The sequence below is a fragment of the Molothrus aeneus genome, chromosome 4 (assembly GCF_037042795.1).
Source record: "Molothrus aeneus isolate 106 chromosome 4, BPBGC_Maene_1.0, whole genome shotgun sequence".
NCBI lineage: Eukaryota > Metazoa > Chordata > Aves > Passeriformes > Icteridae > Molothrus > Molothrus aeneus.
The window spans coordinates 12,569,492-12,713,670 of record NC_089649.1 but is presented as its reverse complement, the minus strand read 5'-3'; the positions used below and the strand labels follow the sequence as shown (position 1 = coordinate 12,713,670).

Below are 144,179 nucleotides of genomic sequence, written 5' to 3'. Positions count from 1 at the left end.
TTCCATAATAACAGATGAAGTGCCTTGAGACAAATCTGGAATGTGTCATGTGCACATAATGTAAAGGAGCATAGATTAAATTTGCATGCATGAAGTAATGTAGTGTCGCTGGATAAAATTAAGGTAAAGATTTAGTTTAGGCATCTTCACTTACAACATTTTCAATGAGCTGGTTTTCCATTTAAGTAAGACTGTTTTTTTTCTTTTATCTAGGTCATATGAATTTGAGGAATACAATAAATGTTTTCTTGTAATCCATATAAACCACTTAACATACCTTGAAATGGCTGTTTTCTGGCAATACAATAAAGACACATTCACTTATTTCCCACAAAATCTATAGATATGAGTTGCATTTGTGGGCAAAAAATTTCAACAGACAATGTGAAAAGAGAAATAAGAGATTTTCTCTGTTACATCAAGATATGTTATCAAAGAACTATTTCTCTGTGAAGTTAATATCCTGGTGAGAGCTCAGGAGTATCTGCCGTAGGCACTGTATTTTGTGAAAATTACCTGAAAAGTTCATTTTCAGATACAAATCCTTATTTCTGTCACCCATGACACTCATGATAGGAAACTGAACATGTCTAGGGAGGGTTACTAGCAGTTCTCTTTTTTTTTTTTTCCTTTTGTTTTTCTGACAATGCCCTTTTTCTGGAGCTCTTTTCAAGAAGAGTTGTGGGAGATTTGGTGCAATTGGTTTCCTGGAAACTGTAATTCTGACCAGTGCTCCCAGTCTGTGCCAAGTACACTTCCATGGCCTCGTAAGTGATCAGTTTTGATGGCATGTGGTTACACCTGGTCACACACGTGGCAGTGGGATGCTAGGGGACAAAGAGGGACTAGACTCTTTCCACCAAACTTTCAAAATCCTGCTCTCTATAGAAGGAGAAAAAGTTACAGCAAGAAAATAATGGATAATGTGAGCATAAAGGAGAAAAGCAGAAGGTGAGGAGTCACCAGTGTGTTTAGAAGAGCAGAAACAGAAAAATTCCAGGGAGAAAGTACAGGAAAGACTGATTTATCTGGATCCCAACTAAGTGTTTAAATTTTCTTGATAATCTAAAACAACTTTGTTGTATTATGTCTAATTGAATTACATCCATATTTTCAGATACAAGCAAGAGGTCTTTCATCCTACTTGGATTCAGTTGGTTGTAAGGATGTCTCTTGAAAGCTAGTCCTTTTTTCCTACTTCTATTTTCCGTCTTCTCTTTTATGAAGGCTCACCTGAGCTGGCTGAATTTGTGTGTACAGTTTCCTCAGCCAAAGCTAGATCCCTGGCATCCTTCAAATCTCTTATTTCCTGAGCTATCTCTGGTGAAGTTATTGAAATACTGACAGCTGTAAGCCTGACCTGAAGCCTCTTGCAAATGAGGTGGGTCAATATGCTTACAATCAATATCCTAGAAATACCAGTTCAAAACCTCTTAGTTTGGCTTATGTCCTAAATCTAATTCTAAGATTTAAAACAAAGTTGTATGTCTAGGTTTATGTATTCTAAACAAATTCCATTATAAATTATGCAGATGTGAGTTTAAATGATGCGACTTCAGGTATAACTGAAATGAACTCTGAGCTTAAAAGGTACTACAAATGCCTTTAAAGGTATACTTTAAAGGTACTTAATCTGAGGTTAAAAGGTACTAAAAAAGGTACTACAAATGCCTTTAAAGGTATACTTTAAAGGTACTTAATCTGAGGTTAAAAGCTACTACAAAAGTTACTACCCATAACCTTCATTCTGCTCTTTGGTGGCAAATGGAGAATCCACAATATGCTTGTCATACAGCAAGTGCTGTGATCCTTTAAAGAACTTGCAATCAAAGGAGCACAGTAAAACAATTGCCCAGTAATGCCTGTGTCTCTGTGGAAAGGGAAGCTTCTGGATCAGTTCACCCACCCAACAGCATCATCTGACAGCATTCAGGACAATAAATATGAACTGGTATATAGAGCACTGATCATGTTTTTAAAATGCCCACTCTGAATGGTAAGTAGTTTTGTATACCATATTACCTATGCCCATTTCTTCATCCATCCATGGAGATTGGATGGGGCTCTGAGCAACCTGGTCTAGAGGAAGGGGGATTGGAACTAAATCATTTTTAAGGTTCCTTCCAACCCAAACTATTCTATCACTCTATTTCCAGCCTGCATTTAATTTTCATCATCATCACAAGATATATTTTGCAGATATTTGCTTGTGGGTATACAGTTTAGGAAACCTTTCCCCCACACGAAATTAATCTACTGAATACTCTTAAAACGTATAGTCAAGCGTCTGAAAAGCAGAGTGATTTGTTCTGAGTTCTTTATTAGAGGAACTGATAGAGTGCAAGTGAAGCATTTTAGATTAAGTGATTATCACTGAAATGTGAATGAAGTACAGCTTCATGTTGCACTTGAGTTCTGTATCCAGTTGTTAGCTAGAATTAGAATTAGTGTTTGTTGTGCTTTTTGGATATGATTGAAGAGCAGAAGGAATGGTTTTTAAAAAAAATCTGTTTTTCCTGCAGATATCCACACCAAGCTTCAGTACTGCAACATTCTCAGACATGGGTGTAGTATCTGAAAATATGTCTTGGTCTAGGGAAAAAGTGAGGATTAACTCATTGACATCAAGCTGGTTGGGAACTAAGCTACAAGATCCATGAAAGGTTTAGAAAGCATCCTTGGCATTTGCATTTCTAGTAGCTAAAGTGACATCAAGGAGCAGAGAAACCACAAGATAAATCAGAGGAAGGAATGGAGTGGTGTAGTATAGTGTACAAGTGTAGTGCTTGTACTTTCTTTTGAAAATTATTTACATCAGCTGTAAACCAGTTTGGTTAGATTAAAAACTAAACAGATCACTGAGAGTTTTATACAGCAGTGAAATTTGATTTCCTAGAAAGATTAGAAATGCAGGACAAAGGGGGAATTCAAGGACTATGAAGTAAAGTTCCCTGTCAGGGAAGGCTCTGTCACTTAGGTATTTCCAATACTATAATTAGCATTCTTTTGTATTTAGAAATTTCCTTTTCCCACTAATTTGCTTGATTCACTGTCTATCCCTGTCCCTAATACATTTATTAATGTCATTTTAATATCATAGGTACATTTTTGCTGGCATCAGGCTGATGGGGTTTATCCTCAGAGATCTACAATTAATTTTTATTCATAATTTTTATTTCTGTAGCATGGCAGTTATTGCTAGGAGATGTAAAGAGAAGAATTCTGATGTCAAATGGAAAAAAAAATTATTAATATATGAGTTCTTTATGCTCTGAAAGTTCTACATATTATGAAGCAATTCTGTTTGATTAATTGCTTTGGAAAAAAATTAAATTTATAATATTTTCTCTTGATACTTAGAACTCCTACATTATGCTTTTTAGTTGCTGCTTCATCACCATCACAAAGTTGTGTGTACTTGCCAAACTCTTTTATTCTGTTAGTCGTCATTTTAAGGACACTTAACCACAGAACTATAAGGGACAAGATAGTATCTAGAAAATCTTACTTCTGTTTTTCTGAGCAACATTTGTGATGCTGTTTCCACTCAACACTGTTCTCCTTTTTTAGTATTTGGTGAGCAAAGATAATTTCCATTTTTCCTACTTGGAACTTATAATTACTTTCTGGCTGCTTTTCTATGCATCCTGCACTGATTTTGGTATTATTGAGAATTTAAAGTATGAGGAGAAAAATATACCTGTTGAAAGCACTTTCATCATTTTTTTCTTTTTGTGTTCATCAGTAAGTGAGCAGAGAGGCACTAACAATTTGATGTTGATGGTTGCTAGAAATAATTTCAGATGGAGCAGAATGTCACAGGAAAGGGTCCAACAGAAAGAAAAGGAATGAAAGAAGCAAGCAGTGGGAGTTCAGAAGGGTAAACAATAATCTGAACTGGCTACAGCAAGGTCAGATGTCTCTGCTCAGTGAAGTCCTAATTAGTAAAGCTGCTGATGATCTATGAGAGCAGTACTGCCAGGCTGGTGTTAATCACATGAACCTAACTTTCTTAATTGGATTGCATTTTGCCACTTTGCAAGTCCTAATTGTACGAAGAGTTTATTTAGCAGCAGGCATGCTTTAACTCTACAAAATATTTTTTTCCCCTGTCACACCCTTCTTCATTAAAGTAACTCTTTCTCAAGTCAGTTTCTCCTCCCCAGGCTGATGGCTTTAACAACCATGGTTATTTTGTTGTTTTGTTGTTTTTCTTTTTTTTTTTTTCCATCTTAAATCAATATTTACAGGTAAAACCTGGTCAATGGAGAGTTTCTAAAGAGGTGAGATGTAAATGAAAGATTGCTGCCACAAAGTCATTTTCCAGGCTGTTCAGAAAAAATAAAGCAAAACATAGTGACTCGTTGCAAGGCAAGGAGAGATGGTAAGATATTCTTCATTTTCAGCAGTCCAAACAAATGCTATAGATTTATCCATTTTGTTATGGTGGTGTTTGTGCAGAAGTGATTACTAGATCATTAGTGTTCTCTTTGAGTTTTGAATGTTTAGTGGATATGTTTTTAGGGCCTGCTGATTAGAAGTTTCAGGTATTGGCATAAACTGGCTCCCACCAAGCCCCTGATTGAGCTCCCACAGTGGCACTGACAGAAACAGTTAAACTGCCTGTTAAAATGTGTAAATCCTCCCAGTGCAGTTTCTCCCCTGAACATTTTTCTGGGAAGCGACTGCTTCATGCAATGCACCATGTGTGTAGATGCCTATTGCTTAACCAGAGCTAATTAGTTCAGCTCATCATCACCATTTCACTGTGCCTATATGATTTAAAGGAAACCTCTACACCCACCTTGCTCTGTCAGTGTGGACTTGCCCCAAAAAGCCAAGTTTCATTACTTTGATACCTCTTTGTTTCTGAATGGCAATTTATTTCCACAAAAGGCAGATGTCTTTTTTCTTTTCTAGATTGAAATGAAGATGACAGCTGCCATAGACAGCACTCTGATAGGTCTTTTCAGTTTTCTGTAGAGTCCAAATCTGTTTTTCACATACAAATCCCAGAATTCCTCTCTTAGATTTACAAAGACATCTTAAAGGTTTATGAATATTTATGAAAAAAAAACAAACAAAAAAACCCAAGAAACTGTCAGCAGGGTAAGAAATCACAAAATAACTTCTGTTTCATTCCTAGCTCACCAACATACTTTTTTTTTTTTCCACAAAGATAAAAATATTCTATGAGTTCAAAAAATGCATCTAAAAATACTTTAAAACATCCCTGGTGCACTCTGCAATCTCTTTCCTCAAGATGTGCACAGTCAAACTGGCCAGGGGGTGCCACTGCTTATTCCTAATCCAAGAGTCCTGATTTTCTGCCCCTGAAACCTGAACAAAGTGAGGATGTAGGAGAGAAGAAAAGTGGTTTTGGTACAGTAAGTCATACACATCTCATCCTATTGGAGGTGTTTGGATGTTGCCTTGCTGTCTACTGTCCCAATAATATATGCCCTCAGTCCTCAGGCAGGTGCTGGGCACCTGTGTCTAATTTCTTTTTTTTTTTTTCTCTTTAGGCATCTACCTTTCATCATCACCTATTGCAAATATAATTCAGTCCATGATATTTCAAAAGAATTTCTCACTGAAGTATTTGAAATACGTTACACAACTAGGAGTGAGGAAGGGCCATGAGTACTAACAGTACAATGAGGTCAACATCTTTCACTTCCTTTTAATAAAATACTATATTTTGCTTGTTATATGGAGTTTGGTCTCTGAGAATGAAGTGTCATAGAGCCCAGTGAGATCTTGGCAGATTGTTCCATAGCTAAGGTTCTGTTTTTACAAATGATCTGTCATCAGATGATGAACATCTGATCTTCTCCAACTGTGGGATCTCTAAGATGTGTGATTGTGTGTCTGGATTAGCTGATTCAAAAATACCAGCATAACCTCCCCTTCCAAATCCCCTCTTGAGGAGAGGAATTAAAAAAAAGGGGGTTCAAAATTAAAAAAAAAAATAAATTTGTATTTAATAGTTTTATTGTAATATTGCTTAGAAAGTCTTCTGGCACTTTGAAAATTAGCCAGTGCCAAGGAATTTCAGATCCACACCGACCTGCCATGAGCAGCCATGACACCAGTGGTCAGGCCAAGGAGCAGCTGCAACTGCTGACATTATTTCCACCCTGAAGTTCAGTGCTGGGCTCACTGCTACACCCACCTTACTGATCTTCTAGGCTATGCCTTGAACTCTGGAGCAGGTTTAGGGGCAGTGGTGTACTAAATGTAAATCCGATACCATATTGTCTTTAACAGAAAACAGCAAATACTGCTAAAGTATTTGGATTTTTTAAAATTAAAAACTGTGTTGAAAGCTACTGACATAAGCTGCTCCTTCATTAGGTAAACAACACTTTTTTAATAACCCCAAGGCTCTTGAGATTGATAAATAACTTCTGGCAGAGAAGCTGTAATCATTGGCTACATTTTTGCCTTATTGGTGTAAAAAAGATAACCTATCTATAAGAGAAATGGGCACCCATAAAAGAGACATGACCAATGCCTTAGGAAGTGATTCAAAAAGACCAAAGCATAGGAACAGATAGTTCAAAATTGTGGAAAATAAGTAAATATGACCCTCACAGACGGAAATTATGGCAGACTGAGGGGCCATCAAACAGAGAGACATTTCTAAGGCTTGCCTGACCTAAAGGAAGATGGATGAAGTAAAAGATGTTGATGCTGTATGAAAGATGAACTGGTGTGGAGTAGCTCAGTCAGATGCTTCTCTTTTTGCTCTTTCTCATTATAAAAGTACAAAGGGATAATGAAATTAAAGGCAACAAATTTAAAATAGATAAAGAGAAACACATTTTCATGCAACATTTATTTAATCTATAGAAGTTGCCAGGGCAGGGCAATGCTGTTGCCAATAGCCTGATTAGGTAATAAAAAGGATAAGACACACGTGAAAAGGAGTTGTTACACAAGTCAGGAAAGAAGTTACATTCTATGAGCAATTAATGAGCCTTCAAGGGAGAAACAATGATCATCTGCTGGGTGTTGGAACCAACTGCAGTTTGAGTTTTAAAGAGGCAAAACTTCTCTTAAATTCAGTAGAATTTCTTCTAATTAAAGCCTGTATGATTGGCTTCATTGTCCCTCCCTCTCCACAGGATGGCATAATTGCAAAAAAAGGGTATATTTAAATAAATGCTGCTCGTTGCCTAAACACAGGATTTGGTTTTAATCTGCCTCTTCTGCTTTCTTTACTTAGGAAAATATTTTTGTGAAAAAGTCAGCTAATGTTCGGCTTGACATGCAGGAGTTATCCTGCCCTGTGATGTTAAAGCCAATTTACACTCATAGTTTCAGAACAGTTTTGGGCAAGGATCTGGTTATAAAATCTAGAGTTGATTCCTGCTACTAGATGAAGCTTCCTGCAGGAATGCAAAGCCACAGGATTTATATGGTAGACCGAGTATTTATTAGCATATTTTTGCTCCTGGGCCGCACAAGCTCTGTCATGTTGATATGGTACCAGCATTTTAATTAAAAAATTCTGGAGTGGAGAGTTTTAGCAATTATATGCTCTGGTATTATCCTTTTATTCATATAAAAAAATGCATTTACAATTATCTGATGCAAAATACAGTGAAATTACACTGGATGAATATAGACCTGCCAGCCTGCAATGTGTTATTAATAGCTAGTGTTAAAAAATTATTCTGAAAGGAAAGCTGCAAAATTCCAGTTTTTCTCTATATAAGTGGAACAGACCATTAAATCAAAAAGGTTGTCTCTTATTATCTCAGATCTCATGTTTAAAACATAAATCCTTCATATGGTAGAGTATTTTTGAAATTAAGCTTAGAACTTGAAAGTTTTTAAGCATTTTCTCATAAAGATCATTCTGGTTGTTTTGTATGCTGCAATGGTCAGTAGCAATTCAGCTTTCTTCCTTTAAAAAGACTTTTCAGGACCTCATTACTGACAAAATGAACAGATATGAATGTTGTTTGGATTGCTTGTGTGTGAATATATCTCAAAGATAAAATAGGAAAATCCAGTCATCACTGAACTTTCTGTGTCTGTAAAAGAAGTCTCATATTTGATAGGCTGCTTACTTGGATTTTTCTCCCAGCTCAGTCATGTCCTGAATCTTTATTATCCTGCTGCTGTCTTGCAGGTCAGAGGCTATGGAACAAATTATTGTGATAAATGTCAATAGTTAATTTAACTTCCATTAAAATTTTCTCTGTCATAAGCCTTAAATTAAAGAGAAACGGCCTCTCTTTTATTATTTGCCATGGCAGTAAAAACAGAATTACGTCTGGCTTTGGCTCCAAGGGAGGGGATGATGAGACTTGAAAACTTTTTACAGAAATATAAGGGCAGAGCATGATGACCTCCTGCTTTTAGTGGTTACCTGATGCTCTGCCCAAACTCGAATTCATACTGGAATCACTTAACTCTTAGTAAAATTTTATCTCATTCATTGAGGCTGGAGTGGAATAAATTTTTAAAATAATTATTATCCGTTGTCTTTGTGCAGTACCTGCCTCTGTTTGGAAGAACTATATCTTCAAGCTCTTTCCTTCTTTGAAGGAAATGTGCTCTAAAGTGGCAGTCCATAAAAACTGTAGAACAGGGACTAGAATTCTTGTGTGGAGGAAAAGAATCCATTAAAAACCCCTCAAAAACCTAAATCAAGGGAGCATGAGGATATGGACAAGGAACATATTTTTCATTAATACCTCTGATTTTGTGACCCCTCCCCCACCTTCCCCCTGGTAACTACAGCAAATTTGGAGTTTCTAAGAGAATGGGATGTGCTTTTCTGAGTTTAGTATGTAATGTGTGAAATATTAATGTTATTTGATTTTATTGTTAGCTACTTGGAAAATGTGAGTCTAAGTATGTGAGCAAGGCATTGCTAAAAAAGTGCTTAGTGCTTATTTTTCACTAGGAGTTTCCCTCACAGTAAGTACTGTGGAAGAGTCTTAAGTCCGTGATTCAGACTGATCATGAAACATGATTACAGGGCACCTCCCTTGATTGGGAAAGTGCTGTATGCTGCTGGGAATGCAGGCACATGAAGATGGTTATTCAGTGATCATTTGTCATGCTGATGGATTTAAGGACAAAGGGGCTGGTGGAAGCAATGCAAGTGTTTCTCTGTCACCGTTTCATTAGGTCATTAGGTTAGAGATGAAGCATCTTGTAATTAAGTTTGTGGGAAGTTACATTCACTTACTGTTAATTGCTGACAGATGAAGATATTTTTGTTAGAAATTTACTGTCATATGGAAGGAAATTCAAAGTTACATGTCTGAAGTTCTCTATTTTTAAAACATGAAAGTTATTTTAGGATTTTTAAAATTTGTTATTAAAGATTTCAGATTGTCTTAAGGTCTTACCAGTTATTTTGTGCTTTATTTTTCTGCCTGTGTTGATAAATAAATGTTAGGCATAAATGAATATGCTATGCATAATACATTTACATGTTTAATGTCTAACTTGACAAAAAACTCTCCAGGGAGAATCTCATCAGTAGAGTCACTTTAACTTTTGGAAAGCTTATGTTCTGAAGTTTATAATCTGCGTAGCCCCTGTGTCACACAGTTGAACTCATCTCAAACTGGTAACCTAGTCAGCTGTCTGTGGTTGTGGTTTCCTTTTTTGTATTGGCATACAAGAAGAATTCTTACAAGGTGGAAAAATATCAGTGGATTCAATATTTTTCAATATTTAATTCAAATATTTTTCTCTTTTTTTTATTTTTAAATGCAGCATTATGGCAGTATTAAATTTTCAGGATGCTTTGAATGTTTGATCTGAAAATGAGAAAAACTCATAGGCTTTGGAATGAAAGTAACTGATACTGGAAAGGAAAGGAAAAATACTGCAGAAATTTTGTTAAATATTTTAATATTGTGGATGAAATACATTCATGTGAGTTATAAGTAGGACTAGAGCTATGTTGGGATTTGAGCCTTTCATTTCTAATGTATCAATTCTTTCTTCTTTTGAAATGTACAGAGAAAGTGCTAAGGTAGCCACCTTCCTCCTCTATCTATTATTTGAATATAGACAATTAGGAGAGCAAAGAATTTAATATTAGTTGACAGATCATTAGCCTGTAAGACAAAAAGTAGGAAAAGACAGGAGTCTAAGGAAGCAGTAATTATATTTGGAGTTGAGGGGGGAGAAAAAATGGTCTTAAATATGAAGCATGATAATATCTACAGGTTAGGCACAAGAAAGCAGAAAATTTCTGGTACACAGAAATTAGGATTATGCCTCTTTGCTGACACTGAATCAGCCTGAATCTGAACCCTAATTGGCGCCTGTAGGCTGATCTCTGTACAGTCCCTTCATGACCTGGACCTGTCCTGGGGGATGGTAGTGCCAGGTACCTGGGTGAATGACAGCTCTCATGGGCATGTTTGGGCCTCATTTCCCAGAGAGCTGAGTCTTCATTAGGATTGGGCTTTGAATGGTGGAAAATAGACTCAGCTACTGGTAAAGATAAAACGGCTGCACTATTTAATATGCTAAAATTGGGTTTATATGCCCTCCCCTTTTAGGAGAGAGGAATTGGGGGGATGTGTTGCAATGAGCAGCTACAGACTGGAGCCCGATATTGAAATGGGAATTTCATGAGACTGAAACAGTAAGCTAGACAGCCCCATGAGCAGCTTTTTAAAATAAAGATTTTCCTTTAAAGAGTGATTTAGGCTGGGTTGTTACTTCATCCCAAACCTACATTCAAACTTCTTGGCTTTCTAGATCACATAATTTACAGTATGGGGCAAATCTTATTACAGATCTTTCATAAAGAAGGAGAGGTATAAGAACACCTACCCTACATTGAAAACTGCTGCCAGATCTGTGTGTGGTGATATAGTCACCACCTGTGAGCAAAACATTCCAGTAGGAAACAGCAGTACCAGCAATGGGAGATGGATGTCCTAGGATAGGGCAGAACACCTTTACAGAAATAAAGGGGTTATATATTTTTCTTTCAGGAATTATGATTACAGCAAAGACTGGTCTGGAACTAACGTTTCACTTTAGGCAAATCAGTAAAATGTGTTCTACTGTTAATTTTAGGTGAGTTAATGGATGGTATGATAAATCCCCAGATAAACAGTCACTACCTGAAATGCAATTTACTAAGTATTACATTGGGGTTTTGGATGGCTGTTTAATTATAATTAGGTATATTATAATTTTTCAAAGCATTTTTTCCACTTTTAGTTGTTTTTTTTTTTTTTTAAGGAAAAAGAAAAGAACTTTTTAATTAAATTAAAATTGAAAAAAAAAGTTTGTTCTTCTCTTTTCAGTGTTCTTTCAGAATGCTTACCTTTTGTTAAATTTTCTTCTCTCCCAGTACTAAAGGTTTTCTTTAATTAATTTCCATTTCTTCATGGTATATTATTAGGAAGTAGAATCTGTAGTGGAGATTAAAACAAATGTGAAGTTTTTTGTATTCCCTGAGAAACCTGGGGTCTGAATAGCTTAGAATAACATGCAGTTCTTGAATATTATCTAATTATGAGCTGGGTTTTTTTTTAAAACAAATTCCTAGGAGAATAAAATCAATGCTCTCTTTCTTTATAGTTTAAAGTCCCCATTCTGCAAAGACATTTGCATAACAGTTTAGTAGCTGCTCAAAATGTATGAGCTATATACCCTTCTCTGTTTGAAGTGCATTTTTAGAGAGGCAATTTAAGATATCTTTTAGGTTGCTGGTGAGATATCTAGTCATATAAAATTATTCCATAGGACACAGTTTAGTACAAACCTTAAAAATTATAGCACACACCTTTCATTTAAAAATAAGGGTATGGAATTGCAATGACATGCTTAGACGGCTTTGAATTGAAAAATGGAGGAAAACAATAAACAGAGTTATGGAGGAAAGACATCTTTCTTGCAGGACAACAAATGACACAAACTTGATTAGATTTTGGAGGGAGTCTGTCCCTCTAAAATCAGAATATATTGTAAATATAATACAGCACTTGTAAAAAAAAATAAATTATTCTAAGTCAAATGACAAGCTCCTAGCTGACAAAGCTGGGAGCCCTCAGCAATAGTATTCCATCTGGTTATTCTGGTTTTTTCCCTTTGTTTTATCTTCTCTGTGTATATCTTTATGATTGCTGGAATCTGGGACTTCTCTGATACAATTATGTCATTATCCTGATCTGTTTTACAGCCCCTTCAATTCTCTGTTCTTTTTCTATCCAATGATTCTAACTTTAAAGTCCAGGAGCATATGGGATACCAGATATAGGTATATCCATCTTGTCAGAGGAATGATGCATTGCTGTATAGTAATTGACATTTTTAGAGAGTGTTGTCCTTGCATATTTCACAAACTGATTTCTTTCACTAATACAGGAAAGCAGAGTAGAGGAGTGAATTTATAACACTGATTTTAGAGGAAATGAGATAATCTAAATACATACGTAAAGCAAAAATTTCCCTTAGAATTTAATTTGAAATCAAAGTTTTCAAACACAACTACCTTGGCTTATGCTGTTTCTTGATGAAGTGCTGCTTCTGGGCACATGTACAACGCATTAATGCATGCAAAAATAGCATAAAAAGGAAAATCCTACAAGTTCAATTTTTATGTGTTTCTGTTGGCCAGATTTTCTTCATTATTTTGTGTTTTCTCAGCTACAAAGTACAGGTTCTGAGAATTTCAGAAGTTCAGGGTACCCTACAGGTATGAACTGTAGCCACAAAATGGAACTGGGTTGGGATGGCTGAAATTTTCTAGTGAACACAGATGAATAGGGCTGCTCTGTACTTTTTACTTTCAATTAAGGACAATCAAAGCTTCCTTTCCTGTTAATTTGTGAGATATAGAATTGCCCTTTTTTTTTAAGAAATCTTTAAAAATTTTTAAGTTTACCAGTGTTGTCTGGTAAATCAGACAACACTGAAAAAAAACTGTCTCAGCTCTGAAACTTCTTGAGCTAATCTAAATGATGAATACTAATCAATATTTTTGTATTTATATAAAAACAAGTATTTCAGCCCACGGAGATTTACTCTTTGTGCCAGCCATGAGCCCAATAGTTCATGCTTGACTTGAGAGGTTTTGAATGGTACTAAAATTTGTTGTGGCTGGTTCTGACTGGCTTATGCCAAATGCCTGAAAGGCTGCAATTCTCTTCAGTTCACCAAATTTTTTCTGTCATACAGAATAAGCAATTTCTTGTGTTTTAAACATAGATTCATGTAAGAACTTTAAAAAAATAGAAGTTAATTAATGGTTATTGTGAATGTCATTCATAATGACATATTGTGTCAAAAGTAGCTTCCACTACTGGTTTCTCTCCATTATGTCAGAGAATAGTATGAGTTGTTAACTAGTGCCGACATTTCATCAGAAACTTTTGCAGTTTTCTGGAAGCCCTGACTTCTGGAGGGAAGACCCTGATTTTTCATTAGAAAAAGAGAAGAATGTGTTTTAGATCTTTCAGTTCATCTCTTTTATATGGAAAAGCCTGAAAGTATAAGCTTTATTCCTCCCTAGTACCTTGACAATACAATAAAAAGGGATCTATCAGAAGAAAAAAAATTTTTTTAAAAGGCATTTGAGGAAAGGGATTGTTTCAGGAGGGGTAAATGAATATATAAGGCCAGGAACTGACAAGACTGTGTGCTGGAACTGAACTTGTGCAACTGGAGGCATAGAAAATGACTTCTCCCTTTTATCTTGCCTGTGCCAGCTAACAGTTTAATCTTCTCTGTTTGCTGCATAGGTCAGATGCTTTTCTTGGTCAGTGGATTACAGGAACAGAAAGCTCCTGTGCTTGTGAGACAATTACTCTCATCTTCCCACTGCTTGTGTGTTATAAATTGAGATAATCTTTCAGATATTAAATAGATTCTGAATAATTTGGTGCTCAGCAGTGTGCTCTTCTGATCACTCAGTTATGAGTCCACCTTTCATTTGGAGATCACCTTAACAAAAGAAGGTGTCATACAAACAATAGTCTAGTGTTGCTCTTTAATCATTCACTTATGCAAAGTTCCTTTTCAAAGAAAATTCAGGATGTGAGGTTGGAGGGAGTCCCAGCTGATTCAGGGTTACTATTGTGTAAAACAGTCTTGAGCAAAACCATGGCCTCTTCTGATTCTTTTATCTTTTGTATCAGTGTGTAAATCTTGGGCAGGTGTGCATGAGACTGGGAGAGATGGGATCTGGATGTTTACGGCCAGGTTGGATGGGGCTCTGAGCAACCTGGTCTGTCACATCCACATTTTCTGGAAAAATCCCTTCACCCAGGATTTTCCTCCTGGGAAGCTGAGAAGCCTCAGAGAAAAGTGAAAACAATAATTATCTCATTTGCTTCCCCTCTGTTTTGCTCTTGTGAAATGTGTTTGGAGATTGTTTATTCAATAGGTGATTCATTGGTTTCTGGTGTGAGTTATTTTACTCTTTGGCCAATCAGGGCCAAGCTGTGTCGGGGCTCTAGAGAGAGTCAAGGGTTTTCATGATGGTATTTTTAGCATTCTGGAAGTATCATTTCTGTATTCTTTAGTATAGTTTAGTTTAGTATTCTTTAATATAATTTAGTATAATAAAATGATAAATTAGCCTTCTGATAACATGGAGGAGTCAGATTCATTGTTCCTGCCTTCATCAGGGCACCCTGCAAATACAATACTGGTCTAGTTGAAGGTCCTGGAAAGAGATGGTCTTCAAGGTCCTTTTCCAACTTGAACCATTCTAGGATTCTATGGTGTGTTTCACTGTAGTCCAGATGTTGGCTTAACACTAACAGATGTGTGGTGGTGTGGTAGCTGAGGCTGTTCTTGGTCTCTGTCTCCTTCGCAAAGAGCCTGAAGGGCTGCTGTCATACCCTTCCCCAGCTGCCCTCACTACTCCCTGGTCCCCAGTGCAGAACAGCTGCTGATACTGACTTGCACAGGTATGGGCTTGTGAAGGAGTGCAGGCCTCCTTTGTACCCTGTCACCCTCTTTGCTGGGTTAGGTGTTTTGAAGGTAGGTCCATCAGTATTCATTCACTGGCCTGCCCTTTCTGCATCCCTTTAGTTTGCTTTTTTAAGGGTATCAGCTTGTGTGAGCAGAGAAATGGACAACTGGCCCGATTAGAATCACTGCATAAATTGGCACTGTATTGTTTTCTTGTTTGTGCTCAGCTAAACTTTGATTTCTGTCATTTTTATTACTCAAGTCGTGTGAATAAAATCTGACAGTGTAACAGAACATTCAAGACACAAAAAGTGTCCTTTAACACCTGCCTGAATTCACTCATTCATTAAATAAGCAATCAAAAATGCATGCCAGTCCATAATTAAATTGACATGCGTCAGAGACTGAAATATTATCGTTTATGATTTAAACATTTTCATGAGGGACTTTTGCCTAGCAAAGACTGTATTACAAAAGCTGCAGAGAAGACCATCACACTGAATAGGCTTTCTAACTGAGGCCCTGGACTGCTTGCTGATGGAGATAAGGTAAAGTAAACTCGGATCTGGGGAGAAAGGAATGCATTTACACAGGGATCAAGCTTAGCATCTTCAGGGTAGAGACGACAGCCCCAAGGTTATCAGCTGCCAAGTTTGCACAGACCCTCATATCAAAAGGGGGGTGGGGGGAGAGAGAGGCTTTGGGAAAAGCCTCTGTGTCAGAGGTGCAGGGTGTTGGAAAAGCCTCTGGTCAGAGGTACAGTGAACGCCCGTCCTCTGCTGTGCACACCAGCTCAGCTGTGGATCTCTTCAATGGGGAAAAGCTTATCCACAGCAGAGGGGGTGTCATGGCCCATCAAAGACCCCCGTAGGGGATCCCCAGACCCTGCAGCAGAGCATTGCTCATGCTGCAATGCATCCACAGCGTTGCAAGGGACAGTGTCAAACTGGTCCCCTGCAAGGGAAGCACCTGCCCAAAAAATATATTAATCCACTGGATTCTACCCTTCTTCATGGCACAGCATGGCATTGCAATGGGGGACCCTCATCACCAAGAAGACTAGATGGAGGGAGCAATGAGTGTTGTTAGGACACCTGGAAGGGTGATATACTTCCACCTTACCCGTGTCACTCTCTCCCTGTCCCCCCAGACCCTATGCACTTTCCCTTTCCCTTTCCCTTTCCCTTTCCCTTTCCCTTTCCCTTTCCCTTTCCCTTTCCCTTTCCCTTTCCCTTTCCTTTTCCCTTTCCCTTTCCCTTTCCCTTTCCCTTTTCCTACTAAGGAAGGCAGGAGACTCCTTTAGAATGGAGAATATGACCCCCTTCCCTCTGAATTATTATAACTTTAAAATTAAGGGGCTTTCAGGCAAAGGTATGAGAAAAGGAATAACAGTTGTTTACAAGTGTATGTATGTATAAGAAGGCAGCAAACAACCACAAAGGTAACAAGAACAGAAACTCCGGGAACAGTCTTGTCCCGCTCCTTAGGCGCTTTCCCCTCCAGTGCAGTTCCGGGCACGGCCAGCAGGGGCGCTGGTGGCTCCCGGCCGGGCAGGGCAGGTGCGATGATTCCCCCATGCCTGCAGGGGGCGCTGTGGCGCCAGCTCGGCCGCCTCTCCACGCGGCCATGGTGGCTTGGGCGGCAGAAAGGGAAAGAGAGGAGAGAAGGGGCTTTCCTTTGCAAAGCGACGGGAAGGAGCTGCTCTCAGTGCACCTCTGGGTCTGTCATGGACTACAGCAGAAACCTCGGAGCAGCAGGCAGGGACAGCAGAGGCGAGCACGCCTGGGGCAGCAAATAAAGAGTAGCAAAGACTCTGGAGCTGCCAGAAGCCACGAGGTCTCCAGTCGGGCATGGGATGTTGGGTTAAAGTGTAGCAAAAAGCCCAAACCAGCATCAGAAAACAGCAGGGCTGGGCAGTTCAGATGGGCCGCCATAGGCTGCTGCTGCACACAGCATGGAGATTCTCCCTCTAGGAATGGGGAGAGGGTTGGGGTCCCGGGTTTTCCCCTGAGGCACCTGAGCAATTGCTGAGGGTCCTTCTCATTGAGTGGGGGATGAGCCCAGCCCTCAGTCCCCACCCAAAATCTCATGGTGTTTCTGCCTTTCCCAAGAGAAGTCCCCTCAACTAAGAGACTGCAGCCAGCTGCACCTGTCCTTGCACCTTGGCAGGGGCGCTGTGGCACGAGCTTGGCTGCCCCTCCATATGGATGATGGCAGACACAGCCAGGGGAAAGAGATGGAGGAGGGGGTTCCTTTAAAAACCCCCAAGGACAGCCGATCCTGGCATCCCCTCTAGATTGCAAAAGTGAGATAAATAGGGCCAGGAGACCAGCTCCTTTAAAAAGGCCTTTATTAAAGACAGCTCTGGGTGGGGAACCCGAGGGGTCGCGCACACCGCGCTGCTCCCACAAGAGGACACTGAGGAGGAGGAGGAAGAGTGCAGCTTTGTCGCTCGGCAGAGCTGGGGCTTCTGTCCCCGCAAGAGTCCTTAGGAAGACAATGTTGACTCGTAGCTTAGGGGTATTCTCTGAGGCAAAGTGGAAATTTTCCAGGGTAGAAATCCATTTTGATTTAGGTGAAATGTACATTTTTGAGTTGAGTCTGTGGTTAGAATACATAGCTATTTTGCCTGACTGCAAAACCTAGGCTCAGAGAATCAGTGAAGGACAGAGATAAGGGGGGGGAGACAGAGGATGATAGAGAGAGACAGAGAGACTGCTGTGAGAGCAGGTCAAACTGACCTAGGAATTCTTTCTAATAAAGAAGAACTAGCAGCAAACATCACATGAAATTTGTAAAAATGAATATGTATGAACCTATTGTGAAATTGTATGCATATGTATCTGAGAGGGGAATAAAAAAGGACCTGAAGTTCCCAGAGGCACGCATGTCATTTTGAGGAGACCGATTCCCACATGCATCCAGCACTGTAATAAACATACTGGCTTTACAACTTTCACAAAAGTTGTGGAGTTTTGATTATCTCTGCAAAACGCCTCCAAGCTGGGTACTATTAAAATTATGGCGGCAGGACGGAATCTGGCTGTGGTCAAGGGTGGGTGATTTAGTGTGGTACTGGTGGGTTAAAGTCATAGTTTATGTGCTGGTTTGTTGTTTTCAGAGGGTTCATATAGTTCCCACAGCCTGTCATTTAAATTCAGTCTGGGCGCAAGTCCTTCTTGGGAGCAGGGGAGCAGGGGAAGTGGTTCCCAATGGGAAGGGATACAAGGAAGGGATACAAATCTGGGGTGAGATGAAAAGGGGTACAAATACAGAGTATGACGGAGAGAGATACAAATACAGGGTAAAATAGTAACACTTAACAGCAGCAACTAAAGGCAAGTCCTAGAACTCTAACATTCAGTGTTTAACAACAGACCAACACTTCAAATTAAGACCCTATCAACTTCGTTAACACCAATTAGCAATTACTACTCTGAAAAAAGAGCTCTCATCTCCAGGGTTTCCTTTCTCACAAAAGGAGCAATAGCAGGAACCTTAGGAGAAGCAAATGGAAGGGCAGGACCTCCAGTGAAAAGCTACAAACCCGGAGCAAGGGGCAGAGGTATGGCGGGGGATTTCTCACTTTCTCAGAGAAAGACAAAACACAATTCTTATCACTTGCTGTGCCTGTGTTGTACCAAAGTAGAATGCAATATAGAAATTGTTTATCCAAAGTAAAGATATTTTGTTTCCTTAGCATATCAAGGCCAAGAGTGTGTGTGTGTGTGGACTGTCAAGTGACAGTCACAAGATTCAGGGCAAAGTGTGTAAAGTTGTGCGCAAAGTTAAGTGCTTAGCAGATTCAGTTTTAGATGTATAAAATAATATAGTATAATAAAGTAATTAATTAGCTTTCTAATATTTATAGAATCAAATACATCATTCTCTCCCCTTCGTCAGAGTCGCCTTTAATTTACAATAGATGGGATAATAAAATATCCCCAAGACATTTCTCTCTACCTCTTTTGCTATTACATAAAATATATCAATATATTTTTTTGGCACCAGCATCTAACCTTGTTTGGTTTTAACCACATTTTTTAGGTATATTTTGAACCTTCAAAGTTCTTTCCATTTTATTCACAGACACCCAATTTTCTTTGCTCTTCCTTGCTCTGGTTTAAACCAGGTTATGGCAACATTTTTGTAGAATCTTTGGTGCTCTATTGTCTGTTTCTCTGTATGCTTTTCAAGGAGTCTTTAGGTCACAGGAAAACCACTTTTACCTGCCCTCAGCTTGGCTTCCTCATTGCTGTGGATTTGTAAACCCAAGGTAGTTGGAGCTCATACACACCAAGTCTAGCAAAATTCATTGTCTTTGTCCCCTTGTTTGTTCTCAATGACATGGCTCTGATATAGAGATTAAATATCTGTAAGGTTAAAAAGAAGCTCAGCTTTATATAAAACTCTTCATTGCTCTTAAAGGGTGATGGATTAATGTCCATTGGCTCCTTGGCTGGAACCACCTCTTCCTTCAGCTTTTCTCCTCAGATATTGCACTGTCAGAAGAGGGGGTGCAGTAGGAACATCACTGATAAAGAATGCTTAGTCCAGAAAATTTTGGGTTTGTGCCTTACCATACAGTGGATTTGTCTATGTATAAAACCAATGAGGTTCCAAAGGTCTTGGGATATTGCTAGAAATATTGCTAGAAATTAATTGATCTGAGTATGAGCATCTCACCTGCCTCTGTTCTATAGTCCTTGTGCTTTTGAGGAAAATGTTTGACATTTCAAAGAAAGAAGTAATACAAAATGCAGGAAAGCTTCTTCAGCATGTTGACATGGCAGACAAAGCAACACAATTGATTTGTGCATATTGTCATATTTGTGTTAATATTTTATCAGTTTTGAAGTGGTTATATCCTTAAAGTAAGTATAATTACTTCTAATATGTTTAATTTTTAAAAAAATGTTGTATTTCTCCCTTCACCTTTCATGCTTGCACCTCAGACACATTGCAAGGAAGAAACTTGGTTTGTTCTTCAATTATCAACAATTCATCATCAATTACAGCAGAATGGGCTTCTGACCTAATGCATCTTTTATGATAGCTCTTAAAGAAGTAGATAACAGCTATTTTTGGTAAGCTGCACCTAAAGTCCCATTAAGTCTTTATTTCAGTAGCCTACAATGTAGATCAGCTGAAATCACAAGATTTGGGTCAGAATTAGACAGAATATTAGGACATGGAAACTTTTCTTATCTCCCTCAGTACTACAGAGCTCACAGGGAAGGATACACTGCTGAGGTTGCTTTTCCTACCTACCTACCTAATTCACCAAAGGCAGTTCTGAAATAACTTTAATTGTTTTTGTACTTGAAGACAGTGATTTAAAGCCTTTTTGTGAGTATATTTTTGTTAAGCAGGCAAAAGACACCAGAAACTGCTTTTTATTTTGCAAGAGTAGGAGATGGGGTTGTTTAGTAATAAAGATTACCTGCACACTGTCTCTGTCTTAGATGGCTGTAACTCATGGGAATTCACTGAAGTTATTCCTGATTTACAGTACTGTAAGGGAAGGGTCAGAGAATAGTTAGCTTTAAGAAAATGGAACAGGTTTGCAATTTCCTAATACCTGGCATTCCTAGAACTTTAAATTTATGTGTGTTTTGTAGGAAGGCATTTTCTTGGTCAGAATGCTGCTGATGGAATTAGTATTAGAAATCAGGAATCCACACCATTCAAATGGTAAAATTCCAAGTCTCTGCTGAAGTGCAGTTCTGCCTGGAGATTACATTTTTTCTTTTAGCCTGCACTGCTTGCTTTAGGAGCTTTTGGATTTCCACTACCAAGGCTTCCACATCAGTGTTCAAAGAAAGGAAACCAGGAGGTACAGCTAACAGCAAAACTAGACACAAAGTTGTTATGTGCCAATATTGCTTATGAGAATGAAACGTACTTGTTTTGTCCAGCACTCAGTTCTTTGTAGGCCTGGAAATGGTGGGATGTAGTCTTTTCTCAGCTACCACTGAAGTTGATCTTGTCAGTGCACATTCCTTCAGGAATATTTTCCTGCATGAATATTTTTGGTAGTAAACATACATGTATCTCATGCAGTATCTATCTGTTAGACCAAAGACTGAATCAGGCTGGAAAAAGGGCTTCAGAATACTGCATGGGATGAGTGGCATCATATGCTGACCTGGCACTGGTTGTGCTGTTGCCACAGACAGGGAATCCTCTACTCCAGATCTGCCTGAGCAACATGGATCAGGTGCTCCCCTTTCTTTTCTATTTTCCTTTTTCTCTAGTTGTCTGTTTTGTTGGGGGCCCTTAAGGAAAATCACCTGGAAAGATTATCAAAGCACTTACTTATGTTAATAACAAAGTAAGAACATCAGTAGATTTGTATTTTCTACCTCTGAAAGAAATAAATAGGGAGCAGAAGTTACTGCTTGGAAGGATGCTTAGTTAACAAAATTACATTTTTTTTTTTAGAAAATAATTTCTCTGACTATCATCTGGTCATTTCTTGTGTGATCCCTGTAACCTACTGGTCATCTTGGTGTGTTTTTCCTACATTACTTGTGCACACACTGCTCTTCTCTTGCATTATTCATGGAAACCTTTTCCCTCTATGTTATCTTGTTAGCCAGCCATTGTTTTTACCTCCTGGTCTGGGTTATACAGGAAGAAAATGTCAGTGGGCAAACTTGTATCTTGTTTGGTGCCCCTTAAAGAATGCTACTGTTGTTTTGGGACTTGGTTTTTTTTTTTGTCTCTGGTAATTTATAGCAGCTGCTGCCCTTGAAAGTGGAGAGCATAAAGGTGAGCATATAATAATGGCTAAAGACAGATCCCTGGAATCTTGAGCTTTGGCATAGTGCTGTGGTTTGCATCAGAATTACAAACAAGGCTAGTCTATGATATAAGAGAAACAGTGGGAGCAGGATTCCACAACCAATCAACTAACCAGCACAAACCCCTGCTTGATCCAAGAAGGGATCAGGGAAATATAAACACAAAAACTTTCTCTGGAGAAATGTTTGGGGATGACAGCCAGAAGTTTTCTTGTGCTGTTGCATCTAAGCGTAGCTTGTTGAGGTTTGCTTTTATTTTCCATAGGAAGCAGATGGCTACCCAATTCAACAGTGTTTTCTGAAAGGTAGCTGTTAACCTGCTGGGAATTCCAGATCAGAATAATAATTGCAGGATTATCCTAGCTCGGCTGGATGATGTTCCTTCCCTAATGCTTCCCCTGAGCTTTGTTTGAAGCCTTTTGTGAGTCTTTTTCTTAGATGGAAAAAGGGAAAGAAGTACTTGTTTTCCTCTTCTAGAAATCCCTAGATAGGAGAAGGGTTATGGATATTGACTGTTCTCTTTGGACATATTTTCACTCATTTACTGTTGCCACTTTCCAGTAAACACTTCATTATAATGACTTATTGAAAGCTCTGGCATGTGATCACTAGAAGTGGCAATAAATATTTGGAACTTAATATTGAGCTGGTCTAAAGGAAGACAGTGTTTCTTGTTGACTCTAGTAAGTGGTCTCAGACTTTTGATGTCTGCTCATCTTTCCAATGAAATCTGATGATAGTGTAACTGAAATGCGAAGAGTGTTTGGAAAGTGAGAATTAAAAGAGGAACTGAGTTAATTGATAGTAGATCTGGTAGAGAAGGTAAAGAATAACATTGCAGAAAAACAACAGATACTGTCTTGTATAGGGAACCTAAGATCAATATCACTAACTTTTTAGAAGGATCAGAGTTGCTTTTATTATATGTTACAAATAATTTTGTCCTTAGTATTGGGCTCATGTAGAATCAGAACAGGAACTCTTTAAGGAGCAGAATTTGAGTTCAATGTGCTCAGGTTTTTGTTATCTGTGTATCAGTTCCACATACTTCAATATCCTAATGGTGTTTGGTTTTTCCCCTCTAAAACAATTTTCCTCCTTTTTTGGAGGGGGGATAGCTGTCTTTTCTAGGGTTACTTTTTTGGCTGTTGTTCAGATAGATACCAGTAAAGAACAGCATCTTGCCTTCAGAATATTCCTTTTAGAGCCCAGCAGGGATACAGTGTCTGGGATAGCTACAAAACTATTTTTTTCAGTTTGATTCATACTGAGACAGAGGTGGGTCTTGAGTTTTTTTACAGCCACCAAGAACTCTTGCCACCTCTTTGTGCCTGGGAGTAGAAATTCTGGCCAAATGTCTCCAGGTCACCTATTTAAGAGCACAGGGAGTTTTCAGGCAGGATGGAAGTGAAGAAGTTGTTGTTTGTTCCATAGCAACCTGTTTCAGGTGTTGAAAAGTTTTACAAGACAGCCTAATTCAGTGTGGTTTCCCAAGATCTACCAGTGTCAAAGGGCTGTAGTGGGTTGACTTTGGCTAGACACCAGGTCCCCTCCACGACTCGAGAGAGGAGAGAAAATATAATAAAGGATTAATGAGCTAAGGACAAGGAGAAATCAATCCCTGATTACTGTGACAGGCAACACAGACTTGACTTGGGGAAATTAGTTGCATTTATTACCAAGCAAATCAGAGCAGGATAATAAGAAATAAAATCTTCTAACATCCTCCACCCAACCCTCCTTTCTGCTCACACTCTACCTCCTCCCCTACAAGCTGGGCAGGGAGACAAAGAGTGGGGGTTGTGGTCTGCTCATCACACATTCTTCCTGCTGCTGCTCAGGGAGTGGAGTCCTTGCCCTGGGTCCCTCCCATCAATAAATGTTCTTCATGAACTTCTCCAAAGTGAGTTCTTCCCATGGGCTATAGCTCTTCACTAAGTGCTCCAATGTGGGTCACTCTTCCATGGGGTGACGTCCTTCAGGAACTCAGCGTGGGTCCCCCACAGAGTCACAAGTCCCACCAGGAAATCTGCTCTAAGGTGGGCTTCTGTCTCCATAGGCCCCTGCCAGAAACCTGCTCCAACACAGGGGTCGGTCACCAGCATCCTTTGGTCATCCACCTGCTTCAGCCTGGTCTCCTCCACAGGCTGCATGTGGATCTCTGCATCCCCATGGACCTCCATGGGCTGCAGGGGCACAGCTGCTTCACCATGGCTGCACCACAGGGGAGAATCAGCTCTGGTGCCTGGAGAACCTCCTGCCCCTCATTCTTTACTGACCTTGGTGTCTGCAGAGCTGTTCATCTCATATCTTCTTACTCCTCTCTCCTCTGAGCAATAATTTTTTTACCCTCCTTCTTACAAATGTTATTCCAGAGGCACTACCAACATCTCAGATGGGCTTTGCTTTGTCCAGTGGTGGGTTCATCCCGGAGTCAGCTGGCACTGGTTCTGTCAGACATGGGGAAAGCCTTTGCAGCTTCTCACAGAAAGCCACCCCTGTAGCTCCCCTGCTACCAAAACCTGGCCAAAGCCCAACAAAGGGTCTCAGAGAAGAAGTTGCAAAACTCACTCTGGAAGACTTTTTTTAGAGTTGAAGCACAGCTTCTTTAGCTGTTTTCTGTACATTATTGTTAATTTGCTAGATTTTCACATTGATCTATTTAGGATTTATAAGGACACTGTTAGATCCACATCCCCTAACCTTTGTGTTTTTAGATAGTCATTAGATTTAAATATAAAGCATCCTGAGTGCCAATTTAATTACATTGTATTACTGGCTAGTTTTCTGGCAGTATCTTGTCTCTGACTGTCCAGACTGGCTTCTGAAGGGAGCTGCTTATAAAAATATAGTCCCTAGGGCAATGATTAGAAAGGAAAGACTAAATGAAGAGTCTGTGCTGAAGGAAGAGTGAGTAGTCAATACAGGTAGAGGAGACTTTGCATATTATCATGCAAATTTTGCCCAAGCTCTTGCATGCATAAAGAAGACCTAATGTACATACTCACAAATGCAAATTGAAAAACAAACCCCTTACTGGAGCAGTTATTTTAAATAGCCTCATAAAAATTTAAATAATATGTGAATTTATAGTTGAAATATTATGCAAAAATAGCTTATCTAGAAGATGCTTATTGGACCTCTAGGTGATATGTGGATATCAATTAGTGAGCATTACATTATTTCTGTTTAGCTTTAGAAACCCACCAAAACACTGAATTACAGCATAAAAGGACACATGTTTAGGGCTGAGTTTGTGCTTAAAGGAAGGACTCAGCATCTTTCTAGAGCTTAAATCTCCCTGTACTTGTGAATTCTCCCCCAAGCTGCTGACCTATTTGAAGCCTGGAGGAAATCTGCACGTAGATGGAGAGAGCCCTTCTGGGCCTTGCTTCCAGGATGAACCACTGCCATTCTGCTCTTCAGCTGTCAGCCCAGGCTTTGTAAGGAATGCAGAGGTGAATTAGCATCACACGGCCAGAGCTGTTACTGCCTATATGGGCTCCATACCAACTTCATCAACTAACTTTGGTGTCAGGTTACCTTAATATGCTAAAATATGAGTTAGGGGTTGATTCATGAGTGGATCAGACATCCCTGCCTTGGGGGTGGCAACATCTGTTAGGCAGGTGGGGGAGGAAGGCAGGGAGTGGCAGCAACTTCAGCTGCCTGATTTTCCTCTGCTCCTGCATGTCTGCCAGAGCCGTGCGGTCACACGTTACCCCTCATTAAAATGTCCTTCCTGGACTGAGAGTTGCTGCTCGTTGTTCTCAGTGAGACTGAGGTTTACAGGATCAAAGGTTCTACCTTTGCCTGACATATGGCCACGGGCTATATTTGCTTACTGCAAAAGCAAACTCTTTCCTACCAGATGAGCCTGAGCTGTGCAATGCTTTCTCCAGCTCTCAGCATATGGAGAGGGAGGGCTGCAGTTTGAAACTCCTTTCCTTCCTGCTTTTTCAGTTTTTTTGGCATCTTCCCCACCTTACTGGGTTGGCACTGCAGTTTTCTAACGTGGTTCAGGAAATCTTTTCCCTGTTCGTATCTTAAAGACAATGCTCATTCAGCTGCAGGCACCAGTCAGCCTTCCAAATGCTACAAGCTTGTCCTTGTCACCCGGTTTTAGGGTATCCCAGTTGTTCTCCATCTAAGGTTCAGCTGTCATGGACAAAAATTTGCAGTCAGTCCTGGGCACTGTCTGCAAAATAGTTACCTTAAAAATTTAGTTGTAATTTGAGTTTGTTTGGTGGCTTGCTTTTATCTGTAGGAGTCTCTACATTGCTTTATTAATGATGATAAATGAATGATATCCTGATATCTTGCAGATTACAGGCTGAGGAATCCTGATCATCTGAAAATTCTTGCCAGCATCTGAGAAATTTCAGTCACAGCCAGGGTCTTCATTGGTAAAGAAGAAGTTGCTAACATTTGTTAATTATGCTTGTATTTTTCTTGATCAACTTCTCAAGTTCAAGTAAGATAGAAATTGATTTGCTTAATGAAATTTTTCTGTTTGCCTAATTCAGGATTTTATCTAAGATACATCTAGACTACATACTAGGTTCAACTATGGTGTGTTCAGGTGTTTTATGCACAGAAATGGGATTTCAGGAGTAAAGGATCACTTGGGATGCAGAATGCAGAACTGGAAGTAAAGGATCACTTGGGTATGCACTCCTGCCAAGCCTGGTAATACAGATGCAGCTCAGACTTCTTCTGTTTCTGCTTATGATGACAAAATAAATAGTAAATAGTATTGCCTTTCCTCCTGTTATGAAATTCATTAAAAAGACAGACACTTCTTCTCTTCTTTTATGCTGAAGAAGTTAATTGTATTGGAAGTGGAACTGAAAGAATCTAGCTGTAGGATGTTATGGAAGAACATGCTCAGCAAACATACATAATGAGGAAGAACATCAGAAAATAGAGGAGATATGGTAAATGGGACAAACCATATTGTGAAATTTTTTATCAGAAACTGAAATTTTTCTTCCTGGTTTTCTTAATATTTTTAAAATAGTTTTCCACCCATTGCTTCTCATATGTACATAATAATAATAATAATAATAATAATAATAATAATAATAATAATAATAATAATAATAATAATAATAATAATAATAATAATAATAATAATAGTTAGTGAGAAACACCAAAGAAATACTGCTGGTGCTCAACCCCTGCCAGAATGTAAAACCTGGAGAGGATCTCCTCTCAATTCCCAGTCATTCTGAGCAGAGTCTGAGCATGAAGATGCAGATGGCTAGAATGTGGAGGCAAGAGGGGAGTGTGGGAAATAGCAATAGTCCCAGTGAAGAACATCCTTATACTGTAAAACCTTATTCTGTCAAAAGCCCCATGCTTTCCTTACAGGTAATTCATATACTGATATTTTAAAGTTACAAGATTATTATTCTTTTAAGATGCCAAATCAGAGATATACTTCAGCAGAGGTATACCTGATGTATACCTTCACTCATTTTTAGTCTGCTCAGGATGAGAGAAGTAGAAGTTCAGGACTAGATTCAAATTAGTTGTATATTAAGTACACTTGCATGATAGGAATAATCTGTGCTAATTCTCTGAAATAAATGTTCCACTTCTCATTTCATTTGCTCACTTTCTTTTGCAGAACCCCTAAATGAATAAGGGATTGTTTGTTGTCAGTTAATCGAAACCATCAACTAGATTATTTCTTTATCCCAAATTTATTGAATCACTTGGCTTCTAGTGTAAGAAAGATTTGATGAGGTTAATGTAGCACAGGAAAATATCAATTTAATTTTTTGGTTTGTGCCAAATTTTATTTTAGTTATTATTTGTTATTAATATTTATTATTTAGTTCTAGTTTTTTATTTAGTAGAAAAGTTGTGAATACAGCTCATCAGATATTCAGTCTGTTTCTGTCTCTCTGAAGTGAATGCTAGACAGTGAATTAGTCAGATGTGGTGCTGGGCGTGTTCTTACTTCTTCCACTGCTATCCTCACCCACATCCTTCCAATTAAATTGTTCAGTTTCAGATTATTTGATGATGATAGAAAACATCTGGTGTCTCCTGTGGGCTTGCATGGAGTCTAGGATGGAAAAGGAACACAGCCACAGACAGACTTGGAGTGGACTCCCAGCAGATTGCTACAAGACTCTTTCCCACATAACCTTTTGCCACACAGCATGCTCCAATGTGTCTAATTACACCATACCAAGGGATTAAAATCCACAACAATGACCTACCTTGGAAGGAGAGTGGGGAAAAGGGAAGGCATTGCTATTCCAAAGTCCTGAAGTTCCTGGCTATTCTGACCTCTTTTCTTCTAGCCAGTCTTCCCCAACTACTGTTTTCATACATTCAGCTTTATAGCTTTTCAGCTTCCTCCACAGAATTGTTACTGAGGGGCTGTAAGTAAATTTGCCAACCAAATGCTTTCATTAGCACCTTTGAAGCTTTGTTATTTCTTGTGCTCCATCCTTTTTCTCATTCTGATCTCTTATTCTGAGTGAGTTCCTCAGGGAAGCATTACAATAACACTGAATTCTGCAGCTCCTGCCTCTCTTGCTCCAACAAGAACATACATGAGTATGAGACAGAGGCAGTGCACATGGAGCCATCCAGCTTTGGGCTTTAAACTGAAAGAGTACAGGTTTAGATTAGATATTTGGAAAATATTTTTATGATGAGGGTTGTAAAACACTGGCACAGGCTGCCCAGGGAAGTTGTGGATGACCCATCCCTGGAAGCGTTCAAGGCCAGGTTGGATGGGGCATTGAGCAACCTGGTCTAGGGAAAGGTGTTCCCAGCTCATTGCTGAGAAACTGGGCTAGGTGACCTTTGAAACCCCCTTATAACCCAGACTATTCTCTGATACCAAGATAATTAAGCAGGAGGAATTTGGATTGTGTTTGTTTTCTTCAGGAAAGTTGTAAAAGTAGTGCTTTCAAAAATCATGAAGGAACAAGATGATATCCTGTGCAGGCAGAACAGCAAACTTGTTCAGTCTGCTGTGGCAGCGTGAAAATAAAATGGGTATGCATTTCTTTCTGCTAAGCACTTTGCATCAATAAATACTATAAGCTCTTGGCATTATTAATTGCCCTTGCATTCTGTGAAGCAGGAAAACAGCCAAAGGTGAATAATCTTAATTCCCAGTCCCTTTATCTAATTTAAACAGTATTCAGTGACCTTTAGCCAGAGAATGATTTTTCAAAAGCCTTTTCAAACTCTATTTTAACATGACATCCAGCCTTTCAGCTGTGCCTGGGATTTCACCAAGCTTAGGGGAAAGGCAGGACATTATATAAAACATACCAGCTTCATCTAGCCATGTTCCAAAAAAGAAATAAAATAGGTCAATAAAGCATGTTGAATCATTATAATACAGCTTTTGGAAACTCCTGTTAGCTGAGCACTTGCGGGTATTAACTGAAAATATTTTCAGTTTTTTCTTTAAGGATGAGTGGCTGCAATATCTGCTGTCACTCAGTGACTGGGAGCTTTCTCTGCATGCAGATATCATGCCCACTCAAAAATGTGTTGGCCAGGTGGCAGTCTTGATATGTGCCTTATCAAGGACACATTGGTAAAAGGAGAAGTATGTCAAAACTCTGATTATCCTTCAACTAAATTAATCCTGTTTTGGAAGTTTGGAAATTTTTCACTCAGATGTTTCTATCTAGGTAGTCCTGATTAGGCAATGACTTTGTTCCTCTCTATTAAAAGAAAATGTTACATTTTTTGAACTCTGTTTGCTTGAAGGTATTGAGGGGCAATAAAAGATACATAAATAATAACCAAATCATCAAATTTGAGAATATGTAATCAGTGACCCAAACAGCAAAATTAATTGCTCTTCTTAATAAAACCAAAATCCTCAGTGTACTCCAGAGCAAGGGAATTTACCTAAGGAAAAGAAAAATCCATAAAATGCTTAATGCTTGACTTGCTATGGCATATTTCCTATTCTAATTATAAAAAATTTCCAGTTGTCACCTGCTGTATTTTCTAGCTGCTCACCTTTTATAGATGGGAAAAGTTCAGGAAATTAAGATAGAAGGAATTGAAAGAGATAAATATAAGTTTCCTGGGTTTGAATTTTCCTACTCTATCATGTATTGTTAATGTAAGAAAGAAAATCCCAAATGTGAAACAACTGCAATAAAATGAAATTTCTTGTCTAAAAGAATTTTCAGGTTTTTAATGACCTTAATTTTTTATAGAAGATATTCTTTAAATTCCTCCCCCTCTGATGCTTGCAGAAACAAACCAAATGAGTAATATCTGATTAATTCAAAATTAGATGAGATAAAGCTGTTATAGGACTATGCATTTATTTGTTTACAATGTTCCTAACCCAGAGTTTTGCTGAGCACTGACATGTTGGGTGCCTTGTTTTGTGGGGCAGGAGTTAGTTTGCTATAACTCTGATAATCATAAGGTCATGAGATCTATGAAGAAGTAAAATTATTGCTCGTGCCAGGTGAGGATTTTTTCCAGAACAAATGTTATACTTAGCTATGGTATTTAATAGCTGAAGGAGGGAAGCTTCCAGAAGGAACTGTGCAAGTCTGTAAGTGTGGTCACCCTCAGCTCTTCTGTGAAAGCAAAACAAACTAAGCAAAGTGAAGAAGTCAGCCAGTCCCACCTGAGCATGTGGGCTATAGGCAGGAAGTTTAATGCATTTTCCTGTTCTCCAGTTAATCCCATTATTATCCCCCATTTCTCATTACTTCTTGAAATTTAATCCTTACACATAGGAGTAGTCAATCCTAGGGACATCTGATGATGTCCGACCCTGATGAGGATGACTGTGTCCTTCCTCAGGACACAACAAGCATGTTCAATCCTTGTCTTTTTTGTGATGTTCTGGTAACAAAATACATGACTTGTGTGTTTGAGTTGTGATGCCCAAGGATAAGCTTACAGCACTGACAGTTGCTATAGATGCAATGCTTTTTGCAAAGTGATCAAGACTTGCTTTGGAAACTACTGACATGAAGTTAATTTTCTGAGGAAAGTCTTGACATAACTACAAGAACCATGAACTTCTAAAGGGATTTTAATTGCCAATGAATTTTTTACAGTTTGGAGACACCCCAAAGTAGTTTGATTTCACATGAAGTTACATCCAAAATATGTTCTTGGAAAATGGATACACCCTTAAGCAGTGGAAACAAATGCAGAGTACTGCTAATTGCTCACCAAATAAATTTTAACCTCAAATGTCAGGTACTTTTTGAAAAAGAAAAAAATAAAGATCTTCAATAACAATCCTCAAGTAAGTATTTCTTAATAACTATTGATCCTACACACACTAGTGCCTAAAGGAGATAGAAATGAATCTCATAAATGTCAGAGAGAGAACATCAGCAAAACATTTTCTGTAGAAGTCACAGATTGTAAATATTTTCCTTTGAAATCACAACCAAACATAACAGCAGTTCCTCTCTCAAATGGTTAAATTACCTTTTTTCATTCGAAAGATTTTAATTACATACTGTCAGAGAGTGATTTGTTACTTTTCAATATTTGTTTATAGGGACCTTTATAGCAGGAAAGTTTGGAGCTGTATTGTTTTTTGGTAGATTTTTTTTTATTCTTTACTGAAGTCTTTAAATGTGAGGTCTTTTAACCTGTATTTTCATAAAAACGACAGATCTTACAGCTGATAAAAATGCAAAAGTTATGGTACAGAAAAAAGGACATAAATCACATTATACCTGTACAATAGTTATACCTATACAATAGCTAAGTACTGGCCAAGAACAACTGTCTGCCACTGAGTTTAGGTGCATGGCCAACATGATCATTTGCACCTTTTTGCTGTCAAAGCAAACAACTTCATTTAATTTTCAGTGAAATTATGTGTAACTTTATGCTGGTTTTCAAATTAATTGTCTCATAGTCAAATAAAACCTGCAACTCTATTGCTTCCCTGGTTACAATATAACTTTCTGTCTTTGCACATTAACATTTAGTCTCATAACACTCTGTAAACTGGGTGAAATTTTGCAGTGAAAATGGGGGAAGGAGGGGAGTCTGTGGCATAAATAATTTCTGGTTTTAGGAAAATTAGTAATGTGAGGATTCCTGTGAAGCACAATGTGACCTAAAGTTATTACACAGGAAATTTAGATCCGCAAGTGCCTCCTGAAAATACAATTAGAAACTCTCTTCCAGACTGAGTAAAGAAAGGCAGAACTACTGGGATAAGAGAATCCTCTTTGGAGTAATGCGTCAATAACTCTGCTTGCTGAGTTGAGATATAAAGTTTGTGTTTAATGGTGATTATTGTTGTTGTGCTACTTCCAACCCTTCTAACCCTCCCATCCTGAACCTTCTTTGTACTCACAAAGTTTTTCTTTTTAAGTAATTCTCTTCTTTGGTCCTAACATGTAGAAGAATTAAACAAGGCTCTCCAGGCTGCTAATAAGATCAAAATCTGTAAAATGGACCGGAGGATAGAAAAACCCCTCAGTTTGAACAATAAACAAAGACAAATAATTACGATGAAGGTCATAAGAAGATGATGAATCCTGAATTACCACAGCAGCCTGGCCATGAAACTATAATAAGGGGAAAAAAAAATCCACCCTAGCATATCTCATTTTAATTAAGCTCTATTATTTTTAAGTGCTGCCATAAATTTTGCCACCAGCTTTATAGATCCTGACTTCTTGCCTAAGTCTGATTGCAGTCTGGGAGGTGCTATGTCCACACAGATTTCTATGGATTTATTCAGAAGTAGGAAAGGACTTTTGTTTCTTGTGTGGACCAAAATAGATATAACATAAAGAAACCAGCAGTGAAAGAAAGCAGCTGCAGAACAACAGAGTATCAATGAGCCTGGATGTCATGTGCTACAGTTAAACATTTTCACTTTAATGTGTGTTTCTTTAGCACGTATATGATGATATTTAGTTGGTTGAGTGGTGAAGGTGTGTAGATGTGAATTATTAGTGAAGTCTACTGGATCTGGGATGTGTTAGAAGCTCATGAGCTCCTCTGCCTGGAGCCCAAGAAAGGCTACTTGTAGTATAAGTCAGGCAATAATAGGAAAAAATATACAGGAAAAATTGATGCAAGTTGTCTTATTGGGAATTCTGCTCCTTATAATGAAAACTTTGAATGTAGAAAGAGGACAGTTGTGCACAGGACAGTCTGAAGATAATAAAGTCATTCCTTTAAGAGCTTATGGTGCCTTCAGAGAGAAACATGTCCTAGTGGTGTAACTTTTGTAGCTTACGGAGTCTCCACAGCACATGGAAAGACTGAGCTGTCAACATTGGCCATTCCTGAAATTCAGTAGCCTCTTAGGAGTGTGTGGCTGCATTGACAAGTTTCACAGAGGAAATGGAGACAGGAGGGAAGAAGGGAGGGAGGAAGGGAGAGAAGGAGGGAGGCAGAGGCATAGGGGAACAGAGGGCCTGCAGGAACTGCTGATCATAATCTGAATAGAAATCTAATTATAGCACTGTCAATTACACAGTTAATTTTATAAAGTTGCTACCTGATCTTTATTGATCGCAACTAGACTATGAATTTATTGTTTCTTCGGGAGAATCATTGAATCATTTAGGTTGGAAAGGACTTTAGGATCATAGAGGTCAACCATTAACCTAACACTGCTGTCTTCACTATTAAACCGCACAGTTTTACCAGCAAGCTTATTAACCCACCCTGAGACTTTCTTTCCTCATGGCAGGACACAAACAGTCAAGGAGTTTTCTAGAGGGCATCAGGAATAACTTCTTGCTTCAAGCAGCTAGTGTGATGCACAGACAGGTCTGCTCATTGTTGACATTGAAGATATGGCTTTGGGATGTGGTAAGCAGTCAGGTTGGGAATCAAAGGGACCTTGAACATCACATTGTTCTAATACGCCTACTGTGGGCAGGGACACTTTTCATTAGACCAGGTTGCTTGAAACCCCATACAACCTGATCTTGAACACTTCCAGCAATGAGGCACACGCAGTTTCTCTGGACAATAGCTGTGGGATGTGGAGGCCCATAAGCCTAATGGGGAAAAGGCAATGGCAATGGAAGGGTAGGTCTTAGGCTCTGGGCATTCCCCACAAGTTATGATGAGGAAGGGGCTTCTCCCATGGTGTTCTGCAGCACAATGTTAATTATCCCCAGTTCTGTTCTCCCTAATGGTCCGTTGGCCTCACCTACCCCTTTTACCATGTTTTTACCCCAGTTCTAGAATGTTCTTTGTGCCCTGTTGGCCCTTGTGTCCTTGCCTGTCCACCCTCTTGGCTGTTACTGTTTGCTGCCCCTGTGTACCATCCCTGTGCCCTCAGATCATTGATCCCTGATGCTCTGCTCCACCCCCTCTTACCCTGGTCCCTCCTTTGTTCCCTGGCTTCCATCCCTGGCCCCTTAGGTGTGTGGATTCAATAAACCTCCAACAGAGCTCCATATAGAGGGCCATTCCCCTTTTCATTCATTGACAGCTCTCTGTGGTGAGAGCGTTTGTGACTGTGTGATTGTCAGAGCACCTGCCCAAACACCCTCACCTGGAGACACTTTTGGGAGGGTGGTGGTAATTTACCATCCACCCAGGCTGCTACAGTGGGGTCCAAAACAGTGGGGTTCAATATCCTGAGAAGAAGGAGGAAGGAGAGCAGTAGAGAACAGATCCTGGGCTCTGTATTAACCATCTGTAGTGGTTTTCGTCATCAAATGGCTTGGATGAAGGGGCAGATGCCTCCTCAGTGAGCTCACTGATGGCACAAATCTGTGAGGAGTGAGCAATACTCCAGAGGGCTGTTAGCCCTTCAGAAGGACCTTGATAGACTGGAGAGGTGGACAGAGAAGAACTATCTGAAATTCAACAGAGGCAAGTGCAGGGTCCTCCACCTGGGGAAGAATAACCCCCTGCACCAGCACAGGCTGGGAGTGACCTGCTGGAAAGCAGGTCTGCAGAGAAGGACCTCAGGGATGTGGTGGACAACAAGCTGTCCATGACCCAGCAGTGCCCTTGTGGCCAAGAAGGCCAATGGTGCATTAGAGTGCATTAGAATGAGCAATGCCAGCAGGTTGAGGGAGGAGATCCTGCCCCTCTCCTCAGCCCCGGTGAGGCACATCTGAAATGCTGTGCCCAGTTCTGGGCTCCTCCAGTACAAGAGGGACATGGAGCTTCTGGAGCATGTCCAGCATAAGGCTATGAAGATGATGAGGGACTGGAACATCTCCCTTATGATGAAAGGTTTAGAGTTGCTTCTGTTCAGCCTTGAGAAGAGATGGCTGAGCAAGGCCCTCATCAATGTCTGTATGTGTCTGCAGGGAGATGTCAGAGGATGGACTGGGCTCTGCTCATTGGTGCTGAGCAACTGGACAAGAAGCAATGGGCAGAAACTGATGTGCAGGAAGTTCCACCTGACATGAAGGAGAACTTCTTTACTATGTGGTGACCAAACACTGTAACAGATTGTTCAGAGAGTGTGGAGTCTCCCTCACTGGAGATATTAAAAAACTGTCTGGGCACAATCCTGTGCCATGTGCTCTGGGATGACCCTGCTTGAGCAGGGAGGTGGGACCAGATGACCCACTGTGGTCCCTTCTTGACCCATTCTGTGACTCTGTGACTTCAGGAGAGCTTCAGCTCAGATTCAGCAGCAAAATGACAGCTGGGATGGCATTGGATGTAGCTACAGGGGAAGGTAAGTCAGGAAGAGAAGCAAACTTATCAGGAGATGTCTGTGTGCGGAGGGATGCCACCCACCACAACTTCTCTCACTTTTTTGCTTATGGATGAATGATACAGAGCAAACAAAGCAGGATATCTAGTCTGTTCCTCTGAATATTGGAAAAGGGCAATATGTCCCAGTAGCTGTTCAAGGATTGGAATCTAGATGTCTCTATAGCTGACAGGGCTGTATGTGTCTCTTCCAAAGAAGTGCCTCGCCTGGGTGAGGGAGGTATAACAGCAGAGAGGTTGAGGGCTGGCAGCTATTGCCAGAGCCCTGAGCCCAAGAGTATACTTAAAGCTGGCTATCTGGTGAGTCACATCTTCCCAAAGCAGCTAGCTGTACAGGGTGGAAATTTTCCATCTTTCTTTCTTGGGTTTGAAAAGTGATGCCATCTTTTCCTTGAATCAGTGATGAAAAAATAATTTGTACCTGAGGTGTAACTGCAAGCTTGAGTAATGATTTCCTATCCACTCTCATGTCCTGTTAAATTACCAGAAAAATAATGTAATTGAACTAGAGCATAATTTTGAAAACTTATCAGTGAGGTTAAAGGGAGACCAAACCTATTTTACCTAGTGTGTGACTTCCAAAGAAACTCCACACATTGCAGAAGCTTAATAGCAGGTAACAGAAGCTATGAAATGTGTTTTGAAGGAAAGCTAACTGTATAATTATTTTGCTTTGATAAAACTGCTGCTGGTGTCAACTGTCTAGCACTAATCTTAACACTGCATTGAAGCAGAATGTAGATAGCTTTACTGTTTTTCCTTTTTCTACAGCTTGAAATAGTGATGCTGTTATTGCCTGATATTACTCTTAGCACAAAAAATTACTGCCTGACATAGCAAAAATAAAAATAATTAAAAAAGAAAAATAGGCCAAATGTCTTAGGACTTCAGTATCAAAAGCTATCCACAGGACACAAGATTACAAGTCCCTATTGCCATGGCCTCATTGCCATGTGAGACAACAAAAAACTGCTTTAACAATTTTTTGTTCCAAAAAAAACTAGCCCTGGAATCACCTGGCAGAGCAGCAAAGTTACTAGTCAGCTTAGCCTTTGGCTCTGGTCGTTCACATGGAGCTAAATATTCCCTTGTACAATAGATTTTTCTGTATATTTTCTTACTGCAATTTTTACACTTCTAGAAGTTGCTGAAAGTTCTGACCTCAGTTGCAGCCTAAGCTGATCCTCTTTCTTTACATTTTATTCTGGTAATACTTACTCTTCTTTTGGTATACTACTGGGCTTGGGGAGAAAATTTTAAGTACCACAAGATCCAGAAATGGGAATGTGACAGTGCTTGAGATTCTTCTTCAGCTATTCTTTTAACTAGCAAAGAGATTTTTGCAAAAATGAAAATACTAATCTTTAAATGATGTGGAAGTGAAACTTAAAAATGGCATGTACAATATTATTTAGTTATTAATAAATATGAGGAGGAATCCTGTAGCACCTTTCATTTAAGTATGTTTAAATGTGTGATGGAGAAAGAACTGCTAACAGCAAAGCTGGAAGAGGTCGAAGTGCCTCATCTTGGACCACAAATCTTCTGGACCTGTCATGCAGTGATAGGCAATTTCCAGAAAAAGGACCCAACCATGAGTCATTTGTCATGGTAAAGTGAGGAATGTATCATGTTATTCTACAGCCTTCTAAAATGTCCATCTCCCATGCTTACTCATTTAGAGAGTTTTCAACAGAGGAGCAGTACAGAAGGTATGCATTGGATTATAGAGTTCCACCCCTGATCTGTTTTATGTGTTGGTTTTAAAGTAGACCTTAAATACAGGACAAACCAAGCTTTAAGGAGAAGATCTGTTCTGCAAAGTCATTTGGTAAAAATCTCAGCTTCTGTTAGTGGGTGATTGCCTCATACTTTAGTACTACTTTGACTTTGGAATTTTTCTTATAATTTGTACTACTTCTGTTCAATTTTCCTGTTTTATACCATTTCTCACTTAACCACTAATTGTTCAGAAATTTCTAGTGAGAATTTTTATGTAGAAATTTTCATGCTGTCTACAGGTTCAGTGGTTGTCATCCTACTAATCTTAAGTAGTGTGGAGTTGAGTTTTTATATATACTTATATATCCTATGTAAAATACCAGAGATTGAAAGTTTGGATTTTGTGGACATATTTGGTTCATACTCTAAGACAAAAACAGAGAGGATTCATGGCAACAAATTAATTGAAGCATCTACCCCTAGGTGAAAACCCTGCAGTTTTCTGATACATCACAATGTTTTTCACTGCCACCTCTTGTTTTTCTGAATACCTCTGTGTGCTGTTGTGAAAGTCATTAGAAAGCTGGACTGTTTTTCAAAGCTGCTCCCTTGGCTGGGGCAAAGGCATGCAGCAATCAATTGTTTCTTCTGTGATTCCTTTTATGTTCCCATGGTCCACTAGTACCAAGTATGATCAAATTATGCCTTGCCATGCTATTGTGAGTAATTTTGTTTTGGGCTTTCCTTTGCCACCAAGGGTAGCTTCTTGCATTTTTTTTCCTTAAAGAAGTCTTTCTGCCAAATTTTGTCCATCTTTCTGTCATAATAATACATAGTGATACTTTTGTGTAGCTAGAGAGAAGCTTGCCATAGATTTATCTAACATAACAATGTCTTCACATATACTAGAGCACACCCAATTGCTTCCTCTGATAGTTAGCAACCATGGGAAAAGTTTTTCCTGGAGAGATGGAGCTTAAAGATAGCCAGTGACTTCTGACTCTGGTTTAAAGCTGGGCTGTGTAATGCTAGATAAGCAGAGTAACTGTATCACCTTTTGTTGTGAGAGCCTTTTATGGTCCAAGATTATAGGGATATGCCTTAAAACCTGAGGAGCTAAGGGACAGGTCAGAAAGGCAAGTAGAGGAAAGGAAAATGATGACATGTTTTCAAGTTCCTTGTTGCATATAGATAAAACCTTATAAGTACCCGTGAGAAAAAGATTCTCTACCCATGAGAATTATTTTGTACCCATGAAAAAGAATGTAAACATCTTTGGGAAGAAAGTGTTTGGTGAGCACGTACACTAGCAACTGCTAACCAATGAACTGGGTAGCAGCAAGTTACTAACTGATTAAAATTAAACATGATGCTTTTAGAAAACCATATAAATATGAGCTGTGAGCAATAAAGATTGGCTATTGCTGCATGCAGGAAAGGTGTTTTGTCTGTCTCTACTGTGACAGTTCCTCTTTTTCCTGAATTATTCATGCCCTCCAAAAATCTCCTTTCCACTTTTCCCTGTGTTTGTTTCTTTGGTTATTAATGTTTTCTCTGCCCAAAGATATGCCTATGCCAGTCTGTTTGTCAGTCTATGAGATTCAGTTTAAGGCTAGGAGTTCTTATATCTGTTGGTGGTTCTTTTTCTTGGGTTTTTTTTTTTTGGTGTCACTAGTACCTGATGCTGAAGCTTTGAAGTGGACACACTCTATTTTTACCCTCCTTGCAGCATTGAGGGGTAGTTCATCTGGCAAACACCTAATTCTGCTGCCTCTTCTCCGATAGCTTGCAACTTACACATGCATCTTAAATGGGTCATTAGCTAATCATTATCTTGAATTGGCAGATGGTAATTGCTGTATTAAAATTCTACATAACTTATTTGCCATGTAGGACTCAGCAGAATTATATGTGCCTCACCAGTGAGTTGATTAGAGATGCCTTAGGCATCATCTTTTCTAAGTTTTAAAAAATTACTCACTCACCGCTTTCATATTAACTCAGAACAGGGATAAAGTTGAAAACAAGACAGTTCTTAGAGCATACTCTACATATTCTGCATCTTTTTTGTAAACCCAGCCTGACCTCTGTCTGCCTCCAATGACCCATACATGAAAGAAGAAAAGGAGAAATATTGTAATGAATCAACTTTCTCCAGGCAGGATTTTTATTCCTTGTAAAAAAAAAAAAAAGATGCAAATGAGAAAATAAAAGGTCAGAGTTGCTGAGCTGCTGATCTTGCCAGCACTGGAATGGCTGAGGTACCCTACATTGGAACGTGTCATGATGGAGGTGGAGATGTGTTCTAGCAGAGGTGCAGAATGTTTCCATAGTACAAAAAATGACAAATGACATAACCTAAGCCTGCAAAAGTACTCGGCTCTTAGTGAGTCTCTTTCTACACTGGGGATTTTGCCATCCATGCTTAGGCTGATTTGTTCTCTCCACTGCCAATGGATGTGGTTGTAATTGAAAACTTAGTTGTTATGCTTTGTTAGTATCCTCTCAAAAGAACAGTAATTCCTCTCAAAAGTACAGGAATTACAGTGGCCTAAAGAGCCCCTTTTGCAAAATATTTGAGGGAAGAGACAGAAGGTGGTGCAGGCTTTTAGTGGTCACCACTGCACCAATTTTAGTGAAGTGATCTTGCTCAACTCCCCATGTTGTGAGGAAGCCTTTGGTTAGGGTCCATCAGTAGAGCTGGACAAGAAACTTTGTGGCTTTGTTTTCTGTAGCTTTGAATCTGGGCTTTGAGAACTGACCAAGTCTTGTTGGTGTGTTTATGTGATAGCTGGGAGAGATGTCTGTCAAATCAGTGAACAGCTGGGATGAAGACTTGCACTGGAGAAGCCACAGGAACGTGTATACCAGGATGAGAAAATGCTTGCGTGTGCCTGAGTACAGAGCAGTCTGAGGAATTTCTGTTGTGTTGATTGGTTTATATTTGTAAATTGAAGAGCCAGTTCCTGCCTTAAAGGCTTTGCAACCTCAAATTGTGTGTTGAGTTTTGGGCCCTTTGCCTCAAGGAAGACATTGAGGTGCTAGAGCATGCCCAGGGAAGGGCAATGGAACTGGGGAGGGGTCTGGAGCATGTGATGGATGAGGAGTGCCTGAGGGACGTGGGGGGTTCAGTCTGGAGAAAAGGAGGCTTGGGGGAGAGGAATAAAAATTTGTAGCAATGTGGAATTTGGTCTTTTCTCCTGGGTAGCAAGTGATGGGACAACAAGAAATGACCTCACATTGCACCAGGGAGGTTTAGATTGGATATTAAGAGAGATTTCTTCACAGGAAGTGTTGTCAAGAATTGTCAAGTATTGCCCAGGGAAACTGTGACATCACCCTCCCTGGAAATGTTAAAAAAAATCCAGGTGTGGCACTTAGTGACATAGCTTAAAGAGGAAGATGGCAGTGCTGGATTGTTGGACTGGTGACCTTAGAGGCCTTTTCCAACCTAAATAATTTGATTATTCTTAATACAACTGAAAAATACCTAGTGGAATGCCTAAAAAAATACCTAGTGGAATAAAATAAAGTGTAGGAGTCACTGGGCAGGCAGTGGGACTGGAGATATTGGCTGCAAATACAAGAAAGCTGATGTGGCAGGTGGTGGAAAGAGAAGTTGTTGAAGGATTCTCTACCTATGGTCCACTGTCTTTTGGAGGCTAATAAGTGTTTTCCTCATTTCAAAAGCAGAGTGAAACATTCCCTTTTGCTTGTTACTCAGGGAGGTTTTGAGAAAATTATAACAATTTTGCATTAGAAAACCTGACATGTACTCTAAAAGAAGCTTCTTTTTCCATTTGTAATTCACCAAGACGTAATGATGTTCACAACAAAAATGATGTCAAAAGTGCAAGATCATGATGAAATTTATGAGAAAAGCAATATAAGCAACTTATTTACTGTTAATGGGCATAACTAAAGCCAACAGACAAAGGGGGGTGGACTGCTTTCTATCCAAACGAAAATCAATTATTTGATAGTCATGTAAAATCAATGTCCATTGTCTCTGCAGCTGCATGCTGGGATTAGTCAATGATTATTTCACTGGATGAGCTTTTGGACTAAGTATAGTTAAATCACCAGTATTTCTTTCTGCACTGCTGTGCTGAATGTAAACATAGTGATTACTTCCCTTTCCTTCCATGCAGCTTGGTGGTATGATAAATAAATGTGTGGTGTTCTGGTTACTGCTGCCAGCTGGTGGAGTCACTTTTGCAGAAGAGGTGGTTTATATCACCAGGTTTATCATTTTATTGATGGTTCATGACAGAGATTGTCACGTAGTCAGTGCACATTCCTATGAACAATTAGATGAAAGAAGCTGCTTATGGAACTTCCAAGAGAACATAAAGCTGAATTTTTCATACCCACATATTAGGAGTAATAGTAGATGTAGCTATTTCCATGTACACAATCATTAGCTTCAAAATGAGGAACTGCTAAATTTATTTTAATCCATAAAAATCTGTCTGATTTTTGTTGTTTTTGTTTAATTTGCTATTGGATAGATGCTGAAAAAGTTCATGGCTGATACTCTGATGAAATGGTGCTTCTTATGTGTAGAAAACTACCTGAATAAAGAGCTGAAGCTGTGAGAACTGAATTAAAATAGTTCAAGCTTTAAGCACACCCAACAAGTATCTCTTGAAGGATATTGTGTGCTCATTGAGGTCCAAATTGATGGATTCTCTGGTGTAAGCAATTAATGAAGAATTCCTTAATTACAAGAAATGAAACAACTACAGTAGAGAAAAATACTGTTTATTTTATTATGACATCCAAATTTTTGGAGCCTGATCTGCGAGCAGAATTGGTCCATATATAGTTCACTTGCAGAGAGAAGGACAAGAGAGGAAGGTATTGCACTAAAGCATTAATCTGTTGATTTGCAACTATAATGAGATCAGTCCCTCACTGTACTAATGTACCACTTCCTGTCTACAGCTCAGATTGGCTCATCCAAACTTGGAGAGAGTGCTACCAAAAAAGAGAGAAATATTACTTGTTCGAGGTTTTTCTGGAAGAATTGGTTTGAAATATTTAAGCACTACAAAGTTTTCTGACCTAAAAGAACAGTGTGGGAGACTCAGAGGTCTCCTTTACTTTGGCTTTTTTTTTTTTTTTTTATTGCCAGGAGAAAGCTTAATGTAATAGTGAAATCTATTATAATCTGTCTCTCAGAGGTCCCATTCAGAAATTTATCTTCCTCTTCTTTAGCATTTAAGCCTTACCATTAGTTCCTGAGGAATTTAAAAGGAAATTGAGATGTTCATAGTTTAAGTGCATACAGATGTCAAATTGCTTTGTGAATGATATTCAAGAGTGTTAATGAGGGGGAAAAGTCCTATGATAGATATTGGTGAAGATCAAGATTTGGTTTTCTTTTTTCTTCTTTCTTTCTTCATATCTTATTCCTTAAAGTGGTTGAAAAATACATCTAAGAAAACTTCCTCTAGACTAAAAGGAAACGAACTAAAGAGCAGGATAGTGTGGAGTTTTAATGTGAGTGGATGGTCTAAAATAAAACATATTTTAAGCAGAAATATGGAAAACATTTTTTTGTTTTGTTTTCACCAGCATGAAATATGTCTCAAAGGGACTTATGCAAATTCATGGTGGAGTGGTGTTCTGGCAATTAAAATACAGGTAATTCAGATGCAATTTTTGTGTCACGAGCTCTTGGGACTGCAGCTGGAGTCAAGCCTATGTCCTATAGGTGGATAGTGTTTGCTGGGGAATCCAGTTTGGCAGGCTTTGAAGAACTGCTATGATAAAATGCTATGGTGACATTAAGCTAGTGTACAGCAGCTAATAAGGGAAGAAGAAATTACTTTGTTGTGGAAAGAGATGATCCTAGAAGAGAAAGGTGAACACTACCAGTTCAGTATTAGCCTCTTGTCTCACTTATCTCCACCAAAAAAAATAAAGCTTGGTATTTTTTCTTTCTCTTAGCTTTCAGTTGAGAAAGCTCAAGAGTGAGCTTTTTCAGTTGAGAGTGCATCAAGAGACCATCAGATTACTGTGGAAAGACTTCAACATGAATAAGTAGGACACTATTGATTAAACTACTCAGATCTGCAAAAATGGTGACATCTGTTAGTTACAATGTTTGTTTCTCTGATTTTTTTGCTGTACTCAGCCAACATACTGTGTGTGAACAATAATTGTAGAACTGGGTCAAACCATGATGCCTTTAATGTTTTGGAGATGTAGCTGAAAGCTGGCCAGCTGATGGGATGAGGCTGTGCAAGGGTGCTGCGTTCTGCCTTGATGGAGATGTCACTTTGAAGGCTGCCTTTTAGTGTGATTCATCCAAAGCATTTCTATTTTATTTCTGCAAAGACTTTTGATAGCTAAGCCAAAGGCGTTTTTAAGCCTGAACAGGTTTTATTGATATACAGATCGGGGATAGTAGAGAATGGAGAGATAAGCATGCCACAACTGAAATGTGTAAAAGAGCAGGTGAGATCCTGAACTGTTTCACTGGTTATGTGATTTAATACCCCCTGCTTTGAGTGAGATTCACTCAAAGACTTTGCACTCTGTATCCTCAGAGTCTGCAGCACAGAGCTTTGTTGTGCTAAGTGCATCTATTAAATGACTTGCAGTTTCCTCATGTGCTATGCCAAAAGGGGGGAGATATATAGAAAAGAGGCAGAAAAAAAGTTGAAAAAAAAGTTTTATTACAGGATAGAAAAGAAAGAAGGATTTAAAAAATGGAAAGAAAAAAACCCTGGCATTTGCTAGTTGGCTGTTCATGTTAATCCTCTTTAAGACACATGTGACCTCAGCTGGAAAACCTCTCACATTTTTCAATCTGTTGTGAAGCAGCGAGCTTAGTGACAGTCATAAGAACCTTTAAAAATCTCTGAGCAGTTTCTAGCCCCTCTCAGTGTCACTCTCTGACTCTCTAGGCTGGCATACTAGCACTGCTCAGTGACTTGGACCAAATGATAAATACTAAGGCTGCTTTTATATATATCAGTTAGTCTGTTCCAGGACTACTGGTTCAAAATGACATGTCAGAAATGGATGTGTGGATTTTAATGCCATTTTTGAAAAGAGACTTGAACAGAATTTTTATTTTTGAAATTGAATTTAATAATTTGTAGTGTGTGCCAAAAAAAACATGCCCTGGATTTCAGCTGTTAAGGTAGTTCACTAAAACTCCTGTTAAGGAGTTACTAAAAGTCCTGAAAGAACAAAGCAGAACATAGTGCTGAAAGCTTTCCCTCTTAAATGACTGTAGAGGTAACAAATTTTAAAAAATGAAAGAAGGTGTAATACAATAGATCATTTTGTCTCTTAGGCTGTCAAAGCTGAAGCAGGATCATACATTGTTATTTTCAGTACTTTTCCAGATTAATTTTGGTTGTTTCGAGGAGCTGGATTTTACTACCATATACACCCAGAACTACAGGCATGGGGTTATTTCAGTTTTTCTTTACTGTGTGGGATCTTAAATATATTACCAGGAAATGTGGGCTGACTGAGAACACTAATAATATAGCTCATATAGTCTAACTGTATGGATTAACTGTATGACAATGGTTTTAGATCTTAAAATGAAACTTACACCTTCCGTAATTCAGAGGTAAAAACAACCTAGAAAAGAAAGGAAATGGTCAGGTTTGGAGTTTTTTATTTAACCATTAATTTTTCTGCATTATCTGTGCTTAAGAACTGAAGAGAACAGCTGTCTGCTTGAAATGGTATTTTATGCTGAGCTCAGGTGAAGTATATTTTTATCCCTTTGGTGCTATCCTGTTGTATTTATTTTGCCTAAATTTTTAATGCATTTATAGTGATGAAATTTGATGTTGTATGATTCCTTTCATATTGTGAGAAATGAAATGTGTAGCTGTCTGGAAACACCAAACAAATAATTTATCTTTTCTCAGATCTCATAAATTATGAGAGCTTGGGTTTTTCTGTGTATAAATGCTTCAGTCAGATTGGTTGCCAATAAAACTGGTAAACCTATAGAAACTGAATGTGTGGTAAAACACAGAAAATATATATGAAAAGATTTATTTTATCTGATGGTTGTGAGATGATATGTCAGGAATTAAGTATGAGGACGTATTTTGTCATACCAAGATATCACTCTGAAATGAAACCTTTTTGTTCATGCTGACAGATTCTTTCTTCTTCCTAACTGATTTCCAGGTTGTAACTAGTATTCATGAATGCAGTGACAATTTTAAGACTGTGTTTTTTAAATGTAAGTGTGTCATCTCTAGTTTCATGAACTGCTTCTCTATGAGGTCAATCTCTAAAGTTCACATGTGCATATAAATTTAAAAGAAATTTAGTTTTTCCTTGTAAAATGCTGCAGTGAGAATGATTAAAAAGCATCCTGGAAAGTGAGTCATCATAAATGAGGAAAAGCATTTTGGGAATATGACCTTGAGAAGTCTGGGGAGCTGGTCCACAAATCCTACTGCCACTAAATTTTTGATGGCAAGTAGTAAAACTCAGCGCAAAGGTTGAATTGTACTTGAAATTATATTTTAAAATGAAATAACAGTAAAGCAGTGTCTGACTGCACTTAGATAAACCTTAAAGTGTGTGATATATGAAAGATAAAATTTACAAAGGGACAATGTGTGAATGGGAGCAGCCAGGCAGGCTGGAGGCCTGGCCACCAATTTATGCACACAACTGCATTTTCAGCATAATTAGCTGTCTAATTGAGCATTATAGTTTAACTGACACATTTAAACATGTAATTTATTTGAATGCATGCTGCTTGTAATCTATTTCTGTTTGCTCTTCAGGATGGCGTCGGACTCTAGAAGAGGAAATTATCCTTCTGATGAGCAGAAAAAAGAACCAAGAGTATGTTGAGAAGCCCTGAATGCAAATAAATTTCTGTAATTTGAGATCAGAAGGGGAGCATGGAAGCAGAAAAGCCATGCAAAAAAAGTTAAGTACTGAGCATGATTGTAAAGACACTACTTAATTTCAAATACCAGAGTTGTGCTCCACTTCATGTTATCAGGCTACAGTGAAAATGTGACTGGTTCATCTGGCACCTAGGTAAGAGGGATGTTGTAGCAACTGAGAGGTTTAAACTGCACATCTGTCTTCACCCAAGGGAAAAAAAACCCATCCTTTTCTCAATGTTTTCTCAATGTGATGGATTTTGCCATATAGATATGGCTGGATTTTTCCATTCCTGAACAGGGACAAGGGCAAATCATCCATACTCTGTTGAAATATACAGAGTAGTCTGTCAGCAAGTTGCACGAGGAAGGAAGAAGAATTTCCTTCATTTACAGTGCACAATGCCTGGTGTGCCAAAATGTCACTCTCTGGGTGATAGCTGAGCACCTGGACATTTATTTTTGGGGGAGAAACAAACCAATGCATGTTTGATTTTGTTCCCAGATTTTTTTTTCCTTTACTTTTGGGACTTATTTTCTGAGCAAAATAGTGGCAGATTTTCTTTTAACCCAGCAGACTTCAGTAGTTGCAGCTCATTCTGTATTTTGTGGTACTGAGCTGTGAATCTGCTGCTTCGATTACAGAAACTGCCAACAGACATGAAAATCCAGACCATAGAGGCTTAACAATTCCTGCTTTTTATCTTTGGAATTACTTTTGCATACCCTGACAATTTCTCCTTCTAAACAAAATGTAGTAACAGCTACAGTTAAGGAAATCAAAACAACTAATGCAAAACTTTGCTGCCAAAATAGAGAAGAAAAGTACTTTTTCAAACCGAGGTTGGCACAATTCCTGGCTTTCTCCTCACCTTTCCCTCTGCTCTCCACACTCCCAGGTAATTAATTATCAGAAGGGAAGAAGAGAAATTAAATGCAAGATCATGCAAGTAGAAATAAAAATGCATGAGTCTTTTACACCAAGATGAATTCTCTTCTTAGGAGATTCTGAAGTTTATAGCTGTGGATTTTGCATATCTGGATAGATAAGGTAGAATAAGCTCAGACAATAAAAATAAAACAGTGTATGTAACAGGATCTCTGAAATTTGCATAAGTTCCCAAATACATGGCTGCCATGCAGAAGCCAAGAGGAAAGGGAGCACTTACAGAAAAACTGATCTTTGTACCCTTCATGGGGAGATGAAGGGAGAGTTAGGAAGATGGACTGTGGCTCAGAGCATTGTTCCTCATTTCCAGTTTTTTGACAGAACAATCGTCAGGAGGTAGAATTTCTATTTTGTTGCCCGGTGTTTTCAGAATAGCTCTTGTCAGGAGAAGCAGTATTGGAAATATAATGAGAAATACATTAATAATGAGAAATACATTATAGAAAATAAAATTCTTTAACTGCTTTGACCTTTCAGTCCTTTACATCGTGCTCCATGGTGATATCCTCCATTTTGTGGAGAATATCAAGGCTGTCCATACAGAGAGGAGAGCACTTCAAAAAGCTCCCTACTCTGGTTAAGGGATTTGTTGGAACTTCTGGATTAGTGCCTCTTCCATTCTCCCTTCAGGATAAAGAAGCAACAAAGCCTTTCCCATTTGGGAGGGGAGGACCAGTGGAAGAGGAGAATCAGAGAAATTACTCCCTAATTACCTCTAATAGAGTAGTTCATATTTTAACAATATTGCTCATTCTTGCTCTGCTTCGAGAAAAACAGGAATTCCTATCTCTAGACTCTTGACTCTGCTCTGGTGGGAAACAGGAAGGGCACCAATGCCAAAAGGCAATCTGGGAACTGCTGTCTCCTCACCAAGATTTCTGCTTGGCTGTGCCCTGGTGTGGACACACAATGCTGGCTCAGCTGGCTGGTGGTGTCCTCCTCCTCCAATGTGCAGAACTGGCATAGCCTGGGGGGCAGGAAGGACAGTGAAAAGCTCTGGATTATGCTGCTTTTCTTGGCTGAGCTATCTGGGATAATGATGCTATCTGGATCAAAGAGTGAATTCTATATTATTCATGGATGTTCACTAAGACTTGGGCATTCACTGCCTCCTGGAAAGGGGCATGAAAAAATATGGAAAGTAAGAAGAAATTCAAATGGGAATGGCTCCTACTTTAGTTCAGACTTTACTGAGTATGTGCCTTCAGGTGGAAAAAAAAGGGGAGAAATAAAGATCAAAAACTAAAATAAAGCAACAATTAATGGCAGGATATTCCTTATGTAGCAGATTCATTGCTGTCATGCCTGAGGAGAGGCCTTTAAATATATGCTGTTTTCAGGAAGCTGAATTGGGTTATTTTCCTTGGTTTCTCTGAAGGGTTTTATAAATTGAAGATAATTATTAACAAAAGCTGTATGCAGATGATTAACGAAATTTCTCTGCTTAACCTATAGTCCTGTTCCTTTATTTCTTGTTTAAATTAAGAATAAATAAAAGCCTACATTGTGTAACCTGAAGAGAAGTTGATACAGAAGCCGCTCAAATTTTCCCCAACCTAAATTTCTGTGGCATTTTGACCTATTCTGCAGGAAGTGTTCATGTGATTTACAGTGCACCATCTTTCTGTACTCCCTCTCTGCATCCCTTCTGTCTACCACAGAATATCTTTTACAGGGACATGTTGTGCTACTCAAAAATGACCACAGTTACTTGGTGTGCTGTTTTAACTCAAGTACAATTTGTATTTTGATTCAGCAGATGGATACTCAGTAAAGGAGATATCTGTATATTCAGGGTTGCATACTCAAGGGGAGGGCCACTTCAGGGTGGGGGAGGTTATGCAGTGGGAAGGATTTGCTTTAGCTATAGAGATAAGTTTTCTTTAGCTATAGAGTTAAGTTTTCTACTGTGTATATTAGCTCCAAATTTCAGCACTCTCTGTGTGTATGTGTGTGTGTGTGTGTGTGTGTGTGTTTGTGTGTGTTAAAGAGGAGTGAGAGTCTTTTATCCTGTTGAATGCCTCTCTGCCACCATCTCCTGTGAGGGGATTGTTAGGGCCCTGAAGCCTCTGGAAAAGTGTGAACAATACTGATTATATTAATTTATTTTAAGGCAAGAGCCCTCGAATTGTGCTCTCTTACAGAGTCCTCTCAACTCTCCTCTTTGAACTGCAACAAAGAAGAATAAAATCTGAGGTTAGTGTCCATTTTGTTATAAAAGAGCCTATAATAAGAGTAGAAACATTCGATAGGAAAGCCTCCTCTCTTAATCTTTGAACTAGATTAAAGGTGGAAGGAATTGAGAAATGCTGGAAGTGGTACATTATACACAGAGAAGGTTGAGCTGTTGGCTGTTTCTATGTGAAGCATGAGCTTGAAATGTGCTTAGAAATCCATGTCAGTACTTTTTGTTGTCCTGGAGACTGAATTTCTCAGGATCTGGGTAAACTGTACCTCCTCACAAATGTGGGGAGGGGGAAGAGGGCATATTTCTGTCATGGTAGCTCTTTTGCACAAAATTTTAGTCTAGAAGTGGCAAGTCAGAAGTACCTTCATCAAGCCCAGACACTGTGTCCATCTGTCACACATCAGCTTCTTAATCTTTTTGCTAAATGTCACAAAACTTGGTAAAATTACTATGCTTGAGTAGGCTGTGTCTCTGAAGAATAGATTGTGAATGTGGAAAATAGGAACTTCACTTTCAAAGTAAAAACAGAGGCTGACCTCAGCACTAAAATGCTGCTCTCTTTTGAAGTGTAGGAATAATATATGGAGCTGCACTAGTACAAACTGCTGAAGCACCTTGGCAGTGCTCCAAGCAAGTGCTTTTTCTGATGGAGTTTTTAATACTTCAAGAAGACAAAGTATGTGTTTTTAGATGCCAATAAAATGATTCCCTGTATAATCCACAGGCTGCATTTCAACACTAAACTGCTATGACTGTGTGAATGATTGACTGCCAGTCATTTCCAGGCATGTATGTGCTTTTGCTTATCTGCAGGTTAAATCTCTTCTTGTGGCAAACTCTGTCACTGCTTCACTGCTTCAATCCTTAACTGAGATGCTTCTGTCCATCTCTATTGATGGAGATGTTGTGCCATTGCTGCTAAAGAAGCCATGACTACCCCAGAGCTCACTGACTGAACCTGACCTTGCATGACCTGCACAATGCCCCAATCAAGATTTGTTTGGTCTCCAGACAAAAAAAAAAAAATCTACATTAAATGAGAAAGGGGAAAAATCTATATTAAAAGGGAAAAAGTGTGAGTATTGCTGCATATGGCAATTGAGACCGGAATGAGAATAAGATGGGACCTACAATTCCCATCACAATTGTTCTTGGGTAAGAGTGCAGTTTTCTGCTTAAGAAAAATCAAATAACTTTGTAGATATTCTCTATTTAGTCTAAATTGTATGCAGCAGAAGGGGAAGGAGCTCACCTAATCTGGTGGGACAGACAGGTGACCTGTTGAGGGTGGAGGTAGGGAACTGGGCTTCAGATCACGACAAGGGATGTGAAAGATTTCTCCACTTAGTGGTCAGTAAATTAAAACTTTGTTTAAGGTCTTGAATTCTTCTCTCCAAGATTTTGCATAGATTCTTCTCATAACAGAATTCAGCAGCTGAATCTACCTGTCACACCTGTGAAACTGGGGTAAGTATCATTAACCCTTTTTAAAAAAAGAAAAATGTGCTTTATAGTGGAAAACCATAATTCCCAGAAAGTTCAGCACCTGATCAAATAGAAGAGTAATGCAAATGGAAAATGATACTGTATGAATTGTGTGAAAAATACCATAAAAGTGAATATGGAGTTGCTAAAGAGCCAAGGTAAAATTTGACAATCTATGCAGTTGTTGTATGTTTTCTTCACATTACAAGCTTTTATCTGCTGTGAAGGATTCTCCCACGATAAAGGGGGAAATGGGTTAGAAAACATTCTCACTGCTAATTCTGTCTCTATTTGAGTTTGTCAAAGATTTTTTTCTGAAGTGCCAATTAATTCTCTTCACATGCCCAGCCTAGCCTGAGTCATCTGAAATAAAATCCTGACTCCCTGAAGCTGCCAGCAATCTTGCCATCGTGCCAGGTATCTGGCACATGCAGTTTTAATGGAAATTTACCCTGAGGTCTTGATTTCTTGAGTGCCATGAGGTATCTCAGTATTTGCATCCAAAAGCTGAGGAAAAATAACATGGGGACTCTGAAAATTGTTGTTTCATTCTGCTAATGAGAAATGCAAACACAGAAAACTCAAGAATAATATTTATGTACAGCATTGCTTAGATTATGATTACATATATCCCAAATATGAAAAATGGGATAGTATAAAACACACTCATATTTTCACATCCACAGGGCTTCAGTGAGAATTGGCTTTCTCTCATGTGGAGCTTTCATGCTTGATACAAGGTGCTAATGATTCCTGTCTGCTTAAAAAAGACCCATTAAACTGTCAAACCATTCAGCTAAGTTCATCATGTCTTTTGAAATAGAGCTTTAATAGTGAGAAAAATAGGAGGGATTTCAGAAATCCTGCAGAGATTTCCAAATTTCTTTCCTTCTTTTTGAGCTGAAAATTGACTGGCAGCTATCAGCAAATTGAACACAGGGAAACTTTCAGAAGCATTTGCCTTCTAAACTGCTGTTGCCGGCAGTCTTCTGGATATCAGATTTTTATTTGCTTCCTGCATTTGGTAGGAAGCTTTTGACTGAGAATACAGGAAAAAATATTTGAATTGCTTTTGGATTTCTTATAGAGGTTTTATCTTATTTTTAAAATCTGTGAGCTCGATGTGTGTTTCATTCCTTCTCACTTTTCCTTTTGCTGCTAAATAAACTTGTATCCAGCACAGAGGGGAATGCAAAATAATTGAGTAATTTGTAAGACTCTGACTAGAAAATAGCAAACCCCCCCAACATTCTCAGCAGTTCCATTTTAACTGAAGATTGGACTTGTAGTAGAGATAACAAAGTATTTTGATATTCTCAGTTCTGTGTTTGCATTAAAGTTTTAAAAATCTTTCCCAGTCTGCTGAGATATTTGTTACTTCATAATGATTTATTCTCAGTGATACCTTAGTTTTTAAATGCTTATAGATTTTCTCCCCCCAGTGCTAGTTAAACTCCTTCTCAACACTACAATAGGAGCTGAAATCCCCAGTCAAAACTTCTCAATGCTAGATTATCTACATGAAACAAATTCTTTTAGGTATTTTCCCATCCTTTGACATTTGAAACCAGACTGCTGCCTTTCTGCAGGGCTGCTTTCTGAAGCTCACAAACAATTTGGCATTGTACACAGAAGACTCAGATCAGTTTTCTAAACAACATTTTTCATGCCATGCCACCCACATGTAATAGTTTGGGGCTTTCCTCGCCTTTTCAGTCTGGCTGAACTTCCTCTTTCATTCCTGTGTTTCCAGTCAGCATGGCAATGTGTGGCTGGAGGCTCGACTTGTTACTCTTTGGATTTGTTTGATGCAATAAGCTGATAGACAAATGCCTGGAAACGTTGTCAAGGTATGCTTTCTACATCTAGAAATTATAGAGTTTTTGTGGGCTTGAGAATTGGGAACTCAAGTTCAGGATTGAACTTTAAGTTCTTCACTTTGCTGCATTTGTTGTAGCATTACCATAAAGGTGAATGCTTTGTGTGTGTTCTGTAGCATTCCCCAGAGGAAATACCAAAATTGTAGCTTTTTTGGAATGATACAGCTGTGTCCAGATGTTGGCAAAAACTCTGTTAGTGTGATAAGCAGGGCTAACACCGTGTCAGGTATGTTCAGCCTGTGGTACTGAGCTGTTGTTATTCCCTGTGATGTTCAAGCACTGAGAAGAGAGGTGCAGCTGACCAGCAAGGTTATTCACACTGTGTGAGGCCACTGATGGCATTCAGGCAACCTCGGTTGCTGAATCTTCTGGCTGATGTTTTAGCTCTTTGCGGGGTATAGGTGTAGGACTTTTCTGATAGGTGTAGGCTTTTCTGATAAGGATTTTTGTTTGGAATAGACAGTGGATAGATTGATCAGGCCTGGCAGTAAGAGTCAAAAGGAAACTGTTTCACAGTGATGATCTCAGTTATGCCTTAAAATGTTTGTTCAGGAGAAAATGTCTATGAATTAGAAGAAAAACAACCAGAGAGAAAAAATAAAAAGGCTATGCACAATGCCAGATGCTATTAGAGGCTGAAGGTTTCTTTTCAGAACATGTTTTTTTAGAAACACTGCTTCAAAAAATTTCATCACTCTAAAGAAAATTGCACCTTATACCTTTTTGTTCTGCTTTTAGAGTGAGTTTTTATGGAAGAATGGAGCTGTTCTGAGCTCTAACCTGTTGGACAGGTTAACCCCTGTGCTTTCAGAAAAGCTCTTTGAGAAGACTGAGCATTGTTTGTTGTGTTTGCATAGCGGTACTTGCTCTGTGATGAATAATTGAAGTAAAAGTGGACGGTGAGATACAAATAATCAGAAGAGATTTTGTGAGTATACTGTAAGTGGGGTCAGCAGACAGTTATGACCCTCTTCCAGCTTTGTGACCTCCATAGGACTGGGCTCAGTTGATGGATAATTCTCATGAAATTCCCAGAATATAACAAATAATCCCCCAACACCAAATAAGTATTCCTTAGCCTGAGTGGAACTAATAATTGGAAGTAAGGCTGGAACTCAAAGGAGAAAAGCTCCTATTTTTCTTATTTTTAGTGAATAGAATTGAGAAGCTATGAAGAAGTACACAAACATACTCCCTGGGAAGGCTACAAATAATGAGATCACTAGCAAGCTGCCAGGAGTTAGGAAAAGGAGTTTTCTGCATCTAGCTTTTCTCTGGTCCTACCTTATAAATTTCCCTGGGAATTTCAGAAAGTCCTAAGATTTGCATGCATGCTATCCCTATACCACTGAAGGAGCAAGCACCCTTTTCCCTGCGTGGGACAGTGTTAATTGCCATGCCCAAAGGGGAAACATGTATTCTCCTGGCTAGTAATCAAATGTTATTTGAAAGCCATTATACTGCCCAGGATTTGTACTGGATGGTTGTTGCAGACAACTGGCTTGCTGGGAGCTGCCTCGGGGTCGTCTGGTTATTGAGCTTTTGTTTGATCTTGGAACCAACTTCCTGTGTAAATAAAGGCTAAACATTAGTTAAGAATGTCTCCATTAAAGTATCAGATGTTTGAAGATGTCATGTGCTTCTTCATTAAAAAGCCTTTGAAAATGAAAATAAAGGTCACCAGCCCAACTCAGTTCTCTGGTTAATGCTTTTTGCTGGTTTGATTTGATCCAGTTGCCTGACCTTATTGGGGGGCAGCCCATGGAACGTGCACCAAGAGAAAACATCTTGGCACAGCATGCCACCTAATCCTGGCCTTACTGGTCACTGGTGCCATGGAAATTGGCTTGGTTTGGACTGCAGGGTAACAGGGAAGGTCCTATCTGCAATCAGTCTGTGCAGTCACATGTGGGCTGCTGTACAGGGATCAGCTGACAGCTGAGGGATCAGCTACTGAGCACATCAAAAGGGGGAGGCAGAAGTAGGATATGTTCAGAAAACCGGACAAGCACTTGACTGCTCTGCAGTCAAAAGCTACAATCACTTTGCTTTTCACCTGCGTGCATTTAAACCAGATAAGCATTTTTTTATGCTTTCTTTCATCTCAGTGCCAACTATTACAAGTGAGTTATAACTGAAAATATGAGGCTTTAAAAACACTCAAGTTTTACAGCTGCAGCATGTTGGTATCTCTTCTTTCTCACATAAATTTGAAAGCATAGTTGTGCTCTGAGCTGAGTGCCTTCTTTTTGAAGGATAAAATGGTTTAACTGATCTTCTTTTTACTCCCAAACCAAGGTACTAATTAAGCAATACCTGTAAGAGCAGTAACTGTAGCAATAACCTCTCACTACACTGATCTAATCTGAAGCTATTAGCAGCTGCAATAGTTATACCACGAAGAATTTTTCCCCTTTGGCATATATTATAAAGGCTGTCCCTTGATTAGGTCAAAAATGCTTGAAGGCTATTGATTTTTGCTCTGTTTTAGGAGAAGGCACCTCTTTTGAACACTTTAAATGCTCCGTTTGAATTTTGAATGATCAGGTGAAGCAAATGTATTTATGCACCTGATTACCTGTTTATCTGGCATGGGGAGGGCTGCGGATTTTTATGTTATCAGGGATAACACAGAAATGCCATTCTGATTCCTGAGCTCCTGGAGATCCTGTGCTCTGGGGTGTTGCTCTGTTCCTGCCTGCTCACACATTCCAGGTGGCTGTGAACCTTTGCAGTGCATTTTAACAAGGTGGTGTCATGGTGCCATTTCCTGACATCCCGGAAAACAGCTGCACCTAGGAATATTGCTGTTCTGTGGAAATCACGCCTGTGTGCTCCTTAGGCTGACTGGGGGATGTTGCTAAGTAACTGGGGGTAACACCGGGGCTCTATGGATCCTTTACAGTGGGTCCTGGTCCCTGCGGAGATTTCCAAATTTGTAACATGGACGTGAGAGAAGCGGATCAACTGCGACGCTAGAAGTTCAGCCCCCACAAACTGAACTTTTGTTGAGAGTTTTTCGAGAATGAAATTGGATTAGACCCAGGGATGACGTATCCTGTTTGATTTCTTTTCCCCTTTTGCTCTGACGAGCTTTATGTTTAGGCAGGCTTTTGTTTCTGGCTCTGAGCTGCTTTAAAAAATTGGGAGTGTGTCTCAGGGTGTCGAGGCTGATATGCTTGCATTGATTGGTGAGGTTTGGCTTGAGTTGCTTGCAAGTGCTTTGTTCTTCTCACCACCCCCAGGTCAGTTGCACAACATGCCCCTACAGTTTAAAAAGAAAAAAAAAGGGGGGGGGGGGGGGAAGGAAAAACAACAACCAAAAAAAGAAGGAAAAAAAAAAAGAAATGCTGAGTAATGCCAGCGGTTTCTCAAATGGCTGATGCAAACCTGGAGAATTTGCATCATCATTCAGCTAGAGTAACTTGGTATGACAAGAGCTTAAATACAAGTCCATGCGGAAGCTGAGCTGGTTTCCAATGATAGGGCAGTACCACAGTGTGAAAACGCAGGTGTTCCTGAGCTGGGCTTGGATCACAGGAAGGGCTCACAGACTCTTTAAGAGCTTGTTACCTGTGTGTAGGAGCAGCTGGAAAGATAAAACAGGAAGAGACAAAGTAGTTGGCTACATAGAGAGGGAAAAAACCTCTTCAGTTTCTGCTGAAAACTTTTCTGCCTGTGCTTGCCAGCAGAGTGCTGGTGGCACTGTAGCATGTTTAGGAAAGCTGCTGTGCCCACGGTCTCTAATGGAAGCTACTTGCAGGGACAAGCTAATGGCAAGTTGTCCTCTCTGGACAGCGGACAGCCAGCCCAGGAGGGAAAAGTTGTGCTGAAGAAGAAAGTGACGCTTTTGAGGGGGATATCCATCATAATTGGCACTATCATTGGAGCTGGCATCTTCATCTCTCCCAAAGGCATCCTGAAGAACACAGGCAGCGTGGGCATGTCCTTGACTGTCTGGACAGTGTGTGGCATCCTCTCGCTTTTTGGTAAGTCCCTGAAAAGTTTCTAATTGGTCTAGAGGGGCAGCTGGAGAATTGTTGTGATTATTTCTCTGATTTTACTATTGGATAGGAAGTCAGAGTGCAGAGCTTGAGCACCAATGGGACTACAGAAGGTCTGTGCTTCATGATGGGTTTGTGGAGGGTGCAAAGATTTGCAACCCCTGTCCCCCAACTCCCGGCACCAGATGGTGAAAGCTGGAAGCACAAATTTTATATTTTTTTTTTAATGGGTCCCTAAAGGAACAGGAAAACTAAATGAGCATTTTTCCCTACAGAATGTGCTGTATGTTTTCCTCCTGTCTGTAAGACGTATTTATGGTTTGCTTGTAAAGACCTGGCAGCTAGATGAACACACTTCTTGAACAACACTGAAATGTTTAGACAGCTCAACCTAGTTCCCCAGAGGCTAGAGCAAGGTCTGAGAGGAATAATTCCTACTGTAGGTAAGCTGTATTGGCATGAAGGGGAGCAAAACAATAATACTAATAACCCCTCTTCCCAGCTCTTCCTTCCTCGCTTGTGATGTTGCTTTGAAAGATTTGGCTACAAAAACCAGTGTGATGGAAGCAAATCTGCCCTGGGAGTTTGATTGCTGGCCTGCACATTGTGGGAGTGTTTTTGTTTGATTCTTTGTATTCTTGGAGAGTGTTGAATTGTGAAGAAGTCCAGTTAAGTTGTTCTGTACAAAACAAAACCCTCATTCAGAGTGGAAAACCCCACCCTGGCTTCTGTGGGACAGAGGGTTCATTGACCTATTTAATGAGTTAGTCTCAAAGAAACTGAAGAAGTGACATGAATATTGGCTTTATTTAAAAGGGAAACTGCTTGTTTACTGGCAGGAGGTGAAGAGGACAAAGAGGGACTAAGTGTCTACTTAATAGGCAGAACATGCAAATGCCACCTTGTAAATTGGCTCTGAACTTAAAAGAAATATTCTTCACAGGCTAAACCCACCCAGGCCAAACAGTTGAGTAAGTTAGGATCCATTGGGTCAAGTGATAAATGTGCAGCATAATCTCTTGTACAAATATGGAAGATCTGCCTGCAACAAAATTCCGCTATCAAGAAAAACCTCAGATCCTATTTGTAACCCTATCAAAAGACCTTGGTCTTTTGAGTTACTTAACCCAGAATTTGCTGAAGCACTACATTTATGGCTATAACTTTAGCAGTAGTAAAGTTATTCTGGCTGTGAGATAAAGTCTGTACCAAAAAAAAAACCAACAAAAAAAACCCCACCAAAACCCAAACAGAAAACCACAAAAACCCCACAAAAACCCCAAATCAAAACAAAACCAAAAAACCCTCTCTCTTTTATCAAACAGATTTTTTAGGTCATTTTCCAGACCTCTAGATATGAAGAACTGTGTAAATTGGCACAGCAAAACATAGTATCTTGTTCTCAGAATGGACCTGTTACAGATTGATTGTTTGTTTTTTGGTTGTTGCTTTTTTTTTTTAATATTTTGGTTTTTCATTCCTTGTGTGACTTAGCTATAGTTAAATCACATGTAGAGGTCACGTAAGGTCTTGCTGAGGCTGTGTTTATAACTTATATTAAAACACAATTTCATTTCATCCTGAATCTCAGCAGAAGAGGCTAGCAAAAGAAAATTCAGAATTACCTTTTTTTAATGTAGCTGTAAGGATTCCTTTAAACACATCTTCAGGTAAGCTAGAGAATAGCAGATAAAAAGTTGCCACATTTTTGCAAAGTCCCAAGCAAAACAAATGAACAGGGCTGGAAAATTTGTCATCATGTGGTACAGCTTTGATGGGCTGGTACATGTGATGTGGTTTTGACAACTATACTTCTTATCTAAAAGTGTTGTGACGCAAAGGCGTGCAGGGAAGAGAGCTGAAATGAGTTCCTGTATGTTGCTGATCTTAAGCCTCTTAAGCCACTGTGATGCAGTGCTAACAATCTTTATTACTGTTTATTACTGTTTTCTCAGAGTCTTCCAAGAGGGCTGGCTGTGTTTGTTGGTTGTGGAACGCTATTGATGTGGTCCATGTGTGGAGCCATGAATCCCCGGCTTTGTAACTGCTTCATGGTTCCTGACCTTTCACTGCATTTGCAGTACACAAAAAACAATCCATTAGCGTTGAAAAGCTGTGACTAAGCCATCTCCCGAGTTTTGTATGGAAGATGTTAGGAGTAGTGTTGAGGAAAATCCTTATTCTGCAGATCCTGCTTCCAAATTTTGGCCATTTGGTTGCTTTTGCCCATGGCTGAGGAGAGGCAATATAGTTTTCAGACCTTCAGAATTGGAGCCAGGCATCTCTAAGGCTGAAAGGATTAGATCAGCCTTTGATAACAAGCAATTGTGTCAGAAATCTTGCATTTAGTATTGCAATCTAGCTGCCTGAGAAGTAGGGTGGCTGGTGTGTCACCCCAATTTTTTGTCCTTCTTCACAAGATATTGAGTAGCACAGTAGTAATTGCAAATAGCTTGTCCAGAGGCTTTATATGTAACTGGATAAATGGTTTGGTTTACTGCGTGTCTAACTGAGTGAATTAAAACTTACAAAATTAGTTGGAAAAAAATTAAAAAATATATAAAGTAGTTGTGATGCCATGGAAGCTCTGTTGTTTAGGCTATAAATGTTTTGGTAGGTATTTCTGGATATCTCTCATGTTGGCACTGTTGAATTCTCACAGGTGCCCTCTGCTATGCTGAACTAGGAACATGCATTAAGAAATCTGGTGGTCACTACACCTATATCCTGGAGGCCTTTGGCCCATTACCTGCATTTGTGAGGGTCTGGGTTGAACTCCTCATCATTCGGTAAGTGTATCATGACTCTTTCTTTTCTGATGGCATGCACATGTCAATCATAAAGAAAAATCTCTGATATATGCTGGGAATAAAAGAAAGAAAAATCAAATATATTTTGGTCAGTTAACTGTGTTCTTTCACTATGATTGTTTCAGAGAGTTTAAAAATGCTATTCTTCTCATCAGCTTTGAAATGTTCAAGGAGACACGTGTGTATATATGGGGGAAATAAGAAAACTCCCTGCCACAAAAATTCAATAAATTGCCTTCATTTTGGTAAGCTTACTATGTCCATTGATGTCACTAATAATGTTGTTAGCCATACTAGATATGGTACAGTGAAAGAGAGAAGTCACCTTTACCTTTTCTCAGTCTTGGCACTACCTTCTGGAGCAATTACTGTTGTCTATGGATACAGGAATAACTCCTGGTGAGACTATTGTCCAGTAGTTTTCAGAGTTAGGGGCACCATGTATGATTTATATGTCAGATTGGGGCCCCGATATTTTGTTTTTGTGGGGTGTTGGAGAACTTGACTCTTACTTTGAAAAACACTAGCAGACCAAATAAAGAAACATTGTCTTCACATCCCTAAAATGTCCAATATATTGCCTTGGTGTGTAAACCTGTGACTCATGCAGCCTTTGTGCAGAAGAATTACAATATGAAAGTGTTGAATTGTATAAAATAAACTTTCATAATGTAAATGGATCAATGTCTCAAACTCACGTGTAGCCTACCTTTTTATTTTTACAGTTGTGCTGAGTTTGGAGATCTTGATACATATAGAGCAGGGCAACTCACTTATACAAAATGACTTTGGGAATGCTCCATCCCCGGCCTCAGGCTGGTTAGCACTTCTTCCCCCTCTTCTGCAATCAGCAGATTAGTCACAAATGAGGCACAAGCATGATTTCAAATCACAGCCACGTTTACATAACACTGACAAGTCCTAGCATAGATTGTTGAGTTTAAAAGTGCTGATGGTGCTGAGTCATTATGAATCTATAAATCCTTGTGTTGTTACCAGAGGAAATAGCTTTGTATGTCAGATGGTCCAACACAACCTCCCCACCAAAATGCAGCCTTTGAATTAACTGCATCATTTCCATCAAATGTGATGAAAGGGCAGATGTCTCAACTGTATGAACTCTTTGCCAAGAGGGAAAAATCAGGCAGTGGAACGAGAACTATATTTTCACAGGTTGAACAGCTATATCATTTCACATTAGAGAATCAACAAAAGGGAACAGTAATAGAAATCTCCCTCTTAATCTGCACCTGGTTCGGCAGAGGGAACTTATTAACCTAGCACAACACCCACAAGAAACCAGGCCTCATAAATTCCTTTCCTCACAAAATAATTACTTTTTTACATACAACAATGTCCCAGGAGTGTTGTATAAATGCTCTTAGTCATCGTGATCTGCCCCACACCCAGAAAATAATTGCGTTGCATGGGAGAGAATATCAGTGGATTCTTTAATCACACAGTCTGAGAGGCTGTGAGGAAGCCATACATGTTATAACTTGCAATGACCAGAGCAGCACTGCTGAAACTCTGTGTGGAGTTTTATATCTGACTCCTGCATCAGGAAACTAATTGCTACCATCAAAGAACTTGTGACCGCTTATGTGTTTATTTTTTGTTTTCAGCAGATGAAGTTGCACACACACGTCTCAGCTAGACTGATTTTTCTTCTGAAAAATTGCAGGATTATCACACTCATAGGCTGGCAGAGGAGTCACAACCAAAATAGACATTTCCTGCTCTCATCTATCTCTTTAAAGCTGCTACGTGACAGTGGAGGACACACTTAACTACTCTGCCCACATACCAATTAGTTCTGCCTTGCACTGCACTGCTTCTCAGTGCACTCAGTGTGAACCTTTTTCTTTCCCAAAGCCAGGTTGTGTGTATTTTATACATATTTATATACCTTAATATTTTATACATATTTATATACCTTTAAAAAACCCCCAACAACTACTTTTCAAATAAGGAAAGACAGCAGTGCAACTGCATTGTCTGTGAGCTTCACTGTGGTGGTTGCCGAACAAAGGCTGGATCAGAGTGTGCTGCCAGGTGCCTGACTCACCTGTGGTATGTGCTGGGACCCTGTCTTGGTCCTCATCTGGTGTCTTCCTATATCCTTGCCCTTCAGTGAAAGCTGGTCATGCACTTTCTACCTGCTCCCGAGCACACAGCTATTGAGCACTGTAGCAAAAGGAAAAGCATAGAATCAGAAAGGTTGAAAAAGGCCTCCAAGATCATTGAGTCCAACCATTAACTCAGCACTGCTGAGTCCACCACTCAGCTATGTCCCTAAACGCCCATCTGTCTGTTTTTTTTAATACTGTTTCACTCTCTGAACTTCCCCCTCCACTGATTGTCTGCGCTGCCAGCAACATCTCCCCCAAGACATGGGAATGTCAGAGCTATTTATTAGAGGTGCAATTTAGGAGCTATGCTTTTAGAAACATAGTGGTGGTATAGATAGCAGTGACTGCTTCTTTAAAAAGGCTTTTCCTTGAAATAGGAGGGCAAAATCCAAGTTCTGGGGAAAGGAGCTGGGACCAAGGAAAAAAGTCTGGGACAGCTCCAAAGATCTAATCTTTCATCTGATCTAGGGTACTCCAAAACCACTTATGGCAGGCTGCCTGCAGTACTTGAATGCCAGAAGCCTGATGATCTTCTGATATGAATTAGAAATAGGTGAAGTCAATAAATGTCTGTGAAAACCCAGACAAAATTTGTAAAGCCGTTTTTTGTCCAGTGAGAAGAACATCCCCATGTGTGGGAGATGCTCGTGCAGCAGCCCTTGCTCATCCATGCAGAAACTTACTGAGGCAGATTGTTCTGTTCTGTCCTGCTCTGCAGCTTGGTCCAACACAGTGTATGACTTCTGGCTTGAGTCATAGCACAAAGAGTGTTTTGTTTCCAGGGTGCAACTCCCTTGTGGGAAATTCTTTTATTGTTTGATGGAGAACAACAACGTCTCTGCAGAATTTTTACCCTGTTCCATGGAATTTTTATCAAAATTCTGTGAAGTGAGGTGTTGCAGATTTTTTCACAAGAAATTTGCATGGACTCTTGTTCAACTCAGAAATCCTTTGAGAATCATGTGTTCTTTTGTCCTACAGTGTGTATGTGATAAAACACAGATGCCACCAAATGTCCTAAAATGAGTGAAAATGTCCTCCCAAGTGGAACATGAACAGTAATATGCAGGCACAGGCTAATTTGCTACTAATGTGTGTCAGTGCTAAGGCTTCTGTCAAACAATTAGCTTCCCTCAAAGGGAAAGGCTGTATAAATATTATGAGCATTTCAAATTTGTAAATGCAACAACTTTGTGGGGTGTTGGAGAGCTTAATTCTTACTATGAAAGGCACTAACTGACCAAATAAAGAAATATTATGTATTTTTTCATATTCCTTTGTTTTATGATATTCTATGGTTTACTACAGGGATTTTTGCTTTTAGCTGCAGTATTAGGAAATTGTTAGTCAATAAAAGGAAAATATTCTGTTTGTATTTTAGAAAATCCCATTTAAGATCTGGGTAAAATCCCATAAAAGATCTGGGTAGATTTTGGATGCTTATTTTAGTAAACCAAAATTCTCACTGTGAATGAATTTCATTTGCTTTTGTCTCTGAGGGGTGAGGTATAGCTGGCCACTAAAATTCACTGACTTTTTAGCAGGGTGTTGCCCATGTAATCTGATCCTGGTGTTAGGAAAATTAATCCACAAACATCAGAGGTTTATGTCCAAGAAGAAGACAGAGGAATCCTTTTACTTTGTTCAAAAAAACAGAGAAGCCATGAGGCATTGCCCTGGGATCTCAGATTTTTGGAGGACACAGCCTTCTTTTTATCCCAATTTCCCAGCCACATTTTCCTTTTCTCTTTCCCCATTGGCTAAGGTACTTGAGAGGTACAGACTTCCCCATATACCTGATACCGAAGATGATACCGAAGATTCCCCTCTAACGTACAACCTTCCCTTTTAATTTTTAATTCTTGTGGAATTTAGGGGTTTTTATTCCCCATTGTTTCTTTCATCTTTCAATGTCTAATTTCATTTATCAGCAAACCTAAAGTTCATTTGTAAAAGCAAATATCTTTTTCCATTCATCAATCAGTGGAATCCTTCCCATCGTTTCTTTTATCTCCCAGTGCTAGTTTTATCTACCAGCAGACCCACAGATGGTTTGTAAAGACAAATCTGCTATTCCTCTCACTGGCTATGTTCACTTCAAGTGAGTGAATGAAGATTTCTGTTGATACATTTCCTTTTCGATTATAACTGCTTTGCAACATGGAAGTTGTAAGAGCCACCCTGGTAAGAAGTGTTGCTGTCAAGATCAGAATCACTCAGTAGTGCTACATTCAGAAACTGTGGTGCATGTCAGCAAAGCTACAAGGAAGCACCAAAATTAAGGTTCACAGTTCTCTGATAAGGAAGTTACAGTATGATCCAGTAAGAATAATAACTATGTACTATCACAGATTAATTTTGTGACTTTGTTTTTCTTTCCCTCCAGCCCTGCTGCCACAGCAGTGATATCATTGGCATTTGGACGCTACATCTTGGAGCCTTTCTTTATGCAGTGTGAAATCCCAGAACTTGCGATTAAACTTATCACAGCTGTCGGCATCAGTAAGTGTTCCATTTTAGGTTTCAGGGGAGGGTAAAGATTATATAAATTAAAAAAATATATATAGCACACTGAGCAGGTTGCTGCTTGATGTAAATCATTAATTACTGTGCATCCAATGCCAGGGGCACCTGTGTGACATTTTGCCTGGGTGTGTGTGTTTGTGAACTAAGGCAGGAGCAAAAAGAACAACAGACTTTATCAATGGCTGGGAAAATTTATTATCAAGGCTGATTCTGTTGCCACTTGAATTTATGGCCAAATTGTCATTACTTTTGTAGAAGCAATTTCAGTCCCTAAGAGACGGCGAGGCAGTGTCAGAGATATGGAAGAATGATTACCTTCTTTAAGTGCTTTGCTCTACCTTGGTTTTAGGAGGCAATTGAATGCCAAATATGATGTCATGAAGAAACGTAGTTCTCTTGAGTGCAGACAGCAACATGAGGTCATCTTCCCCACTCCCACTCTTTCCATCCTGGCAATAATCCTTATTGAGGCACTTGTGGTTCAGAAAGCAGGAACTGAATTCTGGGAGCAGAACATACAGCCTGGTGCATGGTTGTTGCTGGCTTGTTGTCCTACACTTGCTAACTCTGTAAAAAGAGTTCCCTAGTGTAAAAGGGATCATTTAGGGTCACAGAAAGCCAATATTTGCAGTGGAAATAGGGGCACTACCCTGACAGCAGAGGCTTTACAGTGTACCTGGGCTGGTGTGGAGGATGCATGCAATGGGAGGGAACAAAAATGATGGAACTGGGACTCTGGAGCTTGTAGCATTAGAGGCTTGTTTCCAGGTCTGCCTGGTCACAGGTGAGAATGCTCCTTGTGGGCACACATTGGAATTCAGCTGTGCTGGGAGGGAGTGCAGAGTAGACCTGAGTAATTAGTAACAGGTTGTTCCTTTAAATTTGCTCAGTGCGCATATCAGAAACAAAAAGACTGGAAAAAGGAATTAAGACATGCAAAATGATCAAAGGCCCACAGGAGACCCCTTCAGTTTTGCACAATAATAGGTTCAGATGACTTTTTTTCTTCGGGGCAAGGAGTTCAATTGACATTTAAATTTCCAGTCTCCAGGTTACTGTGGCTTTTTGTGGGAGCTTTGTCTGTAAGATTTCCTTTCTGCTGGGAGTGTTAAAAAATCAGTATGTGACTGCATTCCTTTCTAACTCAATTATGCACAAACTATAGGTTTCATAGGAATAATTGAATTAGGGGTTTGAATTTTGAGGTCAATGACTTTTTTCAGCTACATCTGTCTAAAACATTTCAGTGCAAGATAGGAGTGAAACAGATGTTCAGTAATATTAAGGTCACTGAGACAAAAGGAATATTAAGTGAGGACTCCATCAAGGCATTTTGTTAATTGCATGTGATTCAAGCACAATAGGTGAACAATTTGAAATATGTTTTTATTACTTTTAATTTAAGTGAAAATCTGTATAATAGGCCAGGGCTTGGCAAAATAATTGAACAAATAAGTAGCATTGCAGGGGAGGTGGAGTCAGGCTGAAATAATCACAGCCTAAAGAGAGAGGGGAGGTCAGATGCTCCTGTTCAGAGTGGGTCTGTACAGCACAGTTAGGGTGAACTGGCATTTCACTGAAAGAAGGGATTCTTGTAGAAAACTTGTAGTGGTGAATGGGATGATGCTGAGAAAAACAATGATATGCCAGATTGGGGCTTCATTATTTGCAGTATGTTCTACAATGGAGTTTCATTTGTAGTAGTTCTTAGAACTTCTGCTGCAATTAACCTCAAGGATCCCAGAGTGTCTGAATGTTATCCTTGTGTGGTAAGAATCATGCTGTGGTGGTAATTGCTACAAATGTTTGGTATTGGGCATGTAGGCAGAGTGACAGGTAAGATTAAGGTGCTGAACTGAACAGACACTTTGGAGCTCTGGAGATCTTGGAATCCAATATAATGGTGGAAAAAGTAGTGTTTGTTTCCACTTCAAATTTTAAGTTAATCAGAAAGTGAAGTGACATGCCTTTTTCTTACCCATGCCTGTTCCCTTTTCCTTCCTTGCCTGATGAGAGAGCACAGATTGTGTATATGTCGTTATTGCATGGGGAAAGGCAGTGGGATGCACCGCTGAACTCTGTCCTCGGCTGAAAGTTTTACCTTGTCATTTCTCATTGTACTAGAAAGGAGAGGGAGAAATTTTGAAAAATCTTCAGGTGATCCTCTGATCCCAAACACAATCAGTGTTATCTAAACAATTTCTTACAGATGTTTGTCAAAACTGGCCTTAAAATCTCCAGCATGGGAGTTTTTTAAACCCTCACTGGCAATGTAGCCCAGTTTTTTCTGTCCTTGTCACAATACAGCTTTTCTCTTTCCTTTTTTGTTTTTCTGCCCACCCGTATCTCTACTGATGCATCTGAAGCCTATTATTAAAAGGTTGACTGAGGTGGATGCAACCAGGATTATGCTGGGGAGTAGCAAATACTCTTGCTTCTCTACCAGCTGCCAAAAAATATTTCTTATAGAGGGGCTAGAGCCATTCTGCTCCCCACCTCTGTGCCTCTTCGGTGAAAAAGGAAAGACAGTGCAAAGGAGATGTAGATCAGATGAAAGTTAAAATGCAACTACAGGTCATGGTGACATTTAAAAAACCCCTTGTCCTGGCTTTATTATTTATTGGAAAAAGACATATGCTGGGCACAAAATTCCCCTCAAAATCACCTGTTCAGAGCAATCTTGAACAATCTGTAAAAACAAATTTTCTGTTCCACAATATGCTGCTTTCATTTTTAGTTGCCTTTATTATGGTTTTTCTCTTTTTACCATGACCAACCAACTAAAATGTCCAAACATTTCAATGTCTCTGTAGAGAGAAGGATGCTGGTGTGGAGTCTCTATTCAGATGCCACAGCTTTCTGAACCTCTGAGCAAAACCTTCCTGTTCTTTTCAAACTTATAAATCACTTAAATTCACTTGGTGTTTCTTAAGCAAGTCTTCACAAGGAGAAAAACCTAGATCAAATACTGGATATGCAGATCTCAATTTGTCAGTCTGCCATGAACTTTTTCTCAACTCGGTTAATTAACTGTATGTGAAAGAGGAGCAGATGTCTCAAAGATTTTTATTACACTATACATTTCATAGACTCATAGAATGTTTTTGGTTGGAAAGGATGTTTAAGATCACCCTGTCATGGGAAGGGATATTTTCTACTAGATCATGTTGCTCAAAGCCCCATCCAACCTGACCTTGAACTCTTCCAGAGACAGGATCTAATTGCTACAATTTTATGAAAATAAATGGCCAGCTAGAGGAGAGAGAAGCTGGATGGGTTCCTGCACAGGGAAGGACAGCTGAAGAAAATGCAAGGAGATTAGCCCTTCTAACTCCCTGCTTTGTTCCAGCAGGTCAAAATAGCTCCAGGACACAAAGCAAAGGGATGTTGTCAACCTTTGTTCTGATGCTGAAGGTAGTCTTTTTAAGAGAAAGAGTTTAAAACTCATTTACCTCTTGAAGTGAAAGTTGATAAACTCCTCCATATTTGTTGTTTCTTGACATGAAGCAACATCCTGTCACCATGCCTATCATTGCAAAAAAGGCCCTGTATTCATATATTGCTTTGTTTTATAAATTCTTTTCCTAATGGTAAACTTAAATATAATGGTAACAGGAAGGGATAAATTGGGCTGTGCAAAGGTATCAAACTCTTCTATCAGTATGTAGCCTGAATAGAACTGAGCCTTTTCCAAACTTTTCACATGGCCTCCATGTCAGAAAGCAGATAAACAGGTTTCAGCCCTTAAAAACTGTGAGACTGAAAACCACTTACTAACTCTACCAACTCACATGAGTTCTTGCACTAATTCATACGTGTATTTTGGGCATTTTACACTGCAATAATATATAATTTCCCCTCTTTTATTTTTTTTTCTTTTGAGAAGTCTGCTAGCAAACTCAAATACCCCAAACTTTGGCTGTTAGAGCTAAAGTTATGCTTGAAAACTGTGGTTAGCTGTAGGTCTATCAGTGCTTGCTGGCAAATGCTCCAGTCCCAAGTTTTATTGGTGTCTAGGTGAGTCTATAATTAGATGCCTTTTTTTTCCCCTCATCATGGCAGATATTGCAGATGCCACTCTCTACTGCTGACAGTCTTCAGACAAACAGTTTACATTAAAATATCTCTTGGCTTGCAGGGATCTGCTCTAATATGCTCTTGCAGATATGCTCTGATAGGTGCTCTTGTGCTTCCTGTGACTTTTAATTGGCTCATTAGGGTCTGCAAATTGAGGGTATTTTTTGGCATTTTTTGAATGCCTTGACCCTAAAAGTCTGACAAGTTATGGGAGAGCAGTTTTCTTGGTCTCCTGCTGAGGCAATGGTACATATATTCTGAAAAGTAGGCCAGGATGTAATGCTCACTGCTGCTTCTCCCATTAGATTTTGTTATCTGTCTATAGCTGTGTCTGTGGAAGGGAAGAGATTGTGAAAAACATGCTTGGTGTTTCCATTGTGTTTGATTGTTCATGTACCCATTTTGTTCTCCCTCCACACTACGCTTGGTTAGGATTCATCTTAGCAAGGTGTTTAGTTTAGGTAATCTCCTGTGCTCCCCATACAGTGGAGAAAGAGGAAAGAGGAACCTCCTGAAGGTAAACTATCTCATCTGGGGTAGGCATCTCACAGAGGTATTGCTATTCATCCTCTGGAGCTAACTGTCTCTTCATTGAGATTGCAGCCACACTCAATGCCTGTCTTTTAGTTACAAAAGTTAGACCTGAGTCCTCCTTTCACTTCCCCTTTTCTGAGAAATTGGTCCTTCTGATATTTGCTGTGATCCCTTATCAAAGTGTCTGCAATCAGCTTCTCTAAATATCTCCAATAGGCCCTATTCTGAAGAGAGGTATTGACTAATGGCCATAGTCCCAGAATATAATGTCCTTCCTGAGCCCTGGCACAGCTGTCATCATCTTTTTTTGCTTTTTAGCAGCTTTCTTTATGATTCCACTTCCCCATTGCCTTTCACTACCCAGTTGCTCACACAATCAGTACTACGGTGCTGGCACATGGTACTGGTGTAAGCCCCACATTTCTAGACAAGTGTCATGCACACAGAACCTTTAACACTGAATATTTTTTTTTTAAATATTACTACTATTATTATTATTATTAGTCTACAATAAACAATAATGCATTTATATTATATAGTATTATATGATAAAGAAGACTGTAAACTCCTACAGCCTAATAAGTGCAATAAAATAAAATTAAAAAAAATAAAATGGCCTCAAATTTTCTAAGCATTTGTAAGCACTTAAGTCTCAGCTCTGCAGCCTGAATTACTACTATTGCAGTCCTCCAGCTCTGCACTTACTCTTGTGAAGGACTACCAAAGGACATTTTTATCAAGGGATTTTTTACAAGGGACTTATTTACAAATAAGGACACAGTGATAGGTGTCCTGGTTTCAGCCAGGTAAGTGTTAATTTCTTCTCAATAGCTATTACAGGGCTGTGTTTTGGATTTGGAATGAGAATGGTGTTAGTAACACACTGATGTTTTGGTTTTTTCTAAGTCCAGTTTACCGATAGTCAAGGACATTTTTCCCTGCCTCCATGTTCTGCCAGTGAGGAGGTTCACAAAAGAAACTGGGAGGGAGCATAGCAGGACAGGTGATTACCAAAAGGATATTCCACACCACAGAGCATCATGCCTGGTATATAAACTGGGAGGATTTAAATGAAAAGGCATCTGATCTAGGTTTGGGAATGGGGGTTCTGGCTCTGAGTGGGTGGTGAGCAATTGTATTGGGCAGCACTTGCCTTTTTTTCTTTTTGTTATCATTATTATTATTATTATTATTATTATTATTATTATTATTATTATTATTATTATTATTATTATTATCATCCTTTATATCATTTCTGTATTTTACTTTGTTTTCAATTATTAAACTGTTCTTATCTCAACCCACCAGTTTTACTTTGATCTCCTCCTCATTCCAGTGGCGGATGCAGGGAGAAAGGTGGGAATTGAGCAAGCTGCTGCCAGGTTTAATTTCCATTTGGGGTTAAACCAAGACAACAGGATGAGAGGAAATGGCTTCATACTGGAAAAGGGCTGGTTTAGATTAGATATATGGAAGAAATTTTTCTGATGTGGCTGGTAAGACACTTCTCTGGACAACACTGGCACAGGTTGTCCAGAGAAGTTGTGTCTGACCCATTCCTGAAGTGTTTGAGGCCATACCATCTAGTAACCTTCTCATATGCATATCAGGAAGGTGAAACCAGTGCATCAGAAAACCTGGAGAAGCTCTCCCCACTCATGTTACCTACTCTGACCTGTGTAAGGCTGACAGACTGATTGCTGCAGTCAACTTGAACTCTGAGCAAACTGGGTATCAAATTGCAGATTCTCTTACACAAAAAATTCCTCCTTGGCATTTTCTTGTGCTCTGGTCCATGCCTGGGTTTCACCTTCTACAGAAGAAAAGTATTGTATCCTGAGTCTTCTAGGAAAACTAAAATAAGCTAGTGCTTGACTATGGCACCAGATTTTTCTAACTTAAGCACTTTTGGTCAAATGAATATTTTAAATATATTTTGCTTAAATAACAGTTGTTAGTCTTGTTGGTAATCAGGCCTCAGGGAAAGAAGGGGAAACTCAAAGAGCGCTAATATTAGTCAGCAACCTAAAGGGATCTTTCAAAATTTAAATGAGTCAAGATATGTCAGTGTAATATTGGAACAACAGAGTAATGAATCAGGCCCTGGGATTTTCTGTTGCCTGTCAAATATAGGTATACAAGGAAGTAATAAGCAAAAAAAAAAAAAAAAAAAAAAAAGTTTGGGTCTCTCAAGACAGTCTCAAGTAAAACATTGCATGTTTGGGTCTCAAGTGAAATGTTGCAGAAGTCCAAGCAATTTTTTTGTGACTTCAGAACACTTCAGCTCTGAAATATGGTGAGATACAAAACTGAGTAAAGATTTTGATCTCCAAGATCCTTTTCTGGTGAAAAAATTGTGTTAGGTGGTGTTGTGAATATATATTGACTTGTAAATTGCTCATTGGAGAGTGGAACTGTATCTCCCAAATAAAAATTCTAGAGAAATACTTTTTTTTTTTCCCTGTAATTTTTATTTTATTAAAAATATATGAAAAATACATTGGGATCCAGATTACATGGAAGTTTTTCCCGGTTCCATTAAACTCAAACTACTTTCAGTTGAAATGAGAAGATTTTTAAATATTTTTTAACCTCGCTGGTGAAGAGAAACTGTATAAAAGACTTGAGATAAATCAGTGGGGTTTTTTTCCAGAAAGCCTGTGCCATGACAGATTTACAGTGCTAGCTCCTACAAACTAGCAAATTGTGCTTTTTGTGTCTTGAGATGTGTGATGTGGCTGATGATTTACACAAACTGCTGCTCTTGAGAGAGCTTGAATTACAGGAGGATTGAGATGAGGAGCTACTTCATTAGCTCCATATGATGGCAAGAAAGAGAGGCACATGCTTGAACATGTTTACCTGGAGCAGCAGGGGAAAGAGATTTTTTATCTAGTAAAATGGCTTCTATCTTCCATTCTTTATGGAAATTTTTATTTTTAATATCTAAATTCCTTCTGTTTAAGTAAACTAGATTAAGTGGCACTAAAATGACAAGACCTGCCCTCCTCCTGTCAGTCAGTGCTGTAGGAAATGCTAGAGGATGCTGTCCCTGACCCAGAAGGAGATGCAAGCTGACCAGGCAGGATGTAAATATCCTTCTCACTGATCTCCCCACATGCTGGTGAGCTGCAGACCTGGGCTTTGTTTTCAAGAAGTAAAAGGTCTCTGTTTCTTCACTGATTACCAGCAAGTGTGGGCACAGTACTTGCACTCTGGCCCTCCTGCATCTCTGGTGGTACAGCAAAAAGTGGGGAGAACATGGAAAAGAGGACCAGAAGTAAAGCAGTTACAAATTTATGTGTGGCCTAAATGAGGGTGAGAAAGTTCAATATGGTTATTAATTGTTATTGTTTATGAAAAATACAAATCTCTACTCAAAGCAGCACTGATAAAGAAATCTGGAGTGACAAGAGTTGGGCAATTAATTTCTTTCATCTGAAGAAGTGTCCTGGCAGCCAGTTGTCTACCAGCAGCTGACAATTCTGGGTCAATGAAGCTGCAATTTGGTGTGGAGGATGTCAGGCAGAGAAGGGACAGATGGATGGTCAGTGCAGTGGGTGAGGGAAAAAGGCTCAGCTCAAGCCTTTGGTGCGGTACCTCGAAGGGGGATGGGAGAAGAGGGAGGACAAGAGCTGGAGAGGGTTATCAGGGTGTATTTCCTTTAATGTATCAGGATCGGTTGTTTGTGTGACCTCTCTGCTGGCAAAGAATTTTGTGACAATTATTTCTTTCTGACTTTTCTTTTTCCCCCTCACAGCACTGGTGATGGTCCTGAATAGCACAAGTGTCAGCTGGAGTGCCCGCATTCAGATGTTCCTTACCTTTTGTAAGCTTGTAGCAATTCTGATAATTATAGTCCCTGGAGTTATCCAGCTAATTAAAGGTATGAAATGAAAAGTAAATGCTTTAAAAAGCTTTTATCTTTACCCTCAGCAGTCTTTCCCCACTTGCCTCCACCACATAATGCTTATAGCAGCAAAATCTCTTAATTAGTCTGTGCTTGCTTAACCGAGGCTCTGTACTGTCATGTTATTGATAAGAAGTGGAACTACTCTGGGATGAAATGGTATTTCCTTCAGCATGCCAATGAGACTGTTCCAATCAGACTTGCTTTTCCAAGGAGCAAATGGACTGCTCTTCTCTGGAATCTGTCTTTGGCCTGAACTTTGTGAAAGGGGCAGGGTAGGATTTAAAGGCAGGTAGATGCACATGCACTTCCCCAGAGCACATGCCTAGCCCAGGCAGGAAGGCTGCTCTGGCTGTGCTAGTCCCTAGTCATGGTACATGTGTGTGTGGTGCTAGAGAGGGCTCCCAATTCACAGAACCACAAAATCACATGGGGGTTTGGGTTGGAAAGGACCTTAAAGATCACCTAGTTCAAACCCTCTGCCATGGCAGAGATGTCTTCCACCAGGCCATGTTTTTCAAAGGCCCATCCAAAGCCTTGAACACTTTCAGAGCATCCTGGGCTGCTTCTCTGGACAATCTGTTCCAGTGCCTCATCAGTGTCACGAGGCAGATTTTTTCCTAACATGTAATCTAAACATGCCCTCTGTCAGTTTATAGCTATTTCCCCTTGTCCTGTCACTACATGCACTGACAGGTGCGCAGCTAGCTGTAGAGACTTTCCCATTCCAGCCCTCTGAGCAGCAGGTGTGAGACGGTGACAAGCCCCGGGTCACCTTCCCTACAACTACAGAGAGCACCAGCAGCAATGCAGCACACAGCGGCAGAGCAGGGAGCCCTCTTGAGTGTATTGGTGGCAGATTTTATCCAACAAAAACTGTCACAGTTTTGGGCTATGTCCCACCCAAGTGAAGAGCACAGTGTTAGTCTGTGCAGTGAGCTATGTCTTGGGCTATGTCCCACCCAAGTGAAGAGCACAGTGTTAGTCTGTGCAGTGAGCTCAGTTTCACAGGGATAGGAGGCTCTCTGTTGTTAATATAGACTCTGAAATAAAAGTTTTGCTGTGCAGCACTCTGCTGATTCACTTTTTTTGTTGTTTTTCACTTTCTTTCTGGCACTTGCAATGTTGTTGCCTCTCGCACATGACATAAGAAATGTGCAAAATTTCTCTCTGTTCCCATCCAACCCACTTTTTCTAGACCTTTGGAGCAGGTCAAACCTGCTCCAACCCTTGGGGGTTGTTGCCCTGAAGTAGCTCAGCTAAGTGTCCCTGATTCTCCACTGGGACCTTCTTCTGGCCACAGTTTCTCCCTAAACCAAAAAGCCTCTGCTTCAATGGCGATTTTGACTGAGGGCTTAGTAAAACCAGAGCAAAGGATAGAGGATTTCACTCATTACTAATTTAAATCTGAATTAATTAAGTTTCTTCCTGCTCCATATTTGTGGAGGATCATTGCTTCTCAGGAAATTTGGGATATGGTAGGGACATTTTACAAACCATAAAGCACTCTGTAAATGAATGAGAGCATAACAAAAGTGTTGCATATTTGCATTTATAGATATATAGATAATTCTTACTCGATGTAATATTAATACAGGATTGATTATCATGGTAGGGGGTTACTAAACTCATTTTTCAATGGTAGAAATTTCTAGGATTTTGGGTTTATTTATCTTATAAATGTTTCTTCTGAATGAAATGCCAGCAAAGTTCCTTCTGATTAAAATGTTGAACAAGTAAATTTTCCACATCAAAAACTACTGAGCTCATTCTGCTCTTTCATGTTGGTGTAAGTCACTGCTGGAAATGACAGAGCAGTGAGTGTCATCAAGCTCAGCATGCTTTGAAATAAACTAATAGGTCAAATTCTCCTATTGCATGAATACAGATTCCACAAAGCCTTTTACAATTGCTGGCAGATTATGGCTGTGAGGGTTGGGTCAGAATTTAAGGTCAAGGGGCAAAACTTCATGTCAGTGAACTGTTGGGTGATTAAATGTTCCATGCTGTGTTATATATATATATATATATTTTTTTAACTAGTTATGACCAAAGAGCTTATTTTTCAACATTTTATGTTGTTGATTTTGCAGGAGAAACACAGCACTTTAGAAATGCCTTTGCAGGGAATGATGCCAGTGTTATGGGATTACCACTTGCTTTCTATTCAGGAATGTATGCCTATTCAGGCTGGTAAGTGGATGAAACTTATACGTATTTGTCCTGAAAAAAAACCACTAATGTGCTTTAACAAAGCTATTTATTTATATGAAGCAATAAGTAGCACATTCTACATCTTTTGCCAAGCTACATCATACAGCTAGGGTATTTGTCACCACTGTTCCATATGCTCAGTTGTGATTGTGCAAGCAGCTCTGCAAGGGAAAGATTTTCCTTTTTCAGTGTATAATATATAAGCATGTACTGACCACCACAATAATCACACCACAAGAATGGAATATTCTTCATTTTTTTCATTAAATATTTTAATAACAGGATAAAAGTACAAATGAAGCTTTAATTTTTTTGAAGAAGTCAGTAATTATATAAAAATCAAATCTATGATTCTGTTACAAAATGGCCCTTAGCCTTGCTTTGTAAGAGCAGTATTTTACAAGTAAGAAACAATGAGATTGGTATGGGCCACAAAACAGAATAAAAATCTTTAGATTTTTACACTTCTTGGTCTAAGAGATTTGGACCATACTTAAAAGAAGTGCAGCTGGCTTCCACAAAAGTCAGGTGTGATTGACTGTGAGCAAAGGTATGAGAATCTACCTTCAGGTATCCTGCTTAGAACTTTCAAGTCCTTTCTCTCTTTTCCCTCCAAAGTACACAGCAGCTGGTTTGAAAGGTGCTGTCCCTTCTAGAATCTGCCTTTACAATTTATTCATGCTCCTCAGGGCTCTGCATTGTGCAGTGCCAAAAGTCTTTAGCAGAAGCAGCCTGGGGGGAAGGAAGCAGACTACAGCGCACAGAGTGGGCTTATTTTGTGATAGCTTTGTCTGCAGGTCTTCCCTTTGCTCTTCGTAGCCTCACAGGCAGCCAAGTCCTTTACCTTGCACAAAAAGGCGAGGGCTGCAAGATAACGGGTTTATTTAATATGAAAGGACAGTGGGCCGGGCATTGGAGTTCTCTGCCCATCTGTAACTCCCCGGTTGCAGGAGCATTATAAATGTGCACACTGAAGTATGAACAGAATTTATATACTAAATGGCAGCAGGGGAAGAAACCCAAGAGAAATCCAAGAAATCCAAAGCCTTTATCTGAGATAGATATGTAAGAAAAGAGCCTGGCATTTTGAAGCCTCAAAGAAATGGAATTGATTATGTGGAGAATCTCTACTTTCTTGCCCCTCTCTCTGTAACTGACTCTGTCTCTCATATCCATGCATGTGATGGTTTCTCACTTTTTAAATATTAACCTAAGTTTTTGTATGAAAGCAATTTAAAAAGCTCATTATTATTATTATTCAGAATTTCTTTCCTGCAAAATGCTTCATCAAAAATACTGTTATTCTGTTGCTTCTTTCCCATTTTTCACATAACAGTTCAAAGCCTTGCAATAAAAATGACCTTTTTTTCCCCTTTACACCTTCTCACTTTTATTTCAAGGTCTTTATTTGCTACTTATATTAGAAATTAGCAGGAAAAAGACCTAATTTGGCTAGTGGTTCTTCCCTGCTGTCTGTTTTCCTTTGTTATCAACTAAAATTCATCACCTCATCACAGAGGAGCAGACCATTAAGTGGAGTGGCAATATCCTTGCACTATCAGTTTCATGGGGCTAAATCAATGCAATTAGCTGAATATGAAGGAATGTTGGAAGTGTTGGTGATGTGTCCTGGGATGCAGGCAGAATTTTATGCATAGCTCACAAGACTGTTAAATTTTAACTGTTAACTTTTAAAGATACAGCTTTGAAGAAAAGCAGTATCTCTTCTGTGTGTGGGTTCGTCCTGCCAAGAGCAAGTTTTGACTATGGGGCATGTAAAATATTGGCTGAAAAAGTGGAGAAAAGAATGTGAGGAAACATACCTTTGCATCAATAAAAGGACTGATGCTGGACTATCACAGAATGGTTTGGGTTGAAAGGGACCTTAAAGATAATTTTGTTCCAATCCCCCTGCCAAGGATAGGGATACTTCCCACTAGACCAGGATGCTAAAAGCCCCATGCAACCTGACCTTGAAAACTTCCAGGGATGGGGCATCCACAGCTTCCTTGGGCAACCAGTTCCAGTGCTCCAGCACCCTCACTGGAAAGACTTTCCTCCATATATCTAACCTAAATCTTCTTCTGTGCTCTATGCACTAGAAAGTTTAAAAACAAGTACTGATGTTTTTGCATAAGGTGACAAAGAATTTCTTGTGCAGTCACAAAATCACTATTTTTAAAAAGCCACGAGCCAGGGTTAACTTGTTCTGCTAACCCAGTTCTGCTCCAAGACTTGTGATGGGGCAAAGTTCCCAGACTTCCTGCCAGCTTGGTTACCAGTGGTTTATTCACAGCAGCAGTGCTGGCTCAGCACTGGTCCCTTTCATTTGTCTTTCTGCACAAGATCAGAAGACCAGCATAGGTGCTGTATTGACTGCTCTGTTTGATGACTTTGGGCCTGTCTCTGAGCCAGACACCATTGTGTTCCAGGCAGGCACAGACTGAGTGCTAATAAATGTAGAACAGAGGGTTCAGTGACCTTGAGGCTTATGGCTGCTTTGCATGCAGGGCTGTGCCTGGTGAGCAGCTCCTATGAATCCCATACAGAGCTCTCCCTTGAATGCTGCTGGAATGTGATCAGAGTGCAACCTGTACTGGGGGTTGTGCAAGAGCATGCAGAGCTAGCAGCCTGTGTTTTAGATTCTGTACAACAAACTGGTGTGAAAGCTCTTGGTTTAGGAGGGGCTTCAGTTATTTGTAGTGTACTCGCTGAGTACTCTGATGAGACTTTTTGCCAATCTAACCTGAAGCTGTAAAAGGCAGCAAGCACAAATGGAATATAAAGCTTGAAGTGCGCATATGTGTGTGTGTGTGTGTATGGAATTACGGTAAACCATTAACTGTGTAGTATGCCAGGGGGGAAAAAATTAATTACATACTGACTGTACATAGTCACTGTCTTTTTATTTTCCTGCTTTGCTCTCTTTTCTGAGAATTCTCTTCCTAAGTGTGAGGATAAGGGAAGGTTAAATATCCCTCTCTTCTTAATCCAAACATGGGCCTGCAAAGCCTACTGTAATTAACAGCAGTGCTTAACTAAAATAATTTTCTTGATTCTTAGTGAAAGAAATACAGAATAAAAATATAGCAATAAATCTTATAATACATTTTATAACTATTTTCTAGGTTTTACCTGAATTTTGTCACTGAAGAAGTGGAAAACCCTGAAAAGTACGTACTTAATGTTTTGCTTGACTTTTGAGAAATGGTCATGAAATTTCAAATGTTGTAAAAGTAGTGATCTTCAAAGTTCTGTATGCTGGTCAAGTTGCTTGCCTTCCAGCAGATTTGGTATCTATTTGAATTACAACTGCTTGAAAATTTGCTATTTTCAGTCTGTTGTGACCTTATTATGTATTCTGCTTTTATCTGCACTGTAAGAGTGGCTGGTTTAGTGCATTCCAGGATTAAGTAGATCTATCTCTAGGGCTCTGGTTCTCCCCCTCAAGATACGAGTAACCATCAGCGGCTCCTTTCAGTGGAAGATACTGATATCCTGTCAGGGAAATCTTGCCCAAGAAACTTATCTGCTGCAATATTTGTCAGTTTTGCTATGTTTAAATGTTAATGAAATACTTAGTTCTACTTGCTCTGGATGTCTCAGAAATGCAGGATCTTGAATACATGTCACAAAGCATCCAATCTAATTAAACTGAACAGGGAATATGGGTTGGAGCCTGTTTCCAATCAGAGCTGAATACTCCCACATCACCTGCCTGGAAAACATGGAACGTTGTCCTGTTAGGGAGAATTTGATTTGTCCCATCTGTTTTGGTAGATGTGTTTTGGTACATGGGGACAGTAATAAAAGGCTACTAACTTTTTCTAAAAGTTAAAGAAAATGTGCCTTTCCAATTTGTTTTCTTTGAGGAAAAGAAACTATTTACTTGACAAAGAAATTAATGGCTAAATTTTCTTAGATTTTTAAAATAAGATAGCTGGCTGGGTACCAAATTGCTTATTGTTTTAAAAGGACCCCCAGCACTGTACACTCAGATAATATGAATCTGAGACATGTAGGGAAAGAAAACCCCAAGCCATTGACTGGGAGCATCCAGAAGATTTTTGTTGGTTTCTTCGAAGTCTGAACCAAACCTGGTGCTATTTCAGAGGCCTGAAATTATAAGAAAATGGATGATAAAACATGAGGCTGGTAGAAACACTGGCAGATTTCCATCGTTTCAGTGACTTTGGGACGTGTTGTGTTTTAGCAGACTCTTTGATGTGATCTAGATATGTAGAGTGAGGATTCTGTGACCGAAATCTGAGACCAGGTAGAAAATACTGCATTAATATTTGTGAGTAATCATTATGACAGATACCTATGTACAAATGGGTTTTTCACTAGTAATCTTCAGTTCTGATAAAATGCCATTTTAGGAGCTGTGGTTTAGTAAACATGACTCTGGATGTATTTAAAAGGTGTAGATGTGGCACTTGGGGACATGGTTTAGTGGTGGACTTGGCAGTGCTGGTTTCATGGTTAGACTCAGTGGTCTTAGAGTTCTTTTCAAACCTGAAGGCTTCTGTGCTTTTAAGGCATTGTATCAGTGGAGAGCTGTCGCAGACATCTTTTATGGAAAATCCTTTCCCAAGGATTTTTCCTCCTGAGAAGCTGAGAGGCCTCAGGAACAAAATGTAAACAATTATTATCTGCCACTGTGGAATGCAACAGGTGGATCTGTGATTGGTCTCATGTTTGTAATTAATGGCCAATCACAGTCAGCTGGCTCAGAGAGTCCAAGCCACAAGCCTTTGTTATCATTTTTTGCTATTCTATTCTTAGCTAGCCTTCTGATGAAATCCTTTCTTCTATTCTTTTAGTATAGTTTTAATGTAATATATATCATAAAATAATAAATCAAGCCTTTTGAAACATGGAGTCAGATCCTTGTCTCTTCCCTCAACCAAAAACCCCTGTGAACACCGTCACAAAGAGCAGCTGGCTAAAGATTCCCAGGCTTGGGACACAAATGAACTCAAGCTGGATGATCTAGGGTTTAACTACCAAGGATCTGTTCTCTTTATAAAATCATGAGAGACAGACACTAAAACCAAAAGACAGCCTACAGATTTTTTTTTACTTTTGAAAAATTGTTGTGTCACAGACTGATTTTAAATGTGAAACTAAATGTAGCTGTGAAGGGATTCTGGTCCAGGACATCTAGCTCTTCAGGAAATTCTGGGGAGATAGGTTAGGAGCCAGAGTCTTGGTGATATGATTAAATGCAGCTAGAAGCAATATAATTTGTAAATTATCATGTGGTTACCACCAATACCATGTGATCTTTTTAACTGTGCAGATGTCTACACCCTTTGTGACTTTTCAAACAACTTCTGTGTCTGCAGTTCTTTTAACTAGAATTCTTGGTAATTTTCATTATAGCTATTTTTATATCTATTAAGTTTTTTGTGACTGAAGTCAGAGGAGAGCCTATTTTTGAACATTTTGCTCTCTGCTGCATAGGACAGAAAAGCCTAGCTCCTCTCTCTTTTAAAAGCTAAGCACCCCTTGAAGCATGATGTATCTCAGCAAAGAGAAGTGGTGCTGGTTCAATTCTGATGATTTTTTTCCATTGCAGCTAGGATGTGAGGGTAGAAGACTGTTTTTTCCCATCTCAGGAGAACTTCTCTGTACTCTAGGTTATCTTTGGAGAGCTGCTGAAGTTATGTGTGCTGCTAGTGAGGATGTGGGACTGGAGGGCAAACCACATAACGTGGCTGGTTGAGTGTATTCCAGGATGGCACTGGAAAAAAAAAACACCTCAATATTACATGTGCAATGTTATCACAAGGCTCTTAAATCTTCCCTTCATCACTCTTCCTTTTGAGGCTGCACTTTGAGAGAATGAGATTCCCAGTTTTTACAATCTCCATGCTAAGGTATAATATAGACTAGAAGAGCGTGGGATATTAAAAATAGCTCAATAAGTGGCAGGTGATGGTGGGGCAAATGCGTTGTTACTGTCTGTGCTGACAGAGACCTCTGTACCACCTGTAAGTGGGGATTCTGGACTCCCTTGAGCTGAAATAAGCAATTCAATGAAACATTTGGAACATATTTTTAATTTGGTTGTCACCTGTGAATGGCCCTGTTGGAAAGATATCCTGAACCAAGGGCTGTTTCACCATTGTTCCCAAAGCTACAGGGCAAGAGAATAGTGTGGATTAATCTCAATGGCAACTGTCTCAGCTCCCACTAAACCCAATGCAAATGTTAGATGAGCCACTGATTATTCTGCTGTTGTAGGCATTTATTAAGACTAAACTGCTTTTTTTTTTTTTTTTTTTTTAACCTAAAATGCTGTCTTTCATTCTTGTGTGAGCCTGATGTTAAAGCTTGCACTGAGCAACCTGGTCTAGTGGAAGGTATCCCTGCCCATGGGCAGGGGGCTTGGAGCTACAACTTCAAGGTCCCTCCCAACCCAAACTATTCTGTGATTCTACTGTATGGTACTTCTGTTGGTATGATGTTGCTGATTTTAAAAAGGAAGAGGAAAGTACAGGCTTGAAGCTCTTAGACCTTGTAGCACATCGAGATGTGCAATTTGTAATGTTTTCCAATGGTTAAGATGGATGCAAATTACTTACAGCAAAGGAGATGAGCACAGTGAGGTCTTCTGCCCTGCAGCTGTCAAAGTAAATGTTTGCCAGAGAATCAGTCACAGTTGTGCATTTCCAGATGTGCAACAGCTTTGGAAGTAGCTGAGGTGAATAATCAGCTCCATCCCCATGTGAACCAGCAGGCTGCAAACCCCCAGTGAATGTACCAAGGGGATGTGCCGGGTTTACAGCAGAGGGATGGCAGGAATGCTCTAGCAGAGAGTGGGGATTGGGCTTTGAGCAGCCTGGTCCAGTGGAAGGTGTCCCCACCTATGGCAACAAGATTGGAACAAGATGATCTTTAAGGTCCCTTCCAACCCAAAACATTCTGTGGAGGTGGGCCCTAGAATATATCCTGAGATGTGTTGGAAGGTGGAAGCATCTGCTATTAGACTTTAAGTTTCCCAGATAGGGATTGCATTCCTTTCTGTGGTGTATGGCACCAGGGAGACCTTTTGGAATATGCCATGTGTTGTTGGGAATGCAGGAGAGAGGCAGGGAAAGGGGGATGCTTGTGACCTTGCCCAGTCCCCTTTGTGCTCCAAGCAGCTGTTTGTAGAGGCAGGAAGGGCTTTGGAGGCTGCGGGAATCTTTAGAGGTGCAGCTGCCTGCCCAGGTGCAATAAATTCCACACTTAGGTCTATAAGTAGGATAAATACTCTGGGTCTGAAACACTGGGATGCTGAAGCAATACAAAACCCTAGAGAGGGAGGGCAGAAACAGAGACAGTAGGAATGAGCAAAGCGGAAGCAAGCACCCTTTACAGTGCAGAAGGGAGAACAGAAAGACTTAAAAAAAATCTCAAAGTGATTGTCATTACTTTTTGAACAGAGTTTTGGAAGTAGTGTTGAATTCTCACTTTGGAAATGCCCCTGTTCCTTCTTTTGTGTAAGGACATTATTATAACCCCAATTATCATAAGATGTAAAAGTAGCTGTTTCTGTCTCTCGCTAAACCACCTTTTGATGTCTCACTTTTAAGCCTGAACTCCTTTCTTTATTCCTCTTTGTTCAAATGCTTCTCTCCTTCTCTCATGCAGCTATTAGTAGCACCCAAAGAAACACAAAGTTAATGTTTATTTTAGAAGGAGCTGTGGTTGCAGTCTTAATATATAATTTTTTAAAATAGCCTGAAATAGTTTTAGTATCAAGAATATGTGGAAAAACATTAAAGTGTGAAAATTTCTTTTCCTTTTTTTTGAAAATTATGCTTTGCATGTGCAGGCTGGGTCAATAGCAATTGTTGTTTCAAATAAAATACCTAAATAATCCTTGAAGCAGAACTTCACCAAAACAAACTTGTGCAGCCATATCACCTGCAGCTTTGATCTTTTTGATTTCTTACACTCTAAGGATCAGTCTCAAACTGAGGTCTTACTGTTAAATAATAGGGTAATGAAGGAACAGCCAGGTCTCTGAGGGAGTTTGTCACCTGAAAATTGACAGGAGCCATGTTGTCTGGAGCAGGAAATTTTTAGGAGTAGAAATCATGCATGAACTTCCAGACTCATTTCTTGTACATAGTCTTTGATCTCATCCATATTCTTGAGCACCCTCTTGTCACTGACATCTTTTATGAAAAATCCTTTCCTTAGGATTTTTCCTCCTGAGAAGCTGAGAGCCTCAGGAACAAAATGTAAACAATGATTATCTGCTGCTGTGGAATGTAACAGGTGGATCTGTGATTGGTCTCATGTGGTTGTTTCTAATTAATGACCAATCACAGTCAGCTGGCTCGGACTCTCTGAGCCACAAGCCTTTGTTATAATTTTTTGTTATTCTATTCTTAGCTAGCCTTCTGATGAAGTCCTTTCTTCTATTCTTTTAGTATAGTTTTGATGTAATATATATAATAAAATAATAAATCAAGCTTCTGAAACATGGAGTCAGATCCTCATCTCTTCCCTCATCTTCAGACCCCTGTGAACATGGTCACACCCACCATGTACTCTCAAGAAGCAGGCTGAGTTTTTTCAATCAAGACCCTGAAAGCAGCTCTTGCCTGAAGAGCACTTCCCTCTTCCCTCTTAGGCTGAGCAGTGCAGGATCAGTGCTATAGTTCATCAAGAATTTTGGCAGCCTCCAGATGAGAAGATTAACACAGAAGTGTTTTCACATCACAGCAACACTTTCAGAGCCCTGTCAAAGTCAGAGCCAGGTTATGTCAGATGCTGGCCAACGTGAATCCTACTTTAACAAAATTGTTCTCTATCCTCACTATGAGTAGATGATTGGCCTGAATGCTTCAAGTTGTGAAGATTAGGCTTGTGTTGGAAGAGAGAGAAAATATTGTTTCACTTTAAGGGGAGGGAAACTTAGACTCAAATTCCTTACTGGCTTCAAGGCTGTCTGTCATCAAGTGGGCAACTTGAGAGAGATGTTAATTTATGGCTCTTGTTTTACTAAATAATTTTATTTCTTTGGCAGTGTAGGTTTTTGTTGGTGTTGTTGAACTTAGGAAATATTTTTCATTTAGTGGACAAAAATAATAGAATTTCAGAGGATGTGGATTCTGAAAACATTTTACAGCATAGATTACTTTGCAGTTGCAGTTAAGTACAGCTGCTATTTGGCATAATCCTTTCTTTATTTGTCTCTCTATCTCTTCTTTTTTTTTTTCCATTTCTCTCCTTCACCCCCACCCCCCTCCCCTGTCTCACTGAACCATTTCATTTGCAAATATTTCATTTTTGTTTGTAAAATAACTTTGGTCCAGCCCAGGCAATCTATCATTGTTTAAAAAATTACACAGTGCAAAGAACGTCTTATTGAGATGTATAGTGTTTATAAGTATGGTCTCAGATTGATAAATCATGTCTTGTGCTGTTGAAAAACCAAGAAATGAATCGCTTTGCTATGACCTTGGGGTCTGAGATCAGTCAGTTTGTCTATTAGATTTTTCCATGTTCTTCTCACTTCATTTATTCCTTCTTTTCTAAAACACCAAGGAACAGTAGCTGTATAGCAAGCCACCAGAGCTTGATATCATCAGACATTTTATAAAATCAGGATATCAAAATGTTTGATAAAATCTATTTTTATACTGTTTTTAAATAATGTGAATGTCATGTCTAGCTAATGTGTGCTGCCCATTCATTCTAATTATAGAGTCAACTTTGCATCTATGAGGACTGAGTGAGAGAAATAAAATATTAGGGGTGTTTTCTTCAATCTGTCTGAGAATTATAGAGATGCAGATGGATGGGAAGGGAATGGTGGCTGAGATGTTACAACTCTTCCAGCTCTCCTGTTATTTGTGGCAGTCTGATTTTTGGCACTTCTCATTAAAATGCAGCCCCCTGCCAAAGTCAGTCAGAAACTTGAATTGCACTGTTGCTCATTGTCAATCTAGCCACTGATTAGGGATCAGATTCCCAGTAAGCAAAAGAGTAAAAAATATTTTCAGTGTTAATTGAGAGGATGCAAACCTTTGATATTTCTGCCTCTCTGCTTCTTACATTTTTTGGTTGTTATTTTATAATTTAATGACAAGATTTACTCTGAAGAGGAATATTAATATCGGTACTCTTAGACACTTAAAAGGTTTATCTGCTTGGACTTTGAAATCTTTCTTGTATCATTATATTCTGCTTATTCCTAAAAGATACATTTGATTCCAATTCATTTTCTTCATGTCAAGCTACAGTGCCAAATATTCAGTGCAGAAGTTATAGGATTACATTGTGATATTTGACCTGAAGATAACGAAAAGAGACAAATGCTAATCTTTCCAATATTTTGTAAAGCCCATTTGCTCATGTGAATCCATCAGATTACCTTAAAGGGAAAACCAGGTCAGTTAAGTAAGCATTTGCATTTTTTCCTCTATATATTATTCGTGTCTTGGTAGATTTTTTGCACTTGAATACTTATTCTTCATTGTAGAATGAGGATGTTCTAATTAGCCTCCCCCCAGCTATTTTTATGTCTCTTTAATAGAAATTTTATACTTTCTAAATTTGACTGTGTTGAACAGCATTGCAGTCTGCTTAAATTCTTTCATTTATCTGGGAGGCATCTCAGATGAGGCGTCCAAACCTGGTGAATTCAACAACAATTTCAACTGTTTTTTTTTGCCCTCTGTAAGTGATAGTGTTTTCAGATCTAGAAAATCCTTTAATGGGGAGCTGAATCTGCCAAATAAAGAAAACAAATTAATTTACTACTCAAATCTACTTTCAGGAAACCAAGCATGGGTTTTGCTATTTGTAAAATGTATGAAAAACATTTAATTAAGAATGTAATTCAGTAGTATTTGTGTGTGTTTGAGAAGGACAAAAAGACAATTACTAGCTCTCAGGGGAGTTGACTCACCAGCTGTTCTTAATACAATGATCTTTCCTTTACTTTTGCTTTCTCACTAATTTTATTAGCTCCCTACTATGACTCACATCTTCAGCTTATTAATTATTGTTTCTTTTAGAAATTACTAATAATTCATTTCTGAAACTAAGTATTTCAGTCTTGAATGCATGATTTCTGACATCTCAGTATGGGAACAAACTTTTCTCCCTTCATAAATTTATTTTATTCTTTTTAGTTGGAGGATGGTGCTCTTGCTGGAAGTTGGAAATTCTCTTATGAGTGGGACTCAACTATCCTGAGTTGCTTTGCCTTTTATTTATATTCTTTCTTCACTCTTAGTTTGGGAGATTTTAGACCAGGCTTCTCAGGGCCCCCTCCAACCTGGCCTTTAATACTCCTGAGTTCTGGCTCCAACCTTTCCTTTCTTCTCTCTTGCACTAGTTTGAAAGCAAATCAGTAAGAGACTCCACATCAGATCTACAATTTAATAGGAAAATTAAAATAAATGCAAAAAAAAAAAGGCTTAACTTGACAGAGTGAGGATACAACCTGACACCCTGTGGGTGAGGGTGTTGGTAGCAGTTCCATTAAATGGTGGCTGCAGTCCTCCTGCAGTGACAGGTGTGGCTTTGTTGAAGCAGTGATCCTATAGAAAGGCCTGGTCCTCCTTGGAATGTCAAGTGGTGGTTCTGTAGTGCTCATCCTGTGGGAATCCAATAGATAAGGCTGCTTGTGCAGCTCCAATTCTCAGATTATATTCAGTTAGGAATGCTTGGCTCCTCCCCCTGGGCAGAGCATCTCCCAATGGGATGGTGTAATTTTAAGAGTCGTGCAGTGAGACTTTGATGGCCCATTAACAGAAGATATCCCCTGGAGATATCAGGGATGAGTCATAGAAGAGATAAAGAACACTGCCCCACCTGGTTTTAACAGGTGGTCATAGAATACAAACTTTTGGTTACATCTTACATTGTAACCGAAGACTACTCTCCATCCCACCCTCAGGAGATGTGCCATAAATGCCCTAATCTTGACAATCTGTTGGTTCTGCTGACAAAATATGATTGAGTTTCATGTGATACATACAAATGATTCAAGGATTGCAACTTGCTTATGAGCCCTAATTTGGCTCTGTCTGTGATAGGGGGTCACTGAATCCACAAAATATTTCCAACCAGAGTAAGAAGTAAAACTGTGATTTTAACTGTGTTACCAGCTTGAGTAAAAATGGGGAAAGAGTCAGAATGGAATTGGATGGTAACCCAAACTAAAATCGAAATAATTGGTTTCTTTCTTTTTTTGTTAACTTCAATTACATTGGACTGGATTTTTGGATTTGATAATGTGGATTATCCTGTAGTCTTGTGGTGAAGATGTTTCTTTGGCCCTGTAATTTTTGAGATTTTCAACATAGTAGCTACCATATACAACTAACTGAGGATGCAGATTCGGTCCTTCTGTTCTTGTTTTCCTTATTCTTGGCTGTTGAATGCAAATTCCTCCTGCCTCACCTGAGTGTCCCCTGCCCCATGGGTGCATGAGGTCCTACTCCACAGCAGTGTTGTGTCACAAGAGAGAGGGAATGGAGAGCACAGCTGGAGAGCACAGTGTGCTGTGCAGCCTGAGTCTGGAGGGATCCAGATGTATGCAGAAAACACTGCACATCCCCTGCTTTGTCTTTGACAGATGCACCTTGTGTCTGAGCAGTGCTCTGAACTCACCAGAGCAAGATATGCGGGCAGCAGAGGGTCTGGGAAGATGACTCACTGCATGGATTCACCTGGATGATCACAGGGAGCAAAGGCTCCAGCAGCAGGGATAACAAAAGGGCTGCAGATTTCATCGGGCACTGTTCCTCTTCCTTTCCTCTGAGACAGGCAGAAGCAACCACTGTGTGTGCCTGCTGCTTTCCAGAGGCTGCATGTTTTCCTAAGGCATTTAGTTAGGGATGCTGTTACAGTCTATGATGTTCAGGGATGTGTATGTGACACACATCCAATACATATTATCAGATATTTTTATTTATTTTTCCTTTTCCCATGTGCGGTTACTTGCTTTTTTCCCCCTACCCCATTTTTTTTTGGGTGCTTATGTCACTGTTGAGTCCTGTGGTGAAATTCTACACCATGGGAGAGATGACCTCGGGTGCTGTATCTTTGTCATTGGCAGCTGCTTTCTAAACCCCAGTTTAGCATTTGAATTGGTTCAGCTGTCTTCAGGTCTTTTTAACTCCTACTTCCACTCTTCCACTTTATTATCTTTCTGTTTTGTGTAAAAAAAAAAAAGAAAAAAAAGAAAAAAAAAAAAAAAGAAAAGTGATGTTCTGTTTAGAAATTGACGGCAGTGAAGACCTACCTGTGGCAGGCTTTAAACTGATATGCCAGTCAATATGAGTAAATTAGAAAAGAGAGTGATCTAATCTATAGTGTCTGTAAAGATTTCAAAGATGTACCTTGATCATTAATTAAGACAATAGGATCTCTTATAAAACTGCAGTTGAGAAGACTAATAATTCACTATTGAATGAAGCAAGGCAAGGTCACTTGTATAATTGCCTGTTCTAACATTTATATTCCTTGTATAAAATACTCCTACTCACATAAAAGTCATGCTGAAGGCTGTGGAAATATTCAGGATGAGGCAATGCAGTTTTCATACCTAAAGTTTTGTGCACACTAAAGAAACACAGTAGCTGTCTTTTTCTATGTATTTTTTTGATTTTAATCGACTGAATTATTATTTCATACAGAGTTAACTTATAGCACACACCTGGCATGGGTGTTGGAGAATAGTGAGTGGGAAAATGGCAGAATAAAAATGAGTGCTATAGATGCATGGTTAGATACAGTATTGCTGTGCCGGGTTTTATCTGTGAATATGTGAGTTGAAATTAATAGTGCTACCTCTGCTCTTTTCCCCCTTGTTGGCTGGTATAGAATCTGATTCTAACTTCTTTTATGTCTCAAAAATGTAATAAGGATACTGCCAAGACATTAGTCAGAAATCAGGAAGGTAGTCTGTGACCATGTTCACAGGGGTCTCAGGTTGAGGGAAGAGATGAGGATCAGACTCCATGTTTCAGAAGGCTTGATTTATTATTTTATTATACATATTATATTAAAACTATACCAAAAGAATAGAAGAAAGGATTTCCTCAGAAGGCTAGCTAAGAATAGAATAAGAAGGGCTTATTGATAACAAAGGCTTGTGTCTCAGACAGAGAGTCTGAGCCAGCTGACTGTGATTGGCCATTAATTACAAACATCTAAGATGGGCCAATCACAGATCCACCTGTTACATTCCACAGCAGCAGAAAACCATTGTTTACATTTTGTTCCTGAGGCCTCTCAGCTTCTCAGGAGGAAAAATCCTAAGGAACTGATTTTTCATAAAAGATGTCTGTGACACAGTAGTCAGCTACCTGAAAAATCAAATCTATGCCGCAAACATAGGTGGAGGATGGAAGGAAAAAGATAAATTGCAAGGGCAGAGAGTGTAATACCATACTGCTGTATCCCAGGACACAGGGGCAGTAGTGGTTCTGTTCTGTGTGTACTGTTGGGAGGGAAGATGGTAAAGCAGGGTGGGAATGCATGCTGCCTGAGGGATTGTCCTCCTCCTCTAAGGCAGATCTACATTAAGGCAATACCTCAGAAGCCATTGCTTTGATATGTTTGTTTCTGTTTATGTAGACTCTGTGGCTTAAGATAAAAGAACCAACTTGAAATGAAAATGACTGGATTAATTTCTTCACAGTCCTGGAGATGACTGATACTTTTTGAAGATTATTTGTTAGAACTATTTGATAGTTCTAAAAATGCACCATTGGGGCAGGATCCTGGGAGGATGGGAGAGGTTCCTGCAAAGCCACCAGAAGAATGGACATGTGAATGCCTGGGCTGCTGTGATGCCTGTTCTTATCTCTTTTTTTTTTATCCAGGGCCAGTGGAGAAAGGGGGTCTGGACTAATCTCTTCTGAGGGGATGATGATTGAGCAGACTGGTCAAGGGGAAAGTGTCCCTGTCCATGGCAGAGGGTGGAACTAGATGGTGTTTAAGGTCCCTTTCAACCAAACTTATTGCATGATTTCAATCTTTTGATTTTTACAAGTGACTGTTTTCCTTAGTTCATAGGTGACAATGGAAGGTATGGGTGAGGTTCTGCTTGCAGTGTACACAAAAGGGGCAAACATCTACATGGAGGTGCACACTTAGGATACAAGCCCTCAAACAGGCTTTCCTCTGCCAAGCCTGTGGCACCTCTTCTGAGGAAGCAAAGTCCAGGGAGCTCAGGTGGAGCTCCCTGCCCTCCCTCCTGCTCTGGAGTGGAGAAGGCGTGTCCTGGGTGCCAAGACTGTGGCTTGGCTGCTGCAGAGGGTCCTGCAGCCACTCTGTTTCATGGAGCTTTGGTGTCTCCAAGGTGTGAGGATGTGACAAGCCTGTGTGCTGGCCCTGTCTGTCCCCACAGTGGCTGTCTGTCCCCACAGTGGCTATTCAGTGTGTGGTGTACGGTGTTGTGCCCCTGCACAACATATTGCTCCTTTCTAGCCCTCGTGGCTCATTTTGTTTGCCAATGTGATAACCTGCTGAGTGTAAGGTTTGTTTTTTTTCCTGTTGCTGGTTTTACTTTTTTGTTTTTTTTAAAACCACTTCTGTTTGTTTATGTGAATCATGGTTACTATGAATCAGCTCTCCTAAGGAAGTAAAAGAAATATTTATCCACAGTCTCTCTGGGAAGCTGGAAAAATCGTAATCTGCTTTACCAGCAGGGCAATGTAACACAAAACATTGTAACCTTCGAAGTTTCCATTACCCTGGATTTTCCTTCATTTTTACCAGCTGAAACACATGCAAAACTGTTCTAACATCTATTTCTGTTTCACTGAGGGACATAGCAGTACCTGTAGAGAAGGGTGACAGTTTCCTCTTCATGGGGAACCTGGGTTGCTCAGCAAAATATTCATGGTGGGAATAAAAATCCCTTGCAAGACTGATGCTCTGCTGCAGAACAGAGTGTATTTTACTGGAGAGATGATGGGTTTCTCAGGGCTGAGCAGCTCTTCTCTTGGCCACAGTAAAGGTTCCATTAGACATTTTCATTCTCTTTTGATGGTTCATAAGCAGGGGGCCTGGCTGAAATTACTGTAGAATGGGCAAGAGTGTATTAGGGGTAGATAGAAAAATGAGTAAATTCACTAGGGTGACAAGTACAACTGAGGTGGTTCAGGGCAGTCACTGAAGCTGCACCTCACATCTCCTGTCCTGGGTCCTAGGGGTGTTGCACTTCGTGAAAGCAAGTGTGTTTTATAGAATTTCTAGTGTGGGTGCTGCTCTGTGTTGTAGGTAAACCTCTCCCAGATTTTCTCCTTCCCACTTTAAACTGGAACCTGGCTTTGTCTGATGTTTGAGCTCTTATTTGTGTGTACCAACGGCATTAGCTCTTGTGGAGGTGACTCAGAGCACTCACCCTAATGTTTTGGTCTGAGATTTAAATCTGCGTTTCAAATGGCCCTGAAATCTTGCTGTAAGCCCCAGTCAAAACCCCTAAATTCCTTATGAAATTACAAATTAGCCTTTTCTCATGGGTACTGTCAGTGCTGGTTTATAGCCTGGGTATAGAAAAAGAGGTCTCACAGCCTTTTATCCTGGTATTTGTGTAAGCAAGTGACCCCCACTACCTATGGTTATTTATATAGGGCAGCAACAGCTACTTTAATTCATAGTGCAATGTTGTGATCTGTATGTGGTACATCCTCTCCTGGAGCCAGAAGGGGATGACCCTCTTCTGCCACTTTTTATTTCATTTTCTCTTTAATGCTGAGCCTCAAAAATGAGAAAGAGCAGAGTGCTAGGGCAGTGTTAGGTAAGCAGGGTGTTATACCAGCACATGTAGCAACATCTTGCTTGCCATTAACAGTAAATCTTTTACTGGAGTATACCAGTAGGCTGATGCTGGCTAGCCCCATCTGACAGAGATGGTGAGATGACTGTCAGAGAAAGTAAGACAGCATTTTTTACTGGGATAAGATACAAAATCGGAGAATAAAATACAAACACAGCAATGGGCAACAAAAATTGCAAGGGCCATATGATCTTTATTGTAGTCATGCACATCAGATTGGAGTTTTATAATGCACAAAGAGTCATTAACACATGCCATGCCACCATGAGTAGTTGGCATGGTCACAATTCCAATAGCAATGGTATTACACACACAAGAAAAGGAATATGTTCCACTTACTTCAGCCAGCACAATGACTTACTCTGACACAGTCTTTTTGTATGAGACATTAAATGGGGTTCTCTTATCTGATTGTTCTTCTTTAATAGGTAGTGAGATTGCTGGCTTGTATTTAAGATATGTAATAGTCATATAAAAATGAGACAATTTGGCTTTGTATATCTTTCCCATAGATGAGTACATAATTTCCTGTGTCACAGCAGAATTTCCGTCGGGGAGAATTGATCTTTACCTAGTGAATGCTAAGATTGTTATTCCCCTGCACACTCCTTCACAGCATGGTGGCTGTTTTCTGTGAGTGCTTTTGGGTGTGCAGATGTTCTGGGAGCAGGTTCTGGTCACTTACATATTGATATTTGGCTGTGAATATCTTGGAATTTTAAACACAAAGTGACAGTGATATTTTATTTATGGAATGACTATTGTTAACTAAGTGACCATTAGGGTTTTTAGTCATTTAAATTACAGTACAGCTTATATCCATGAAATGTAAATGAAGAGGATTTATATAAGATTATTAATGCTCCAGGGGTGCTGTGAAGTGAATAATCTGAATTTCACAAGTAGCAGTGCTGTGGTTTATTATGTCAATCCTCATTCACTTGTAGCACTTGCTGTTGAACAAGTGCTGTTATTTCCATCTTCACCCTGACGTTATGTTTTGTTTATTGTCAAAAAGTGGACTATATAATAACAGTATTTAATTTTTTGAATTATGATGGAATGGAAAATCCCTTAGAAGAACAGTTTTGATACCATCATTTGGAAAGGTCTAAGAGCAATTTAGAGACCTCCTCCAGAGATAATGAGAATGGATAATGAATATGAGCACTCTGATATGGCAAGGGGTTTAACTTCTGTGTGGGGGTGTTTTGAAGGAAAGAACATTTACATTCATCTAGCACTGTAAAGGAATAACAGGCAGTTCTAGTTTATCATATTTGTTTATTACAGGAAAAAAAAACAGTTGCTAAGCAAAACCAGGAATGTAGAAGACCATGAAATTAATTTTCCTTGGACAAAACTCCCATTAGAGGATAAGCTGCTTGTGAGTCTAAGGAAGAAATATTTCAATGGATGTGAAAAAAAGCAGCAATGCTTTAAGATTCTTGCTTGGTGATTGTAAAAGTCATGAGGAGAGGCTTTTTCTTACTTGCAGACTATCCCAGACATGAACAGATCCAAGCTTTAGGCCACCTCAGCTTGGTGTTAATTGTTGACAGAGCCGCTATGCTGTACTGGAATGACCCTGGAGTGCAGTGAATTACATATTTTCTCTGCTTTTAAGAATATAATATTGCCCACAGAGGCCCAAAAGCTGCCATTTGCTTTGGTTACTGAAAAAATGTCTTGCAAGCACTATTGCTAAACTAACACATACATTTGTCTCTGTTCCCCAGAGCTGGTGTTTTTTAATGGGGTTCTGCAAGAAAAGTGAAGACAGAATTTTTATCAGGATCTGTTGCAATGTATAGAAAAAGGGGTAATGATTTTAAACCAAAGGAGAATAAGTTTAGATTAGCTAGGTGGAAGAAGGGGTTTACAATTGTAAAGCAGTGGAATGGGTTGCCTGGGGCAGTGGTGGATGCCCCATCCTGGGAACATTCAGGGCCAGACTGGGTGGGGTTCTGAGCTGTCTGATCCAGTGGAAGGTGTCTGTGCTCTTCCCAGGGAAGTAGGACTATATAACATTTAATGGTCCCTTTCAACCCAAATCCTTCTATGATTATCTAGGTTTACTTTCAAATGCAGAAGTCAGGGAGGCTGGTGCTGGATAGGCTGCTGTGGAGTGCCAGAATGTTGGGATTTTTGATGGCCAGTACATGGTCCTTTTAAGCTGATGTTATGGTCAGGATAAGAGATAATGTGGTAAATTCTGTATGAACCCTCATTATCACTTTCATTTTAAGATTTTAACATGGAAGAGTAGGGCATTTTTGCAGAGGGTACACTGAACAATGTGCAATTGCAAAGGTGAGTCAGCCTTAAAATCCTGAGTCTCATTGATTATACTGTCCAAGATAATTGAAATCGGCTACTAAGTCTGGCCTTTCATGTCACTATCAACTGCAGGGAACTTGATTTGCAGCAGAGTTTCAGGGTTAACTCTCTAAGGTTATGTTTAAGGTTATGTTTAAGATTTCTCAGTTTGAACACAGAAAAAGGAAACCTCAGCCTTACTAGCCATGTCGAAAATTGTGCATATTTTGATTCATGATATCACTTCATCAAAAAAGACAAGGATAAGCTTTTCTCCTATGCCTGTGATTGTAGTTTCAGCATTATGAAGTTTTAGTGAGAGAGGATTTCAGCTTACTGTTTCCCTACTCAAAGCACAGAAAGTAATAAAATAGAAAAAGTTGATATTCCCATTTGAACTCCATTCAAGTGCTTCCAGTTACTGTGTGTTGCAAAGGCATATTCAAGCTCACATTTGAAGTTTTCTGGATTTCTGTTCTGTCAGAACTCTACAGAGTTATTTCAGTGGCTGTATAGGCTGTCCTACATCTGTAGGTGCTCTGCTGGGCTGTCCTTTAACAAAACCAGAATTTCCCTGTTTTCTGCAGAGAAAACAATTTATCTGCCAGATAGCCACCTTCATGGCAGTGCAGTATTGTTAAGACATCTCCTTTTAATTTCATTTACACCTTTTTGTATCTTTAAAAATGCTAATGCTTTAAGGCACCTGCATTTACCCTTTTTCTTGTTTTGAATTTCTTCAGAAGAAGAGCCTGTCTTGGTAAATGATATTTCAGTTTCCATGGTGCTCCTTATTACAAATAGCTGCTCTTTTCATCACCAAATGGTGCAATTTTCATTCATGCTGAAATATCAATGGTAACATACAGCAGCAAATTGTTCCTTTATGATCCTTGGCATTGTGGAAACTCTTCTGCTCAAAATTAAATGTCAAGGAATTTAGCAAGTATGAAAAATCTGGCTCCTTTTATGCACATACACACAGATATGTGTGCTCTTCCCTCTATGCTCTGTGCATCTAAGCATTTACCTTCCTTTATTCCTGTAAGGAGTCATTAATATGCTACCAGTGATGCTTCCCCAAAAGTCTAGCTTTTAGAGGGGTTAAAGGGATAGCATTGCTTCCTGTACCTTCCACTGGAACTGAGTGAGGAGTTTGGTATTCAGGCTGCTTGTTGCCAGCTTGTGAGTGTGAGAAGATCATTTTGGGAATGATAGCAGCCTTGCCTGCTCCCTTGCATTCCTCAAAATGTTGCTCTGTCATTTGCCCTGGTCCAAATTACAAACCTGTATAGTTGGTGTAGGCAATAGAAATACTCACAGATCGAGGCAGGGCTCTGCTTCCACCCCAGCCCCGCTCCCTGCAAACACTGAGGTACTTGTGGCAGTGTGGGGAGGGTACTGTGACAGGCAGCACTGTTTGTAGTGGGATTCCTTTCACAGCCACTGTGATCTCTTTCCCCGGCCATGATATTGTTATGCAGGAGATGATGGGTTAGATTTCTCAGCTACGGTGGCCTGATCGGCACACTTCCCAGATCAGGTTCCCTTGTTTATAATTCTAAATATCCCTAACTCCCCCACTGCCAACTGCTGCCAGTGGTCCATCTTTCCTAAGAAAAGTGATCCTGTGTGGAGAAAGTAGACACTGTTCATAAATCAGGTGCTCAGGGAATTAATAATTTCAAATTCCCAGGAGAGCCCACTGTGTCACAGACATCTTTTATGAAAAATCCTTTCCTTAGGATTTTTCCTCCTGAGAAGCTGAGAGGCCTCAGGAACAAAATATAAACAATGATTATCTGCTGCTGTGGAATGCAACAGGTGGATCTGTGATTGGCCCATCTTAGATGTTTGTAATTAATGGCCAATCACAGTCAGCTGGCTCAGACTCTCTGTCTGAGACACAAGCCTTTGTTATCAATAAGCCCTTCTTATTCTATTCTTAGCTAGCCTTCTGAAGAAATCCTTTCTTCTATTCTTTTGGTATAGTTTTGATGTAATATATATCATAAAATAATAAATCAAGCCTTCTGAAACATGGAGTCAGATCCTCATCTCTTCCCTCAACCTGAGACCCCTGTGAACACCATCACACCGCTGTAATAAATTGAACTACTTATGATACACAATCACTTCACTTCTTCCCTTTTGCATTTATTTAAGTCTGGCAATGAGATATGTGATGATATGGAGTAGTAAGAGGAAGTTAGACCCACTAGACCCACTAAATAAAGCAGCTTGGAGGAAGTGCTTTGGATTGTGCCTCTGCCCCTTCCCCCTTCATTTCCATGTAGCTGGGTGCAAGCAGATGTTTATTTTTTACAGACCTGTGTCAGGTTTGTTGTTATGGCTTCCTTGCCTCCAAGCAAGCACCATGATTTACTAGTGCTTCTCACCATGATCTACACTACTGGCAGTACTGGGAGCACTTCCACAAATAGACCTCAGGAGAAAATAAAATGCTGAAACTTTCTTTGAGAGAGCAGAGGTGCTCCTTTCATCTTCTGGCTGGGAGAGAGCAGGGCAATAAAGGTAAAATCTGAGGTTTTGTCTCTCTGGTGGAAAAGGTCACAAACTTCCTTGAGGACATTAAGGTTCCCCACAAATGAAATTAAAGGAGGGTGATGTTAAATGATGAAGTAAGATAGAAACATAGAAGTCATTCATCAAACCCAGGAGTGGCAGTATATTTGTATTTGAATCCTCTGAATTTGGACTCTGCTGCTTTTTAAATGGCAAGCTTTTGTGAGAGTGGCAGACAACCTTTTAACTAGGTCAAACCTAAACCTCACTTTTATTGCAATACACTAGATAAATAACCATTGTCTTCTGGCCATCTTCATTACCATTTCAGGTTCTGAAATGCAAAATGCAGATCCTTTGCTAGAGATCCTGCATTTTCCAGGCATCTGGCTGTTCTCTGGTTAAGCCTCCCAGACTCCTAACAATAAGCACACTTGAGTTCCTAGGGTAGGCCTAGTTCCCTGCAGGTATGACTGTAGCAGTAGGAAGGAAAAGCAAGCTTCTTGGGACTTTCAGGTTGTCAGGAGGGATGTAATAATGCCATTTGTAATAACCAAATGTGCCTTTTATTTTGCACTGTAACTTGGAGTCAAGTTACTTCTCAAAGTAAAAGCCACATTTGGTTATTCACATGTCTTTTGGAAACAGTTGTAAACTTAGTACAATTAGTTTGCAACATGAAGATGTTGAACACTGGCACTTGATGTACTTATGGAAATAGAGTTGACTGAGAAATCACAGGAGGTGGTTGATATTTTGTTTCAAGTCTGTATTCCATTTCTTCTTTTAAAGAAATTTTAAAAATTAGTCCCCATAGTAGCTCTGTGTGCTGCCTCTTATGCTTAATTTCTGGCTCCTAGGAGCATTCATATGCCTGCTATACAAGAAAAGGCTAAGCAGAGACAGAGGGACTAATATTTAGTGCTGTAATCTCAAAAGTCTTTTGTGTATTTAGCTGTAATCTTTGACATCTGCTGTGTTGGCATAATTTTCTTTGGAAATGCCAGTAGTGCTATGCATTCCATGCAAAACGATTCAGGATCCTGCTTGACCATGAAGAGTGTCTCTGGCTGGTAGTCCAAGTTTCAGAGTTCATTCTGCTCTTCCAAGAAAGATATTTCATAAAAGGAATTGACTTGACAGGGTGGGGCTTGATATAAATGAGCGCTGTGGTCAGATATCTGGTTTGGCAACCTGAGTGTACACAAAGACATCATAGCCAACTTTAAACATCTATTAAAATAAAGCAAATCCCCTTGTGAGCATAACAACTATTCTCAGTTTCTCAAGGGCTGTGGACAGATTTGCCTCTTGAGACTTGAGTTGGGAGAGTTTGCCTGAAAGGAGATATTTTATGGAAGAGTGTTACCCTGTGCAATTAATACCTAAGTCTTAAGGCAGTATTTATGCTGATCAGTTTTTGAGGAAAACCTGTTGGAAAAAGTGCTGAAAACATCTGAGAAGTTAATAAAATTTCCTGCCTTTTGCAGCACACTGAATACACAGCATGACCCTTTAAAGTCAGTTGGTCATGGAAGACCCTATTTACAAACTGTAAGCAATTATAATCTGAACCAGTGAAGCCAAACGCTGAGAAGACAATAAGTAATTAGCACAGCAGAAGCTCTTTTCTTCTCTTGCTAGGTGGTAGAAGGCAAGAAGGCTTTGAAATGCAGACTGTAGCCTGATTCTTCACTCTTTTATCCCAGTGTCATGCTGCTGTGTCTCTGAAGTAAGAGATATGGAACCAAAGCATGGAAATGAATATGGGGAGCCCTTTAAAACTTCACTCCAGCAGTAGCTTCCATGGAGCATGTCGTGGTGTAGATGAGAGTGCATATTAATGACTGGGCTTTCCTTTCTTTCATTCCTCCTCTCAAAATCAAAAAAAGATCACAGGATGACAAAGGGCAGTTATATAATTGAATATTGTCTAAGCTGCAAGCCCACAGACTGCAAGTTCTTCTGATCTGGAACATAAGGATGGAACATATTGGAAGATAGTGAAGAGATGATTTGCTGATGGGAATCTTCAATAAACAAAATAATAGCTTGTCACTGAAGTCAGCAGTTGCTGAGACACTGGTTAGCATGTAGAAATATGTGGATCTGAGAGGTGCTGTGATGATGCCCATCCCTTCTGTCTCTCTATTCCTGGCTTTGATTCAGTCCTGGGAGGTGACCTCCTTTGAAGTTTAACATCTTCCTTTTCTCCTAGCAGATGGATGAGATTGTGGATTTTTCACCTGTTGACATGGTGAGGATGATTTGATCCCTTCAGTGTAAAGTTTTGTCTTATAGGCTGCTTTTTACATGAAAAACTTGTCAGGGATAAGTGAGTTTATATCAAAATGTGATGCTTGCTGTCCAGGATTTAGGATCGTCACAGCTCATGAAATGACTACCTAGGAATGGTGAGAGACATAGTTTGGACTCTGGAACACAGTGTGCTTACTAAGGCAAGCCTGTATGTCTTCTAGTCTTGCACTGAAGTCCTGGAAATATTAAATTTCTCTTGCCACTTTCTGTATTTGATTTTTTTTTTCTCGGTGTCAGGTTATTTGGATAAATTTACTTTTGTGATAAATTTGCTCTTTTTCTGCCAAGTTTTGGTGCCATGGACAGTGCAGTGGATGATTAGATTTTTTTTTAAGAGTGCCAAAATCTGGAAAGAGTTCATTTGAAAAATTGCTTAGCAGATTGCAAATGGTGAATAAATTATTGCACAAGGGAACTTTTGAAACTCCTCTGGTGGTAAATTTTCAACTAAGGAATTACAGAATATACAGCATCATGCTCATGAAAACTAAGTAAATCCTTGCCCATAGATCGTGTGAGGGAATTAGGATTTCTTTCCTTCTTTGTTATTGTCATTCTAAATTTATATGCAAAATTATCTTCCACAATTTTCTTGCTATTGTGAAGATGTAATTTCATGTAACTTTATCAGTAATTAAGTTATTTATTTCAACCTTTTTATTTATGTTTCCTGGCTGGGTCCTGCTAGTGCAACTTTGTCCAGGACAGTTGACTATGATGAGTATTTGTAAAACCTGGCTTTGATATGGATGCAAAGAAGACGTTTTGGTATGACCTCTAAGTGACAAAGAACGTGGCAGAAAGGTGCTTCACTGTTGTGAACTCAGCTTGGAGGGGTGTCTTTGACTGTGTGGTTGTCATTTCATAGGGAAAACAGCCCTCAGTGGACATGGCTCTTAGTGCTCTGTTTGCTATTATAAAAGTTGCCATTAACCAGGAATATGTGCTGTACATTTCTAGGAATGTTCCTCAGCTGATTTATTGACATGGTTTTTGTCACCCTGAGGTTCTTCCTCTGGCTTTCTCTCTTTTTCCTTTTATATTGTTTTTTTTTCCCCTTTCTCTTGCTTGCTCTGCTTTCAGTTTTTTTCTTGCAAAAATATTTGTGGGAGTAGAGATGTACTAGAGCAGATTTTTAGAAGATCTATGATTCTGCAGCACTAAAGGTTAAATGCAAAGCCCAGTGGTTATCCTGATTAACTGAATCAAATGCTCTAGCTCTGGTGCCTTTTACAGGCTCTAGAGGAAGGAAATTTGCTTCCAAGCAATATACAGCATTGCTTGGCAACCATTTCAGCCCTGTATAGCACAGGATGGGCTAGCTGTATTCCCAACCCTGAACATCTGTGTGATGGTAGGCTCCTTGGTGGCTCTTTTTCTGGGAATCACAAGGTAAATGCACTCTTTGTTCAAGTGTGATTCTTCATTACAGTTACTCTGTATATAGGGCAGAAGGGGAAGATTTAGCTTTGAATAGCAGCTAGGGATGGGTAAGTCTTAAAAGGTATGAAGATTCAATTCAATTTTAGTCAACATTCAGCTACATAGAAGTTATCCTAATTGTCTCTCACCCACTTTTTAAAAGACTGTTTAATTATAGGGTCAACATTGTCCTGATTCAGACTTCCTCAGATTCCCTTTGATACTGATTTTCTTCAAAGATTTGGGAGAAGACATGAGTATTGCAAAAAGACTTTCCTGGCAGCAGCTTCCTCTTCTAAATAATTATTGAATTTTCTCTCTGTAGTCCAAAAATCTCAGCTAGCTGTGAGGCAGCTGTGTATTTGTTTTACATCAGAAACATGGCTTATCAGTATTGTGGGCACTCTGTGTTGTGCGTGATTCATAGAATGCAGAAGTGAAAAGGTAGAAACTGCATCAGTAGAGGCAGTTTAATGGAGACTAGAACCTAGGTATGATTTTTCTTATTTAGAAACAAGATTTGGAAGTCTGGATAATATCTAAAATATTCCAAGAAAACTGGTACAGTGATCCTCTAAGGAAAGGAGGTAGTCTTTATTGCTAATGGCATTATAGCTTTTATTCTAGCATGGAGACTGTAGTTCACAGCAGAGAATCTGATAATGGGATTCTGTTGCAAATTGGGAGCTGTCTCTTAAACTGGATGGATAGAAAAGACACAATTTAAGCTCTCACTCAGTGGTTTTGCATATGGTTCCTGCCTGTCTGCTCGTGTTTTCAGGTGTTTTGAGGACCAACACGAATCTGAATGGAGGTGTCAGTGAGAAGTGAACCATACTGCATCGCTTATCCCTGAAATCTTGAAACTGGCCTTTTATTTCTCTCTGAATCTGTCACTGGAAGCAGTGGGTAATAAGCAGCACTTGGAATGGCTGTGCAGGGATACCACAGCCCTCTGAAAGCTCACTCCTGCCAGGAGACAAAAGTTGGTGCAGCCTGAGCACTCTTTCCTCCAGGAACAGGGACTTGGGAACTTAAAAGTCACAGCATCCCTTGTGCTGCTCCAGGCACTGGGTTATGATTTGCAGGCTTTTTAATGAATAGTGCTTCCTGACTAGTTCTGGCTTGTTCAGGGATTTTATTCTTCTGAGTGTGTTTCTTTGTTGGTATACTATCCAAGGGCGTTAGCACCTTTCAGCTTAACAAAGCAGGACTTGCAGTGCTCAGATAATGGTCACGTTTTGTGAAAAACGCCAATCACTTGTTTTTAAAATTTTAAAAGTTTAAGAGTAATAAAATGATTATAAAAACAGTAATATAATTAGAGTAATAAAAATTTGGACAAGTTGGATTAGGACAATATGAGACAATAGAAACAAAGACTTATGGACATCCAGATACCTTTTTCTGGGCAAAATAAGCCTGAAAAAGGACACAATTTAACAGAGGATTAACTCTTAAAAACAACAGCCTGTTGCATATTCATACATCTCATACATGATGCATAAATCCCATTCAAACAAAGAATTCTGTCTGGTCAGTGCCAAATTCTTCCTCTCAATCCTAACGGTGTCTTCAGGGCTGAGTGAGGCAGGAAGAAGTTCGTTTCTTCTGGTAAGGGAGCAATAAATTCTCTTTCTCTAAAGATTTAGATGTCCTGTGGCTGCTATCTCAGTGTGAGTCCTTTCTTTAGAAAAAAAGTATCCTACATAGCATAGTTTCTATTTTAACATTATGTTTTAACCTAAAACTATATTTAACACGCTACTTAAGAAAATTAATACAGCATCACTTTCTAAGATAACACATATAATATTCATTTTAATATCTGCAAAAAGCCAATCATAAAATATGCATTCTTCGCACATTTGGAAGCATGATTCTTTGCAGCCCCACCCCTGCCCTGCCACCTCCCCCCTGTTTTGAATTGCCATTTTGTTTTATCACAAGTTAAACTGGGATTTGAATTAGATGTGTATATAAGGTGTTTAGTAAGAGTTAGGACAAAGATAATCTATTAAGTTTAGCACTATGCTTTCAGTCATTTAAATGGTATTTGTGAAAAAAAGTCCAAATTTGCTATATTTGGCTGAAAACACTCTTTTTAAGGTTGGAGTCAGGGCTGATTTTTCCAAAAGCTTGGTGGTTGAAGCATTCATCTGCGATGCAGAAAATATAGATAAAATACCTGCTCTGAGAGGCTTTAAATCCATGTATCCCTACCTTGAATCAGATGCTAAGAGGATTGAATTCAATTTATACACCCAGGTCAGGTAAGAAGCTTAACCCAACTGACTGCAATATATCTAGCAACTTACAGACCCCATTTTGCCTTATATTATCTATCTGACTTACAAACCTCATTTTGGCGTGAATTATCATCACACAGAGCTGCAGTTATTTCTTGTGTCCATAACTGTGGGTTTTCCAGCAATACAGCACCTATATTCTAGGCTCTTTGCTCTAGTCCTTGCTGTCATCTTCTCCATCAACAAACACATCCTACAAGATGACTGGCTTTCCTTCTAGTTTCTTCACCTGAGATGTGTGCATGAGGTAGCTGTGGCTTGATACAGTATCATGATGCCTACTCAGATTTGGTGTTACATTACCAGCACGATCCTCTTACCCACCTGTGTGTCTGGGTTAATGGGAGCATTTGACACCATGGTTTCTGACGTGGGCAAGATGTGCAACAATGATACTGCCCTGCTTTACTTATTTATAAATACATTTATTTATTCAGTCTCAGGTTAGAGCTTGTTTTCAGCTCTATACAGCCATAATGATGTGAAGGATCTATTTGAGAAATAAAGGGAAGAAGATCCTTAAATTCTTATCTGACTATGTTTCTTTGAAAAAATATCAGAAAAGAAAGGTCTTTGTGTTGGTTTTCAAAATACCTTTTCCTTTGAGGTGATTACAACAGTCCTTGAGAAATGTGCTTGTGATCTCCTTTGGAATACCAGAATTCCTAGTTCTGTCTTTCCTTTAGCCACCTGCTGGGGTGACCTTCTTTAAATATGGCAACCCCACCATCCCTCCAAAAGCAGCCTTAATATAGAAAGATGGAAGGAACCAGCCCTGAAAGAGGAGCTCTCAGCTCTCCTCAGAGGGACTGTACATACCAGCCTTGGAACTAAAGGATTGGTTTCAGATCTGAGTTTTTTCTTGGTGTGATGTAGATATCAATAATATTAGGTGGAAAGAGACTAGCTTAACACTTGAGGCACCCGGGTTTTTCTCCTGACTCAAACATTTTCTTGCAGTGTGGCTTTGGACAGATTCACTGTGCCTCTGTTCCTCCTTTTAAAAATAGAAATAATTCCACTTTTCTGATGAGAAAGACATGCTATATAAAAGTTTGGTATTATTATTTTTTTTGTTTGTTGTTGTTCCATCTTTTAGTAGGATGGCAGGGGGGTTGTGCTTTTCAGTACCATTTGTGCTGTACTAAATTTACAAATTTGTATGGTTTCCCTTTCTGTGTCATATTCTGCTCTCATGTTCCCCTGAATAGTGAGAGAGATCACTGGGATGTGGTAAGGTATGTAAAAGAAGAAATACACCCAGGAGGAAAGGGCAGAATTTTGCATGCTGGATATTTTGGTAGCCAGGGGAAGATGTCAAACACCTCCAGGTGTTTGGGTTCAGCTTTCAGGTCACTAATCTGAGTAGGCAACTTAAATGGGAAATGGGGGACCAATTAGAAGCATGAGGGCCACAAGCCTCTTGGTGTCCCCAAAGGTCTCCTCCCTCAAATAGTTTCTCACCTCTTCATTATAAACCTATTTCCTTTGTCCAGAGGGTTTTGTTTATTCCTTTTTTTTCCTGGTAGTTTCTAGTGATGGTATTTTGGGATCTCTAAATGTGCATTCACCATCATTAGTGGCTTTTTCCCATGTTATTTGTTTCATGTTCAGGGATTAGCAACCAGATTGCAAAATAATGAGCTGCCTTGTGTATTTCAGAAATATACCCCTCGCAATATGCATTTCAATGATTATCGTCACAGTTGGCTATGTGTTAACAAACGTGGCTTATTTCACTACAATCAGTGCTGGGGAATTGCTGCTTTCAAAAGCTGTAGCAGTGGTAAGTTACAGAAGAAAAATACAAAGATATATTCCTGCTGCAGTTATGTTTGTTGATATTATTGTTTTCAGGGGGGAAAAAGATTGGGTGGACACATCCAGTCAGGTTTCAGTATGGCAGCACTTCTTAGCATCCCAGTGAAATTTGATTTTTGACTGATGAGTGGGATTGCAGTTCAGGTCATCAGTAGCATTTATAATGTAACATTGGACTGTATTTATTTACCTCTTATAACTAAGTCAATAGGATTTACATTTCATAGCCAAGTACATGATTGAAAAATTCAGAGCTAAATTCTAAACTCAGCTCTTGGGAAGCAGGAATTACAGATATTTATGGAAGAGAGAACTCTGAACTATCTTGAGTGGCAGAATACAGTAACTTTTTCTCTGCACAATGTGTGTCCTGAGTACTTGGGAAGGGGGCTGCTGTGAGTACTGGAGCTCATTTGGGAAGGAGTTGCAAGGCAAACTGGCTAGGAAACACTGCTTCGGTTGTCCTTGCTGAATTGTGGTGATGACACTGATTTTTATACTTCTGGTATCTGAGGCACAATGAGGAAATAAATAATTCCATTTCTTTTCCAGTAGTGATTCTGCCTGTGGCTATTTCAATTGACATGAGTTTTGAAAAATGACCAAATTCTGTAGCTAATGGGAGATCTAGAAAGAAAACATTTTATAAACATGACAAAAATTATGCATGTTGCCTGTGTGCCCCAAACTCCAATTAAGGCTCTTCTGCTAGTCTAAATCACTAAAGCCTGAATGGATAGATGATACCACTGGGTAGTACCAACTGAGTGCAATGAAGGCTGTAGAAAAAGGGTATTAGGTGTGCAGATGAGACCTTGATCCATTCAGATCTTGATCTTCTTCTTTGGAGCCATAATGGTTTAAATTGACATGAGTCTGGGCCTGATTCCACCTCCTCATCGTGGCTTCAACTGGAGCCATGCCCTTCCACATGCCCTCAGGGATGGGGATAGGACAGCTCAGCTGTAGTAGCTGAACTCTCACAAAAGAAGGAACAAATGCACTGCACAATTTTCAGTGAGGGATGCAGAGAAGGGGAATAACTAACACCATGATAATTTGTTAATAGAGGAAAATAATTTTCCCATTTTATGAAAAATCATTGTACGTTTCTGTCTCTTTTCTAACAGACCTTTGCCGAACGACTGATGGGAAACTTCTCTTTAGCTGTACCCGTGTTTGTTGCTCTCTCCTGCTTTGGATCTATGAATGGTGGCGTTTTTGCAGTCTCCAGGTGAGCACTGCTGATGTTCCTGGGGGTCAGGGTTTGGGAGACACACTGAAAGTATGGAAGCAAGGGGAAGGGAGAGTAGGGTTTATTCCTTTAGCGGGATAAATGACTACACTGTTTACCAGGTGTAGGGCTTTTTCTCACTTTGTGTGGGATACTATTTTGAAAATCCTTTGAATGGTTTGGAAATGAATGTCTCTGAGGCTAGCCCTTAATCAATGGCTGCTTTTTTTCATGTAAAGAAGGAAAACTGGAGGGAAAGTATTAACTCCTTCCCAGTACCAGTCAAGGGACACCTTCAGAGATGGTTTTGCTTTCTGTGTGGGGGTTTCTCCTGCCAGTGCTTTCATTCAGAACACCTCAAACAAGACTGAGAAGTTCTGCTCTGCTCTGTGACTTTCATGAACCACTTTGAGTACTCACAGTAATGAGCACATTTAAAGTCTGTCCACATTTATTTCCCACCAGGATGTTCTTCGTTGCATCCCGTGAGGGTCACCTTCCAGAAATTCTCTCCATGATTCATGTCCGCAAGCACACTCCTCTGCCAGCTGTCATTGTTTTGGTAAATCATACAAACAAATGTTCCTGCACTAGAATTCATATTACAGGCTTGCTCTAGAGGATTCAAACAGAATTTGGGCACTGCTTGAGTCTCATTTATTAATGTGAACATGGGCTTTGAGCAGGGTGGAGGACAGGAGAAAGGAATGAGATTTGTGAGTTGTTCTTATTCTATCATCTCCTCCTTGCTTTCTTGTCTCTCACTGCAATCTAATTCACATCTTATTGCTCTGAATTTCTAAGGACCTGCTAGTAGTGAGCTAGTTGCCTTTCAGAGAAACAAATTCTAGTTAAACAAAAAAAAAAAAGGATTCAGTTTACTGAAAGCTGAATTAAACACCAGCATCTGGGAATACCCTAAGGGCTCATTATACTACCTTATAGTAAAAAATGCAAGCAGTTTTGCAACTAAGATAAAGGAGGAAGAACCCTCAGCTGTCCAGCATAGTGGTGATTAAAAAATGAGAGAACTTGTGCCTGTGAAATAATCTGTGGATTTTCTAAGGAAAACCACTGGTGCTTCAGTGGAAATCCTATTACAGACTTCTAAAATAAGCAGCAAAGGTAAATGTTGGCCATGTGTTAGCTTTGCAGACTAATTTTTATGGTAAAATGTTAGGACTGAATGTCAAAATGCCAACTTCAAAGTTCAGTTTTCATAGTGCCAGGAAGATTTTCACTTAACATGTAGTCTTCATAATCATGGGTATTCAGCCCCACTTTCAGGATCAATGACTGCAGTGTATCTGCATGGGCCTCTGCCATATTTAAGGACTCTCAGCCAAAGCAAAAGATGCACCCATGAGTCTATGCTACTAAGAGCAAATCCTTGTGGAATTTAAACTGGTTTTTGCCCTTGAAGCCTATAAGCTCATTGCTGAATTGTTGGATTTCATATGTGCACATATAACCATAGGCTTTGAAGTTTTGAAAATTAGGCAGTGTGATTATGGTGAAACGTTTTAATGAAATTAATTTTCTATAAACATTTAGTTTGCATTTTATTTCTTTTGGTGTAGTCATACCTTGTGGGTAAATTGCATTGACTGTTTTTTGTGGAATGAAATGCAAAAATGTATTAATATATTTTTTTTCCTGACAGACATTTTCTGCTATTGCATATGGTCCTGTTACACCAGTGCATTGATTTCCTTCGAAAAAGTCAGATTCTAGTATGAAGATCGCTTTCCTTCAAAGATTGCAATTTTTTAGCTCACCTTACTGCAAATAGAGCAGTGGCAAGATATATTCTACATCAGTAATTTTAGCATTTCCCTATTTTATTTCTCCTTCCAAGTTCTACACACTGTAAAAAAGGAAAGATCTTTTGAGGATAAACTGAGAAAATGAGCATGCATTTGAGGCTTGTTAAATTAAAAAAAACAAAACAAAACAAACCAACACCTTTTTTTTTAAATTAGGAAATGTGTTTATGTGTGTATGTTGCTAGAGAAATTTTCCAGCCTGACCATTCATGAGACTTCCTGGCAAGCACACGCCCAATGCCAGGTATGTCCCTGCTTGGACCAGAGCCCCTTCCCAGCAGTGACTCTGGTGACTCAATGGGTCACTGCTGGACTCCTGCACATCCCACTCACAGGCCAGGTTTCCCCACTGCTTTGAACCCACGTTTCCCATGACAGAATATCAGATGTCTCATTTCATAAAGCCACTTAGTCCTGGCAAAGGAACACAGAAACAGCTGAGCTGGTGCCCCTGAGGAAGGACCCCTGACAAAGGAATCTCATTGCCTTTTATAGCCCACATTTTCTCCACAAGTCTTGCTCTTCCTCCCAAGTCTTTGGTTCCTGCTCCATCTCCATGTCCATCCACTTTGCTGTCTTCACTGGTCTTCATTTGCTTTGGTATCCAAAGGGTCAGCAATTCCCAGCTCCTGCTGTGTCACCCAGTATCTGTCCATCTGGCTGGAGTCACCAATCTTTCGTACTCTTTGTTGCCTCAAAAGTTGGCTACTCATGGCCTCTTCTCTCAGGCTTCTACACAGAGCTCAGCCTGCAATTCAATCTGCATCTCAGTCTGCAAGCTGAGCTACCTGGACCAGAAGTATTCCTCACCAACATGAGGAATTTGATAGATGTGTGTAGTGACTCATAGAAATCATGCTATCTGATTGTAATCCTGCTTTCTTGTATTTTTTCTTGATAGCCCTCCTTCACTTTCATTATTATATATAGCTTGCATTCCAGTTATGACTGAGATTTTAAGCTTTTAGAGGTTGAGTTTGCAGAGAAGAAATCTTGCCCAATACAATTCAGTGGTACAATTTCCCTTGACATTTACAAAGGAGTTTGCTTACTATCTATATGTAGGGAACCAAGTACTTTATTACAGGTTAGAGGCCAGAAACCCACATTTGAAATATTGATCCTTCTGATTCAAATCCATGTTGTCTGCACTCCTTTGAAAAAAAGGAGAGTGTGGCTGTGAATCTAGGTAAATAATACAAGTTAGTTTTCTATGTGTAAACATTTAGCCCAGTGTTTTACTGCGTCTGCAGTTGATTTCACCTGTGGCCTTGTTATAAACCTCTCACTTCCAAGATCTACCCTCCTGTTGAAGAATGAGGGATATGGTGAATTTGACTTACTCCTTCATGCCCAAACGCAAGGACATTTTTTTTCTCCAGACACTCCTTTGAAATAGATCCATGTAGCCTTCCCTAACCATCTAACTCACAACAAAACACTAGTTTGTACATAACCTTCTGCCTGCCCCACAGAGGCCTTGTATCTCAGACTAATTTTTTAGTGAGGAACTGTATGTATTCTTGTGTCCTCTCTCCCTCTCTCCTTCTTGCTCTTCAGTAGCTACCTGAGTGACAGCTAAATTCTTCCTTCTTCTCATAAATATTTGCATTTACAATGTGCAGTAAGTCTACACTCAGCAAGTCTGGACAAAGGCAAACCCAAGCTGGTGGCAAGACAGTGTGCCCAGCTGGCATCTCATGGTGTGGAACTGCCCCTAGCCATGTCCTCCTTGCTCACTTCCCCTATGAAGCCTGGGTGACTACGACTTTTTCCTTCCACAAAACACCTAGAAACTTCTGCTTTCATATGATTAATGTGATCAAAATTTAACTGTTCTTATTATTTACATCAGCAATGAGCAAGTAAACCTGCAGTGAGCTTATATCCCACGAGAGTGCTGCCCAGAGTGCTCCAGCACTTTGGTGGTGCAGTGTGCCTGTGTATTTTTGTCTTGGTCACAGGAGACAGATCTGTATTGACTATGTGTGGCCACCCAGGACAGATATATATTGATCCAAAATGGTCTCAAGGGACAGCTAGACATTGATCACACACCTGATTTTATGACAAAGGCAAGCCTGAAGTCTGTGGCACTCAGGTGTGTGCATAAGGCTGTGCTGCTTGTCCCTGAGGAAAACTTTGACATCACTGCTGTAAAATAATAGAGATAGATCTACTAAACCCCTCTTATGCTCTGAATTTCTTTTGCAGCATCCTCTCACAATGATAATGTTATTCAACGGGGATCTCTACAGCCTCTTGAATTTCCTCAGCTTTGCCAGGTGGCTTTTTATTGGACTGGTAGTTGCTGGGTTGATTTATCTCAGATATAAACGTCCTGATATGCCTCGTCCTTTCAAGGTAACATCTGCTTTCTACTCTTTTACATGAATCCTCCCTCCTCTCTGTCCTGCAGTCAGACAGCAAGGGAGCATTTTCTGATGGAACAAGTTAACTTCTTTCTCAGGAAAAACCGATCTAAGAGAAAACAGTGCTTTGCTGTGAAGAGTGAGAGTTTTCCTGCAAGGTCCCCAGTGCTACCCCAGCTGTGTTCCATCCTGGAAAAGAATTCTTCCCTCTTCCCTATGCTTGGGGAGCGGAGACTGAAGGTGCTATGCTGAGATGAAGACATTTTCTCAGTTTTGCCTGTCTGTTGTGCTCAGGCTGTCTGATGTGAGCTGTGTGATGCAAGCTGTGTGAAAATACCATGGGCACTCTGCAGCCACAGAGGGCTCAGACTGCAAATATTGGGGTTACTTGAGCCGACCTGATTTTCAGCCAGTCCTCTATTTAATGTCTCCTTTGATAAAGGCCTGGATAATTTTATGATCAAATATACAATAGCATGATCAAAAAAGTCATGTCAAGTACAAGAATTTATGAGAGAGGGCATTTATGTCATTGCATATCCAATATCAAGTATGCCAATTTTCAGTGCAAATAAGTGATTAGTGTGATTATTGTAATATTTGGCACTTGCAGTGGATTGGCAGACAGAGTTATTGTGAACCCTGAAAGAAAATGCTAATAATCCAGCCCCTTGAATAGTATCTATTTTGGCCTTGGTTCTGCTATATTTCTTGCTTGTTTTAAGTAGCATCGTACAAAGTAAGTTGTCCCATTGTGTATCCAGAAAGGTAATATCCATCATCAAAAAACTGGGAAATATATCTCTGTTTAGATGCTGCCAAGATGACTATTTTGTGACGAACTAAGAATGTGTATTGTTGCATTCTTGTAGGTATATTAGTAAATAAGGAGGTATATTAGTAAATAAGTACAACCTATTTTGCTTTGATTAAAAAAAAAGCTTTGACAGTACACAAAAGAAGAACAGTAATGCTTTGAGGCATGAAAAGAAGAGAACAATCTCCAAGGAATTCTCAATTTTCCATTACACTTAATGTCTCATAAGCCATGCCTGTAGGCATTTCCTTCAGAGACTTGCTAGGAGAGTGATTGTATTGGTGTTTTGGAAAATTGAGCAAATAAATTTGATATGGTTACTTTGTGTGCTTTCAGCAGTGACACTTGCAATGCCATCAGTCATACAGTCAGAAAGTGCTTTTTCAATCCCTATCAGGTGCATAACACTATCAAATATCTTTATCACTAGTCAAATTGCTGTTTAATTTGCTCTCTTCCTGCTAGATTTTGGTTTTTACCTTAGGAAGAAAATCAATATGTTCCTAATAGTTTTAAAAGGTGACTTGAGCTCCTGGTTGTATTTTAAAATGTTTTCTAATGGGTAATTATCAAAACGGAAATCTTTACTGTGGTTAGAGCTGCTTGCTTATATGCTGGGGGATTAGAGGAAGGACTTTTACAATGTAACTTATTTACAGTCCTTACACTTTAAAGGAAGTAAAACACTGGAGTGTTTTAGAGTGCAATTAAGACACTTCTGTGGTACTTACTGCATAGCACTGGCAGGGCCTGGCTTCTGCAGTCACTGACATTTTGTGTGCCTGTTCTAGATACCCTTATTTCTCCAGAACTGTCCTGTACTGCTGGGTCTTATGCAATTTACATCTCATGGAAAGTTAAATGCCTTGGTCATTACTTTACAATGACCTTACTATTTAATGGTCCTTTGTGTGGTTATTTTTCAGGTTCCTTTATTTATTCCAGCATTGTTTTCCTTCACTTGCCTCTTTATGGTTGCGCTGTCACTTTACTCTGACCCAGTAAACACAGGGATTGGATTTGCAATAACCCTGACTGGCATTCCTGCCTACTACCTCTTCATTGTATGGGACAACAAGCCAAAGTGGTTCAGAAAGCTTCTAGGTAAGTCCTGGGGTGGGACTTCTGTCCTTCATGCTGACTCCAGGAGTTTCTCAGAGCTCTCCCCATGTTGTGAAATCCTTTGGATCGACCCTCTCAGCTGCTGTGAGGCAGGGGGGTGACAGCACAAGTTGCTTTTGGGCACGTGCTCCAGCATTGCTCTGCCAATGGCAATCAGTGTCCACTAACTAATGAGGTACATTCCCAGCAAGGCTGTTCCTCAGCCAGTGATTGACTTTAAAGGACTGATGCTTCTTCCCTGCCCTCCCCTACAAACATCTAATTCCTTTTAAATCACCATCATCTTCTCCTGACCCTGCCTCTGTGCTAATAAAGACAGTACTGCACTCCTTGGAGAATCTGTTTGGAATCTTGAGCAAAACAACTGTGATATCAGGATGAACTTGGTGTTCCCTACTGACACCATGTGTTTGTGGACCACTGAGGAGTCTTTGGAATGGGACTGGAAGTGTCTGGAAGATTCAGGCAGCTTGGGCATGGGATACTGTCCTTAGCAGTGGCTCCTGACAGGGTGGTAGCAGCATATACCATGGCTTCTATGGAAATGATTTCTGTGCTTCATGAAGAATGACTTCTGTGTGACTTGGCTAGTAGTACTTCATGCCTGAAATACACTGAGAATACTTTCTGTACCATTTCTGGAAGGTTTTGAAAGGATTTGTGGAAGTTCTGATGTGTTAGAGAAGGATTATTTGAAACAATTCAATTAGAAGTCAGTATTTATTTATAATTTATTACAGCTCTTCACTCTCATTTTTTTGTTACTAGGATGATAGGCTTCTAAAATAAAGGGAATTTTCAAAATATCAAATAAGACTATTGGCAAGGTATTTCAGGAATCATGGATTATTTATTAAACAAAAAAAATATTTTGCTGCAAAATTAAAACTCAGCCTGTGAAATCTTTAACTAAAAGTAGTTGATTTCTATAGATGCTGAATTAAAAGTGCATATTGTGTTCTGTGCTTCAGTCTTAATTGATGATTTAAAATGAGCTGCTCTCAAGAAAAGAATAGTGCTTTTATATGTAATTACAGTATAACCAGTTGTATGTATTTTCTCAATATAAATAATTTATAGAGTTATATCCTATCTTCTGTAGAATATGTGAATTTTCCTCTCAATACATGCTGGGAAGTCCATAGGCAATAGGGTAGGAAGTATTTACAGCAAAAGGTGTTATTTTGCACTAGCAAAATCTTAATTTTATAGCTAAAATGTTATAAATTACTTGCATTGTCCTTGGAATGGGTAGAAATCTTCAGTACAAATTAAAGCAGTTGTATGCAGAAGGACATTCTATTAAGTAGTTGGGGTTTAGTCTGTTTATAATCTCTCAGTCTTGACATTTAGGGTGTAGGAATTTTCCCCTCATCAAATCCAGGAGGTTTTTGGGCATTTTCTGTTGTGTCTCAGAGGTTTTGGAGTACAGCTACTTGAATCTTTGGCCACGGGATGACAGTGTTGAACTACATTACTTGGGAAAGAGAAAGAATATTCTCTTTAAGGCAGACTGGATAGATGTGAAGATTTTTATGCCAGCTGTGACAATGAAGGTGAATAATTTCTAGATTTGAGATAACACAAAATTCTCCTCCTAGGAAGAAGTCTGTGTGCCTGTGTCATATCTATGGATAGGCATGGTGTACTGACTCAGAGAGGAACGCAACAGAAGCCAGTCAGTGAGGGAAACAGCTTGTTTGCTTTGCAATTATTATCCCCAAAATAACAACAGTAATGACAGAAAACTGATGCTGACAGTTTTGAGCTGGGCCAGGGTGGAGATTTACTTGTGAAACAAACAGATTTTTCTTTTCCCTAAGAAGAAGCAATAAACCTTCTGTGTGGAGTCATTAAGCCGGCATTATTTTGGGAGCCTGAGAACATTTACAAAAGGTATTGATTGAGAATAAATTCACTTAAGGTACCTCTGTGAGATATAGAAAAGAAATTGGGCAGCTGCAAGCTTGATATTCTAACCTTGAAACAATATGTCTTGCATAGGCATGAAAGTGTAATTCCTGACACATGGTAAAGGACAGCATAAAAAAATAGGATTTTCATTTAAGACGTAGATTTTTGCCAGAGTAACTGGGTAACTTTCAATGAGAAGATAAATGATTTTTTTTTTTAATTTTTTACAAATGTGATGAATCCAATTTACTTACACTTGACCAAAGCATTTCCTGTGGTACCAGAGGAGAAGTAGCAGCCTGCTAGTCTGGACACACTGCTGTGCTACCAATACTATTGCCAAGCTGTTTCATGTGCCCAGATCAGCACATGGGCAGCTGGTGTGGGCTTTGAAAAGTCACCTCCTTGAGGCATTGACTGGTTCAGCTGCCCAGCTGTGCTTCAGCAGAGAGAGATGGCTGGTGCTCATAAACCCCATAAGGTGCAAATACCCATGGGTACAGACCAGTCCCCCATAAGGTCAGAGGGAATATCCTGAATAGGCTTTGTAAGGATCAGAGAAAAGGCATATTGAGCAGCCAGAATGAGTAGTGGGATAAAAGAGCCAGCCTGAAAATACATGTATTTCTGAAATGAGTTTCAGGCTGATTACACGAGCAGAGTCCTGGAATGGATTACCCAAGGAATCCCCTCCCAAGACTGAAAGTCTTTGTTCTGTACTTCGGGCATTTACATTGCCCATTCTCCTTATAAAACTGCTGCATTGAACAAAAGGTAACTTTACAGCTCTCAGGGTTTGTAGATTCCGGGATGGTATTTTGCAATGAGAATAGCATTTTGTTCTCTCCTCTTCCAAAGGAATTCTGCTGTAGAACTAGATGTGCTGGGACAAATAATTTTGAGCTGGTACAGGCTTCATTTGACAGCTGCATTCTTTCTTTTTGTAAAACTAATGTGAAAATGAAAAAGTTGAGCCTAGCAAATCCTAAGCAGCAAATCAGTATGTAAAAGGATGCATCACCAGCATGAGAATACTTCTATCTGTACTTCCCCAGCTGAAAACCCAACCCGAGACTCATACTTAAAAAACATTTCTTCCTTTACAATTAGTTTAATTGCAAAGAGGTAAAAAGTTGAATCCTACTTTTTTTCATAGCTGAGCCCTTGATGGAAATGAGATCTCTTTATATAGCAAAATATCTGCCAGGTTTATTTAGCAGTTCCAGAGGATAACACTTGTTCACTTAGGACAAAGTGTTATATGCTCAATTTGCTTCTCTTTGTCGAGTTTGTGGTGGGACCATAGGAGATTATCTCAACATTTTGTTGTTACAGATTTCATGTCCAGTCATATATATGTGATAAAATTCCTGCTTTCTTTCCTCACCTAAACTTTATGTGGTGCTTGTGTGGATACAAAGTCTGGGTTTTTTGTTTGGTTTTTTTTTTTTTTTTTTTAATAAAGGTTGTCCCCTGGGACCCATTTGCAGTGAATTTTATCAAAAGGGATAACTAGGATTTAAAATGGGCTGGGGAAGTTATCTGCACTGCCATGGCATGTTAAGCTGTCTTGTGACAAATGTGAAATCGATCCTGTAACTCTAGGTACTGCTCCAAGCAGACAACATAGAGGTAGGTACTGACTGGAAACAGATTGGAACATTTTCATAGGGGAAAATGCTCCTTATACTGATTTATTCTGAGTATATTGCAACAAAAAAATGCAAAGAATGCCAGCTCCCCCAACTTTTCTGCTCCGCTGTGGCTTCATCCCAGGAGAGAGAAAAACTGCTGCATGGAAATGGAGAGCTGGGCAAGGTCTTGCTGCTGGTGGGTCTGTCCACTTAGGTGAACAGAATCACAGCCAGCTCTAGAGATGCCCAGGATTTCTTTCTGCTACTGTGCCCTTTCCCAAGAACTGTCATGCCACTGCTCAGCCTCATAAAATTCTCTTTTTCCCTTTGCTTGCCCTCAAAGCTGGAAGGGCTGGGATGGCAGGGGTGAAGCCTTCCTGTTTTCCTGCTGCTGGCTTTCCTCCTGTCTTTCATCCCCGCTGCACTCAGCCCAGCTCTGATGTCCCCACAATGGGTAGGGAAGGCAGATGGGAGGAAAATGCAAAGCCTGGAGACTCCTGGCCTCTCTGCCCTTATCAGTTTATAGTCTAAGGGCAACCTGACTTTGCACTGAACTGGTGACATCCAGAGAAAAGAGGAAAGGATGGTAGAATCTGCCTTAGACAGAAGATCAGAGAAACGGTTTCAGTTCATATCTTCTGTGAGCTGCACTATTTTACCCTCCTGGCATTGTGTCAATGTCAACATTCATGCCAGACATTCAAGGAAAATGAGAACTTTCTTTTGCAACAATTTCTGCTTATTTGAAATAGGATATTAAGAAAGAGTGAAAAGTGAAAGAAATTGGAAGAAAATGTTCTTTTACTATTCTCTATGTGCTGTATGTGAATTAACTGTGCCATTTATGCATCAGTACCCTAAAAAGAAAACCACCAAAAGCACCAGAAGGCAATAAATGTTCAGAGTGAAAAAAAAGAAAACATGAAGTTACTTGGATGAGTGACTTTTTTTTTTTGCTTAGGCAGGTCTTGGCACAGATAAATTAATTTATTTGAATTTTTCCAGACTTTTATTTCAACATAAAATCTTGATAAAGCTAAGCAGTTATGCAGAGTAGTAATTTTTTTTTAAGATAGCCTTTAAAAGCATGCAGACTTTTATTGAATAAGATTACACATCCATACCCTTCTATTATTATTGTATATGCATAGCCTTGGATCAGAGGCATGGAAAACAGTTAATAGGAAGATGTCGAGTTTAAATGATAAATGTATATGACCTGTGTGAAATCTATGTGCAAGTAGCCTTCATAGAAGCTAAGATAATTTTCTTGACTGCTTCTCCTTAATCTCTCCTGCAAAATCTTACTATGTATATGCTTTTATCTTTGCAGGCAGGGTAACCACAACATTGCAAATCCTCCTGGAAGTCATCCCAGCAGAGGAAAATCAAAAATCATGATCATCATGCACAGCTTTTGGCTTGGTGTTTCATTTCTACCTGAAATAAAAAGAGTAGGGAGATTTATCTCCCTTCCTAACATGCTGCAAACTGGAGGAACAAGTCACAGTTGCAATGGATACTGAACAAGTCCCTTACCAGAATTGTCTTCTATGATGCTGTTGCAACATTTTTTTAACACAGTTGATCTATATGTAGAAAGCAAGTACTTGTGCTATGAGGGAACTCTTTACTGTTTTTTTGGTACAGTGTCTTATTTTAACAGTCTGTAGGTTCATCATACTGGGATTTTGTTTGCCTTGTCACTGAAGATAGGTTTAAGTGATGTGTAACAGCTGGGTGTACTGTGAAGATGGATCTTGCTTTCTGCCCCTGGAGATCTCAAGTCTCACCAGAGGAAGGGTGAGATAAAGCTGCTGAGTTTCACATCCTACATTCTTGCCATCACTCTCTTTGGCAGCCTGATTTGACTTCTTTTGACTTGCTGGAAGCCCCAGTGCACAGATGCAGAAGAACCAATCCTCAGACCTTTGTGATGGCAAACTCCAGGTTTCTTCATTCCAGAGTTCTTGAACCATAGCCAACAGAAACATCTTCTGTGACTCAATATTTCTGCCAGTGGGGCAGAAAGATTTTAGCATGGGAATTTTAGCAGTAACTTTATGCACACTAACTTTTTTACCAGGCTGGAATTGATCACTGGTTTTACCAGTGTTTGTGTGCCTACACACACAAAATCCAGCAAGTTGAGCACTGACCTTCAAATGAGTCAAAATATTTGAAGATCACCTCCACTGCTGTATGAATATTTCCTATCTAGGAGCATATGGTCCTGCAGTTATCAGTCAGGCAAACCTGATTTTAAAGTTTTATATCAGTGTTGGTGGGCAGAAATAGATGTCACTTGGTGGGAAATGGTACAGACGTGGCAATAAATGCAATACTTTCTTATGAATAAGACATAAGGCAGGCTACAGCAGATTTGCTGATTTGAGTAGGATGTGTACCTGATCTGTGGGCTTTTCACTCAAGCACACTCCAGTTAACAGAGCTTTGGAACACTGAGGAACATGTGCTTTTCCTGTCTTCTCATGGGTTTTATCTCAGCAGAAACAGAGAAAGGCCTTCAAAACAGATAAAATTAAATTAAATTAATCTCCAGAGCTATTTTTGAGCTGAAGTCTGGCTCAAATGTGAGCTGAAATTTTGCCCTTTTAAAAAGATAATTGTATAGCTGAAGAAGTTTTTTAATACTTAGAAATTGATTTTTATATTCTTAATGACTACCCAATCTTAAGGTTAAGGTTTATTTTCCCTCTGTTAAGAAAATAACACCTAACTATTGAATGCACTACTATTTGAGCTGTCTGCTTTCAGCAAGTCACGTTTCATGAAAATTCTTAGGGAACTAAGAATTAACATTTAACTTCCTAAATTGGGAGAAAAGCACAACAAGTAGCCAGACCACTACAGTAAAGGGAGACTGTGTATTGTATATGTGTTGTATATATCCAAAATATCTACTGCTTTAAAGGTGTACAGTAATGTGTCTTAAATGTATACATGTTTTTTGATTTTGTATCTCTGTGGTGGAATTTCACAAGAGTAGGGAAATGCAAGTAACTGCTTATGGAGAAGAGCAGTAATTTAAGACACAGAAAGCATTTTGCAAATAATGTTTTTCTTTAAATGTTTTCTGTTTACAGTAATTTAGTGTTATTTGAATTTTTTTTTTAGGCAAACATTTTGAGAGGGTTTTTTGTGCTGACAGTGGGTGGGTTTATTTAGTACTTACATTTGGGTCACAATTCTGCCTTTGAGGCCATCCTCTGCCATCCCGGTTCATTGGGGTTTGGCCTCTGTCACCATGGAGCATCTCTAAAGTACACAAACTCTGCTCCTCTCTGACAGAAATAAACTGTCTGGCACCTTGCAGGAGTGCACCTAACCCACTCCTCCCCTAATGAATGCAAAGTGCATGGGATCCAGAGCAAACCACTTCCAGAGCCATAGTGGATGTGACTTTTTCACTCTGTTTCGTTCCCATGTATTCACTTCTGTTGTGCCACATTACTTGAAAATTGGATTGTTGGCAGTGTTAACTTGTAGAAATAAATGGCCTCCATAAATATATGGATATTGAATGTTGCTTTATTTTCCCATTGTGGTCTTTAAAGTTTAGAAATGTTTCTGAAGCCTTATTCAGTGAATGTATCTTTACTAACTTTAGTTCATGTAAAGGGTTAATTTTTCCCAAGGGAAATCCTAGGACTTGTTGATTGTGAAGTTGTATACTTTAGGAAGGAAAAAAATTACAAGGAAAATAAAAATCTGGGGTTTTTGAAGGTAAGCAGGGATTTTAATTTCAGATTTAGTTTCTTTAGCACATGCAAAAGCAATACAAAATAATATAGTTGGGTTTCCACAGTATGATGAAAATCAGTATTAAGGATTTTTATTGCACTCGAAAGTGAGGCATATCTTCAGAAATGGAGGAAAACCATATTTTCTTAAAGCATCAAGTTCTCTTATAACATTGTTAAGTATTTATTTTCAGAGTCATAGAGGAAATTCTTCTAGAATAAAGAATAAATTTTATGTATCCTTTTTCTTCTTAGGGCCTGAGGTGGTCAGCCAATGAGACCATTTCTGTGGAGATATTCAGTAGTTCTTATTTTTCTTGCCTTTTGCACTTGTATATAAACTGGATGTGCCAAAAGATATCTTCCTGTTTTTTAGATGGTTGTTCCTGGTTTTTTTTCTTCTTTGAATTTGTCACTTTTCTGGGGTATAGGTAAAAATTTCACTGAAGGCAAGAGAAATGTGTATCTTATGTGAGTAGCAAATACTGGTCAGGTTTAGTATAAGATAGAGAAACTGTTCAGCACCTGAAGCTCTGAAGGGGCTGACACGCCTTTGCATCTCCTAATCTGGAGCATCATGATTCCCCCATAAGAATTATTTATTTTCAATTCAAATTGAAACAGAGGCTTCTCTTGACCACACTACATCTTCTGTATTTTTCAATCTGAATGGAAAAAAACCCCCAAAAATCTTTGCTCGCCAAAGGTTCATGTGCCTTTCACTATATGTATATAAATATAACTCTTTGTCTGAATGTGTATGCTCCTGCTTTTTTGATTTTCACAGGAAAATCAGGCTTCAATTTAAGAATCGTTTTCAAATATTTTTCTACAGAAGAAAGTAGTAGTTACCTATTTCCACAGGGTGCATAATTGATATAACAAGATAAAGAGGATTTCCCATTATGTTCTGTGCCTCCAGAATTTCTGACTTAAGAATTAGCCATACATCACAATCCAAGCAGATTTTAATTAGCATAAGTCTTCGAGAAATGGGTGTTCATCTTTCTTAGGAGGAATTAGATATTTCATTTTTTTTTCATTGTACCTATCAAATATGGTGTTTAATGACCAGCAGACCACAGATAGCTTGGACAGCAGAGCATGGAGCAGGTAACGAATATACTGAAATCCAATACAAAAATTGTATTCATGTCTGCCAAGGATGCAAAGTACGAAGTCTGGCATTTGAACCCAGGCAGGAGTGGTCAGGGGGCAGTGCAGGACAATGTGTGATGACCCCTAATGGTGATTTGGCAGATTGAGTCTGGAGACTCTTCTGCTAGACAAGCATCCTAAAAATTAATACTTGTGCCCATGCCAGTTTGTGTCCTGCCTAAGGTGCTGTGGAGTCCCTTTAGCCTGGCTCTCCCCTGGCAGGGAAAGTGTCAGGAAAGGCTGGTACTGTCAAAAGGAGATGGCAGATTGAGATATCCCCATGCCTTTTCTGTAGAAGACATCACTTGTGATTTTTCTTTTGCCTCCTGAACCTCCCCCTGCATTTTTGAACCATTCCTCTCTGGTGGTGTCTGCAGTAACTGAGGGAAGCCTCCATGCCTTAAACACTTTTGGGGATTTGTTGAGACTTGGCAAACTCATGGAATTTTTTTGTTGCCTTCAGAAGCCTGGAGAAGTTTCTTCTGTGTGTTAGTCCATGTTTAATTTGTTTTCTATGGTATTTTTGCCAAGGAACTCTTGGGGGACATGTCAACAATGGGCACCATTTCTGTTTACATTTGCTTTCTTATTTCTTTATTTATTCAAAGAAACATTTGAAATAATTTTTCCTTGAAGTGCAAAGAACCAAGTGGATAAAACACCTCTTCCAACAAAGGATTAACTTTATCAGGAGAGTTTGGATCCTCTTTGGATCCTCTTCATATTCCCTATAACAGGAATGTCTATGGTGTTGTGATGTATACCAAAGCTTTGATATTTTCTAAATATGCTATTGGGGATGATCCAACATGGTTCTAAAAATGCTGTGGCAACAGACAGTTTTATGCTCCTCAAGCTCATTCTCTGCTCCCAACCCAGGCTACTAAATGTTCCCACTGCTAAGCTTTTCTACAGGCCTTTTTCAGATCCAGGAATTCACCTACATCTCCTTTGAAAGGGAAATGCCATCCCTTCCTTTGTGGTGCACCTCAGCCCCTAGACCTGGATGTGAGCAGGTGACCTTAGCTCTAGACAGGCCCTTTGCTGAGCCCAGAGCTTGTTCTGTTCAAGGGAAGTTGGAACCCCGGGTTTTAAAAAGAAGCTGGCTTTTGCTATCACCTCTCTAATTTGTACTTAAAATGTTTTGTAAAACTGTTAGATAGGAATTTTAGTGCTGTTTTTTAAATGTGGTTTTGTGTGTGTATGTGCCGGAATGTGATTTTTATTTTTCCCCCCTCCCTGTTAGTTATGAGAAGTTAAATGTTATGGGATCTTCTAATTTTACCCTGCGCATTTGGCTCTGCCTGAAGAAAGCTGTTTGATGCAGCTTCAGCTGCCAATATCTCTTTGCTACTCAGTCATTACAGTGTAATTGGATCTAAAGCACGTCTATAATTTGCTGCTAGCAATGCTGGCCTGTCTTATTTATGACTTCCAGCTGATTTCTAACGATGCCCATCAATGAATATGCATAGCAAGGCAGTCAGACTGGTGCAGATGAATAACTCTTCTTGGGAACTTGAGCTTTCATGCTATCAAGCTGTTTAAAAGCATCAAGGCAGGATGTCTGGCTTAAACTGGATGCAGGCTTTCAGAAGGGCTTATGACACAGCCCAGCACACCATGAGTACAAAGCCTGAGATGTTTTAGGTTCTATATAAGTGTGCATTCTTCCACATTTGGCAAAATTTCTGGGAGAAAATGAGGAAAATATGAGAGGTATAAATGTGACCTCCTAGGCAGATGATTTCCCCAGTGCTTTTTTCTGCATTCACACTGACTGAAAGCTACAAATACATTTTCACTGAGAGCATTTATATTCAGTGTCTCTTCTGCAAGCCAGCTCTTTGAAACATCTGTATTTAATTTTAAGCTGGGTGCTATTCTTGACCATTTGCTTGTGATTTTTTAAACCTCCTATTTTTCCTCACCTGAAAACTGTCATGTCATAGAAAACTGGTTTTTCAGGCTGCAACAGTACTTTTGAAAAGTAACACAGTCATAAATTAGGGTCACATAAAGCTCTAAAGGGATTCCAAGCTGCTCCCTCCTAACAGGCTCATAGTTTTGTTTGCAGATTGCAGCCAGAGGACCTTAAAGTTTATCACAGCAAATACTCAGCTCCTCTCAGGTATCAAGGGCGTGGTGTTTTAATAGAATCCTTGCACTTGCACTCCAACACCTGACTAGAGGTCCTGACTTGGCCAACCTGGCATTAGAAAATTTGGGCACATGGTAAAACCCACTCAAGGTTATGAAAACTCTGTGGGGGAGATTTGGACAAGCTGAAAGACCACATGCACAGCAGTGAATTTTATGATTAGTCTTCTATGTATACCTAATTACTTGTATATTTTCAATTACCAATAGCTTCATTAAAAAATATCTGTTCTACTGTTCTAGAGGGACATGTCAGGTTTCCTGAGTTCGGGTTTTTTTTCTTTTTTCTCTTTTTTTCTTTCTCATTTTGTTTTGTTTTGGGTTGTTTTTTTTTTTTTTTCCTTTTTTTCTTTTTTCCTTTTCCCCCCCTTTTTTTTCCTTTTCTTTTTCATATTTCTTTCCTTTGTTTTTAAGCATTATATTCAAGACAGCTCCCTCAGGTGTTCTGCTTGAAAGCTGGGGCAGACAAAGAAGCTTTTAAGGGAATTCTCACTGTATTTTCTCTACACATACTGCACAGTGCAATTTAATATTCATAACTTACTTTTGGCTGCTGTTAGTATTTCCCATCTCTGTTTGCTAATTCATGTACCAGATATATTTAAAATGAATCATTAAACATCAGGGGATTTGATGCTTGTTCCACATGCAACAGCTCACTATTGAACAAAACTCCAGTGCTTTGTATTAATCCTTAGCCCTACCTTTGATTTTGTAATAAACATAGGAGTCAGAGGCAGAATAAATCAGATCCTGTACTGTCAGGCTGCCAGAGATGATTGATCCTACCTTTCTGACAGCACTGCATTTGACTGCAAGTCTCATGCAGCCCTGCTTTGGATCATACAGAGGCATCTGGATGATGAGAAGCAGGCTGGCTTAGAAGACAGCATACAGTGCTGCACCACTGTCACATTTATTTAGTGGCGTGTGTCTGCTAAAATGCTTCAGGTTGTAGCTCATGGTAATAATTCTCTCTTGTGTTGGATCCATCCTCCCCATTTTTATTCCTTTACCCATATTTTAAACAAAAATTGTTCAAAAACCTTTCCAAAATGGAAACATAAAGCCTTTAGCTAAAGCGGACTCATGTGGGTAATAAAATAGCTCATCTCTGCACTCACTAAGAGTGCAGCTTTTAGAAATGAAATCATTATGTGTTTGTCAAAAGTTTAGGTGGTCACACAAACACTGATGTTCTTCCTACCTCAGAAAAAACTGCTTACTCAAGTATCAGAAACTCTCTGGTCATACAAACTTGAGTTTGGTTGCTGTTTGGCTCTTGGCAATGGATGTCTGCACCAAGGCTCTGGTCTTGAACACCGAATTTGGACCTGAAAGACAAAAATTTATCTGGGCAGAGGGAGCAAGAAGCAGCAGCCTGTGACTATCTCCCTGTCCTGCCTTGCTGGTGAGGGGTTTGTGCATCTGTCATAAGAATAGAATTCATCTGGAAGCTGCTGTCATGGAGAAATTGCAGTTCATTCATGTTATGAATATGCCTGCATAAAAACTACAGAGTGGTGCAGCACATTGTGTTGGGTTTTCTCACAATTTTTCAAGATGCTACTTGAGATGCATTTATGTTTGGCTTGTATGGCTTTCATTTGGCTTTCTCTTTTATAATGCAAACAATTTTCTGTGTGTACATATACATGTATGTGTCTATTCTTTAGGGCTAGTGATGCAGAGCTGCACTCCTGTGTTGCAAGTTTAAGACGATCAATGAAGTATTATTTAATGCATGCCAACTTCTTATTTAATACTGTTTCTAAAGTAAATTGCAGCAAGTACACAGCTATCCACCATGGATTAATAAATTGATATAGAATGTGCGGGGAATAGGCAATAAGCCAGAATCATTAAGAAGCTCAGTGCACCACTCCAGCAACAAAAAGCAGCCCTAAAACTGAGGCTGGAATTGCAGACAGCAAATGGTGTACACCAGTAAATCTGGCCCTGGTAATTTTACTGCAAATGACGCACAAGCCAGAAAAACATTTAGATAATTGAAATCAACACTTTTAACAAGGATCTATAAAGCAGTGAATGATAATCAAGAGGTTCTTTCAAGCTCTTTGTAGCAAACCTATAGTACTTCGCACTCTTTTTTTCTCCAATATCAATGAGACACAAGAACACAGACCCTCTTTTCCTTAAGAATGGAACATCTTTTTGGTAAGGTATCATACCAGCCCCTAGTTTGCCAAACACTGCAACTGTGCATGCATGGGATGAAGGCTTGTTATTTTAGTCTTGGAACAAAGTTAGATAAAAAAGGAAAAGTTAATAAAAAGGAGCTGTTGGAAAAACATTAAACAGATTTTTTTTTTTGATTGATGCAAATCTGCACCTGTGTTTTCTCATATCAAAGAGACTGTGCATACCAGATCATGTGAACATAGCCCTTGGGTAGGTAGAAAGGCTGCTGGAAACTGAATTCCTTCAGAGGGTGTAACCACTACTGGAAGACTGGATATTCTTCACTGATACTTTCAAAATTAAAAAGTTTTTTCTTTTGTATTTCATCCAATCCATATTTTTCAATGTTGCTCTTAAAATACAACTATTTCCTTTCTTTCTAACTAAACTGATGAAAGAGAAGACTCAATCTCTCAGGCAATAAATCATTTTTTTTAATGTTAGATCAGCTATTTGAATCACTGTTTGACCACATTATTGGCCGCCATCTCTCATTAAGCTGCCTCCCAAAGTCACCAGGTAGGGTCTGCTATCTGTCTGCTATCTTACAGCACTCCAAACAGGCAATAAGCCTTTAAAATGAACCTGGGAAGAAATGGGGACACTGCCTTCCATCATGTTGTGCACAGGGGTGAAACGTTTCTCTGTGGATTAGAACTAAAATCCCACCAGAACGCTTTTTAAAACTGAGATAGTTTTGCTTATCTGAGTTCTGTGCAGAAATCTGGCCATCACTTTCTAGTCTATCAATCTGTGCTCTTTCATGAATACCAAATTAATTAAAAAAAAATCAGAGTCAGTAAAACAATTTCTGTCGAGGAAGCAGCAGTATTGGGAGAGAGATGGAAATATGGGTTTGCATTAAATTCTCCTTTTTTGTCAGATGATGGGATGCTTCAGAAGTACTACTGCAAATATTTAAGAAACAAAAACCCAACAATTTCTCCACACTTACATAAAAAATTTTGTTCTCAAATAAAAGCAGACAAATACGTGTGCATGAGAGAAGAAATAAAGCATTGCAGTGGAAGAACACATAAGAGCAATGTTCTGTGTACTAATCCTGAAACTCTGGGGAGGTGTGAGTGCTTCAGGAGGGGATTTGTGCTGCCAAAACTTTGGGACTCTGATATTCCTGTCTCTTCTCCGAGGCACTTCCAGCACCAGTCTTTCAGGTGCTGCCACTGTGAAGAAATTTGGCTGGAGTGGTTTTTCCTGTCTGGGTGGTGGAAAAGGTGCAATGTACCTGGGAAAGTCATCAGCCCCCATGGAGAGGCGGCCCCATACCCAGTGGGACTGTGAAATATAGTGAGAACAGTCTGGGAAAAAATAGGTGGCTTTTGAGAACCTACCCATGAGCCCATGTTTGTAACAAATGTAAGTTACTGGAAGCTCTAAAACCAGGAAGTCTTTTATATTGAGCTCCAACAGACTGTGTAAAAGGAATTTAGCTCCAAAGTGAACATAAAGGTGCTGTCAGTATTGTGCTGCTGTCTCCATGGGGGATAAGTAATTCAGCTCCCTGGAGAGCTAAACACATCTCAGGAAATACAAAATAAAAAAAGAAGCCTCAGCTCATGAGGGCAGTTGGGAAAGCTGGGTTATTTTAGGAGGCTGGAGAAAAGGAGAAAGGTAACAGTAGGGAGACAGGCTGAATTGAGAGGATCAGGACAGGGTGCCAACAGTCATCACCTCTAGGAGAGAATGGGCAGAGTTTTCTCCCTATGAATTTAAAGTCCTGGTGTCTTGAAGAGGAAACTACAGACTTAAATTCCCCTTAAAGGGGGATGCCAGAGATACAGACCTATGTGTTTTTCCAGATGAAACGAGTGGCTGCTGTATGAAACCTGGGGGCAGGTAAGAACTGCCTGGGACAAGAGCAGGACTGAGCTGAAAAGAGGCCCAAGCTGTTGTGGCATTTGTTTGTATGAATAGAGAATGAATGTTCATATAAACATTTAAAAATATCTGATTTGCCTTCCATGTTTTTCCCCATTTTACATTCAGGCAACAAATGCTTTTGAGTGTGGGTGACATTGTACTAATTGACAAACTGTGGTTTCTTGACAGTCAACTCATATTCAACAGTATTTGAGAAATATTGTTTTGAAATCTTTAGTCTACAACTGAGGAATTATATCCATAAAAAATTGTGATTGATTGATTGATTGATTGATTGATTGATTGAGACAGGCACATAATATTGCTTCTTTTCTCCTAAGGCACCTATTGATGTTGTGGATGTCCCATACCCGGAAACATTCAAGGCCAGGTTTGATGGGGCTTTGAGCAACCTGATCTGATGAAAGGTGACCCTGCTTATGGCAAGGGGGTCGAAATAAGGTGATCCTTAAGATCTTTGCCAGCCCAAACTATTTTATGATTCAATTCCAAACATTTATGCTCAAAGGATAACAGGAAGAAGCTTCAGTTACAATTACACTTTTGAAGTAATAAAATAATAAATTAAAAGACAGCCACAGATTTTGGATTTCTTTTGAAACATCTAATTTGATGTATTTTAAACTGAGTAACTGAGTATTCAAATTTAAGAGGAACCTTCAGAGCCATAATTTAGAAGTTGTAGACTCTTTTTGGAAAGGTAATATCTTTTTTCCTCTTAACTGAGTTCATATTGCTCATGGGGCTCCAAAAGCACTTTGAAATTTTTGCTTGCAGTTCAAGTCCATTCCTAAAAGATTTTGTTGATTAAAAAAAACGCTTTGCTTTTATTTTCTACACAGTTCATATTATTGAATTCTTGACAATGCTAGGAGCAGACCAGGAGCTATCATTCCAGAAGCAGCTATCTGAAGTCTAGGCAGATTTGTGGATTTTACATTAACAGCCTGTTTTGCAGAAATCCTTTATTCTTCATTACCAAAATACAGGTTGGATGAATATCATGATACTGCTGCTTTTTTATTCATGCTTCTGTTTTTACAAAAATTGATTGTGACTCCAGTTAGTTTTCCTATCTATTATATGACATTTTCACTATGCTTTTTTTAAGACAACAATTTATGTTTAGAAGTTTTAGTCCAGAAAATCTTATCTTTCATATTTTCTTTCTGGTTTTCATTAAGTTTATTTCTAATAATTGGTAATACTCAGAGTCCTGCATTTCATTCTGCAGTTTTTTTTTGTTTTTCTGCCAAAACCTTCAGCATCATTCTGCTGTCCTTGGTACTCAGTGTTTGCTCTTGTAAACAACTACAGGATTTCCTTACAAACAGACTATTGATAGGACAAAGGGAAATGGATTACAGCTGAAAGAGGGTAGGTTTACAATAGATATTAGTTAGAAATTCTTCCCTGTGAGGGTGGTGAGGCCCTGGCACAGGTTGCCCAGGGAAGCTGGGGATGCCCCATTATGAAGGACCGAGGCAAGGACCATCAGGGAATCTGAATCATTTATCCAATGAAATGAGCTGGTTTTATACACTTTTTCAAGGCACAGTATTTCCTTACATGGTAATTCTCACTATGTGACCTACCCCATGTTGCCACATCAGCAACACACTTTCTAAACCCCTGTTTCTGAAAGTGTTCAAGGCCAGGTTGGATAGGGTTCTGGGCACCCTTCTAGGGGGATGCATCCTTGCCTGTGGAAGAGGGGTTGAAAATACATGATCTTTGAGGTCCCTTTCAAACCCAAATCAGTCTATGAATCTATGAGTACCTCAGCAGAATACTTTTATAAATGCAAATGTGTAGGAATTCCATTTTCTTGATGATCTATGGTTGGTTCTGCACCTAAAAAGCAGAAGCGACCCTGTTAAATATTGCTTTACAAAAAAACATTAGGAAAGACCTGTTATTGTGCTGTGTTATAATTTCATCTCAAGCTTTTCTATTTCTTGTTCTGTCGCTATAGGATATGAAACAACATGAGATCACACACTGCTGCTCTCAAGGTGAAGAAAAGAGAAGTTTATTTTCTGACTCTAACATTTATAGTTTTCCAAAAGTGACAGTGGAATGGAGGGTGAAGTGCCACCTCTCCAATGACACTGGACAAACCAACAGTCCATCAATTTTCTCTTCTTCTATAAAAGAAAGCAAAACAATAAGTTATTTACAGAAAGTGTGTGAGAAAGTTTGTTACAAGAATGTAAACTTCAGAAGGCTTAGAAAATCTTAAAAAGTCAGAGCAACATTCTTCCGAATGTTCTAGATTGGAATATGAATATTCAGCTCTCTTCACTCTGGTGCCAAAAGTGTTCTGGTAGCTGCAATCCCAGAACACACTAAATTCCTTACTGAATGAGTCTGTATCAAAATAATAGGCATCTCTTCAAAGATTATGCACCAGCGTCAGCCTCGGTTACAAAAAACTGTAACCTTTGTGTAATGGTACACAAAGTACCTCCCCACATTAACAAATTTTTACATAGTCAAAACATGGATTTTTTCATCTGCAAACCTTATAGTTTTCTTTTTAGTCTATAAATAAAGTTATAGTTATAATAACTTTATAGTCTTATTTTTTCTCCCCATGTCCAAAGGACAAGATTTCTTTTGGCAATTCCTTCTGTTTTCTTTGTATTTTAGGAGTCACACAAAGAAAGGCAAAGCTCTGTAAGGACTGTCTCCTTTTGGATACATTTATTTACACATATATATGTAAATGGCCAGGACAATACTTTTCTTTGTTCCTTTTTTCCCCTCCCTTAAGTAGATCAAACTGCAGCAAAAATCTGCATGAACAGCCTTCCAGAAAAAAATAAGAGCAGATGAAGAGCTAACTTCAGAGCTGTGGAAGCTGGATCTTTGAAGATGATTATTTTATATTTATATATTATATTATATTATATTATATTATATTATATTATATTATATTATATTATATTATATTATATTATATTAAATATAATATATATATTTATATAGATGTTTATATTTATATTCATTTTACTTGCCTCTAACCAACTGAAAACAGTACTTAGTACAAGACTGAAGGTCTCTGTGGTCACTGCAGACAAACTGGTCCTCCCAGGAGGCAATGTGAGCTATTCTGCTCTATGAAGGATGAATTTTTCTGTCTGCCTTTTGCTTGTAGTGGAGTTGTACATTTTTGTCTCTCCAGCACTGTTGGACTTGGCTGCTTTTCACACCCTTTGACGCATCTCAGCTCACAGCATTTTGAGAATGGTGGGTTTTCTCTTCACCCCCGCTGGAGCACTCTGGTTTTTCCCCACTGATCACAAAGAACACTCTTAGAGTATAGAAGAGCCTAAGTCACACATCAGATGCCAAGGCAACTGAGAATTTAGGAGAAATAAATCCTACTCTTTGAAGCAATACTGATAAACCCAACCCAAGACTATCCATCCAATTAGCAGTGCACATGCCTGAGTAAGAAGCCAGGATAATGTGCAGAGGGAAGAAAACATTTGGGGAGAATGAAGAACAAAGGTTGCTTCAGTCCCTCTCTAAAAGGTTATGTTGGTGTCTGTCACTGGGGCAGATGGAGTGACCTACCTTTTGCTGGTTTTATAGCCATGGAGTTAACGGAAAAGAGGTTTTAATTTTTTTTATTTTTCTTTTCTTTTTCTTTTTTTTTCCAGTAAACCTCAAACACAAATTTTGAAGGAGAAGGTGCCAAATATACAGTGGTCAGTTCCAGTGATGGGGGCCTTCAGTTCAGGTCTTCCCACCCCTGCAGTGTTGCTGGGGACTCTCCATCCCTTCCCAAGGCTGCTTCATTTCATCCAAACCCTTATGTGATAAATGCAGGCAGAGGGAGCAAAAAGAGGTCCAAGAGGAATGCTTTAACAGCCATGGCTAGAAAGGATTTTCTGCTCCCATACTCTTTCTCTCTGGTCCCATTCAGTTCAAAATGCTGCAGACAATGAACTGATGGTTTATTTCCTGAAACAAATGAGCACTTCAGGGAGCATCTAGTGTTCTGATCAAAAGAAAAGCATTAAGAACTTGCTAGCAGTAAGAGGAAAATCTACTATTCCTTAGAAAATGTGATGGTGTTCACAGGGGTCCAAGGATGAGGGAAGAGATGAGGATCTGACTCTATGTTTCAAAAGGCTTGATTTATTATTTTATCATATATATTACATTAAAACTATACTAAAAGAATAGAAGAAAGGATTTCCTCAGAAGGCTAGCTAAGAATAGAATAGGAAGCAATGATAACAAAGGTTTGTGCCTCGGGCTCTCTATCTGAGCCGGCTCACTGTGATTGGCCATTAATTAGAAACAACCAACATGGACCAATCAAAGATCCACCTGTTGCATTCCACAGCAGCAGATAATCAATGTTTACATTTTGTTCCTGAGGCCTCTCAGCTTCTCAGGAGGAAAAATCCTAAGGAAAGGATTTTCCATAAAAGATGTCTGCGACAAGAAAAAGAATGTTTTGCAGCCCTAATCTGTTACTAAAAATTCCCATTAAACCCTAGCAATACGATCAATCTGTGCTGAAAATTCAGTCTTATATGCATGAATTGGGAGTGATCTTATTAGTGTTTTACTACATCAGGTTTGATAAACTCCCACATCTATTTCAGTTAAGCTTGTTTTGATCCACTTAGAACATCATTTTGACTTTCAGCATTTTTTGGGGGGCAATTTCATTTGTCTCAGACTGAAGTTATGAAGAAAGTGTAACTTAGCAACTGGGGGATGCATGCACTCTCCCACAGGTGCATGCAAACACAGACACCCAGATATTTGTGTAGCAGAGGTGTCTGTGTGATGCTTTGGAATGGACCCCTCTTGGTTCCTCAGTTATGGTGTATTTGGGTCAGACTTTGGTGTCTGAACTGCAGCATTACTATGGGAAGAACAATTCAATGGGCAACAATGGGCAACAGTTCAACTGCAGTCAAAGTTCCATTTGCAAGTCAGAAAGCGTTGTACAAGGGGAATGCTTTGTATCCAAAAGAAGACCAAGGGTGCTGAAGAAGGAGACAGGTGTGAGGTCTAGACCCTGGATAAATATCAACTGCAATAGCTCACTGTTATGGAGGAGGCTTCTTTGTTCTTCTCTGCAAAAAATATAGTCAGAGGGATGTAGCATCTCTGCTGTGAGGATAAACCAAATCAGATTGTTCAGCACAAGAGAAAGCTCTTGAGAAACCTGATTGTGGCATTTCAGTATTTACAATAAGCTTGTAAGAAAGCTTATTGTAAAGTTGGGACAGACTTTGAAGACTTTGTCCAGAATGAGGAGAACTGTTGCTTTCAAGAAGGTTTGATTAGTTCTATTAATAATTAAGGGCATTACCTATGGACACTATTTAGTTGAATAGTCACAGGAAATTTTTATTTTTCAAAACAATGTGATTTACATCATAATACATTTTAGTAGGGCCTATAGCAACAGGGCAAGGAGTAATGGTTTTAAATTAAAACAGGTTCTGTTTAGATTAGATATAAGGAAGAAAATTTTTACACTAAGAGTGGTAAAACAAGTTTCCAGAGAGGTGGAAGAACCCCATCCCTGGAAACATCCAAGGCCTGAAGGACGGGGCTCTTTGCAATCTGATATAATTAAAGATGTCCCTGTTCATTGTAGAGGACTAGATGATCTTTAAAGTTGGACTAGATGATCTTTAAAGTTCCCTTCCAAATGAAACCCCAAATTCTAGGATTTTTTCAGGTCTTTTAGGCAATGCCCATAAGTGGAGGGGAATAGGGAGGGAAGGACTGTGAGAAACCCCCCTTTCTCCAGTGTATCTGCCAGTGGTTTTTGGTCTGCCTTCCACCTGTGGAAACATAAATAGCTCCTGGAGGTGTGGAATAGAAACAGGATCTTATCCCACCTGAAGGTTTACATCTTCCTCTCATATGAGGCAAATACTCCCCATTTCCCATTGGCAATGCATGGATCAGGACTGTGCCTTCTGTGGCTGACAGTACCAGGAGAAAAAAAATTGTACAGGCAAGACACTACTCATGGTGAATGTGAAACATGTTGTTTTCAGTACTGACGTGGGAAGTAGGCATTGCTGCACTTCTTCTCTGAAATGCATGAAGTCATTGAACAATCACAAAAGGAACAGTAAGAAAGGTGATAAGAAGAAGCTCTGCTGAAGTATTTTTCCTCTGTAAAGATGTCATAGACTAGTTCCTTTTATTTATAGCTATAGTAGTATATACTGAACTCAATTTTTCAGAGGGTATTTTGCTATAAGCCTACTGTCTGTCTTTACCATTGTTATTTGCACCCCATAATCAGATGAAGTTGTTAACAGAAGGCTATAAATTCAAGTCATTAAACAGACTATCTGTCTTTCAACTGAAAATAATTCAGAACGATAAATTGAAAACATTAAAACCTCTTCCAAACTGAGAGGTAGACCACTTGTCCAGAGATCTGAAGACTCTGAGTCGCCTACTAAAGGCAACTGGCCCCGTCCACCCACTTGTTCACTGTGAATTAACAACTGATCACATTTATGGTTTCAACTGCAGCAAAAGAAGACTGGTGGAAATGGAATACCCGACCCAATATGTAAAACCTCCAAAGTTTCTTAGTGACTCAGGAGGTGACTCCCTGTGGTCAATCCCAGCACTCCTGTGGGAAGAGACAGGATAGAATTGAGTTACAGCTATGGGACTCACCTGCAGAAGCCCATGGCAGCACAGAGAAGCACATGGCAGCCTGACCGCATAAGGCAATACTGTGTCTTCAAGAAGAGTATAAAACCAACTTTTTTTTTGAACAAAGGATTCAGACTCCCTGCCGGTCTGAGTCTGTGCCTCAGTCATTACACATTTCCATGGGTGCAAGTATCCTGTCTGTGCAATAAGGTTGAATTAATAGAGTTGTCCTATTCCTAAATGCAGTAGATATTACAGTCTTGCAAGCTGTCTCCTCAACAGAGGGAAATTTGTTTATTACAAACTTGTAAAACAGGAAAGAGAAACCTCCCTTTTCAGGGAGATGCTAAATTCTTTGGAAGTTGTTTATTCACCATGATAACTGTTGATGGATGAAAAGTCTAAAGCAGAGTGTAAAATATCTTGCTTTTCCAATACTCTAATTCCACTTGGAAAAGCTCCTAGTGGCAGACTGAGCACGGTCAGTAATGCTGCAAGGATTGCTCATGGATTCAGCAGGGAACAGGACACCTCTGGCACAGTATCCAGCAGTGCCACCATGGAACACTCTGCAAATGTATGCTTGCATGGGCCTGAAGTGTTGAAATATCCTGTGTGATGGTGTTCACAGGGGTTCTTGGATGAGGGAAGAGACAAGAATGTTGACTTTATGTTTCAGAAGGCTTGATTTATTATTTTATGATATATATTACATTAAAACTATACTAAAAGAATAGAAGAAAAGGTTTCATCAGAAGGCTAGCTAAGCTAAGAATAGAAAGGAATGATAACAAAGGCTTGTCGCTCGGACAGAGAGCCCAAGCCAGCTGGGCTGTGATTGGCCATTAATTACAAACAACTCTATGAGACCAATCACAGATTCCCCTGTTGCATTCCACAGCAGCAGGTAATCAATGTTTACATTTTGTTCCTGAGGCCTCTCAGCTTCTCAGGAGGAAAAATCTTAAAGAAAGGATTTTTTCAAAAAAGATGTCTGCGACAATCCTGATGTTCAGAGCTCTGTGAAACATGCATTAAGCCTCCCTTTCTTCTTGAAATATTGCTTTGTATATATGAAAATATAATGCAAACTTTTGTGAAACATTTAATCCCAGAAAAAAACCCCAAACCTTTAAAATCAAAACACTGGGATACATTATTACTACTTACTCATCATTTCCATTGATAAAAATACTAGTAATAGTGATTATCATCACCCTCCTGTATATTTTCTTTCCGGTGCTATGGCAATTTCTGCACCATATGTGTGCTATTCAGACAGTTCCTCTTAAAATACTGACTCAGATTTACTGATAAATGTGCAATTTGCAAATGCAGTCCTCAGCTGAGTGGTGCATTCCTAGTTAGCAAACCACCTCTGCCTCCTATAAACAGGTATGTGCTTAAGTGCTTTTTCAGGTGTGACTTAGACACATGATACTGGACAGAACAAGGGTCTAGAAGAAGGCAAAAATTTCAGCTTGCTGTGCAGAGCCATCATTTATCTCCTGCAGGCAACCTCTGTTCTGAGGGCCAAATTTTTGTTTATTATAAGTGAAAACGAGGTTAATCAAAAGAACAACATTATACTGCTGTTACAGTTAAACTTTGCAAAATTGGCTTCTGAGTTATAAAAAAAAAATGATCAGGAAAAAGGGAGGGAAGAAAGAAATGTAAAACTCTGCAAAGATAAGTTATGTGGCTGCTATGAATGAAGAATTCTCTTGCTGGAATGTCAATAAATAAAACTCGGGAAAAATAGAGAAAATCAATGGAACAAGTTCTAAAAGCCAACTGGTCTCTGTGAAGGAGGAATTAGCACATAAATGCAACTAACTCCCTCCACTTTTCATTTTCGGGAAAGGTGAAATTTTAAGCCATTACTCATCTCATTAGTCATTTTATAATCCTAATTGGTATTGCTAGGCCAGATGCCTGCATTCCAACATTTCACCTATCCCACTGAACAGGAAGTGCAATTAATCAGCTCTTCTAGGGCTGGCTGTCCCTCTGTGAAATATCATCAAAAAATCTGAGCACATTTTGTGAGGAGAGGAAGAATGTAATCCTGGAAGACTTCTCTCAAAGTTAGTGCGTTTTATAAATGAGCCTTAGGAACTGGACATTTTCCTAGTGATGTTTGTGAAGTACTTAACCATCTCAAATGGTAGAGGAATTAATCTCAGGATTAAAATTGCCCTGGTTTCTTCCCTTTATTTATACCACTTCTTGTTGTTTTGTATGTTGCTTCATTTCTTTGTAGGACTTTTATATTTGCATACAAGAATCAAATGAGAAGAATTGGGTTGGAAGGGACCTCAACAGATTATTTGGGATGGATGGACTGGTTGGGCTCCAGTCCATCCTGGAGTCTGGCTTACCAGCTGATACTAAGTGTGTGAGTAGGACAGAGGGAACTGGGGATATTGGACAGAAGAAGGATTATTACCACTAAAGGTCTCTGAACCTTTAGGCAGTGTTTATGGTTTCTCAAAAAGAAAGCAAACTTCTCTCATGCCATGGCATGACAGCACACAAGGTGCCAGCAAATAAAAGCACTAAAATGGCAGAAAGAGCAACCAAAGCTCCTATTAGACTGAGAATAAGAGTAAAATAAAAAAAATTTACTTTTAGAATTTGACATGTATAAATGACATAAGTCCTTTCTCCCAAGTAACAACAAATAGGACAAGATGAAACGTCTTCAAGTTGCACTGGGGCCGGTTTAGATTGGATATTAGGAAAAAAGGTCTTCAAGGAAAGGGTTACCAAGCACTGGAATAGACTGCCCAGGAAAGTCCTTAAGTCACCATCCTCAGAGATATTTAAAGATGAGTAGATGTGGTGCTTAAGGACAAGGTTTTTTAATGGCAGTACTCGGTTAGCAGTTGGACTCATAGTTTTAGAGGACTTTTTCAACCAAAGTGATTCTGTGATTGTATTAAATAGGTGCCACTGCTGAAGGAATGCTTAAGACAAAAATATTGGGGTTTAAAACAGAAAGAGACCACAGTTTTAAATAGGCCTGTCAGTACAGCCCACTCACACCAACTATAAAGCAGATTTTCACATCTCTTGAATTTTCAGTTGTCTAAAACCTTTTGATTTTTTTTTTAAACACAGACACTTGTAAATTTATAAATATAAAAGGTGAATGGTTTTTATGGAAAATTTTTGGACAGGAACAATTACTTATACCTCCAGGCACCACTGTAATACCAAACCCAGCTCCAGGTTTAGGGAAATGTAAAACTGACTTCTGGCTGTAGTCAGCAAGAACAAGAACAAGAACAAGTATGTGTTTTGTCACCAGCTGCTGAAATTTATGGCATTGAAATCAAGAGCCACTAAGAGCTGACTCAGCGGATTGCACTTGTGACATGGACAGAAGAATGCCTGAGTTATGTTTGCAGGGCAGAGTATGTCATCTAAATTAATACAGAAAAATTGCCTCATAAGTCACCCCTGCAGTTGCTCTGCATTGCACTCTTTGAGGATCAGAATTCAACATTGCACTAATTTTGCAGATGTAGCACTGATTCATCTGGTTTGGATCTTTATATCTTTCCACACAGAGCGAGTTTTAATGACACTCAGGTTATTCAGAGAACCACACTAGCTAGACCATTAAACCCAGCATTAAATCCAAACTAACTCTCCAAGGAGCCTAATTCATTTCATATGAGGCAGTACAGTGTTGCTGATGACTCCAGTGAAATATTTAAAGTATAGTGTATTCCACCAAAAGAGAAACAAATGAGAGAAATACCTAAGAGCAGGCAACATTGCTCAATTACTATTGGGGTTTTCTTTTGCTTGTAGGGACACCAAAGAAATTTCATTTTTAACTGCATGGTCACCCTGGGTGTTGTGTTGTGTAGACCTGCATTTCATACTTACTGTGAACTCTCTGGAGATGTCAATGTTGGAGAGCAGAGTGAGCAGAAAACAGAGATTTCTTTTTGCAGTTTTGAGGAATTCAGAAGCCCTGGGGCTTTGGAGATTTTTGTTTTGTTTTGTTTTATTTCTGGGGGGAATGGCGGGGGGCGGGGGAGAAGTATGAGTGATAAACCTGAGGAAAAAAAAAACCCAAAAACCTAGGGAAAAGTAGGAGGAAAAAACCTCTTTGAGAAACTTGTATAGGCTCTTACATGTGGCAGCCAGCAAGTGGAACCTGCTCCTGGGCTGTGAATCAGAGAATAATTGCTGGGCTTTCATCAGCAATGACATTTTCAGAACAGACCCTAGGCTCCTGAGGGTTGCTTCATCTGACAAGAAACCAGTTGTATTTCTTCAGGCCCCTCTCGCCAAAATCAAGATTTTGCTTTTTTTAAAAAAAGTTAATTAATAAAAATTAATAAAACCCAATATTTGATATTTGGAAAATCCCATACATTTCAATGAAAACATATTTTTCTGGGATTTTCCTGGCTTGATTTGTTTGGGATATTCTCTCAGAAAAGTGTTGGGATTTATTAAGACACTTCTCTGGTCTGGCTCTGCTCCAGCAAAGCATGACCTCATTCCAGCCTGCTGTTAATGACAGTGCTGGAGTGACACACACCAGTCTACTCATTATTGTGCAGAGGGAAGAAACTGCACAAAACAGTCTATTTAACAACAGAGAAAATAGGATCACCTGACAGGCTTTGGAAGCAGACTAACTATAGCCAGGCACTGGCAAGGGTTAGAAGAGTAATGTCATCACATGCTTGTGCTTTTATTGAACACAAAATTCATTTGAGAAGGAAAAGTGGAGAATGCTTCTCTCCTAAGTGGCATCTCTTGTAAGGAAATAGCTGATTTCTCCAGAAGGTTGCTTGAGGAGGAATTGATATTTCCTTGATATTTTGCTCCCTCAGGCGTTTGATTATTTTTGGGGTTTTGTTTTGTTTTGTTTGTTTTACAATAGAAACTCTTCCTGTTATAAATTATAACCTTTCTTTTCCAAACAGATGTTTCATTGCAGGTGCTCAAAGTTTGAGCATTGTGACAATGCTTCAAAAAACTAAGAATGTTGCAGACATCTTTTATGGAAAATCCTTTCCTTAGGATTTTTCTTCCTGAGAAGCTGAGAGGCCTCAGAAACAAAATTTAAATATTGATTATCTGCTGCTGTGGAATGCAACAGGTGGATCTATAATTGGTCTCATGTGGTTGTTTGTAATTAATGGCCAATCACAGTCAGCTGTTCTGGACAGAGAGCTGAGCCACAAACCTTTGTTATCATTGCTTCCTATTCTATTCTTAGCTAGCCTTCTAAGGAAATCCTTTCTTCTATTCTTTTAGTATAGTTTTAATGTAATATATATCATAAAATAATAAATCAAGCCTTCTGAAACATGGAGTCAGATCCTTATCTCTTCCCTCAACCTGAGACCCCTGTGAACATCCTCACACTAAGAATATTCTCTGTAGCTCCCAGCATTTCTGTTTTGAAATTCATTGCCTGCACTCTTTGTATGCTGAGTGCAGCACCACCAGAACAGAGCTGATATGCTGTTGACACACTTGAGCAAAAGGAAATCATACGACCCAGGATGCTCAGTAAAGCCCTGGAAACAACTGAAATGCAGCAGAGAAAGCAAAAAGCTGCAGCTCTCTTTTAGGAAGGGCTTGGTTTTGAGCCTTCTTTTCTCAAAGGACTGAGCTGCCAGAAGACCATGAAAAACACTGTTATGGGACAGAGAAAAGTCATCTTTACAGCATCTCCAAAAAACTGATCTAATTCCTGTGTGCTGTTTTGTGGGCTAGTCTCATAACAATAGTTTGAAGATGGTATTTAAATGCTTTAGGAAGTGCAAAGAAGGGTGAGGAGTGAGTGTACTGCAGGGAATTAAATGAACGAGTTATGTATGAGGTGATGTTTGGATAGTGCATTATCTCCGGGCCTAGCAGGAAGGTGACAGAAGGCGTTCTAATTGCAGGATATTGTCCCTAAGGATGTTCATACAATAATGAATGACAGAATGTGTTCACACTTGAAGGGAATGGATAAATAATCCATAGACCTTGTTTGAAAGGAAGAAATGATAAGTTCAGACTACCCATAATGTCCCTAGTATTTCTCCCAGCTGTCTTTTGGCATGAAAGCAGGCTAAAAACATAACTAATTTTACCAGGTTATATGTATCTGTGTAGATGGACATGGATATAGGGGTATTTCAAGAAAAGATGTATTAGATTATTAGAGATGAAAACCATTGGTTAACCCATTGAAAATAATGCACAAACATAGGTATTCCTGCCTACTTTTTACCAGCATTTTTTTTACTTCTATTGTGCATGACTTCCCTTGTTTCCTTTTGTTAATTTTCTTAGGCAGGGGAAGGGGCAGAGGAACTTGCCCTTTCCATATGACACAAAGTTCATGACCTGATGCTACCAAATCCCTTTTTCTGTTGTAGTGGCTCGGAAATGCTGCAGGACTGGCAGAGAGAGGTGGCCCTTTCTGCCTCCAGGGAGAGGAACTGTGCACCACAAGCACAGTGCCCAGAGGAGGCTACCCATTGCCTGGAGGAGGAAAGGTTTTTTTGTGTATCCTTTTTTGTTTATTCTGCCCAAGAGGAAGAAAAAAACCCCAAACTGTGACAAGCATGCTGCATGGAGAAGAACAATGGAGTCAGAGCACTCTGTGAGAGTGAGGTCACACTATTGCAAACTACACGTTGTTTTCCAAAGTGTTGACAAATTGCTATGTAATTATGTCCAGCTGCAACAATGACAGATATACCTACAGAGGAGATAACAACGATTGCTGCAGGCAAAGCAGTAATGCAGTTGAGATTTTTGCACTGTGAGGTTATCCTGACTTTGTACCCATCAACGTACCACCCCCCCCCCCCCGCCCCCCCGCGGAGTCCAGATAAGCCCAGCTGACCCATCAGTAGTGTGCTCAGGCAGACCAAGTCCTTCAGCCAGAGGCACATAAGGGGCTGATTGCACTTGGCATGGCATTTACCTTCAGCTGCTTTCCAACTTAACTTTTTAGGGATCAACCAGATGAAGCTGCTAACTGCAGCTGTGAGGCCTATCCCTCCATGAAGAACAGCAAAGCTCCTTGGCAGGCTCCAGCTGCCTGAGCTGGGCTTGCTCAGCTCCTCTGCTGGCCCAAACCTCTTGCTGCTTGCACTTCAGCCATGCTTTTCTTTGAGGATCTCAAAACACTCCCCTGGTGCTGGTAAGTGTCCTAGTTCAGGCTGGTGTTATAGATGGATAATGAGATGATTTGCTCTTGCAATTAAGGGATAATTATTGTGTGAATATTAATAAAAGCTTTAGTGATGTATAGTTATGTTATTGTAGCTTAGATGTCCTCTGTTCTCCCCATGGTTCCCTTTCTCCCCTGTATTGTGACCATCAGACAGCCTGGGTTGTCTAGAACAGGTTAAAAAGAAACGTGTCCTTACCTGGGGCAGTTGGGAATGGAAAAGCTTAGGGGGTGAGGCATGGCAACTCCTGAGCTCCAATCCAGTTACAAAGCAGTCTCCATTGATAAATGGCAAAGAGCTGACTGACAGACTTTGGGAGGGGCCATGGCTGGCTGATGCAACCCCCAGGGTTATAAAAGACTGAGCATCCATCCTGAAGATGAACTGGTCATGTGGCATCCACAAGGGCAGTTCCCAGCACTGAGAATTTTTCATTATGTAGTCCTTTGTTGTATTTTTGTCAAGGTTTAATAGACCTTTTTAAATTTTCAATGTGAGCAGTTGTTACTCACACTGGGACAGAGTTCATGTTCATCTTAACAGCTGGTACAGTGCTGTGGCTTGGATTTAGTATGAGAATAGCATGGATAACACACTGATGTTTTGGCTGTTGTTCAGTAGGGCTTACCCTAAATAAAGCACTTTTCAGTGCTCTAGCTCCAGGCTCTGCAGTGAGAAGGTGCATGAGCATCTGGGAGGGACCATGGCTGGGACAGCTGAACTGAACTGGCCAAAAGGCTATTCCATATCTTAGAATGTCGTGGTCAGTATAAACTGGAGAGGGTTACCCAAAAAAAGGGCAATCACTGTTTGGGAATGAGCTGCCTATTGGTCAGTGGTAAGCAATTTTATCATGTGCAACTTGTCTGTCATGGATTTTATTTCTTTCTCTTTTTTTTCCCCCTCGTCACTATAATGGTTTTTGTTATTTTTATTTTATTTATTTAATGTTTTTTCTATTATTAAACTCTTACCTTAATCCACGAGGGCTTTTTCTCTTTTTCTGATTCCCCTCCCCATCTCACAGTGGGGAAGGAGTGAGTGAGCATCTGCTCACTAAGTGGTACTTAGTTGCTCGATGGAGTTAAGTCATGACAGTAAGACAGAATCATCAGTCTTCTCTGAAGGCTTGTTGGTATGGGAAAGATAGAATAATAATATAATCAGGGAGCATTGATGTTTTTCCATGAAGTGTTCTCCTAGGATATTTTAGTATGATGTCTGTGGCTCAGTGAGTCAGTTCATGAAGACCTTCAGCCTCCCAAAGCAGTAAGAATTCACCAGTCAACAGATCTCCTCAGATTTTGGTCCTGTTGTAGATTACTGTAGACAATAGGGCAATATGTGGGGAAGAAGGACAGCAAAATTTTGCTTTTCTAGTTATTTGGGTATCTCATATGGAGGGTGCATACCCACAAGGCTATATTGTAGGTGTTCTATATGTTGATCCCATTGAGCAAAATGACAGTGGTTGTGCAGAGACGTTTGTGTTAGCAAATTTGTCCCAAAGTTACAAGGTTATTTACTCAGAACTATTCAGGTACTTTGAACCTAGAGCTGAATTTTCTGTGCTTAGCAGGCTATTTTTTTTCTCCTTAAGCAGTTTAATTGGTTCAAGAAGTAGAAATGACCTTGCCAGAACAATTACTTTTTTTCAAATATTGTGAGAAGCACAAAGAAGGTGCTGTTAACTGTTGCACTTTATTGGATAGTGCATCTGAATCCTGGAAGATCAGAGCTCACTGACTGTGAATCACAGAGGATGGCTCTTCCTGTACTTCCTGCCTGTAGAATAACAGCATGCAGAAAGTTTAATTATTATCAGAAAATTAACTTTCCTCCAAAAAGCTTTAAATATTGCTTTGAGATGTATAACAAGAGAAAGTCTATGTCCCCTGTCACTGATGAGAGTGACATTGAGTATTTCTGATCCTCAGAGAGGTCACTGCCTAGTGTTCCTGTGCTGAATGAAGACTCCAGGGCTGGCCAGAGGTCCACTGATATGGCACGAGGGGTGACACAGGTAACATGTATTAGATGAGCTGCTGCCACATTATGTGTCTGGGAAAACTGGAAATCTTCCTGGGTAACTTTTAATACTTTTGGGATTAAATCTGAGCTGATGCACAGATGGATGGAGGTTGGGAGTGTGGTGACTGCTCTGAGTGACAAAAAGGAGGGAGCGACTCACGCTCTGATAACACAATTTACCTGTACAAAACCTGTGCTCTATCCCCTACTGCATGTTCCAGGAGGTGAAAACCATCCCTGTTAAGATGCTGGAGGTGTGTTGTGGCTTGTGAGTCAGCACCTTTCAGGAGTTTGTGGTGGGAGTTGAAAACTTACTGGAGTGTGATGTACTGTGGCCGTGTTCACAGGGGTCTCAGGTTGAGGGAAGAGATGAGGATCTGACTCCATGTTTCAGAAGGCTTGATTTATTATTTTATGATATATATTATGTTAAAACTATACTAAAAGAATAGAAGAAAGGATTTCATCAGAAGGCTAGCTAAGAATAGAATAGGAAAGAATGATAACAAAGGCTTCTGTCTTGGACAGAGAGTCTGAGCCAGCTGACTGTGATTGGCCATTAGTTAGAAACAACCAACATGGGCCAATCACAGATCCACCTGTTGCATTCCACAGCAGCAGATAACCATTGTTTAAATTTTGTTCCTGAGGCCTCTCAGCTTCTCAGGAGGAAAAATTCTAAGGAAAGGATTTTTCATAAAGGATGTCTGCGACAATATACAAGAAAACAGAAGAGCTCCTGACGTGTGTCTGGTGTCTTTGTTCCGCCTGGTGAAAATTTATAACAAACACCTGCTATATATGTCTGCTACCAGTGGGTTGTGACTCCCTCCTGGTGCATTATAGGCTGTCTGTCCTCTGTGCTGGGAAGTTCTTGGGATCTGTGATGGCCATAAAAATTAGCAGAAAGAACCCCTGAAAGGACAGAATCTGTCAAAGCCTCCATCCTACAGACATTTGCATTGCCTATCTGCCCTCTGCCTTCTGCCCTTGATTCCCTCCTTGGGTCCCTGAGCCAGAATGCACAAATCCCCTCACAGATTTTTCTACAAAGACACAGCTGAAACACAGACTAGAGCACATGTTTGAAATCCAGATAACAGGCAGATTGTGCTGGGAGAAAGTCCAATACAATTTAAAGAAAGTCACACTGGTGTAAGTTTCCATCACTCAAAGTTACATGATACAAAAAAAAAAGAATACAGAGTACTTAGTTTTAATTTAGTAGAAGTAATTTTGATTTGAGAAAGGTTGCATGCTGTCTACTGAAAAAAAATAATTTATAGACTTTAATTGTAAAAGAGTGAAGGCTTTTGCTTCAAAGAGCCCATCAGCATTCTGTCTTTCCTGTTTTATCAGTAAGTGAAGTTAAGAGCAAATAACAGATGGGCATGTCCCTTAGTGCCAGCAGTGAATGTTCATGAAATATAGCACAATCTACTTCTGATGTGTTATGTGTTTTAACAGTAGTAGTAGGTGTGCGGCAAGAAGAATAATTAGCTCAGATCAAAGATCCCTTTTTTCCTGCTGAGAAGATGGCAGCGGCTGGCACTTGGGAGATGACTGTATTATTTGGGTGTGATGATTGAAGCAGAGAAAAACTGCTTCAGAAGACACATGGAACAAATTTTAGGGGGTGATAGGAGCATGAGAAAGATTTTTATGTCTGGATTCAGATCCCCCCAAAAGAAAAAAAAAATCCAGTTTAACTCATTGCCTCATCAGGATGCAAATTAACCTTTTCTAGCCATAGAAAAAAAACTAAGATTAGTTGTTGCAGACATCTTTTATGAAAAATCCTTTCCTTAGGATTTTTCCTCCTGAGAAGCTGAGAGGCCTCAGGAACAAAATGTAAATAATGATTATCTGCTGCTGTGGAATGCAACAGGTGGATCTGT

General features: G+C 39.5%; 1 protein-coding gene across 2 annotated transcripts; it reads left to right on the top strand.

The window, feature by feature from the left end:
• Positions 1 to 52,468: 52,468 nt before the first annotated feature.
• Positions 52,469 to 118,722, top strand: SLC7A11 (solute carrier family 7 member 11). 2 transcript variants are annotated; one of them, XM_066547939.1, is made up of 13 exons: positions 52,469 to 52,508; positions 56,302 to 56,527; positions 59,205 to 59,331; positions 63,871 to 63,986; positions 72,382 to 72,507; positions 74,625 to 74,724; positions 77,874 to 77,918; positions 104,113 to 104,236; positions 105,402 to 105,505; positions 105,971 to 106,067; positions 109,546 to 109,695; positions 111,447 to 111,624; positions 116,524 to 118,722. In XM_066547939.1, the coding sequence occupies exons 1-13, from the start codon at positions 52,488 to 52,490 to the stop codon at positions 116,589 to 116,591; spliced, it is 1,482 nt and encodes a 493-aa protein (XP_066404036.1). In that variant the 5' UTR covers positions 52,469 to 52,487; the 3' UTR covers positions 116,592 to 118,722. The 2 variants fall into 2 exon arrangements, with proteins under 2 accessions (XP_066404036.1, XP_066404035.1); XM_066547938.1 differs by lacking the exon at positions 52,469 to 52,508 and having other exon boundaries at positions 56,179 to 56,527.
• Positions 118,723 to 144,179: the final 25,457 nt, after the last annotated feature.

Excerpts from the sequence above, each read along its gene's own strand:
- SLC7A11 (XM_066547938.1), top strand. The coding sequence starts at position 56,251 with ATGTTTAGGAAAGCTGCTGTGCCCACGGTCTCTAATGGAAGCTACTTG. Across the intron at positions 104,237-105,401 it reads TTTCAAAAGCTGTAGCAGTG|ACCTTTGCCGAACGACTGAT; the intron begins GTAAGTTACAGA and ends CTTTTCTAACAG. Across the intron at positions 105,506-105,970 it reads GGCGTTTTTGCAGTCTCCAG|GATGTTCTTCGTTGCATCCC; the intron begins GTGAGCACTGCT and ends ATTTCCCACCAG.